This window comes from Dermacentor silvarum, chromosome 11 (assembly GCF_013339745.2).
Source record: "Dermacentor silvarum isolate Dsil-2018 chromosome 11, BIME_Dsil_1.4, whole genome shotgun sequence".
NCBI classification, from domain to species: domain Eukaryota; kingdom Metazoa; phylum Arthropoda; class Arachnida; order Ixodida; family Ixodidae; genus Dermacentor; species Dermacentor silvarum.
The window spans coordinates 50,116,306-50,260,484 of NC_051164.1; the positions used below are offsets into that span (position 1 = coordinate 50,116,306).

Genomic DNA, 144,179 nt, shown 5'->3' on the forward strand with positions numbered 1-144,179 from the left:
AACGAATTTTACTTTGACAAATTCAATTTTGTTCACTAACGCCTTGCGCCACACGGAGGCCCTTGGGTTGGGGTCCTGGGTGCGATTGGGGTCGTTCGGAATGATTATTTCCGCTAACGACGCCGGCGCGCCCACACCGACACTGAAGCCGGATTTTCTGCGACACGGGGCCCTTAACGCAGTCGCGTTAATAACGTGACAAGAAGTTCTGAAACTACTAGCACGAAAACTAAAGAAATCCGCGAATCACATCATTTCCGTGTGGGCTCTATGATCGCATCACCACCGTGCCCTCTAGTAATTTTAGTAGGAATCTCTGTGGTCTCAACCGCAATAATTTCAGCTCCCATATAGATAATTTATAGCGCCTGAGTTTCTCTCTTAGCAATAGCTGTAGGATTTAGTATGCTCTTGCTGATGATCTCCTCAGTGCGGGCGCGAGACGCAAGCTGTCCATAGGACTGGCCATCATAGGTGCGCCCCGGGTCGTGATCCTCGACGACGCCACCAGGGGCGTCGACATCACCGCGCGCGAAATGATCTACGAGGCGCTGCGAGACGTCACCCGGGTTGGCGCGTCAGCGGTCATCCTGACCTCGCGCAGGTGAGGAGCAATAGAGCGTTTAAAGGGGCCCTGAAACACTTTTATAACTAATTATTGAATAACGTTACTATTTAATTACGTCGCACCTCAAATCTCCGGCCGCACAAAAAAAACTTAGTGCCCTCCCACTCTGTCAAGAAGGACGACCAGCGAAGCTGTTATGTGTTCTTCTTAAATGACGAAATTATATATATGTATGACTATGTATATGCAATTAAAGCATCAAGACAAAGACACTGTAATCCACTTTAACCCACCTTAATCAATCCTAATCTTCCTTAGTACACCCTAATCCACCTAATCTACCTCAATCCTCCTTCATCCGCCTTAATCGACATTAATACATTCTAGTCATCCTTAATCCACTCTATTCAACCTTAATCCACCTTAATCCTTCTTCATCCAGCTTAATCCGCCTTATTACACCTTAATCCACCTTAATCAACCTTAATCAAACTTAATCCATCCTTATCAAACCTTAATCTACCTTAATCCACCTTAATCCTCCTTCATCCACCTTAATTGGTGGATTGGTCGGTAGACTGTGACGTCATCCATCACTGGTTTTGACACTTGTGTTAAGGAACCTACCTACATAGGCTCCTGTGGATTCAATTTTGTCGACGCACGCACTTTCAGTCAGACCCTAGCCATATACAGCTTCGCTGTAAAGTAAAATTAGCGTAGCTTGCACTGGAGGCGCAATGCTAAAGAGACAGCGGCGCTGATGGGCACCTAGCTAGTCCTGGCTTTTTGGGCTAGGCTAAGCACTACCAAGTCATCCCCAGCATTTTCCGGAATTTATCGATTATTGATCGATTATTGATTAGCTATTGATTGGCTATCGATTTCCTATTGATGACTGACTAAGGTTAAGTAGTCCAAACCATGCTTAGCTAGACTTAGCCAGACTGAGCTTCGCTAGTTCACAGGGATATGCGACATTGCGCTTGGACCCTTTCTGCACAGCCGCCTGGATCGGCTCACATTTGTGGATTCTGCAGACACATTACGCCCGGCTTAAACAGCTCCGCTGTTAAAAGTAGATTGACCCGCCGTGGTTGCTCAGTGGCTATGGTGTTGGGCTGCTGAGCACGAGGTCGCGGGATCGAATCCCGGCCACGGCGGCCGCATTTCGATGGGGGCGAAATGCGAAAACACCCGTGTACTTAGATTTAGGTGCACGTTAAAGAACCCCAGGTGGTCAAAAATTTCCGGAGTCCCCCACTCATAATCAGAACTGGTTTTGGCACGTAAAACCCCATAATTTAATTTTAAAAAGTACATTGACTCCTTCAAGTAAAAGCGAAATCAGACGCCGTTATCTGACCGATGAGATGCTCTCTCCCTGCTTTCATTTCCTCTAACGCGCTGGAAGATACACCGGGGAGACAACAAGTGGTCGCAAGCAAGCAATGCCCCGTTGGCCCCACCCAAAGATTGAATGCTACGGCGGCGAGACGGCTCGTGGCTGTAACCAGTGGCGCTGCAGATGCAGAAACGCGCAAGTGTCTTTTGTAAACCGGCAGTGGAAAGATGAAATGTTGTTTTTCTGTATCTTTGAGCTCGCAGATATATATATATATATATATATATATATATATATATATATATATATATATATATACCATTTATTAACTCACAAGAGCAATAATTGTATTGCCGTGAATATTCTCGGCGGTCACGAAATAGCCAATAGTTGTTGTGAGCTCCGCTGTTTGCGATGGCGCTGCATGACGACATTGAAAAGGAGAGAGCAAGTGATTGTTCACTGCTTTTGACACGATATCCCCATTGAAAAATTGTTGTGGCTGGTGACGTCACGCTTGTTATTTTGTTGCCTTTATCCAGCGCTCAATTATTTACGCCCCTCCAACCCCTGATTCGCGCTGACAATTCATCGAACCGAATACAAACGTATTGCCTATAAAAGCACGTATTTTTATTATGTGTGATACCTGTCCTCAGGCCACCTATACCCCAGCCCTATTTTACTATTCTAAACATTTATTACCATTTCTTTTATTATCTTTCAATGCCAAGGCTTCAATGCATAAAACTGCGTTTTGCTCAAACAGTTAACTGGAACGGCCATGCATTTCATCGGACACTTTGAAAATTATCTCGAAACTGGCTCAGTCCTGAGAATGCGTTCCAAGTGGATACGCCTTGCGAACTCATTGGCTATAAATCGGAGATTGAAATATGTGTCGTAAAATAATTATTTGAAAGGATCATTAGCGTAATTATGTTAATTATTCAATTAGGCGTTTTGATTTCTCGTGGAAGTAATGGCCGCCTCATCGAGTAGTTTAGATCAAGGATTATAATTGTGCGATCTGCCACAGGCAATTTCTAAAAATTTGGTGCATCTAAAATGAAACACCCTGTATAGTAGCACCAATGTCGCCATTTAACGGAAGCTCCGCTAATAAGTTGTGGAAGAGTGCAAGGCTCTTACTTGACGAATTGAAACATAAAATCTCTCCGTGCGCTGCCGTGGAGGATTTCATAGCTTCCGCAAATACACTGGATATTTAGGAGTCAGGTGTTTCGCCTATCTCCGAAGTTTTTTAAGGACACTACCCCATTCAAGCAGTGGTGAAGTTTAGCACGTAATGCTAAACTTTACCAATCGGGAAATGCAGTTGAGAGCCCCATGGGATGCGGAGTGAACAGTATAGGCTGCGATGAACTGCGTGTTCATATACATGTTTATCCCCGCACGGTAAAAGGAGACACTCTGGTGGAATGATTGCCACAATGCCTTTGCAAGGATAGATCCGGCCATCCTCCTCCGCTAATACGGTGACACTAAATCTAACTCAGTGATTCACAGCAACCCGCTGGGAAGTCAAACTTGTTGGTGCTAAAACAGTCGTATGACGTGATCATGCAGCACGGAAGAATGCGAGATGGTGTGCACCCGTGTGGGCCTAATGGCCGGCGGTGAGCTGAAGGCACTCGGCAGCATGAAGGCGCTGAGGGAGTCGTTCTCCGTGGGCTTCGCGGTGACCTTTACCCTGGCCGATAAGTTCACTTCGTACATGATCGGCAGGATGGACAAGGCAGTCACGCAGCTCTTCCCTGGAGCCAGGCGTGCCGACTGCCGAGAGGTGAGAGAAAGATGTGCACTCTGTTTCGGTGTACTACGTATGTATACTCTGTTTCTGAGTGTCGCATAAAACGGAGCATCAGGTGTGCACGACTCCTAAACCTATACCGCTGGAGGATAAATTTCCACTCAAATTTCGCACAGACACTGCATTTCGCAGTGGCTTAAGTTTAGCACCGCATTTGTGGCAATTACTTGCCCTTCTAGTTTACAGTAAAACCGAAGTGCGTGTCGTGTGTGGCGGCTCCACTCAAAATATGTCGATTTTGCCGCAATGAAAAGGTGGCGCCATCTGTCAAAGCTGCGGTGGAACGCGCGTTGTCTCATTTTTGCTTGTCATGTTCCTGGGCTTTCCTAACGAGGAAGTTTTTACCTTGTAACCAACTGCGATTTATCTGCTCAAATACATGAAACGCTCTCACTAGAGAACCGCTGAAAGGATTTGAGTGAAATTTGTCGCAATTATGAGAGAAAACTGAATCCTGCAAAAAGAAAGGTAACAAATCTTTTACTCTGCGCTGAAGATATATAGGACAGTTCTGTTAACCACATGTGTTAGAGCATAAAGTGTGGACAAAAGTAACAAATCATTGTGCAGTTCACGTTAAACTGTTACAATATTTGCGAGCAATTCGCAAACGTTCTACTCACAAATGAATGGTGTATTTGACAGTTCTGTATATTACTTCACTTTTGTCCACATTAGGCGTCTTAATAAGCCTAGTTCACAGCAAGTGATCTTTTTTTACTGCTGAGCTAGAGTTATAACCTCATAAAGGTGTAATACCTTGGTTCTCGACAAGAAAAGTATAAGTTACCTATCACGAGAGGGGTCAGGCAAGGAAACACAATCTCTCCAATGCTATTCACTGCATGCTTAGAAGTAGTATTCAAGCTCTTAGACTGGGAAGGCTTAGGAGTGAGGATCAACGGCGAATATCTCAGCAACCTTCGGTTTGCAGATGACATTACCCTATTGAGCAATAACGGGGATGAATTTAAAGGAAATGATTGAGTACCTTAACCGAGAAAGTGTAGAAGTGCGGTTGAAGATAATGTTCAATAACCTAGCTAGGAAACAAGAATTCAGGATCGCCAGTCAGCCTCTATAGAGTCCGTAAATGAGTGCGTTTATCTAGGTCAATTACTCACAGGGAACCCTGATCATTAAAAACATTTTTTGAATTAGTTTGCGTTGGAGTGCACACGTCAGGCATTACCAAATCCTGACTGGGAGTTTACCACTGGCGTTGAAAAGAAAGAAAAGTATACAATCATTGCATTCTACCTATGCTGTCTGTCTAACGTTAAGAGACGGGAAGAGAGCGGTGTGGAGCAAACGGGGATAGCCGATATTCTAGGTGACATTAAGCGGAAGAAATGGAGCTGGGCAGGCCATGTAATGCGTAGGATGAATAACCGGTGGACCATTAGAGTTACAGAATGGATACCAAGAGAAGGAATGCGCAGTCGAGGACGGCAGAAAACTAGGTGAGGTGATGAAGTTTGGAAATTTGCAGGCGCAAGTTGGAATCAGCTAGAGCAAGATAGGGGCAATTGAAGATCGTAGGGAGAGGCCTTCGTCCTGCAGTGGACATAAATATAGGCTGCTGCTGCTGATGATGATGAAAGGCGTTGTACAGGGTATTTCAGCGAACAATTTCAAAAATGCTTTGGCGTTCCAGTTGCTTTCTTAACAAAACGTCTTTTTATGCATTGATGCATAAGAGTAACTGGAACGCCAATGCATTTCTCGGCAAAATTCGGGGATTAATATCTCGAAACTGGTGTCATCCTGAGAATTCGTTCAAAGTGGAGCCGCCTTGCGAACTGAACGGCTAATACATTAAATTGCAACATGGACCATAAGGCTAATTAGTTAAAAACTTAATCAACGGATGTTTGTAATTAGTCTATTTTGCATTTCAATTTAATGTGCAGGTAATGTCCGCCTCTTCGAGTAGACCAGCTCAAGAACTAGAGTTCTGCTATCTGCCACAGGCAACCTTTGAACATGTTTTAAAGTTCGCTGAAACGCGCCGTATATATCGGTCGCATTTGGCGCGGCCTAATCCGCGCCTTTTCTGTTCTCGCGCCAAAAATGTTCTCGTCGCACGCCGCCGATATCCCCAGGGCACCTTCGTGTACCACGTGGCTAACCGGCTGCCCTGGAGCGAGGTGTTCTCGCGCCTGGACGCCATGCGCCAGTGGTTCACCCTCGAGTCCGTGCTGGTGGCCGAGAGCTCGCTCGACGAGGTGTTGCTCGGCATGGGGCGAGCCGAGATGGCCGAGGACGCGGCCGTGTCCAAGCGCGCTGCCGTCGAGGCGTTCGAGCCGGGTCGCGCGGGCGACCCCTGGGGTCGCGATCGCCAGGAGAAGCACGAGCGGCGGCAGAAAGTGCGCGAGCACCGTCGCCAGGACGTCGCGGGCGTCAAGTCGCCCAACGAGGATGCCGCGTAGGACCGGACGTGGCCCTCCCGTATTAGGACCCGCGGCGCGTCGTTCTTTTTTCTAGTTTTGTTCTTTTTTTATACAATGCCGAGTTAGATATCCTTGTCTTTCGAATGGGACCGACGAATAAAACTAGCTTAATCTATACCGTAAGTAACCGCAACCCAACAGATGTGTAAGACGTTGTTTTATATGCCAGCCTGTTTGAGCTATACTCCGCTTCAGCCATCAGGTGCAAAGCTTTGGAAGCTACGCAAGAAGTTCGGTCACGAAAATTTATCACTCCGCGCGTTTCGTCAATGCCTGTGTTCCAATACGTAGACGGCTGAGTAAACGGCTAAGTGGACAGCGGCCATCTTAAGTCTCGTTCCAGTTCTCACGAAGGCGTCAAAGCAGACAGCTCCGTGAAGACAGCATCGAAGTCGGAAACGATGCAGGCTACTTTCCTGTCCAAGCAAAATGGCGGCTGAGCAGGACGCTTGGAAAACCGACAGGAAAGTCGTTTGCGCACAAGAAAACGTAGACACGCTTTCCTATGGCCTTAATGTAAGTCACATCGTGTTTTTCATAGGTTCGCAGGCGTAAAGGCTTAAAATACAGAAATAATGTGTGCTTTTCTCAACTTTTTTTTTCTTTTCGCCGCGAGGTGGCGTCTCACCGCAGACGCGTCTTCCATATGTCTTCCAGACGGTTCGAAACGCGTTGCATTACATGGCCTCGAAGCTGTCTTGGCTGTCTTCTTAGCTGTCTACGTAGACTGTATCCGATGCTGGCCTGAAATGGAACACACCCAATGCTTCGCTGCGCGCCAACGGCGTTCGCTCGAGCGAGCATGCACGTGAGGCTCTCCGCGACGGGCTGCAAAAAAAAAAGAAGAAACCCGAAAAGAACAACAAAAATCAGAATGATGTAAACCGACGCATTAGCAGCCGTATACCATAGCGTGTTTGTTTCTAGGGTTAAAACTTGTTTCGTTAAATAGTGAGCCCATATAAAGAACTGTTGCGCACAATTGCGGTCAAAAAACATCGAACAATATATATATATATATATATATATATATATATATATATATATATATATATATATATAACCAAGTACGAACGCAGCCTCTGAAAAAAAGTATCTCTAGCCTCCACAGCGTTGCAGCTGATCTCTGAAACGTACTATAGTGGATGCAGTAGCAGTGTTCGTTTTCCTCTTCTGTTTCTGTTCTGTACGTGTTCAAAATTTCTCCGACCACCGTCGTTATCGTCGTCACGTGGTGCATCACGCGTCGCGTGTCACCAAGTTTCGTGACGGCGACGATGGCAATGATGAGTGTTGATACTGATGCTGTTGTAAGGATCCCGCCACAATAATACCGTCGCTGACTTTGATGATTTCTTGACGAACGCTCCCGATGATGATGCCGATGATTATGATTCATTGGCATCTCTTTGAAACGGGGCCATGACAAATAGTCACCAAGCTGCTTGAGTTACTCCCGCTTTCCCATATGCAGCGCTCGCCTACGGGAATTCCTTAAAGAAAGTGTTTGCGATTTGGCTGGTGGTGATGAACGTTGTGTCGACACTGTGGCATCTTCGGGGGCATCATGGACGCACTGCAGGATTGGATGCCTGGCCGGGGATATTCTGGCAGAATTTTCGTATCACGTGGATCACTTTATGAATTTGCATGCTTGCTGCTCAAGCTGCGTATTCCTCACGGTGCATGTGCTCGCGTTCTGTAGGCCTATGTTACGAACGTGGTATAGACATTTTGTAGATAAATGGGTGTAATCAAGCATACAACGCCTTTTGTGTTTGCGTTGCGCGTGTCATATTTAATTTGTCTTATTTTGCCTTCGAGCAAGTTTTGCGAATGGACGTCGAAGTTTGCTTGAATTTGAATCGGAGAGATTATTTCTTCGATTTCCTTTCTAGTGAAATTCTTAGTTAACATCCTGGCATCTGTTTCGATCGTTTCAGTACACTATAAACTTTGCCAAAGTGAGTGCGAACGCAAATGTAACGGAGGTTCGTGAGCTCCCACTGCTGCGTTCGTGGAATGCGTCAATAGCATCAAGTCCGACACACGCTATATACCTCGCGTATATAACTTTCGATGTAGCTCACAAGGAAGGTTCGTATGCGCCATTGGCTGCCAGAGGCATTTGTAATAACAATCCTGATATTGTTCCCTTTTTGTTGACGTATGGTATAAGTGCCGGTAATTCAGACCGGATGGGGGTGAGCGTATTGTCACGTGTACAGGGACACTGCAACCGAACTCTCATCCTTCTTAAACAGGGGATGCCAGACAAGACATTCAGCTAGTAATTATTGTGTCTGTGAAACTTGATGCGTCATTTTGATGAGTTTCTCGGCGCGTTGTGTCATGGCCCAGTGGCTGCGACATTCTGATGTCGAGCACAGGATCGCGCGCAAGATTCGCGTTAGCGCTCCCGACGGCAGCCATATAAAGTGTCTCTGAATTAGCGACCACCTCTGACGGCGGCGGAATAATAATACGTCTGTGCGATGAGATGTTGGCGCTGTTGAAAACAAGTATAGCGAAGATCAGTTCCCAGCCCCCGCTTACCTGTACGTACCTTCCAACCTTAAAACTTGAGGAGAAAAGCTACAATATAAGCGAGAGAACACTAAAGTTTGATGAAAAAGTACTAAAGGCTGCTTCAGTACACAATATGCGTTCTACTTCCTAAAGAATGCAGACTGTTTTGTATACTCGTAGGTGTGCTGTGAAACGGCAGTCGGTGTTGATGGAAGTGCTTAAATTTATGAAACATGCATTCATGTAGCGGCTGGCAAAATTTCGCTTGCCGTTAAACATCGGTTCGGCGGTGCTGTTTGTGACTATGGGTACACCTGTCACTAATCGAGACAGTCCGAAAAATCAGGCTCTCAAAAATCGGTTGGCAAATGTATTTCATATTTTCGAAAGTTAGCTCTGCCCTCAACTACAGACGCAAATAAATAGTCGTAATATAATTGCTGTAATTTCGACGAAATAGTAGACAAGCTCTAGAGATAGAGAATTTTGCGATAAAATTGTAAAAGTTGTCAGGTACGTACACCTATCCACTTTCGTCTAGAATAATAAATCACTGTAAATAAATGCGTAACAATTTTATCCGAGGTGCCGCCGACTCTCTCGAAAGCGACGATGGCCGGAAGATCCTTGCCGTATTTTCTAGTTCTCGAAATTAGTGATTCATTAAATTTCGACTTGGTGTACCGTCAGTAGTGTGCCATTTTGAAGACAAGGTCTTCTTTGCTTAGTTCAGATCGATTTGGGGTTCGCGAGCCTTTGGTGTTGGTCCACCTTTGTTTCTTAAATTAGCCGATTTGAGCCCTTATAGTGCAAGTAGGACGATGTAAAAAGGCGTCAAAATGAAGGTTCGTGCGGAAAAGAAGCACCAACTTAGCGTACAGCTACATACAGAGCAGTAATAATGCCTAATTAACGAAAAAAAACTGACATTCATCCCAGATGCGCTGGTTCAAAGTGCCCGAGATTAAAACCGGAACCGGAAATGTGGGTTTACTCAACGAAAAATGTGGGCCGAACCCTGATACAGCGCAGTCTAAAAAATATGGGCCGGTGCCGAAGGTCGAGCTGTCTAGAAAATAAAAATAAAAAGTACAGAAAAGGTGAAGTAAAGGGCTCTGCGTATAAGAGTAAGATAGTAGTAAACAAAGCCATGTTCCGGTGCCGAAGAAAAAAAAAAAGACTAAAAATTGACGGATAAAAATTGACTTGACCTTCAATAACTGCAAAGCACGTCTGTGCACCTTTGCCCTGAACCCAGCGCTGTACGTTTTCTGTCGTCGTCTTATCGCTGCATCTCTTTCAGTCTTGCTTACGCACTGGTACATGTCTTTGTGTAAATTCCAACTAGCCCAACTCTCTAGCTTAGATGGTACTAAAGCAGGGTAAGGTGGCGTAGGTGTAATGAAGGGGACTCAGCAGGTAGTTGACATTGAAGAAAGAAAAAACAAGGTCTTCTGCGAGAGCATATCTTCCCTTCCGAATAACAAACGCGGAAAAACATCGAAGAACAAACCATATTGTACACTGATGCAACCCGCGAGACCTTGTCTTTCTTCGATGTCACGCACTGTTGCCTCCGCCTCCCTCTTTTTTAAAAAAACTAAAAACATTTGAATCACCGGCCGGAACCACGTGCAAAACCTAATTATTAGCTGCAGGAAAAACGAGGAGACAAAAAGAAACTACTATTTCACCATAGCTAACGTAACGCAGCAAGTCGAACATGTCGTCAAACTTGGTATTGCCTTTAGTCATAGCTCCCGGTATACTGTAGTGAATCGGCCGTATTCTGTTAAATCACTTATTTCTTCCTTCTCATCTTGAGAGACTGGAATGTTCCTCCGGTTGCAAATATTGACATAGACTCCAGTGATAATGTTCAACACTTGATACTATGTGTCCAGTGATAAACATTGCCACTGTGATACTGCGCTTTGCATGCTTCATTGAAGACTCATTACGCAGGATGTATAACCCGTGCTGTATTTGCACTAAAGATGAAGCGGGTTTTATATTAAATAAATAAATAAATAAATAAATAAATAAATAAATAAATAAGTAAATAAATAAATAAATAAATAAATAAATAAATAAATAAAAGAACGTCTCAAGTGACAATAGTTGGAATTAAAGAGACGTACACTAAAGAAATCCGTTGTCGAGCTAAATCAATAGTTTATTCGTATAGAAGTCTATCATCCTGTTTCCTGTGTGCCAATATATCACTTTTTTGCGGAGAACGTTGCCGCCGAAGGTTCCACTGCTCCTCAATTTGAACAGTCCATGCCAGAGTGGACGAGTTGACAGAATCTCCACGTGACCTCCCTCTATTCCGCTATTAAACCAGCATCATCGCCAGTGTGACGTCACATTAGAGGCACCATAGTCCAAAATATAGGTGACGTTACTTCAATTTTACATTTTCCTAATTTTCTCGCGCACAAAAGCACCTGATCTCGCGATTAATAACGCATTTTTTCTTACAGAAGGCTAATCTTTCATTGCGTGAAAATTAGGTGATGTCAGTTCTACGAGGTCATCGAAGAACCACTGTGTAGGCTTTTGGTGCAGCGGCAACTACGATATTTCTCTTGGCTGGGCAAGCAGGCGAAGCGCGTCATCAGCCGCGGTGTGTGTATGGGTTTCGAGCTATTTTGCCTGTATCGGTTTTTATTCAGCGAAGAGCAGCGGCGTCTCTGATCGAATTGCCAGCGTAAATGGGAAAATCTTCTCACTGTTTGAGCGCGTAGCGTAACAACTAAAGCATGAGAGTGCTCGTGTACGGCGAACCTAATGAAACTCCGAAACATCTAAGAGTCAATCGTTAAAAAATATTTGCGTCAGCCACCGGCATCGTTCTCACGCATTTCAAGTATATAGTATACCTGAAATTGCTATGCTATGTCTACGTTAGTCTCGTGTATGATTTCGATGGCGTTGCTCAACACAGCCATCACCGCGGATAGCAAACTATATATATATATATATATATATATATATATATATATATATATATATATATATATATATATATACCCCTCGAGAGGTTTCATCAATTAATGATGTCGGAATTTCGATGATGGACGGCTTAAACAGTATACGACTATGTGCAACACAATCAAAAGCTTTCTAGAAATCTAAAAGTACTCGTCAACCTAATGTCCGTTATTGATAGATGATGCGATGTCATGGAATAATTAGATTGGCTGTAGGCCACGCGATATTGAAATTTAAGTTAGTATAAAGTTGTAATACCTCAAGTGACACGCTATAGTTCGTGAAATAGGTCTCTAGTTCTTTGTCTTCGTCCGTTCGCCGAGCTTTTTAAAAAATACAGGGATTTCCAATCGTTTGGCAAGGTCCCCTCTTCGATCGAGGTTTGAAAAAAAAAAGGATTACTAGGGATGTTGCCGACGGACGATGCACAGTTCGTTAGGATATAGTAGTTTGGAGTTAGATCATGGACCAGATGCAGAACTTTACCATTTTGGAGTAGTGCAACAACACCCTGTTATATTTCTATGACATTCATTTTTTTTTGCGAAATCTGTAGAAATCTGTAAGTCCAGCGCAACGTCAGCACTCCCGAAAAAAAAAAAAGAACTGGCAAATTCAGATTAAAGTGGTCGGTTTTACTGTTCGTATTTTCCACTTAATTTACGCCGTCTATGTATAGACACCACGGTGTGATGACTGCTTCCTTGTTGTTCTATTAATTCGATTATCATTTTTTGCGAACTTCGCGCACTTTCGGAAGACTATATTTGCATATTTGCCGATCTAACCGTTTTCCCGCCAATTCAGGTCACTGTGTAGTCTATGGTCTATCTGGTACAGGGTAAATGCCACTGGGTATTTGCCTGCTGGGGTATGTGTCACTCGTCAATAAAAAAAAATTACCATTTATCTGATGATTGGTGGAATCGAACCCACGTCACATATACTCGCCCAATACTGCCTGAATATACTGGGTGTTTAAGCGAACATTTCCGAATTTCTTAAAGGTTGCCTGTGGCAGGTGGCACAATTCTAAAGAGGCGGAGATTACTTGCACAGAAAAATTTGAAATGCATGATCGACTAATGAACGAAATTTCACCAGTTCAGATTTTAATTTATTACCTAATGGCCCATATTGCAATTCACAAATTCTAGCCGTAGAGTTCGCGAGGCGGACCCACCTGGAACGAATTCTCGGGATGACACCAGTTTCGAGATTTACAATTCCCGAACTGTGCGGAGAAATGCATTGCCATTGCAGTTACTTTCTTAACAAAGCGTAGTTTTATGCATTAACGCACGAAAGTAACTGGAACGCGAATGCATTTCTCGCGCAAAGTTCGGGAAACTGATATCTCGAAACTCGTGCCATCCTGAGAATTCGTTTCAAGTGGGAGATCCGCCTTGCGAACTCCCCCGGCTAGAATATGTAAATTGGAATATGGGCCAGAAGGTACTTAGTTAAAAACTTAATTGGCTAATTTTTGTAAATTAATCGATTATGCGTTTCAATTTTTTTGCGCAAGTAATGTCCGTCTCTTCGAGTAGACCAGCTCACGAACTAGGATTGTGCCATCTGCCACAGATAACCTTTAAACATTTTTTAAAGTGTTGAATGAATGAATGAATGAATGAATGAATGAATGAATGAATGAAGGAATGAATTCATTTTAAAGTGTTCGTTGAAACACAGTGAAGAGCCCGGCTACATACGCGCGCCATACCTAACGCGTCTCAGCAGCGTTTCACAGGAGCTGCTTTCTGTGTTAATTGAAGAAGAACGAAATCTTTATCCAGGCATAATGTAATACAAAATGATCGACAGTATCATCTGGATCCTTAGCCTATGTGGCTAGTTTTGGATCCATACCATAAAAATTAGCATAAATCGCAATCCAAAGCAAAAAGCAAAAGTAGGTAATCCTATATACAGGATTTAAAGCGACGTTTCAATGATGGAACAGCATACGGAAGTTCTCTAATGAAGCTGGGTATTTCGTTACAGATTTTTTTCACCTACAAATTATAGGGAACGTTGACCGTATACATATGAGTTTTCGGCAAGTTGAAGTTGTCGAAAGCTCAAGTGAACATGCTCAGCTTGTCCAGGGTCCCTTGTAGGCGTGAAATATTGATGAGAGATCTGGCGTGTTCGTGGTTATTATTATGTGGATTAGTATAGCTGTGTTATAATCCCGAGCTTGGATAAGCGGCATTATATTTAACTGTGAAAAAAGCTGCCCTTAGTGGCACGCCCTCTGCAGGTACTACTCACACTATTGTGGATCTAAACAAGAATGCCACCACCGTGACCATTGCGATTCCTTCCTGCCCACAGTGAATTCCGATGGAAATACTTCACCGTTATAATCTGAGCTATCTAGCCACGATTCTCTGCCGATTACTGCATCAGTTTCTGTCAATTACAAAAGTGATTGTAACTCGTGTTCTTTACTATTTTTTTTCAGGCTACGAGAATTAACAGCAATGAAATCGAGGTTGTGTATCGTTTTCGTCGATGTAGTGCCCTGTGATGGCTATGTGTCTATCTCTTTTATAGCATCAGTGTCAGTATGTAGATATGATTTTTTATTTTAAGCTTGTTGAAAATGAGCTTGAAATCATCGTCGCGTAAATTAAGGAACCTTACCAGGCTCTTGCGCTCAGGGGGAACATTACTTGGATAATAGTCACCTACAGCAAATTTTGTTCTATTTGGCCTCAACGTGGCTGCAAGAACGCGTTGTCTGTCTTTGAAGGATGCAAATTTTACTGTTAGCAGCCTTTTCTTGTGCTCGGAGTACTACCTTGCTGTATCCGCTTTTCCCACAGACGTTTAACTCAAGTGACACATTTACTTTCAATCTTTTGTTCTGAACCCGCCCACGTTTCCTCCGCAGCATCCAAAAGGCAAAAAAAAAAAGACAGAAAGAAAGAAAAAAAAAGGGAAAGAAAACAGGTTGCTCCGGCGAGATAGTTCGAATATTGCGTTCACACTAACTACTACGGCATTCTTCGCAGTCCGCTACTCACTCGTTGCCACTTTAGTAAAGTAGTCATTCGCGTTTTTTAGCATTTAACCGCGCATTCATTGTCTGACGTTTTCTCCAGCTTGCACCTGCCAAATAGCTCCCAGCGTAACGACTACACAGCGGCAGCCTTCGACGCCGAGGTCGAGATGGCGCCACAGCCGCTCAAGTCGCGTATTCTGCAACGTGACCTCGGAGATCGACGACAGACTCGGCGCGCCGGCCGTCTCGGGCGCACCTAAGCGATTCCCGTGCCTCGAATGCGCCGGGGCCACGCTGCCGCAAAACGCGCGCCGCTTGAACGCCCTCGCACGAGCGCGTGGCGGTGACGAAAACGAGCGGGAGAGAGTGGAACAGCAATAAACAAAAGGAACAGGAAGTAGCACGACGACGACGCCGGCGTGTAGCCGAGAAGAGGAGGGGGGCGAACGGAGCAACCGAACAAGAGCGCGAGAGTATGGGAAGAAACCGGCTTCCCACTGTCCCACACCCCGAATCCGGCCGTTTCTTTCTTGGTTCCTGCCGGCCACATGGCTGGTTTTGCGCTCGCGGCGTAGCTGTCGTAGCCTTGCCGTATGCGATTCGCACGCTTCCTGTGCCGGTGAGGGTAGGAGAAGCATCAAAGACAGAGAGAGAGGAGTGGTTTTGAGAGAGGGTGGCACGGAGAAGCAACAAATACAGAGAGGGTGAGTGGGAGAGGGGGACAAAACCCTCCTCTTTTCTTCGCTCCCTGACGCGCGCGAACGCGGGCGCGCCGGCGCGGCTTCAAAGCTGCCTGCCTGCCTACCTGCTCGGCGGCATTCCTACGGGCCGAACGAAGCGGCGGCGTTTCGCTGCTCAAGCTCGCTGGGAGCCAAGCAGGGCCTTTACCGTCAGAAGTGGTGGTGCTGGCACGGCGTACGAAACGGCGCCTTAGCTGCGTTCCGGCCCCGTTTTCTTGCTTCCCATTTTCAAGATTGTTGCCAACGCAGGCCGAGTCGAGCCTACGGGGAAATCTGTTTCGAAGTGCGGATGTCCGGCGCGAGTGTTTGAGTGACGGAACGCTCCGGCGGAATGGATTTGCTCTTCGCTTGGGACAGACGGGATGCACCGCAGCATCGGGCGACGACGTCGTGATCGTGTTAGTAGCCATCGGCCGCCGTCGAGTATCGACGTTCCGTCATTGATACGTTCACAAGGCGCTGCAAGACAGACAACGACGGTGTGAGGATCAACGGCGACGTCGTCGTTCCGTTGCGAAGGCCAAAGTGTGAGCAATCGCTTCCTTCGGGAAGCAGTGTGAACGGTGAAACCAATATCGAGGGAGTCCAGCAGACGCAGGCTCGAACCGGGAAGTTTCTTTTTTGACCGCTTCTTCTTCTGGCGTCCGCCGCGCCCGCACCTTGTATCCAGTTCGAGCAACAGGTGAGTCCCCGCTACTCCTCGCCCCCCACCCCTCCCCCCCCTTTTACGACCGGTCGTGTTTTCTTCCGCGCGAGCTTCGTGGAAGGAAGACGCTCTGTTCCGCCGCCCCTGTAAGGCAGCCCCCGATATTAATGTCGGACCCGTCTGGTCCTGTTGTACCCAACGGAACTGGTTGCCTCGGGAAATGTCCGTCCTGGGCGGCGAACGACGTGCACATTACTGCAGACTGCGACAAGGCGTGACCAGACGTAGAGGCCCTCGACGTTCGCGCAGTTGTGGCCACGCGTTTTTGAAGCGCGTAAGGCATGCCGCGGAAACGGCTTCGTCTCGGCGCTAACTGAACGAGGCCGAGGCTGTTCGAGTGACTCGCGGAGCACGAGCTGTGTGGGCGGCGATCGAGAGACGCACCATTTTAGCCCAACTCATTCTCGAGTGTGCATGTTACGCTGCAAATTTAGCATGGCTGGTTTGTCTTTGTCTAACAGGAATCTGTCCGCTTTCCCTTTGACGCAAGTTTGGTTCATAGCCGTCATTGTAGTGGCCGCTTTGGGGCAGTGAAAAAGTCATCGAAAACGAAAGTGGTATAGGCCTTGAATTGCAGTCGTCGAAGAAGGGTGCATAAGAGCATGCTTTCTATACACACAGCTTGATTCTAATCGCTGGCAAACTACCAAGAAGGCAAAAAAAAAAAAAAAAGAAACCTGAATTTCCAACGCACATGGGGTCTGGAATCTTGAAGCGGTTAATCAAATTCTCAAACTAAATTCGATGCGTGCAGTTGTAGTTGTTATTCCAGGAAACGTGTAATTTTGTCCAATGTTTACGTTTATACACCGCACAGGTCACAATGCCATTCAGTGTTTATGTTCATGCACTACGCCGTTCACCAGTTGTGCGGAAATGCCCGGATGCACACTGCGAGACACGTCGGCGAAGTGATGTCACGTGGGGCGAAGGCGACGTTCGATGTTTATCGATGGAAGAATGGCGAGGAGATGTGTAGTTAGAGAGATACACGACGTGAAAGGCAACTTAAAGGTTGAACCTCATTCGCCCGTTTCAATCCCGCCTCTTTAGACTAATGGTAACGAGTGCGCACGTGCTCTATTCGGCAAGACAGCAGCAACACGATCAGCTAGCTCTGGGCAATGTTCGCATTGAAAACTTCGCCTTAAAAAGAAACTTTGCGAAGCCTTTATTATTATTTTTTTAATGATGCGAAACGAAATAACCACGCCATTAGCTGTGGCCGAGCTTTGTGTAGCGCGATTTGCACGTCCCGTTGCAAACGACGCACTCTCTTCTGATCTACTAGACGAACATCGTACCCTGCAGCGCATCGATCAACAGTGATAACCACTTCGCGCTGAGCCATTACTTGGCGGAAGCACGATTGGGAGGGTTTCATTTACGACGAACCATTGAGCGCAAATCGCCGCCCCGAGTTCGGTTGCGAAAGAAGAGCTTTGTAAAAGCACAGTGCTATAGCGGGAGGCTATCTCCAAGTGGTGACGAAGCTGATATGCGCTCTAGTATTTGCGATCTCGACTTCACCACAGCGCCGCCGCTGACTTCGTTCTGAATCTGCCTCCGTATTGAATGCCATCGAATTGGAGCTATTTCTCGCCGAGAAACTGTCGAACGATGCCTTCTCCTGTTCGCATCTCGAACTGTTGTGTCTGAACTCAGGGTTCCACTCCTCGTCGTCGTATATACAACCGCGTGCTCTAGTGCCGTGCTGACGTCATCGCAGCCCTGACGTCATCGTAGCCGCCACGATGCGGTGCACCGGCACGGTGAGAAGCTGAGTCTGTGACGTCACGTGAAAACTATCAATACGCAAAGTAGGACTCGCAGATGACGATAACCGGATGGCCGGATGCATGCTGCCAATTGCCTTTAGCGGGGGACTTTGCGTGGTCCGTCTCATATCAGCAATTCCTAGTCGTGATAATGTAGACACTACACTGCATAATATTAAGCTATATGCTACGCGCGGCAACCATTTTTTTTTTTTACAGCACGGTGTAAGTTACAAAGACAATCGCAGGACGGGCTTGCACAAGAGTGCACCGCGGTTTAACAAATCTTCTCGTAAGAGCATGTAGTATACGTGTTCATCGAAATAAATTATGTAATACAGTGACCATAAGTCGACAGAAGTACCGGTTGCCCTAAGAAAGCGTGCAAACTTTAAAACATTCTCGCATTTTGCTCATGCGAAGAAATTTCATCGCAGTAATATCTTTAGCCGCGAAAGTGTGTTTCTCGCATTTTCTTCTATTACCGTGCTTTAGTTGCGCGTCATATTGCTCCAGGATGGTCCAAATCAATCCGGAGTCGCCCACTACGACGTGCCTGATAATCAGGTCGTGGTTTCGCCTCGTAAAACCTCCGCGATTTATCTTACTATCAACTGGCGTCAGGTACATGAGGCCGCTTAGAAGTGTCGACTCCATATTGTAGTTTTCGTTGCAGACGCGCCGCATGAAGGTATTTCACCACAGAAAAAAAAACAAAAGAAAACAAATTGAGGCCAGTGCGCAGCATTGTACGTTCCCGGTATACGTATATGCTACACAATATATGTAATTTCCGTACTCAATTTTTCTGCGGGATCCCATCGCTTTCGTCTCCATTGTTCGCTGGTCGTTCTTCGCCGCCAAATGAATGGCCGGCGGCCTTTTTAATTGCGTTTCCTGCTCCCGCATTCAGCCTTAACCTTGGCGACAGGCCGTCTAGCTGTATACGTGTGTATACATCTACCGCGTCGAGCAGCAGCCGAGCTTTTGCCGACAGCCTCGCGTTCGCGGCTTACATTGATAAGCGACGGACTCGCTTTCATTCCCCTATCGGAACCTTGAAACATTCAACGCGAGCGACGCCAAAAATCGGGGCACCTCGACTATGCGGCTAATAGTGTCTGTCTGCGTGGGTAAAGGTGCGTGAGTCATGCAAAATTACCCGTGTTTAGAAAGAGAGAGAGTGAGAGAGTAAGAGATGAAATTCAGGGTTGCTAACCGGGGGGGACGTATTGTGCGAAGATCGCTTTCGGCGATACCAAGGCCTTCGCGTGACGTAGGGTTCAACAAGCCAATCAGCGCGCGCCTGATGGCCGAGGCGATAAAGCGATCGCCGCGGGGTACGTCCGTAGACTGTCGGATTGACTCTGCACCGGGGTATGAGGAAGGGGTTTGAAAAGAATAGGGGAAAAGAAGAGAACACATGAAGAAAATAAATGTGTAGCAAGCACAAAGAAGGCAGCAGTTCGGACAACGGCTGTGTTTATTTTCTCTTTCTTCTTCTTTTATTGAATTTCGGGGAAACTCAAAAGTCCTCCATGTACCGTTCACTGAGTGCATGTTAGAAAACTCGAGGAGGTTAAAATTAATCCGGAGTCTCCCCACTCCGGCGTGCCTCATAATCATGTCCTGGGATTGGCACATAAAACCCCATGATTAAAAAAAAAATCTCTTCCGATGCTTAGAAAAAAGGAAAGAACGGGTTTTAACAGCAACTTTGGATGATATTTTGAAGAGAAAGCGGACAACAGATATAGAATTGCGTTGATTACGTGAATTGAGCATAGAAATTGAATTCGATGTAAGGGTAAGGGGCATGTGAAGGAGGAGAGAATACGAGATAGTGAAATTAGAGGCATAAGAGGCTCTTTGTCGCCTCCTTCGTGCGCTTCGATATTTTGTCGCGAATTTCAATAGAAAAACACAAAAGGAGAGAAGGAAACGCGCTAAAGAGGAGCATTAAGTTATTGGGCGTATCGTTTAATCATGCTTCTGCAATAGTAACAACGCCACTCTTGTCGCGATAGATGGCTTGGTAAGCCGGAATTGAAGCTGATATGATGGCTGGCGACGTAGAACAACACTCTGTGACGTCCTAGATTGTGAAAAAAGTCTCATCGGATCCAGTTGATTGTTGAACGTTTCTAACCAACCATTTCCCATCATAATAACTACAATAGTTTCGAAAATATACTTTAATAAGAATAAGGAAAGTCTTGCGCACACATAGGTCAATAATCTAAGTTCCCCAAGAAATAATAACATGCCGGACGTAAATAGCAGGTAGCGATTACTTTTATTGCGACTGCAACTATATGGACACTCCAAGCGCATTTCTGTCGTCGCCGTCGCCGTGAGGTTTCGTATGAAGTCCAACGGCGATAAAATCGTCGCCGCGCGCCATACGCTGTGTGTGCGAGTGAAAGCGTACGAGGGTGAGCCGGCAATCGCGGCTCAATGTAGCGCGCGCGAGGGAGGAAGGCAGGCCGGAAGCGCGGTCTTTTGGGCGCGAGGCCAACACTGCTTAGATAGCACAAGGCCTGCTCACTCCGATCCATGATGCCATGCTACCTGGCCCGACTGCCGTAGAATCTAATGGGGATGCTCCCGAGTAAGCAGCGGTGATGTCGACGTCGTCGCTTTCGTCACGCCAGGCTTGGCAATGGAAATTTCGGGCCAGGTAGCGTGACGTCATTGGTCGAAGTGAACAGACCTTGTGCTAACTAGGTGGCTGTGGTGAAGCACGGGGGCGAGGCGATGGAGAGGGAGGGGAAGGGGCGCATTATGCTCCGTCGGCTGCTGCTCACAGCGCGTCCGCGCGGGCGCCCTATCTTGAAAGGGATCGGTGACGTGGGCGAAGTGAGAGACAGCGGGAAGGTCAATTTGCCCGCGGCTGCTGGCGCGCTTTCTCACTCCAGCATTTTCACAGCGAGTTTCCTGCGGTCATCGAGCGAGATGTGTTCATGTTTAGCTGTGCACGCGTGACACCGTGCTTGTCTATTTAGTTAGTAAGCGAATGTTTAAAGCTTTATACGGCCCATTAAACTGCTATCCCTACTTCGTATAGCTCTCTACTAATTTGCAATCGATGCTTCGCCTTTCGGGCGAAACTGCGACTTTTTTATTCTTTCCATTCGAGAAAAGTATTTGATCATATATAGGTTGTGCGGCACGCAATGTAGAGCTGGATAGGTTAAGAGCTGGTTTGTTAGAGCTGGTTGAGGTTAAGATGTCTGTACAGTATACATGTCCTTCATTGCACACGCCGACGCTAAGGGTATTATGCCAATATGCTGCTGGTCCATGGTGAAGCAGAAAAGATGCCTTAGGAGGACTCTAGTACGAGTTAGCTGGTTCATGATCTTGAAGCAAACTTTGACCAGTGCGAAGAAAACGAGACGAGGAACGAGGACGTCTCGTTCCTCGTTTGCTTTAGGAAAGATGCGACTTCCTGCGCAAGAAAGATCCGGCAAGATTTTGCCATTGACTGCTCCGGTTAATAGCTTACGATTTGTCGTATACCGCTGAGTCATAAGCTAGCTTCAGAATGTGGGTTTTTATGGGTGCTATGATCTCGAGGAGTTCGGCGAAGAAGACGTGGTTTGAAGGCGCTCGCGAAAGGATATTTTGCGCACGTTCTCTGCAGGTTTCCGCTGCGCGTGACGCTTGGAATTATAATGGACGGAACAGCTTGGCACGAGGCAGTGTCCTCAGGAAAATTCGCGTCTGCCGCAAAAGCCTAGATCTGCCGTATAAATTTGAACTCCCCATTGCGATTCCGAAATGTAGCGCAATCGTGAAACGTTTTGGTCGGCAATTAGCTGGAATAATGCTGGCTGCAGTGTGCCACGGTTGTGTGGAGTATGGCAGGCCTATGACGTAAGTAATGAATCCTTGGAAACGCTAAAAAAGAAATGTGTAAATATATGCGAATCATAGAAAATTAATTCGGAAGACTGGTCTTCCGCATAATTCCGCCCGGCTTGCGCTTGGCGACACGTGAAACCTACCAAAGAAGCTGCGGCATTCGTACGAAAATCCGCGAGACTTCACCGTCCAGGTCAGAGATACTAAACGGAATTTGCATGCACGCCGTCTTGTAAACCTAATGTGTCGAATTGTAGTCACGTCTGCTCGCTCAACGTTTTCTCGACGGCCAGGGACCTTGCTTGGAAAATGCGGTTTTACGGGTGCTGTGATCTTTGGGAAATGTTTTCGGCAGGTGTGGGTTGCCAACGTTATTTAAAACAAAGGAGAGCGAATGAGCTTTTGTCTTTTGGGGAGTCAGGGCATTTGATCGTCTGCACCTTTTGTCTGCACCCCTGCTTCGATGTACGTGCGCTGTTCTGTTTTTTTTTTTTTTTTTTTCACAGAAGATAGCAGCGCCACCTTTGTTACAAGCGTCCAGGTTATCTGTGTTGTGCATCGAGCACTGACCACAGTAATACTCCTCCCTGCCTCCATATTTTTTTTCATGCGTGATGTTCAATTGACTCGTTCGCAGATCAATATGACAGGAGACACAGCAGTGGTAAAACACAGGCACAAAGAATTAGGCTGAAATGAGGCGGAATTGATAAACGGGGACTTATATTAGTGTTCTACAAGTGTCGAGCTTGCCTTTGTGACAAGGTGTGTAATTACTGTGCGGATTTGTTATGTGCATGCAAGTAGTAAGGTGCCGTCATCGGCCTGGCGTTATCAACGTCGGCAGTCGTTGTGTACTGTTGAATCGTACCGTCACATTTCACCGCAACAGCCACGCCTTGAATGCGTTAATTGTGCGTTGAAGTGAAACGTGCTGCTGAGCCTCTAGGAACGACAGAAGGGAAGCACACCGACACGATATGGACTTCGTGATTAAAAAAAAATAAAAAGATTACGGGGGTTTACGTTCCAAAACCACAATCTGGTTATGAGGCACGCCGTAGTGGGAGACTCCGGAATAATTTGGACCGCCTGGGCTTCTTTAGCGTGCACCTAAATCTAAGCACACGGGTATTCTCGCATCCCCCCCCCCCTCCCCCCCCCTGAGGGGGGGGGGGGGATTTCGCCGAAAGGTAGACAGATGGAATCCTTTGATTGGAATGCCGAACAGCATGTCAACGGTCATATGCATGTTGGCAATTTCCAATCAAGGGATTCCACCTGTGCCCCGTCCGGTGAAAATCTCCCCCTCCCCCCTCCCAGGGGGGGGGGGGGGGATTTTCACTGGAAGGTCGACAGATGGAATCCCTTGATTCGAAATTGCCAACATGCTTATGACCGTTCACATGCTGTTCAGCACAGGGTGGTCGGAGGAGATATTGAAGTATTCTGAAGGGCAGGAGAAAGAAGAAAAAAAATGTATTCAAACGAGAGTAAGCTCATTATTATACTTACAGCTGACACGATGGCAAAAAATGCAGGGTTTTCTATATCACGAAGCGAACTTTGGCTAAAGCATTCCCAAAGGGTCAAATTTATGTGAACAAATTGAAGAATGAATCTGAAGCACTACATACGCTGTATTGAAGGGCATGGTGAATTGATTCCAAGAGAGTTACAGCACCTGGTTGCCAGGCATAGCGAATGTACGACGTACGTGATACGTTGTTTGCGATGCGGCTTGATAAGAGAATATCTCATCACGCAGCATTGTCAGTACGCTAGCCTGCAGGATGTTAAACTATCCTATGTGCTGTTGCCAGCTCATGTACGCGTCTGAAGGTAACCGACACCGCTGGTATAAATGCCGCTCACACCGGAATCAGATGCCTTTGTTCGCAGCGGTCAACGATAGCTTTCGTTGTTCGAGCGCAACGGCTAAGCCGTCTGTTGCGACGCCTTCGATGGAAGCAAAAAATCGGGGCTGACGTCACAGATTAGAACTTTTTCATTGTTTCGCTCTCTGCTTAACGGATGTGAAATACCGTCACGTACGTCCGGTCGAACTTCACAGGCGAAATTTGATGTGTAGTAGGCAGGTTGCAACTTCTGCATTGTTTTGCTCGCTGAAAAACTTTGCCCCGACTCTAATCCACGGATGAGCGACTGTCACGCGCGTCCGTTCAAACCTGTTGTGGTCAGGGAGAAACGTTTTGTTGATCCTGAGTCACTGGAGGCCAACTGTGGACGAGAAGCCTATAGGGATTTGTGTATTCTTAACCTCTAAGCGGTAATATATTTATGCCGAGTTGCAGATATTGCATAGCGTTTCAAGCGCGCGGAGTGAAGTACAATTGCGTTTACTTTGCACGGCGCTTTCAGCTTACCGCAGCGCCGGACGTGACTCTCGGCGCCCGTTCGGCCGGTGCTTTTTTTTTTTTTTTTTTGCCGTGAGTGGTTTTATAACTTGGTGCACCAACCCTGCGACGTCTCTTGTTGAATTGAACGAATTGCACCGATGTACCGTGCAAAGTGGACACTCAAGAGTGAGCACTAAGGTGGTTTAGCTCGATAACTGCCGTTTTTCTTTCTTTTTTGTCATGGAATCTATTCGCATCTTTCTTTATTTCTTTCTTTTTTTTCTACTTTATTTATTTTATTTTGTTGGGAAAGGGTTGGCTATCAAGGGAGGAAGCGGAGGACAACGTTCCTCATCTTGAATTTCGCTGCTGAACCGCAGCGCCTGTACGTCGTCGTGACGTCATGTCATGCGATTCAGGTTGATAACGACAGGCTGTTATCAGGGCTTCCTATCGTATTTCTAGTTCTTTATGCACCGCAAGTGGGCATGATTAATCCGGGACCCGCACTATACGACCTGCCTCGTAATCAGATCGTGGTTGTGGCACGTGAAACCCCAGAATTTAATTTTTTTTTTTTTTTTTTGTACCGCGCTGACTGTTCGTTTCTTCTTGTTGAACCGTGTACCAAACACGCGCATTTGCACCTTGTTATTTCGAAAGTATTTTCGCTTGTTTAGCCGTTTCTGTGGTGGAAAAATGCTTTCCAATCTCGCCAGCTTGAATGCTTGGTTGCTTTATGACGCAGTGTAATCTTCGATCTTCGATAAACGATGAACTAGCCGCGAGAATGCGCTGTTCAAATCTTGCGACGTCACGAGGGGATAACGCGGTGACGTCGAGTCCGTGTTTCGTTACTGCGTATTTATTGGCTTACCAAGACGTTCACAGACAAGCCAAGGTTATTCGGCCTCCAGAAGTGTAACTTACCTACCCATGTTAATCTAACATTCATCTTTAATCACTTTTAAGCAGGAAGCTTTATGTCTAGCCAACTTCGATTTTCCTATTCAAGCACTGCGTTTCAAACCCGGAAATCATTTTATTATACAACTATATCGGTTCGACAACTGTACATAGACAACTGATTCCATAACTCCATCTGCTAAAACATCTGAAGAGGGGAAACATGATACGCGAGTTGACAGCTGACACATGAAATTGTCACAATGTTTACTGGGACTTGGCAGATTTATCGATTTCTACAATTGCGCTATAAACGGAACAACTCGCAGTTGTTCTTAAACTGCCTTAAACTACGAGTTCTTGAAAATTTAAAAGCATGAAGCGTAATAAATGACGTCACAAGTGCGAAGATTAGGCAAATCCGTGTACCAACCATATTTATTGGTGGCGGCGCCGAAGTGCACTCTAGCAATTCTTTTTGTGGAAAACTCTATGATTTTAGCCACACTGTAGCGTCCATTGTTTCTCAACTGACGGATGCTGACGTTTCGAATGTAATTGCGTTCTTTCTTCTTCCATTTTTTTTTCGTTTTTTTTGTGTGTGTGTGCAGTGATGGAGCGCTGCAGTGTCAATGTTTGAACCTCACACACATACACAAAAAAAAAAAGAAATCCTCCCGCTACGACATTATCCAGCTGTCCGATAACGGGATCGTTGTCCTAACTGACGCGACGCTGTTGGCCAGTGTTGTGGAAATGCTGCTCGCTGTATCTGCGGTATTGCGTTTTCTCGGGCATAGGTCGAAAGCGTGCGCATAAAGGCTCTATAAGTCTCCCTGTCAATATACAGGGCTCTTTCGCGCTTGGGTGTGTTCTGCGGAACAATAACAAGGCAGGTAAGAACGTTGAGATTCGTAGAAAGAAAAGTTTAGTCACTGTATCACTTCGTTATTATGGCTTAATTCAGCTGTTCGCGGATTGTTTTATTCCCGATTATGCGATTATACTTGAAAGCTGAGTGGTGTAAACGCTTGTTGTGTGCACCTTTGGAATACGTGTAGATATAATCTGGCGACCCTGGATTGCCATTAGTAAGCAAGCGTTCTTGCTGGAAATGGGGCCGTTCCTGCTGTTCTAGTCTGTTCTGGTAAAATCGCCGCCTTACGTGCTGGCGGTGTCAAAAGCGGACCAACCACGGTGTCTGTAAAAAAAAAAAGGGGGGGGGGAGGGGGGGGGGGGGGAGATATATTTCCGCAGCTTCGGAACGCAGCTTTGTATAAGGATTTCCAGCATGCGATGACGTTGTGTCGTGCGGTTTTGCTGAATGCGGTCGCAGACGTGTCGCAAATTCGACGTTTCCTCAGGCCCAACGTTTCGTAAGATTTCGATGCCAACTCTACAAAGCGAAGCGGAAAGATGAGTATGCAACAGTACTCGTCGTTTATTAGATTAATGTCGCCTGCACAAAGGCTTCGTGCAAGATTGTAGCCCCTTCAGCCATGGTGTATGGATTTGTATGCGCGACTTGGTTTTACCAGCTCTGTCCATATACGGCAAGAAAAAAAAAAAAAAAGAAAGCCAGCACGGACGTTGCGTTGCGGTCAAGTTGAACCCTCTGCTTAGCCAACGTGACTCAATTTAACTTTCCTGGTAGATTATTACTTCACCTGACCGCTTCGCTTAAAAGGCACTGCCACGTTTGACAGAATGCTCGACTAACCACGTTCCATTAGCATTGGTTAGAAATAGCTTTTCCTTACTCATAATGTCCGCAGTCAAAGTACTCGTGCGCGTACTTTGAGTATGAGATTAAATTGTCTTCATGAGAAACAAACAAACGAAAACAACGAGATGTGACTGACTTAACACTGAATCAAGATTTAGTTACTCCGTGATCACGAGGCCCGACTAGAATATGAGCAAAGGATCGTCCTACTATACATTGACATCTTTTCAATGTAGTCTGCAACCTCTTTGGAATAAAATAGTGTAACCTTGACACATTTATGTAAAGTCTATCATAAGTGCAGGTTCAGAAGGACAAGTTAAACGTAGCCCGATATCCGGAACGTTCAAATCGGTCACATGTGCAGGATGTAGTGTGCATATGCAAAGAAAAAAAAAGTAATTTACTGCCTGGCGTCATCGTATATAGAAGCGCCAGCTGTCTCCGCGCGGCAAACTGTTTGTCCCCACTGTATATATATATACATATATATATATATATATATATATATAATGTACATACACATTTCAGAATGCTGCGGGACCGCGACGATGCGCCGTCTCTCATTTAAAAACAAAATCTTTAAACATAAATGCTGCAGATGCCACGCTCTGTGGGAATCGATGTGGGCGAAGCAAGCTTCCTGCTCTGTTTCCGTTCATCGACGACATTTGGCGGTGATTTCGACGGCACAACACAGTCGTGATGCGGTGGTAAATGTCACCTCGCGTGCACCACTTGCGTTTGTCGACGTAAAACGCAGAGCGCGCAGCGATAAGTGTTTACTCGAGGCGTTGCCATTGTCCGTGTCCTACGAGAACGTTAGCGCTCTCATTCTCTCACACGGCGCATCGCATCGTGGCTCATCGCAGCGCCACAACGCGATGCTACCAATGCTAGATAGCTGATACCACGTCCCGTGCCCGAGGGACCGGCGCCCGCTGGCCCCCCGGGCTTCCGTCTCGCAGTATGGCCTCCCAGTGTTGCAGGGTTTGGACATCGTGGATAAAGTGTTGATGATGCCGGACGGGGGGGGTCTCACACGTAATTATAGCCTTGCAGTGGGCATTGTGTCGGCGGCCAGAAACATTCAAGAGGGCATTGTGGCAAAGGCCAGGGAGGTCCAGAGGGAATTGTAGCGATGGCCCCAGGACAGCAGTAGCAGCAGTACTGTAACAGTCGAAGGAAGAGGTGAAGAAAGCTTCGCTAACAAAATCAAATCTAGCGCAGTGTTGGAATCTGAATGACCCGAAGCTTCGAGGTGTAGCAGCGGCTGAGGATCACACGGACTCCACCTCGCCTCCTGTAACTCTTGGGCCCATTCACACTTGCGACTAGGCGAGGTCGCGCGACCGATTGCGACTGGCAACCAGAAAGCTACTCAAGACGAACGATGGTCACGACTGACAAATGCGACCGACGAGTCGCTAAACCGAAATGTCTCGCGATATGCCGTTCACGTCTGCTTGAAATTTCATCGCCGCGTAAAATAAACGTCAGCGTATGCGGACGTCGTGTTCCTTCGCATCTGATTGGTTCAGCTGTTCTGCGACTGCGGTCGCGCGACTGAAAAATCGAGCAGTGAGCGACTGGCCCGAAACGGTCGCATTTCGAGAAAAGCGACCATTTGCGACTACTTGCGACTGGTCGCTTTGCGACTAACTTGGTCGCGCGACCTCGCCTAGTCGCAAGTGTGAATGGGCCCTTAGCCGTCTGCTTCACGAGGCCGAAGACGATGTGTGATGCTTGTCGAGGCATTAATGTACGTCGAGGTTACGACACTTGTCTAAATACAATTTAAGGCTTTTCTGTAATCCTTTGTGCCGCAGTGACGCCTACCCATTCACGGGGTTTGGTCAAGAAATGGGCAAGTGTACCCAGTGACCCAAGTTGTCTATTGTCCGGCTGAGTACCCAGTGGTAGAACCCCAATTTGTTGCCTGCTCGGCAAGACAGCAGGGGAGGTACTATTCTGTAAGAGTCCACCTAGTGGGCATGTCCATTTCTTCTGCTACTGAAGTGCCGATTGGCTGCGGCGCGAGGCTCCAGCTGAAGCGCACCCCAGCTCACCCAATCAGAACTTTAACAGCAGACGAAATGAACATGTCCACTAGGTGGACTCTTACAGAATACCTCCCTAGAAGACAGCAGTCGCAAAGAGTGGGGAAGAGGCAAACATGACGTCACCTTAAAAAAAAAAAAAAAAGTTTCAGATCACTCAATGACACTGGTATAGTGCCGACTTAGTAACGGATTATCGGATTAGGGGATTCACGACCCGCTTGTTTACAGTTCACTGGGCGTGCGCCGTCAACCACCCGCTATTTCCTACGATCGCGTGCCGCCGTGTCGCATTCGCGGATGTGCGCTCCGAATCCGCTCGCCTAGTTAGCCGTCGATGTGTGTCGGATCAATCGGGCTTTCCCATATGGGTCTGCACGCGGCAGTCTATAATTGACGTCCTTTACGGGCGTCGTAACCGCTCGTTGTGTTCTGGGTGGCGGGCGCTGGGGTTTTAAAAGCTGGCCACGTGTACTCTGTTGGAGGCTCTGTCTCCCTCGTTCCTTTAAAGGCCACCGTCGTGTTGCCTGGATGTCGCGTGCCTGCGTTTGGATTCTTAAGCGTGTATATGCGGCTTTTTTGTCGTCTTGCACAAAAGCAGATGTCAGCGCTTGGCACGTTTCGTTCAACATAAACAATGCCGTAAAATATTTGTTTCGTGGAAGCGCGAGCGCAGAAGAAATGACGTTGTTCATTTTATTTGTTTAATTCTGTAGTATTGTAGAACAGTATTCTGGTGGATACCAAGAGAAGGGAAGCGCAGTCGAGGACGGCAGAAAACCAGGTGGGATGATGAAGTTAGGAAATTCGCAGGCGCAAGTTGGAATACGCTAGCGCAACACAGGGGTAATTGGAGATCGCAGGGAGAGGCCTTCGTCCTGCAGTGGACATAAAATATAGGCTGATGATGATGATGATGATGATGATTATTATTCTTTAGGGAAGCAGTACAAGACACTCTCGCTAGCTCTCTCTCTCTCTCTCTCTCTGTGTTTTTAATTTTTCTTCTAGGATGGTTTATTATTTCATAACCGAACACCATTTGGAATTCATGGTGGCGTACGTGATATGGGGGCCGCGTAGCATCAGACGAATCTGTCCGCAGAGTGCATGCGCATTTCTAGCGCGTCTGTGACTTTTGTTGGACTGAATGTCACTTGTGATACAACTCCCTTTATCGGTATGTGAGCAATATATAGACCTCAACTCAAATGGGCTACTTTATGGGAATATTGCCGCTGTAGATCGCGCATGAAGGAAGCACACGCTCTAAGCTCGGCGGATATAGCATATAGGCTCTGTGTCAGATGAAATTGTAACTTCTTGAACAATACGGTTATCACGTTGAACGGCAAGAAGCATCGGTGCTTCCGCATTGCACAACAATCAGGTCAGTGTAAAAATTATTTCAAAATGACTAGATATGCAAATAATGGAAGAACTGTAAAGCACCCAACACTATTTTTACAATTCATAGTGTAAACATGCATGTTCCAATGTTACATGAAACGAACAAATTTTTGGCTTGTTGACCCCTCATTAATCAGGCGTATTTGTCCTTTGCCCCCTCTGTGAGCTACACAGCTCATGCTTTTCTTCAATCATAATTACATACACCAACATTTACGTAAGCCACCGCGACTCTTATTTTTAAGTGCACAACCGAAGTTTCCCGTCGCACGTTATAACTATTCGGTCATTTCTTTACGGAAAATGATACGGAATGATTGCATACAAAGGTACAGGATTGATGAAGTCTAGGACCTACCGGTGTCATTTTTTTTATGCAGGTTATTTTATTGGGCCTCCATAATAGCTCAACTTTACTCTCTTGTATTCTTTAAATTCTTGTCGTAAGCTTATGAGTAATCTCATTCGGTAGAGGACTGAGATGAAGCACTTTATTATGTACAAATGATCTTAAATATAAACTATTTCATTTAGCTAACCATAAGGTTATAAAGCACATTGTCTGTCCACGAACTGATTAATTTTCCAGCTCTACTGGAGGTGGCGGTAAAGGTTGCAAGAAGTTGATATTCGTTATTTGTGCTCAGGCGCGAGTACATGCGGGCGCGGGAGAGAAAATCTGGAGGGCTTTGACCATGAAGGGGGGGGCTTTTGCTGCGTTCGTTCCTTGAATATCTGTTTGCCTATGTATTACGTAGGAGTACTGTACATGTAACGTTCCTTGCTCCGTTTTTCCAAACTAGGGTTTCTCAGCATGCATGTTCTATTGCGGCCACAGACTGACCGAGGTGAGTTTGTAGCTTTTTTTTTTTTTTTGTTGTTGCAACGGTAACATGGGAAATCGTGATAGTCGCGAGGGTATCACTGAACGTGTGAGATTGGCAACGAATTTGACAACTTTAATGCCCAAGCATTGCGCCGTGACAATGCATCATCGTTCGGGTGATTCGCACCAACGAAAGCACTTCACTGTGTTGAAACAAACGTAGCGCCCTGTAGGCAAACCTAAGAAAAGTGAATGTCGTTATGCAATTTATCGCCCTATAGGCCGCTGTAAAAGCTGAAGAGCAACGTGTTGATTGCGGCTGCGTGGGCAAGATACAGTGTAGTAGTCAAGACGGCTGCTGAGTTTTCGATAATGTGTGTCTGTAGTCATAAAACAGACACGTTTAAGATACCCAGCTAGGTTTTCGTCTACTTTTACCGGTGCCTATTCAATGGGAATTACAAGGCATGGCTGTGTCCGTTGTTAGGTCTTGAAAGATTGATGCTAAAATTGGCTGGTGCCGTGAAGTGCGCGTGTCCATGCTCCTGTGAAATTGGTGACCCTGTGGAGCTGGATCAGGTCCTATGGCAACGGAGCATGCCTATATCACTGACCAGCAGAGAAAAAAAAAAAAAAAAACATTAGCAGAATGTTTTGACATGAGGCAAGACTGCATTCATGCGTGTAGTGGAATCATGTTTATTAATGCAATGTTGGTGTGCTCTGTTTACCTGTTTCTGCAACTTTGTCAGCCTTGTCTTCGTAGGTTGTGGTCGTTGCATGTGCTTCTGTCAAATAATACTTGCTGTTCTGCAGTTGCGAAAGTCTTCGTCGGGTCTTCCGTGTTCTGGAATCTGGAAGAGCTGGCTGAATGCGCTGTGCATCAGATTTTGCCCTCCATCAGCGCCATATCAAGTCTACCAAAAAAGGTAGACTTGATATGACACCGTACTATCGTCTATTGTTATTTTGGAAACACACTCGTCTATACTGAACTGTCTGCTATACAGGGTGTTTCATTTTAGCTGCACCAAATCTTTAAAAATAGCCTGTGGCAGATAGCACAATTATAATCGTTGATCTAAACTACGCGATGAGGCGGCCATTACTTCCACGAGAAATCAAAACGCCTAATTGAGTATTTAGCATAATTACGCTAATTAACTTTTTAATTTATGATTTTACGGCACATCTTTCAATCTACGAATTATAGCCGCTGAGTTCGCAAGGCGTATCCACTTGGAACGAATTCTCAGGACCTAACCAGTTTCGAGATATTAATTTTCAAAGTGTCCGACGATATGCATGGGCGTTCCAGTTAACTTTGTGCTTCAATGCATAAAACAGCGTTTTCCTCAGAAAGTTAACTGGAACGCCCATACATTTCGTCGGACACGTTAAAAATTAATATCTCGAAACTGGTTCAGTCCTGAGAATTTGTTCCAAGCGGATACGCCTTGCGAACTCAGCGGCTATAATTCGTAGATTGAAAGATGTGCCGTAAAATCATTAATTAAAAAATTAACTAGCGTACTTATGCTAATTACTCAATTAGGCGTTTTGATTTCTCGTGGAAGTAATGGCCGCCTCATCGAGTAGTTTAGATCAAGGATTATAATTGTTTTATCTGCCACAGGAAATTTTTGAAAATTTGGTGCAGCTAAAATGAAACACCCTGTATACTTACTTGAAAGGGGGGGCGAGGTAATCTCTAGCGGAGAAGAGAGCCCCCCCCCCCCCCCCCCTTTGTAATGGACCGTTATGGTCATAGATATATTGAACATTTATGCAGTCGAATTAGGTGTACTGTTCATGCGGGCAGCCTTGAGGGCTGGTTCGTTGCGAATATTTGTATACAGAAGAACCACCTGTTATACTTGAAGCGTGCGCCTAAATAGAAAACGCGAAACGACAAAGCTTACTATACGTACAGTTTCTGATATTTTCTGTATTTCCAGCTCCTGTTTTTTTTGTTTTTATTGCGTTCTCATACGATGGTAATCGCAAAATAAGCCCGAACCTCACTTCTCATGTTTAACTTTAGGCTTGGCGTCTGCGCGGTGCAGCTGTTTCGGAAAAAGTGTGAGAAACTGGGTGAACGTGTAGGCACTTGCCACCCGACGTTGATTGCTCAGTGGCTACGGTGTTGGGCTGCTAAGCACGAGGTCGCGGGATTGGATCCCGGCCATGGCGGCCGCATTTCGATGGCGGCGAAATGCGAAAACACCCGTGTGCTTGCCTACCTAACCTGAACCTAAATAGGTGCAGGTTAAAGAACCCAGGTGGTCCAAATTATTCCGGAGTCCCCCACTACGGCGTGTCTCATAATCAGATCGTTGTTTTGGCACTTAATACCCTATAATTTAATTGTTTTAGCACTTGCCCTTAAAGAGAAGAAGCGACGAGTTTTGCATTCTCGCTGGAATTGGAAGTTTTCATGATTTTGTATAATGCTCTGCTACTGATAACAACCACTGTCGCGTTGCCATTGACTGTTTGTAAAGGTACAGGGATTCCGTCAAGCTTGTCGATTGACAAAGCTTTCCTGTCCCTGTTCACTGCCTTTCTGATGTATCAAGTGCAGAAATAAATTGAAATTGTACAGAATAAACAAAGGTAAAACACGTCGCTGTACCTGCTATAAGGTCTAATTTACGGTTCTGGGGCCGCCTACCGCGGTTATTAAAGTTGCTGTGGCGTCCTGGTACTTAAAGGGCTCCCCTAAAGGAGCTCTGATAATAAAATGAAATATCAAGCGCTCCTCTCCGGGATATTCCGGTCCCCTCTTCCCATGTAGTGACGCCAACAGGGTCACGCACGTGACGTCACTAGGGTAAAAGCTGTCGATTGGTGCACAGACGAGTGACACGAGTTTCGATTCGTCTGTCAGCAGGTATACTTGCCATGCAGCCGCACGCTCGCTTTTGTCGCCTTGCTCGCTACCGTGGAGCGTCAACTAATTTCAGCTCAAAACGGGTTTTGCACAGTGGCTGTCGCCTGACGGTACCAACCTTTGTCGGGTTCGTGTGTATTGAAAAACGGGAACACAAATACGTTTTACATAGAGCATAGATATGTTTGACATAGAACACAAATACGTCAGGCATAGAAGTCAGGCTATACAATTGGGAACAGGAAAGGACTCGGCACAAGCGCCTTCACCAACCAAATGCTTCGAACCTCTGGTCCGCGAAACAGTCGAGGTACAGTCAACCACAAACATTTGCGGACCACGGTCTCTCGGAAAACGTTCAATCCCCGAGCAGCCTGTAGCAGTAGCCAGTAAAACTGTATACGACAATTATTGTTAGCATATTCGAGTCGAAGCCGGAAATGCTAATACCAGGCTGCGTTGTTAGGCTGCGGAGGTATTGAGCTTTCTCTCAGATTTCATGGTCCGTAATATTTTGTGTTTGACTGTGCTTCCATTTACAAGCTGGTGAAAGAGCGCCAGCTGGTCGAAATTAATCTGGCCGCAGTTACTTGCAAGCTCACCGGCTACAATTCGTAAATTGCACTATGTGCTGGCGTAAAGTAGTGAATTAAAAGTTAATTAGCGGAATTTCGTTAATCAGTTGATTAAGCACCTCTGCTTCGCGTGTAACGTCCTCCGCGTCGACTAACCTATCTCAATGACTACACTTACGCTGTCTGCTACAGGTGATTTTTTAAAATTCTGATACCCCGGGTTTGTCCTCTTTATCCTGACTTCTAACGAATATTTCTCACGTTTTGCTCTTTCGACTATTTCCCTTAGCGCGTGGGCCTTGTATTGACTCGCTGGCGTTATTCGCGTACGGTTCATCGACACCTGCGACTGTATTAGATGTGGAAAATCGTTTGCTGCCATGATACCGGCTGTGCCCGTATATCGGGTAGTGTGCTTACTGCGCCGCTGTAGAGTCGTGGATAGCTTTCGCGCTTGGCTGCTGTTGACGAACGCTGGATCGCTACTGTGTTGCCTTTGTTTAAAACGTCCATTTACTTTGTACGACATTTTTTCTTCTTTGGTATCCTGTGCACGTCATGCTCATCTCTGGAGGGCAATCCTCTCGCAATAAGTAAATGAATGAAGTGAATAGGTACATATGAAAGCCAATAGGTAAATAAGTAAAGTGAATAAGTATACAAATAAATCGATGACGAAAGTCTTGGCGCGTCTTCCTTTTCTAATTGTTGAATATCGCTTTCAACCTCTGTAATTAGTAATTATACAAAGTTAACCTCGTTTAACGCTCCCTTAATACCGAAGTTCGCACCACTAACGGGTCAATTTTTGGTTCAAGTTATTTTTTTTTCTTACCTACGTAATAAAGTTTTAGCATACCATACCATACCTACTGAATAAGTATGTTTCCTACTGGGTTTGTACATTAAACTAAAGCGTTAGGCGAGTTGTCAGTGCTGTACTGATTCTTAAAAAAAGAAACAACCAGGAATCTATCAGATCGCAGCGTGTGGACGACGACAACTCGAATCACAGGGACACTGAATACGGCGCCATCAGTTCTGAGGAAGCTGGCTAGGTGGAGAAAAGTTAATGAAAGGGAGAATCATCGTTCACTCGACTGCCACATGAAGCTACAAAAAAGAAAAAAAGAAATACGGGTATCGCAGAAAGTTTCGCAGCTGCAAAAAAATTCGTCCATGTCCAGGTGTCGAATCCGGCACCACTGCCTTTCACGGGCGTTGGTTCTCAATATTGTTAAGGTGAACAAATTCAGCGCGAACACAAAGGACAAACGAAAAAGAAGATACGAGGCAAGCACTCTTCATTGTGGTGTGTTCTGGGTATCAGCGCTTAATTTTTTTCACCTTAAAATACTACGTACCAACTAGCCCCAACCGAAGTTTTGTTGAGGTTCTCGATCGACCGCTGTTGATGAACAGGGCCGAGAGTCATTTCAAAGTGCTTTGCTTAATTACCTTCGCGTTGGCAATCAGGTGTACCGAGACATGAATGTCGTGGACGGACGTATGTTCCCAGCACTGGTGCGTCCTTGCTATCAACGCAGCGCTCTTTTATCTCTCGTTGCCAGTATGCGTAACGCCCTATATCGCATGAAAGTAAAGGCCAGCTGTCCATCGTCGACGACTCCCGCTGGCCTCCACTTTTTTCTTGTTTTTTTTTTCTTGCTTTTTTTGTGATGGGCTGTACGTCCCAAATTTACGTTCCCCGTGCCACTGCTCCGGAAAATGATCGTTCCCTGTAGGCTGACGGCTCCGAAAGATGGGTGCCTTCATATTTAGTCACCACCCTTAAGACACTCATCAATTGACCCGTGGACTGTGAATTCTCTATACTTTGTGCCGGTGTGACGGCGAAGCAGCGCTCGCATTTTCTCAGGCCGCAGTGTAACTTTTTTTTTTCGAGATGCCGAGGGCCGCAAGGAATCGCACCGTCCCATCGTCCAGTCGTCCGTGGAGTGGACTGCTTCCGGGTTATGCGATACGCCTAAGCATCTATCCGTACTCCTCCTGTAAGTGGAGAACCTGCAATTTCGACGATGAAGGACTCGTCTCGATTGTGAGGCGGCATCCACAGCGTCGATGTCTGGAGTTCTTTCTCGGCCGGGAGACTTTGAGCGGATGCGCAGGTCCTACCCGCGTTCTTTTTTATAATTTTTTTTTTACTTTGTCCCCCCGCTCCAGCGGAAGGGCACGACTATCCTCGTGTACGGTGAGGGCGCGGCGGCCGAGCCAAACATCGTCGCGCGTATCCTTTCTTGTCCGGATGCCTCGCTGAGGGTCAAACGCCATTGCGCTGTCTGCCTACGCCCATGTCCTGCAAGGGCGGTAGACGGGCACGGTTATTCTGGGAAGCAGGAAGTAACGGGTAGAGAAAAGGGTTTCTGAAACGGAAGCGCTAGATTATTCGAAAAACATCGGGTTTCCTTTAACACTCTTGGTTACGAAAGAGGCCGAAACATTGCTGGCATTTCAGATACGAGAGATTGTGCTAGCTGGTTTGGTCGCAATACATCGTAGTAAGAACGTTTTCTTGCTTCTTTTGGCATGGCTTTGGCACTGCTCTGTCTGTCACTCATCAGGCTTGATTCTTGTAGTTCCTCCTGCCTGGACCTTCACAACTTCTTTTTCGGCAATAATAATAATAATAATAATAATAATAATAATAATAATAATAATAATAATAATAATAATAATAATAATAATAATAATAATAATAATAATAATAATGGAGAACTGTTAGAGGGTACTAAAATTACGGATATACCGTCGCGTAATTTTCTTGGCGTAACCAAGCGATATTTGCTTTTAGTACCGAGACATCAAATTGAGAGTAACGCCTGAATAAGAGAGGGTTAGATTGCCGGAGCCTCTGAAGAGAGAGAGGGGGGGGGGGGAATGCCTCGAAGCATTTCGGCTCCGTTTCACTTGGCGCGGGTGTCTTAACTGGCCGGATATTGGTGACGTAATTACGCTTGGCACACTGCGAGTGCCAGGAGCGACAAATTACCGGCGTTACCCCACCCTATAGTCCTGGCACGGTAGTGCGTATACTGGAAAAAAAAAAAAACAAAAAAAAAAAAAAAGCCTGCGGTAGCAGACCCGCTGAATGCACCGGTGTAGTCATGGCCGAGCGATCGCCACAGCTGTCGCGAGTTTTGCTCAAGGGCTCGTTACGGTTAAGCGTTATTGGTGTGTACAGTCGTATCTCGATATCGGCGTTCGTTCGTCGAATAAGATTACCAAAAAGTGAAGGATTCTTTGAACCCTCTGTGTGCGAGGTGCGGAGACAAAACGGGGCGTTACAGTTAAACTAGGACATCCGAGAGTGAACCTGCACACCCGAAAATGCACGCTAACTGTTTAGCGCTACGAGGTAGAAAAAGCTCCAAAGAAAACACGCCCTCAGCTTACACCTCTAGGCTTACGTCAGGCCTCCCCCTACCTAAGTAAAAAAAAGAAAAGAAGGTGGCCGTCTGGCTTGCTAACTGCGCATTGTCACGGGAGCTTAAGTTCGAATCCCTGTGGCCGGCTGGTTTCCTTTTCCCTCTCGGTGAGGTTGAAAGCGAGAAATTGGCTTAACGATTAAATCTTTGCGACGATGACAGGACAGGTCTCGGCGTAACGAAAAAGACAGGCGGTTCCAGCCAATCCAGTTTGAAACTTTCAACTGCTGGGATACAACTGGAAACCGAGTAAACAGAATGGCCAGGAAAAAGAAACAAAAACAAAAAAAAAAAAAAAAAAGAAAGAGAAACGTCACTGTGCAATACTGGGGCGCCGTCAGGCTAGAGGTACAGACTTGCTCTGGGCAAAAACACGAGACTAACGGGCAAATGCTTTCTGTTCCGTTTTTTCTTTTTGTGTGTGCTGTTGTTTAATCGCGACAGCAGAGCCTTAAATTTAGTATAAGGGCACCAAGAAGGATGTTTGTTCGCTTTCAGTTCCTTTTTCATGCTGGGATGTACAGCTGTGTTTACGCGTACGAGCACTTTTTCATTGTCTCTATTTTTATTCTTATTGTTTTTGTTTTTTTACTGCGATAGCACTTGAAATCTCAAATCTGGTTTCGCTTTCCGCCACGCCGTCGCCATCACGACGTCGTGGTTGTATCGTGCCGTATTCAGGCCGCCTCCTCGATCTACGCTACACCCTCAGCACTGGGCAAAGAAACGCGAAACTTCAAATGGCAGAGTTTGTTCTGAAAAAAGTGGCTGATTCAGAAAATTATGAAAAAAAAAATCTGAAGAAAAAAAGAAAGAAAAGAAGCATATACACGCATACACATTCAAAGACCACGAGGCAGGTTGTTTCCGCTATCAACTGCGACAAAAAACAACGAAAGGTGGTACGCTGTTACATAATTTACCAGTAAATGCGTAAAAGAAGTATCAAGAGCACACGAATTCCTCGCGCGAATAATTCTCTAGACGGGCGATGGTATATCATATGTGGTAATGTTGTTTCAACGATGACCAGGCAATTTTCGACGTGTTTTTTTTTTCCGCATCTACTAGTAAGTTGTTCAGCAAGAGTGACCCGATGCTGTTTGATGTTCTCTTTTCATATAAGTTACGGATTTTATGGAACAGAAAGGTTCCCTTTAGAACACTGCGTGTAATGTGTGCTAAAGATAAAAAGCGCAACTCGCACCTCGGCCGCTCAGCGACAAACTCGGGCCGCTGCGGCAGCGTTCAGTACAGAACCGAACGCGCTAGGTCACTGAGCTGTGGCCTAACCGAACGCACCAGGCCAGACTGAGCTGTCGCGCAACAATCGCGCTTGTTTCAAGTAGGTTGATGGCTTCTTCGGATGGTCGCTGTGATCCTCCGAATCCGAGCGGATCGATTCTGGAGGCACTGCGAGAGTCCCATGTAGGAGATGTCTTGCCCCAACCGAACAACCGGCTGCTTTCTGGAGCATTGAGAGGGAAAGAAACGAAAGCTGAATTCCGATAACGCGGCCAGCGCTGCCGCCAGCTGCGTTTAGGCGCGAAACGGGGCAGCGATTGGCGGCGACAGTGGGTGATAATCGTCACCGTGAATGGGTGGAGTGCGACCCCTTGAACGGGGAGGGGGTAGTCGAGTCACGTGACCGGAAATTGAGTAGACTTCTCGGATGCATCGAAGGTGATACTGGGAGCAGCCTGTCGGCACTCTGGTCTGTATAGTCGGCCGATCGGAGAGAGAAACAACTTTTATTGAGTCCGTGATGGGGTCAAAGGCGGCCAGAGGGGCGGGGGACAGCCCTTCTCGCCCCCTCCCTTAGACGGCGGCCAGTCGGAGAGGACCACCCGAATGTAGCCGGAGAGCGCCCCCTTCTGATCACCCTAACAGAGCGCCCGTTCGGGAGCACTTTAGAAGCGCTCGAAAACTACCACTCAGATATGTGATTAGCACCATTCAGGCCACTTTGGTGTCCGTTTCTTCTAACCTTTATCGACCGCGCATGATTGTCATATAGTCTTTCATCGGACTACATAGTATATTTATAGCGCCCATTTGCTGTACCGCGCTTCCACGCTTGCTGCACCGTGTCCGCATCCTTAACCATCATAAGTATCGAATCAGCCCTGGTCGACTGTGGCGTTTGACTAAAGGTGATGCGCTACAAGCGTTATTTCTTAGTTTACTCACGTGATTTTTGACGCATGCGCACAGTAGGAAGCGACTTAAACACGCGAAAATTGTGAACGCAGGGTTCTTCGGCAGTAGCAGGAACAGCTGCGTCTCGCAAATAACTGGGAAAAAAGGTACTCTGAACTGCTAACCAATCAGAAAGAGCCCATTGGCCTCGTCAGTCGTATAAAAAAGGACTGTATATAGAAGGCACTTTCTTTCACTTCTGAATGGTGCTCCCTCGGATGTTCCAGACAGCTTCGGAACGAGAAGAAAGGATCCAAAACCATACGGACACTTTCGTAATCTGTGAATAAGGAGACCTGCACAGTGTACATACCATATGTGATGTGTGTCAATGCACCGTTCTTATCCGAAGCTAAGGGAAGCTTCCCTTACATTGACAGAAACCAGGGATATATTCTGCCTATCATTTTTTTAGAAGATAGTGCCATTTCTTCAGGAGGAAGCATGGCAGATTGCGGTGCAATTTGTGAGTCTGCTGATAACAGAATAACAAAAAACGTTAGGCAGCCGGCAGAAATGGCTGAAATTAAGCCAGGCTTGGGATAGCTGCTCTACCTGGCCTGTTCTGGTTCTCCTGTGTCCCTCCCGAATGCACCACAGGTCGTTACCGTGTCACTTTGGCTCTTCCACTTCGACCGCAGCGCGTCGTAACCGTGTCGCCTTTCTGTATATATACTTACACTGCAAATTTAATTTTTGGGTTTTACGCGCCGAAACCACGATGCGATTGAGGCATGCCGTAGTGGGGGACTCCGGATTAATTTTTACCACCCGGGCTTCCTTAACGTCCTCATGAATCGAAGTACGCCAGCGCTTTTGCATTTAGCCTTCATCGAGACGCGGCCGCCGCTGCGGGGATCGAACCAGCGACGTCTAGCTCAGGATGGCAACGCCAAAGCCGCTGGGCTGCCGTGGCTCGGTTACTTGAACTGTCATGCGGCCTCCGAGGAGATGATAGTAAGGTAAAGAATGGTTGACCAATGGTCAGGAATTTAGCAAATGAAAGCGGTGGAGCAGCAACAACGCCAACCCCTGTAGCATGACATTGAGAACGCAAGTGCATTGAAAACATATTAGACAACTTAGAATACTCAAGAATGTGCACAGAGAAACAGACGCGCAGTATACTGCACAATTGCAAAGAAAACACCCTTGGGCAGAAGAAGACAGTGAGAATGATAAGTGGAAGGCGGGGAGGGAGGCAGGAAATTGGAGCATGTCGGAGAATAGCAGGGCTATTTCTGTAGAACGACAAGTGTCACCCGGACAACGGCGTGGCAAGTGCCTGGACGCCCAGCAAAGAAAGAAGCGACGCGCTGACTTCGTAAAGTTTCGCTGGAGAAACTTTTATGCGTCGAAACGACCACTGTACGAGCGTTTGCCGATGACGTGCTTCGAGTGCATGCAACTCCACTTCACAGGTGTAGGTTCTCGAGTGCAGTAACCCAAGCAAAGTCACTCGTTGCATGCGGTGGGTTGCAGCGGCGCATGGGACTGTGGTATCAATTACACCTGTCTTGCGCTAGCGTATTCCAACTTGCTCCTGCGAATTTGCTAACTTCATCATCCCACCTGGTTTTCTGCCGTCCTCGACTGCGCTTCCCTTCTCTTGGTATCCATTCTGTGACCCTAATGGTCCACCGGTTATCCATCCTACGCATTACATGGCCTGCCCAGCTCCATTTCTTCTGCTTAATGTCAGCTAGAATATCGTCTATACCGGTTTGTTCTCTGATCCACACCGCTCTCTTCCTGTCTCTTAACGTTAGTCCTAAGATTTTTCGTTCCATCGCTCTTTGTGCGGTCCTTAACTTGTTCTCGACCTTCTTTGTTAGCCTCCAAGTTTCTGCTCCATATGTTAGCACCGGTAGAATGCAATGATTGTACACATTTCTTTTCAACGACAGTGGTAAGCTCCCAGTCAGGATTTGGCAATGCCTGCCGTATGCACTCCGACCCAATTTTATTCTTCTGTAAATTTCTTTCTCATGATCAGGGTCCCCTGTGGTATAGAGGCTAAAACTGCGCACACAACGCTATACGACGTCAGTTTTACGGCGTACCCTGCGTTTTCTAATCAGCCTAATAACGAAAAAAAATCCTTCTTGGCTACTGGGTTTCAGTTTTCCTGTCTCGTTGCGCTGGTGATCTGTCAGTCGTACATACGGGCGCACGTGTTAAATCCGTGGTGGGTAATGGTCGTCGCTGAGCGCCGTGTCTTCGCACTCTGCTACGCAGGATAACGTACACCGCTGACGTAACCGGGCTGGATTTTGCGAAAGCGAATCCATCGCATTGCGTTCCAGCTCTTGCCGGCCGCGGCAGTCAGCGCCGACCAGCGAAAGTAGCGACCGCGTTCGCCGCGAGCACCCATCTATGACGCAAGCATCATCGACAGGGCAGGGGGAGAGGGTGTGAAGAGTTGAGAGAAGGCAAAGCAGAGAGAGAGGGTGTCGGAGACGTGATCCGCTTGGTGAAGCCGGGAGCGGACGTGCAGGGTGGATAGGTATGGGGTCGCCGTGCATGCCGCCGTGTGACCTAGAAAGAAAGGCAGAAAGAAGCGAACATTGTTGCTCCCCCGCCGTGCATTGAACCCCGACGGCTTGCTCAAGGCGAGTGAGCTGCCTCGGCAGAGGGTGACGCTGCGGGGGCTGCCTTGACATCCTTCCGAACGCCGCGCCGGATGGCTTCAAAGGGTAGCGCTAATATGCAAACTCACTTTCTTATTTTTATAATCCGACCTCCCCCTCTCGCTTTCCCTCGCTATTTTCTTCAAGTTTGACATTCTTAATCGAGTGCGTGATGGCGCTTGTCACTTCGTAGAGCCGTTTTATTTTCTCTCTCTCTCTCTCTCTTTATCTGCTTGCGAACCGTAATGGGCCACTTAAGAGGCATGCTTAAATCAATTTATACTGATAAAGTATTCTTTCAAAACACTAATGCCGTTGATTTCACGGTATTAAGTTAATTATTAGAAGAAAAAATAAAGACCAAAGTTCATGTTTTTTTTTTTTTTAAATTTAGGGACCGTACCCCACATCCACTACCTCAGTTGGACGTCACAGATTTTACAGCATTGTTTTGTTTGTGTGTGTGTGTTTAAGCTCATTTTGGCAGAGTAAATATTCTGGAAACACGCTAAGTTCAGTCTTTTGCTCTTTTAGAATATAATGCAATCCGACTATAATCGTACTTATACAAAAGTTAACTAAGGCCGAGAAGACGCCATTCAATACTACGGCGTCACGGTGAGCTGTTGCGGGATCTTGAAGGTGGCATCGCCACCAGTCCTTAAATTATGCGTCTTTTCTGGCTTATGGCCCCTAACGGTGGTGGGAGTGACTGTTTTCGCGTTGTAGCACGTTAATGCGCTAATATAGCTTAAGTTACTTTTGTTTTTTATCGGGTACTTTTGTATCGGGTACAAGGATTCCACAGCTACCTTGGTTCTCCACAAGAAAAGTAGAAAGTTACCTATCAAGAAAGGGGTCAGGCAAGGAGACACAATCTCTCCAATGCTATTCACTGCATGCTTAGAAGAAGTATTCAAGCTCTTAGACTGGGAAGGCTTAGGAGTGAGGATCAACGGCGAATATCTCAGCAACCTTCGGTTCGCAGATGACATTGTCCTATTCAGCAACAATGGAGACGAATTACAACAAATGATTGAGGACCTTAATCGAGAAAGTGTAAGAATTGGGTTGAAGATGAATATGCAGAAGACAAAGATAATGTTCAATAGCCTGGCAAGGGAAGAAGAATTCAGGATCGTCAGTCAGCCTCTAGAGTATGTAAAGGAGTACGTTTATCTAGGTCAATTACTCACAGGGGACCCTGATCACGAGAAAGAAATTTACAGAAGAATAAAATTGGGTTGGAGTGCATACGGCAGACATTACCAAATCCTGACTGGGAGCTTACCACTGTCGTTGAAAAGAAAAGTGTACAATCATTGCATTCTACCGGTGCTAACATATGGGGCAGAAACTTGGAGGCTAACAAAGAAGCTCGAGAACAAGTTAAGGACCTCACAAAGAGCGATGGAACGAAAAATCTTAGGACTAACGTTAAGAGATAGGAAGAGAGCGGTGTGGATCAGAGAACAAACGGGGATAGCCGATATTCTAGTTGACATTAAGTGGAAGAAATGGAGCTGGGCAGGCCATGTAATGCGTAGGATGGATAACCAGTGGACCATTAGGGTTACAGAATGGATACCAAGAGAAGGGAAGCACAGTCGAGGTCGGCAGAAAACCAGATGGGATGATGAAGTTAGGAAATTTGCAGGCGCAAGTTGGAATACGCTAGCGCAAGACAGGGGTAATTGGTGACCGCAGGGAGAGGCCTTCGTCCTGCAGTGGACATAAAATATAGGCTGATGATGATGATGATGATGATGATGACTTTTGTTTTTTTATCGGGGTTTTAGCCTTCTTTAACTTAAGGAGGCTAAAACCCCGTATTCTCAAAATATAGCCTTGACTTGACGAACTTAATGCTCTCGCTCGACTCCACAGAATACCTTAGTTTAGGGAACTGTCGAGTTGAGTCGACCCGACTCGACCGCGTTTTACAGACATCTTGCCTAGACGGTTGATCGAGTCAACGCGAACCCCCTTGCAGGCGGGGTCGACATAATTCGCCTCGAAGCTTCGCTCGACCCGACCCGCTAGCGTTTACACGACGAGTACGACTCGACTTCGCGCCATGCCCGCTCGACCCGACTTTATCGCGTTCACGTCAACGCAGCTACAGTCTCGTCCCTGTGTATCCTTCCTTGCGCCAGAGTTAAAGTTATTCTCTATAGGCACCAGTGTAAGCGTATACAGGAATATCCTTTTCCCTTCCCCCAGTGTGGGGTAGCCAATTGGGCTCAGTCCTGGATAACCTCCCTACCTTTCATTTATCATTTTCTCTCTATCTGCTACCACGAAGTGCACCAGAGTGGAGCATAGCGCCGTCTCTTGACTGAACATACTGCGCTCTAACTCTCCCGTTTTGGGTCTACTGCGAGAACTTTCTTGAGAAGGACAACTTCACACTCCATTGCATTTGAGTATAGAAGACGAGAACCACCTTGTTACAGAATTTGACGCCCCGAAGTGATGCCGCGGTCTCGTATTGCACTTTCACGAGTGTCGTAAATGCATATTTTATGAGAAGGAAGTACCCTTACGACTTTGCTATTTGAAACTTGATGACATTCTGCCAATTTTGTGATATATATATATATATATATATATATATATATATATAGTGATATTTGAAAATGTTGCCCACTGAGTTACTCTAGTGTACTGCGGTGAAGTTCGACAGATTTCCCAAGGAAGGAACAATGTCCGAAATTCCTGGACTTGGGTGAAATAGGGCTGCCTATAGCGCTATAAATTAGAAGTATCGGTTATTGAATTTGGCGCGTGAACCGCAGTACCCCGGCGTTACGGTATGACTTAACGAATTTCAATGCATATTTTAATATTGTCGCTTGTTTTCATTTTGGAAAAGAAATTCTGAAAGCTCACCGGGCCTTTGGTACCTTGAAATACAACGATGCCTCTATTTGTCAATTAAAACTACCAATTAATTCCCCCAAAAAAGCCGCTTTCCAATTCTCATGGCGTCACAAAGAAGTGATCGTCGGAGCTTCACGCCCGTTTCTAGTCTTTTCTAGTTTACCACGGTGTGATCGATGTTTTGGCATTTCACGTGTGTAGTTGCTGCATGTGATGTCTACGGATGTGAGGAGAACATTGACCACTTATTGTGCCGCTGTCCTCACTTTGAAGCAGAAAGACAATCTACGATTAACGCATTCAGGAAGCTAGATGATCGTCCTCTGAGTGAACAGATTATACTGGAACACCGTCCCCGCCGATAATCGGCTCAGAAGGCAGTGAAGGCGCTTTTGTGCTTTCTGAGAGCGTCTGGTTTGTACGAGCGCCTTTGACTCTGTATCACCGTCCGTGCACGTCTCCATACCCCCCCCCCCCCCCCCCCCTCTCTATCCCTTCTTTCTCTTTTCCTTCTCCCTTCCCCCAGTGCAGTGTAGTCAATCGGACTCTTGACTGGTTAACATCTCTGCCTTCCTTATATCCATATCTGTCTCCATATATCCATATCTTTCTGACACTAATTTTTTTTCTTTTGGTGTCCCTCTAAAAGGACACCATCGAAATAGGTACTCGAGCTGTTTGAGTAAATCACTCTACTGAAGTACCAAAAAGAGCCGCTGTTACCGTGCCTGAGGCTTCGTAAACCACAAAAGACGCAAACGCAGAAACGAAATACTGGTGGTACTAGTAACCTGGTACGTAGTTCTGGTACTAGGTACCTATAATACTATATATAGAAAAGCCATCCCGTTCGAAATCGTCGTAGCCACGCCTTTCGTCTAGCTCATGGTCGTCGCCAGTTGTGTTGGTCCGAATGATGGACGGCTCTGTTCGATTTTGCGTCGATTATCGAGTCCTTATTAAGATCACGCGCAAAGACGTATATCCGATGCCGCGAATTGACGATGCCCTTGACACCCTTCAGGGCGCTCAATATTTCTCAAGCCTCGACCTCCGGTCAGGGTATTGGCAACGACGTCAAAATCTCAACCCTGTTATAAGCAGTGCTTGCTGACAGTGAGTACCCTTCGCCGTCTACAACAAAACTTTGCTTCCTCCTAGAATAATAACAAAAAAAAAAATCCTTCCTCAGTTTTTCCACCTCTACTACGACGAGGCCCACTTAGTCAGGTTGAAATCATGCGCCTGCGAGTGATATATATATATATATGTATATATATGCTGCCAACGCCTTTGGCGCCTTACCAGACGCTGCAGCTCAAACTTTCGACGCAAAAAAAAAAAAAAAAATGCGCGCGCGCGCCTCCACATTCCTCAACTCTTTCGCTGCGTGGGGTATTATGCGACAGGCGCAACGGCGTGCATACTTAAACCTCGCGGGCACGTGCTCGACTCGGTCCCCACCCATCGTGTGCATGCTTGCTCAACTCACTGCACAGCCAGCGCTTTCCGCGATGCATGGCAAACGAGACCGACTCCTCGAGCGAACAGCTTGAGCAATTGGCGTTCCTATAGACTTCCCCAGTCCACGCGTGCGCGAATAAATAACGGCAGAAGACGAAAAACGCAGCGCGCGGCACCACACGCTTACCATAAGAGACTTGCCTCTGGGCGAGCTTCGCGCGTTACTCGGGCGTTTTGTTCTAATTTTCATTTCTCTTGCCGCGAATGTTGAGTAACGGCGACTGAGAGCCGTAGTTGTGTAACTAACTGTCTGCGAGAGTCCCACGTAGCCTTCCCGGTGTAGCGATATCATCTGCAGGCCGACGGGGCGGGGTGCCGAGCACTTCGCCTTATCGGCGGGTCGCCGCTATACTCGCAGAGGAGATGGCTTTCGTTACAGCACCGTTTCGTTTTGTCGACTGTGCTCGGTCGCTTCTAATTTATGCGGAAAGAAGAGAAAGAAGTCCGTAAGGGTGGGAGTCCTGCATGTGTATACACAGGAAGAAGTGGTCGCTGGGAGCAGGGCGTCGCGTTTACGGCGGGTGTTTGAGTGCGTACTTTATTCTCAATGGCTAGTGGAGTAAAAATAGTGTGTGTGTGTGTTGCTTCCTTATCTCTCTTCGGGGGCGTGACAATCTCAGCGGCGGCGGATATTGGAGGGCATGCGATAATATCCCCCCCCCCTAGTTTACGTTCTGTTCCATTGGAAATTGGTTGCTGAGAAGTTGCGGTGGAAAATACCTCAGCTATTCGGTTTGTCTTCGTTATAAATAAATTAACTAAAGAAATCGATGATGGTGATACTGATGCGACAGCGCTTCTTCGATTACTTCAGGTCGCAGTGCTCAAGGCGTGCCGATATTTCTAAGAGTCCGCGGGCAATACCACCATGCTTGGTGGTATTCGTCCCTAAGTTGTGCCGCGAGCTATAATAGTGCTCGCAGTGTTTTTTTTTTCCCTTGCTGTGTATAAGGGAAGCTTTGAGGTAAAGCATGTGGAACGCCATTACCTTTTTCCTCGTAAGATTGTGGACGGATATCTGGAAAACCTTTCTAGTTTCGGGATGCCTGCCGAATATGGACATGCCACGTAGAGAGAGACCGGCTTTAATATCGCAATCGCAAAATGTCCGCAAAGAATAAAATAATTAAGCAAATTGTATAATTGATGAAGCGAACGCCAACGAACATTTGTTCGTTGCAAACTAATTCGCTAACTAATATTTGCCAATCTTAATTGTGTGAAGCCATAGTAAATGGCAATCGCTGATTATCTTGTGTCCGCCGGCTTTAATAATGTAGCAGTAATAATTAAGCCGCCCCTACGAGTAAGGATGCACCGTTTTTTTGAGGAAAACCTGGTATTCGTGCACTTCTGTAGCTGCGGCTTGCGGATTCCACGAGCTGCGCAGAAACGACACGCGTTCGATTCCAACCTGCGACGGCCTTGTTCTGACGGGAGCGTAAATTAATTACACCCGCGTGTTGCTACATGTTGCTGAGCGTTTTCTACATGAAACATCGCCACTCAACTGCTCGCATCAACGCCGCGTATGACAGCTCCGCAAACGGAATGCAGTTCTGACACATTTCTGGCGAGACTTCGACAGGCGTATAGCTGCATAGTCTATTGACCATGCCGACCTATATAGACCTATAATATAATGTATTATAGGGGACGCAACGACCACCTAAGCTTGATAGATGTAACGCAGCGCCCCGCTTAGAAATTGTAACTGGAACGTAGTGCCCTCTTTGCTTATCGGGACTGCTACTCTCATTTGTTTAAAGATGAAGCCAGTCTATCCGGTGCGCCAAAATACGTTACTTTCGGTCACCGATTAGGAAAGTCCCGGGATGTAGTTTTGGCTTGCCAGTGGTAGAATTTTTTTTGCGTGTTTGTGCAAATAAAAAAAGGAGAACCTCAACATCAATTTACATCTATTTGATGCTTACATAAAAGTTCGAAAACGTTCGAAGTTCAAAACACAAAAGTACGCAACCATGAATCAGGTGAAATTCAACAGCGTTCGTATTCATAGTGGAAGAGCCCATAAATATCGGTTTGTTTTTGCCGATTTGTAGCTAAGCAGATAATCCGTTAACTCATTCAAATTTGCCAGTTGCAGCACGTCGGTGCAAGCCGACCACTCAATCCACCGGAGAGCCTTCGCAGCGATCCTCTCCCCAAATATCCGGGTTGATTCCTTCATCCAGGCGCGGCCTCGCCTGTGTCCATCCTACACTCATTCGTCTGATCATCTACCCCGACTCTCCAAGGTACGGGCTTGATATGCAGCTTGGGGGTTGGCGAAATGCTGAGTTACGGAACTCCTGCCCGAGAGATTCGTAGACGGCGCTCTTTCATACCAGCTTCTGCTCTCTGCCCAAAACACGTCCCCTAAAGTGTACACCCATAATACTGGCTGTTGAGAAGGAACAGGAGATGGGCTACAGTCGGCCTTCGCCGGCTGTATTATTCATCACTACCTTCGCCGACATCCGTTTTTTTTTTAAACTTTTTTTTTTCTTCTTTCGTTTCGCGAATCCGCGTCGCTCGGCACCAGTGTGCGAAGGTTCCGCGGTAGGTCCCGAAATCACCCACGCGGTAGGTCCCACACGGTAGATCCCGAAATCACCTCTGGTATGCGAGAGACGAACCCCGGAGCCTTCGGATCCTCGGGGCAGGCTGTGTATGCGGTTCCGCATATTCGCGCGCGATACATCCCATCTTTGACTCAGCAGCGGGAAATAAATTTGCCGGCATGAAAGCGACGAGGAGAGCGAGAGAGAGAGAGAAAATGAAAATCGTGAACACGCACCCATCCACCGTGGCAGCGATCTGTGCATGCATTGCTTACAAGCGGGCTGCGACACGGTTGGTCGCGCCTTCCGGGCCGCACTGGTTGCATGTTCAGTTACGCTCCCCTGGTTGCCTTGACCTTGCGGCGAGGCGCCGCGATGAAATGGTAATAACGCGCGTCTGGGGGTATTCCCCGGTGGTGTATAGCCCGCGCTTTCGATACGCCTGTGCATTAATGAAGCTGGGATAAACGTTACCGCATGCAAAGTTAAAGAAGTCAAAGGGGGGGGGGGATGTGGAGGGTGGCGTGGCTTGCTCGATGCTGTGGAGCGGACGCATGTATAGTAATGCTTCTTGCAGCGGTGCGCGAGCGCTTCGGGCCTGCGAACGTTCTGAGAGTGCGTGGAAATAGCTAGCAGATCTGAAACCGCGCTTGATAGGTTCGACAGTCGCCTGATATTACAACAATACATCGTGTATCCTCCACAATGGTCACAACGAACGTCGATACACTACTGGATGCCAGGCTTCTTGCTTTGGGCAGGACCTACGAGATAGTTATGAACTTACAATAGTTCATAACAGTCTCTTAAATGCTTTTCTTTTCATTAAACCTTCTTCTCTGTCTCTGATAATAGTGAACGTGTGGCGCCTCTCAATTTGTGGCCGCGGCTGGCGTTCCCCTATTTCTCTCCGCCTTCTCATAGCGGCAGGGTAGCAAATCGTGCTTTTGCGAACTTGACCTTCGCTCTCATTTTCTCTTGGTTCCAAGACTGGTTGCTTTTTAGTGTAAACTGTTATGTGGCCCAGTCGCTAAGTTACACTTCGAGTGCAACTTTGCTTAACGTTGTCGTCGCAATATTCTAGATAATAGATTTACGTGCATGGTAATGAGTAGTTTCTTGATTATGCGGGCTCCTTTCACTAGTTGGCAAGCCTGAGCGGACGCTGTAGAATTATTCCGGTTACTTGCCAGACGGGAAAAACAGACGCTTGTCACGGACTTTCAAGGGACTTGGCCTGTGTTAGCACACTAGCAAAGTTTCGAACTCTGTAGAAAGCGTCGAACATCAGAAATAATAAAAAAACAAGAACCAAAGAAGAAAAACAAAAATTCAGCTTGACCTAACATCGAGTTGCACTGAAATACGTGCAAGAGGAGGTAATCCCATCGGATATTGTCATCTTTACAGACTACCGCGCTGAACTTAGCAGATTACATCGCAATCATATTGATTGCCCTCTTGTGCGCAGCATTACTGACTCTGCCAACAAAATTTCATCACTTGGGGTATCTCTCGTTGCCCAATGAATACCTTCACACGTAGCGATCGCTGGAAACAAAGAGACTGGATTCAACTTGCACTCAAACGAATGTGCTTGCCCTGAAATTTTGTGCAAGCTTGATGACGCTCGTCTGCTGATTCGTCGCCACCTACTCAAGCAGCATGCATCTAGGCCAGTGCGTCGCAAATGGAGCTTTCCCGCCCCGTGTTCGCGGTCGAGGCTTGCCTCATCGCGCTAGAGCGCAACTCCTGAAGCTAAGCGTTGGCTGTGTGAACGTGTGCGAACGTTTATACAGACAAGGAGGTGTGACCAGTTCATCGTGCACGCCTTGCGGTTGCTGCGAGACACTTCAGCACCTGATATTGGAGTGCCCCGTTTTCAGTGCGCAGCGCATGTCTCTAGTGAGGGACTATGATCTCCTTCGCCTGCGGTGTACCACACTCGACGAACGTTTGCACCCCAGTGGAAGTGCTTCTCGACGCGATCAAGCTCATAGCGCTCTCCTTACTTTTCTGGAATTACCTATTACTTAAGTTCACGTTTGTAACTTAGAGACTGTTTCTTCTATTTAACGTTTTTAGTAGTGTGACTAAAACTTTAGTAGTGCTCACACTAATGTAGTGTGACCTGCTGTGACCGGCCCTACTGTGTGTGACCTGTACTGTGTGTTCTACTTTATTCTTTGAGATATGTTATTTGGCTCTTTCTTTTCTCTTTCCTCCCGTTGTTCCTATCTTTCATTTCTATGTTTCTGTCTCCTCCTTTCTGAAGAGTATAGGCAAGCGTTGGTACCCCTTCCGGTGGCAGTTGCCGGCCTTGCTCCTCGCCTTCCCTTTCCTGTGTTTTCAAATCAAATAATAATAATAATAATAATATCAACTCAGTACCAAAAGACCAAATGTTAAAATTAAAAAAAAAGAAACGCCGACGACTGTATCTCTGGTTCCTAAACACAAAACTAAGGAACGCTACATCTAATTTCCCTACGGCTGGACAAAACGTTGCGTTCCCGTGTGTTCACGCTTTGCTAGCGTGCACGGTTGAAGAATATTTGTTGGCAACAGGCCCGACAATCAAATTGTCTGGCTGCTCGTCGTCGCGTCGTGGAGTCACGCTTCGCCGTGGCAATAGCACTTAAACGCCCGGCTCTGTCCTTCAGTTGACTCGTGTCACGCTTAGCCCGTCGTCTGACGCTTGCCAATGGTAATGTTTACTCGCTTTAACGAACTTCGCTCCCTGCTCTCGTGTGCGTAAGCGAGCGCGCGCTGTCACTCATCTGAGCGGCGTGAAAGCTGCAAACAAAGGTCGCTCGTTATTCACAACGGTCCTGCCAGTTTGCGCGCTTTAATCGCATTTTCCGTGGTGGGGTCTCGGCTAGACGTGTTGCGATAGATTGTCAGAGACAGCCTTTTCTCTGTTATTCTTTGTCCCGAAAGTATACCTCGCATTGTCTGATGGTGTTATAGCGTTTCTTTTTTTTTGTCTGTGTTTTATTTTAGCACTGCTGCGCTTAACCCGGCCCGTGTCACTGCGATGCACATTCAATAAAAATGTGCGCCAACTATTTGTACGTCCGACTCTGCCAATGGCGAGTCCCGTGTCGCGCAGTTCTCGCTCTGTGCTCCCGCACCTGTAGATGGCTTCCTAAGGACCTTGTTTGCTCGCTTTAGACAGCGTTGCTGTTTGCCCTCGTGAAAATAGTTAAGCCGGTAAATGCTTCGCTCTTTGCCACTCAATAACCTTGATGAGTGAACTAGAAAAATGATTGAGCAAATGCCCGTCGCTTCGGCTTTGTGACCATGACGGTCTGTTGCTCAGCTCGAGACCTCGAGTTTGACTCTTGACCGGGACCGTCGTTTTTGGATGGGGAGGGGGGGGGGGGGGGTTGCACACACTCGTGCGCTTAGCTTCCGATGCATGTTGAATCACCAAGAGCCATTAGAGCTTTGGTATAGGGTACGCAAACCAGGAAGCTATGCAAATGTGCAATCCAAAGTGTGGGGGAACGTTATCAGTATCTTCAGTAGAAAACCGAACCAAAAGGAATTGCACAGCGAAATACATTTCATACATAAAACCCCACAAACAAGATCGTTCAGAATATTGGGATGAAACTACCAGATTGGGCAAAGCATCGACTAGGTCAACTTGTATTAATGGTCGACCGTAGTATTAGGTGTGAAGCATCTCGAAAAAATAAGAAACCCCAAACAATCTGTCGCACAAATAGATGCGCCAGACCAAGTCCACCAGCACATACGGCTCTAAATGTATTATCTCGTCTCATAGGCTCAAAGGTAGAAGACTAAACAAAAGTAGCGAATATTCTATGAAATCGTTGAATTTAAGTCCGGGCACAAAGTAGTATCTGCAGTGCATAAAATATTTTTGTAGCCATGAACAAGTTACAAGCCACCGCCCTGCCAAATATAGAGAGTGGTGTGGCGGAAAGGGATCAGCTTGGTGTTTAAGGGCCGGTACACGTTCTTGCCAGATATGTGCAATAAGCTTATATGCATCAAAATGAATATCAAGGTATTTAGGTGGCACGGTTGTCCATTCTATACCAGCATATTGAGTCGGTGTACATCCCCATAAACCGAACCAAAGACCTGAGCTCTTAGATCAATTTATCTGGGCACTAGAAGCCATACCAAATTTTTCAGTCAATGATAGAACTTTGTCAATGCTCGGTTTGTCTGAGCAGAAAAGGGCAAAATCGTCTGCGTAAGCCAATACCTTGAGTTCATTACCCAAAATGGTAAAGCCATCAACCTCATTGCACTTTAGAATGCATATGCACAATGGCTCTAAATAAAGGGCACATGCAAGTGGTGATAACGGACAACCCTGTTTTACAGAGGAAAGAATAGACACCGGCTCGGACAGATTACCATTGCGGATTAAAAGGGCGTTCCATACAAACTTACATCTAATCCGAACAGCTCTTTAGCATTGCTCGTCCCGCTGTGAGCACTTTGCATTGCTTCAGGTCGATTTAGCAGAAGCATTTGACCGAGTGAACCACGCTTTCATTTTTCAACCTTTTGGAATACGTTAATGTTGGCTCCGTTGTTTACAAAGGTGTTCGCATGTGCTACACTAACTGTTCTGCCAGTATCATTGTTAATGGCAAGCTGAATTCACGGCTGCTCCATGGTACTGGCTTACTAAAGGTGTGCCTAGTGCGTGTGTGATTGCACACGTCACGTCGCAGCCATCTGGTTCACTAAAGGTGTGGCCTATAGTGCGTGCACTAACATGCTGCACTTTAGGTAGTACGTTAAGTGTTCGTATATGGCGTTCAGGAGCTCGCCTTAGTGCCACAGGTGTACTTCCCATTGCCGCTCGTTATGTATTGCAAGAAGTCTAGCCCCGACTGTATAACTTAATGCATTACCAGTATGTCTTACAACAAACCCCGATGGTATAACTTCATGTATTACCAAATGCGCGGCAGGCTTTCGCCTTCTTGTGTTACAAGAGTGTAACACCTGCCGAACTTCTTTTGACTACCTGTGTGCTCGAAAAGCGCACTACGCAAGCGGTCTTGCATCTTAGCTCAATCCTAATCCGGCGGCAACATCCGGGTATCGAACTCCCGACCTCGGGGTCGGCAGTAGAACGCCGTAGCGCATTAAGCCACTTCGGCGGGTAGCTCTCTTCTATATGTGTCGTCAAGGAGGTGAAGCCCGATCAAGACAAGGTATTCGAAATTGTTCACATATAGTTGGTGTTTTTCATTGCCTTCTTCGATACTTCTCTTCCCAAACTCTTTCTAGTGACTTTCTTTAACGGAGGGCGCTAGTGTGTACAGCTTCGCTATTCGCTGACTCATTTCGCTTGCTTCTCCCTTCGACGTTGCAATATAGTTGACCTTCTAACAGCCCTGTTTACCCATTTTTTTTTCTCACCAACTTCGTCTCCGAGAACGAACGCTAAGCGCGGGGCCTGCTGTCGCTCAGCTGACATCGTAGACGGCCTTCGACCACTCACCGTGACAAACAGGGAGCGGACAGACCTCAATTTAGCCGTACCTTGCACACGGGGTTGTGTGGATACGCGTGCATGCGCTGTCGCTAACTGTTCGCTCGGCTTGCGCAGGTGGTGTTTCAAGGCAAACTAACTGCGGTGCTCTTAACTGGGGGAGATGCATCGTGTCGGCAATCGGGTTTTGTCGCAGGCACACAAAGGTGCGCGAGGTAGGACTGAAAATAAAAGCTTGCTTCTCTTTTTGTGCTGCTGGTTCTTAGTCCTCTGGGTTCCTCGTTGATCGCGCCGGAACTGGTCATTTTGGGTCGTTACGGTGTCCTTGCGATTCGTCGCTTAGCCTGTCTTATGTCCTTTGTCGCCTTGTCTACACGACTGAAGAGGGCTTGGCAAGCAAACGTTGTTGTCGGAGACTTTCACAACCCTCGGCGCTTTTTTTTTTCCCGTTTTTCTTATCGTTTTCGTTTTGTTCTGCTTTGCGGGCGTGTTCCGGCTCGCGTGCGACCTCTTACGGTTGTTTCCAGTAGTGTTCTTTGGCACGGCTTCTATCTCTTGTGAACCTCAACAGACACCACGTTGGTAATCACTTTTTCACACACGTCTGTAGCTTAGAACACCGCTTACGGTGTCGCTATATAAACAAACTACTCATGGACTTTCGCAAGAGCCTTTGATAGTGTGTAACGTATTTATTGAATTTGCCTGTTCTTATTTTATACATTTACTTTTCGTATTTTTACCGAGTTTTCATTATTCAATAAACAGCAACACGACAAATGTGTGCGATAAAAAAAACTTCTCGTACTTTGATAACCTGTTTGGTACAGCTTGGGTGCTTTGCATATACCTTCCGGTTTACTGAGTTATAAATCAATCTCGGCACTGTGGAATTTGAGGAAACTGCACTGGAATTGACAAACTAAAAAAAAGAATACCGCATTGTTGACGGTTCCCCAGCTTTCGTTCAGTGCACTTTCCTTCAATTTCCTTTCAAAGCTGATTGCCTACGAACGCCATTTTTTTTTTTTGTCCAGACGTGGCCACAAAATTGGCAGCAAGATGGGGGCGGCCCAAGGTTGTTGGACGCTATAGCATCAAGACAGCCGCCCAAAATGCACGCGCGTATCTCAATGTAGCCGGTCTTCTTCGCGCATGTGGCTATAAGCGCGACGCAATCGTTTGCGTTTCGTAATCTCGATGATCGTAGTTATAAACACATGGTTAGGCGAAATGTGATTAATACGATTTGCGTTCTTTGAGAAATTCTCACACTTTCAATGGACTATATGTGCCTGTGTCGAACCGTTTTCCCGCGAACTTTGTCGTTCGGTAGTCCATGGTCTAATGGGTGCAACATCGGGCCTGCCGTGCTGAGAGAACATGACTCGACACCACACCGTCGGACCCGCTTATGTTACTTGTATGTGTCGCTGGGTTTGCGCCGCTCTTCAGTGACAAAAATAAATAATAATTGAAAATTGAAACCCATGTAATTTATACTCAGTCAGTCTTGGCTGAATCTACATTCACTCACGCGCCACGCGCCGGCTTCGTGGCGTCGTCACTAGATGACGCAACGTGTTCAGTTGGAATAAAGCCCCTTGGACTTTAAGTTGGAAGCGCGAGAGAGGCACCCGGTTACACACAGGCCTCGTGCATTTCTGCGGCGGCAATACTGTGATCGCTTGAATGCTAATTGCATTAACATCGGCATATGTGAGGTGTGGTTCTTCTGAAATGTTTTTTCTTCTCGTCGTTGACGAACCTAGTGGCTCATAATCATACCGGGGTTTTGGCACGCAAAACCCCAGAATTAATTTTTTTGGACCGAGATCCCCGGGCTAAGGCATTGGTCGTCATTTTTCGGCTTCTCACCCGATATGTATGCGAGCCAAGCACGCTCCAGGACCGACAATGAAGTGCCAATGAGCGTGCGTATGTCCTGCATAATCAAACGCTAAAGATCACGGCGTAAAATCTATTCGTATGACAGCTCATATATCTATGAAGCAGATATGCCTCTTAATAGATTGGCGTGTGACATTCGTGTTGCTGCGTTCTGGACGAATCCTCCGGAATTCCTGCTTACGTGCCACTGTGAAGAGTAGGGATACATAGGACTATAGTATCTACTTAGATATGTGTCGTTCTTCTCTACGACGAGCAAAGCTCTCATAACCCTTCTTCCTTCGACAAGCATCATATATCGTCTTCGTCCTTGTGAAATCGCGGCTTCGAAGTCTTTTCCGGTGTTTGAATTTCACGGCATAGCCTCTGAACGGTGTATTGCATAAACTCGACCATTACATCAAATTGCACATTGTACAGGAGGAAAGTAAACGCAAATGGTGCGCATTGTATTTAGTTCTGTACGGTATTTAATTAGCCGCTTCTCTAATGCTTAGCTTCACATAGATTACAAGATATGCGTTAGACGAGCGTAATTTTTCTAAAGCAGCCATCGACACAGCCGCTACCGCAGTCTTCCGCAACAGGGCAGAGTTCGTGAAAGGGAGAGTAAAAAGAAATTAATTGCTAAGAACAGGAACTGCCATGAAATGAAGTTTGCTGCTGTCACTGAGGTGCAAAGAGCGTTTTAGTAATGAACTTAGCTGGCTATAGACTAAATTACTAAATTTATTACCGATGCTAATTAAGAAAGAATTGCAGCTCTTTGACATCAAGAGCCACTTGATGGGATGGCATTTGTGTGTGGTGTTGATGATGTAACTATAAGGCGCTTATGCGGGGTCTATACTGTTGGCATTTTAGTCAAATAGGTTTGTATGACTAATTTATTTCGCGCGACTTGAGCTGGCATGCGCGCTTATTGTATTCAGCGTAAAAGCTGGTGCTTTGTTTTTAAGGTGGTGAACGATCACGTCTTTCATCTACACAAAGTTATAGCTTCATCATAATGACGCTTTTTGATGTTGTAGCATAAAAACAGAGATGGAAACAAACGTGAGAGAACGTATTCGCATACAACACTTGTCTACGTTCACTTTCACCGCATCTGCAGTCTGCTCAGAAAGCCGTCACTTCGTGACGAATCTGTTTTTCTTTCCTCATGTCAGGACATGTCGGCAAACATATGTGACGAGCTGCAGTTTCGTGACGTACCACACTCGATGGCTCACGCGTAAGAGATAAAGTTTGTTTTTCATTTGACGTTTCAGTTCACGCTGGCACCGGATTAAGTACGACTCAATGTGCATGGCGTGTCCCGAGTATTTTCTGATGCGATCACGTCAACCCTTTAAACTGCAATCACGGGCTGTACTCGTCATGTGCCAATATCGCCAATGACGAGTCGCAGTCGTTGAGCCCGACGTGCTGCTCCCACCGCCAAAGACGGGTTGCGGTCGGCATTGATGGAAAGCTGCCTTCAAGAGCAGCTTTTTTTTTTTTTTTAATTGCTTGCAGAAGGCCAATCAAGTCATATATTTTAAGCATCAGAATGACATGGAAAATATTATGGGTACATATAACTTGGGAATTTTGTGCGTTTTTCTTGAATAAATTGCGGGGTTAAAGGGTTAACGGACATACAAGTGATTGAATTATAGTCTGAATGGAGGTTTTACGGGCCAAAACTATGACCTAATTATGAGGCACGCCGTAGTGAGTGGCTGGTACGCGATAATTTTTGCCTCCCACCCCCATCGGAATGCGGCTGTCACTGCCGGGGTCGAACTTGCGACCTCGGGCTCAGCAGCGCAACGCCATTTAGCCCCTGGGGTACCACGGCTGTTAAACAAGGCAAGCGGTCGACTAAACTTCACCGCGAAATATGACGTGTATAGTTACCGGCAAGCTCGTCTGATTACGCCAGCGTTCCTATGACGTCACGCGCCCGCTCACAGACCAGAACAACAGAACAAGCACACTCGCACAACACATATGGTACGCACGGCTCAAAGCATCCTTCTGTGGGCAGGCATTTCCGCATTCGTGCACGCTCTAACAAACCAACAAGTCAAGCGATAAACTCAACTACGTGGGGTAACCTGCAGCGAACAGTTCCAGGCGCGCTTATGCCATTACTCGAGTGCTCCCGAACGCCACGTCGCGATACGGTATACCGGAACAACCAGCTTTCAGCGCATGCTCACCGTCCCCGCCCACATCATGAAGCCAGTAAGGAATGGCGTGGAAAACACGTTGATATCACGGCGACCGGCTCATTTCGCCGCCATCTCCGCGTCTTCTGGTTTCCTTATTTCTTGCGCCTTCTCGGCAAATCTGACTCGGAACAGCCCGAAACTCTTCAACCTCTTCCACGGGCGCAGCAGACTTCCCGTGGTTGACCTTGCCTTGCGTCTTGGTGCGTGCGCATGCTTCGTTTGCGTGCGCGGCCCGTTGCATACGGCGTGTCTAGCAGGTCTGTAGCTTATACCTCCGTTGCCCGTTGCAGTGGGCTTTTGTTTCCGGCTTGGCTTAAACACGCAACGTCGACGCGTTGCCTGCTTCCCTTCGCCGTGGCTATTACGTGGGAGTCAGTGAACCGACGGTGCTTGGCCCTTCCTTCCCGCTCTCTCTCTCTCACCCTCTTTCTCGCGATCATCACGTCTGCTTTTGCGGATGTGTGTGTTTCGTGTTTTCTGTCTTTTTTTTTCTCTCTCTCCTGCAACCTTGGCGCGCTTTCTACGGGTTCTCCATCACCTTCGGTTTTCTTTTTATGCCTTCCACGGGCCCGAGCTTGCTGGTGTGTCTTTATTGTGTGCGCGTTTGTGAGAGGAGGAAGGGCGGAAACGTGTACGTCTCTCTTCGAAACATCCATTCTCGCGAAGGACAACTCCGCATCCTGAAGCAGGGAGCGTTGGGAACGGGATTTTCGGACTCGCGGTGCAGCATTCAATAACTGACGAAGAGAAATATTTGCATGAAAAAGTGGAAGCCTGTAAGCTATGGCAGCAGCGGGCTTCCATAAAGGCAAAACATGACAACAGAAAAGATAATTTTTACCCAGGTGGCACAGTCGGCGTGAAAAGTTTGCGGGACACTGGTGCTGCGAAAGAGACGGGTAAATTTGGCGCAATTTTTTGGCTTTCAGTTAGTAGAACAGCACGACGCCATGTTGGTCGGGTATCACGTGGCAAATCTGAACTCACGTGCAAACTCTTTCCTCCTTGGGCAGCACGGATGCCGGCAGTATTTGTAGATACATAAAAATATAAAATAAAAATAAATAAATAAATTCCTGTTAATGTCTTGAATTTCCCCCCCTTTAAATGTCGGCTATAGAATATCGGATATCCCCCTTTGCTCTCTAATTCTGTCTTCTTGTCACCGCTGTCTTCCTCTCCCTTAACGTTACGTCCATCACTTGTCGTTTCATCGTTCGTTGTGCGGTCCTTAACTTACTCTCAAGCTACGTTGTTCGCTTCTTAGTTTGTTCCATATGTGTGCACAGGTAAAATGCAGTGATTGTACACCCGCGAACGAAATTTCGGATACCAGTAGTGCCGTGAAATTTTTTTTTTCTTCGCAGCCTGGGCATGTCGGCTTAAATAACGTGCTACTCCCTACGTGAACGGGCTGGATCAGCACAATGTATAGCAGCAGTTTCATGTTGTGGAGGTGTGCTAGAAATAATAAAATTTTGCTAAAGCCATGGTCTCCAAACTTTTGCTCAGGACTGTAGACCTGTATTTTTGAGGATAGCGGTAAGCTGCTGGTCTTGAATTGAAAATGCCTGCCGTATGTGCTCCGATCCATTTTTTAAAAATTCCTTTGTGGATTTCCTTTTCGTCATCTAATTGGTCAGGTACCCTTGCAGACATTCTAGAGGCTGACTGCCTATCAAGAATTGTCGTTCTCTTGTTAGGCTATTGAACGCTACGCTAACCTGCTGCCAACTAATCTTAAAACCTACGTTTACACTTTGTTGGCTAAGGTCCTCACTCATTTGTTGCAAGTCATCTTCAGCGTTGCTGAAAGTCATCTACGAGCCTGAGGTTGCCGAGATTTTCTACGTTTATTACCACACCTAATCCTTCCCGATCTAACAGCTGTAATACTTCTTCTAAGTATACATCGAATAGCATTGGAGAGATTGTTTCTTCTTGCCTGACCCCCTTCGTAATCGGTATTTTTCTGCTTTTCCTAGAAAACGTTAGGGTAGCTGTGGAATCTTTATAAATATATGCTATGATGATGATGATGATGATGATGATGATGACATATATGGATTTTATTGGCGCAAGGGCCAGGGATGGCCAAAGAATATATGCTATGGTATTCACATATGCGTTCTGTACTGTTTGATTACGCACTACCTCCATGACTGCTGGTATATCCATGTATCGAACGCATTTTCGTAATCTACAACACTTCGTGCTGGGTACTCGTGCAACGATCGTTACCTAAGCACTTCGCAGGGATTCGACGACGCGGGAAAGAGTTAACTTCCGAGGGGCCGACAAAATAGGCCGATAGTTAACAGTAGACGCAGGCTCGAAGAGCGCACGAGAGTGTAATGCCCGTATCACGTGTTTTCAAATTTAGTCGTTTTATCGTAGGACAGCAATGGCGAATAATTGAAGAGGACATAGCAAAGTGTGCAGCGCAGCACGGAACCTGGTCGCGTGAGGAACGCGATTACGATGAGGCTCTTTTGCACGCGTGAGCGTTGACCTGGTGAGAGGTCCTGAGAACTCGACTCGAACCGCCGCCTTCTTTTTTTTTTTACCTTGAAGTGTCACGGAATGCGTGCGGCGTCCCGGATAACCGTCGGACACGGTCGCGCAAGGATTATCTGGGATGTTCCACTTCTGGCGTGCAGGAGCGCAGATGCATGCGCATGTCCTCCATAGATTTTGCGTTCTTCTTTTGTTAAAATTCCAAGTGTAGGCGGAGTATTTCACATTCCTGGCACAGTTACACCGCATATCGAAGCGTGGTGCGCACGCATCTCAATTTATTTATTAATATTTTTCCTGCAAAGAAATGTTTTCTGTTCAAATGTTTTCTCAGCGGGGTAAGGGGAGAAGGAGAAAGGGGCGTTTCTTTTTGCTTCTTCGTCTTCTTTTTTTTTTTTTAAAGTAACGCCTGACAAGTTTTGGTGGCTGCTCGTATTAGGCGGCGACAGAGGTGTCGTTACCGATCTTAATGCAAAGTTCCGCTTGGGCCCTTCCTATTAAAACACACGCGGAACACGACAGTGGTGTTTTGGCGTAATCCGTTGCGGTTTTATAGTTAAAGTTGTTCTGATTCAGCTATAGTTCAAGTTATGATTTAGGCCACCAAAAAATAAAATCAAAATAAAAGTAAATAACTCCCGGCAAACTAAAGAGGAGCCGTGATATTTATAGCTTTGGTAAGTTTTTGAACTTAGAACTTTGCAGTATTTCAACTTCGTAACTTCAACGTTAAACCCCTTCCGTTAGTCGATCCATCTCGATTGCCTAAGTTTCCCATCTAGGGACTCACCTGCATAAAGCGGCAATGTACCGCATATAGGAAATAGTGAAGATTAATTAACTGGGAGGGAGGGGGGGGGTGACTATCTTCTTCTTTCTGGGGTTTTACGTGCCAAAACCAGTTCTGATTATGAGGCACGCCGTAGTGGAGGGCTCCGGATTAATTTTGACCACCTGGGGTTCTTTAACGTGCACTACAACGCAAGCACACGGGCGTTTTCGCATTTCGCCTCCATCGAAATGCGGCCGCCGGGGCCGGGATCCGATCCCGCGACCTCGTGCTCAGCAGCGCAACGCCTTAGCTGACTGAGCCACCCCGGCGGGTGGGGGGGGGGGGGGGGGTGACTAAGCCACCAGCCTAATCGGCTTGACGTTTTTATTTCGTGTCCTCTTAGCGAGTCTGCCCTTTGTTGAAGTCTTCCAGGTACTGTTGTCTTAACGCAACTTTTTTTTTTTTTTACTCGTTCCTTTCTCTGCCAGATCACGGTCGAACCGCCACCATGGCTACGCGATTGCCCATCTTCGCGGCTGTGCTGCTCGTGCTGCTTGGCGGAGCACTTCCCTATCACACCGGCGCTCCGCAGGGCGCCTGCAACAACATGGTGCCGGGACACGGTAGCCCTTCGGACTCCGCAACCGACTCCTACAGCCTGACGGCCCAAAAGCAACCCGACCAGAGCGTCAAAGGTAAGCTCAAAGGAGTGTGCGAAGGGCGTTTTATTGGATGGTTCTGGGCCATCACCACAGACAGGTCATATTGAATGAATGAATGAATGAATGAATGAATGAATTCGATGTTTGAAATTCCAGCAACTGTTTTGCCGCCGAAGTCCCCAAAAGCGATTTCCGGTGATTTTTCGTATGTGGAACACTTAAAAAAGAAACTCATTGATAGGCCCCTTTTGTTTTTGCTTATAAGGCTACAGGTTGCTACTTGGTGGACTCGTGTCCGCCAAGTAGCAACAAGAATTACAGTGCAACAAAGTATCATCAACAACAAAAATTGCTACGATAATTTCGCTAATTACCCTAAAGGTGCTTATCAAGTTTTTAGGTTGCTAACTTTAAAGCACATATCTCCATTGAGAAATTGAAGTCGGGCAGGGACGAATTCATTTCCGCTTAGCAGAAATCCTAAATCTCTTATCAAAAAAGTCTATATGCCCGTATGTCCCGTATCCAGTAATCGCATATGAAAAATTGCGGGATCCTACATGAATACGTATATGTTTACATATGTCGTTACATATGGGAGTTATAGAACACGCCATTCATTTTTTATAGGATAGCCCCAGTCTCGACATAATCCGACCCCAAATCTGAAAACCATCGGCGTTTTTTTTTTTTTAAAGATTGCTCTAAACCGTTAAAGGCACACTTTTGGAAAGTGGTTAGCTGGTACGCCAGAATGTTTTGTGGCACACATTTAAGTCCAAATTTTGTTGATGCCCTGCTGTCTAAACATTTGCTTCATAGTATACATGCCCCGCCCGGAACATGCAACCTGCTTGCTCCTGACTAACAAATTCATTTTAATGCGAGAGCATTAGGTATAGGACACTTAACTATCTTCGTTCTTGATAGATAAAAAAAAAACTTTATTGAGGTCCCGTATAACACGAATTAAAACCGGGTTGATCACGGTTGCCTGCAGTGTGCTCAAGGCCGTGTGTGGGTCGATAGTGATTATTTCTATCACGTTAATTTCACTCATTCAATACGTGAGGCCCTTTAAGCAGTTCTTTTTTTTTTCTACATTATATTGGTTACCAGAACTCGGCGCGTTTCATTTGCTTCAACCCCGCAACCCCCTCTACACCCCCCCCCCCCCCCCCCCTTTTCGGTTCCTTTTTTTTTTTTTTCGCGCATACATTTGGCTAGTATGGCGATGAATGAAAAGAAACTAGCGTTATTACCCTTTGCTGGGCTGTTGTCGCGCTTTCGCGACATTCACGATTCTGAGCTCATAATTATGAACAACACATTTTACAAGTCACTATTGCAGTATCCCTATAAAATGGGCATACGTGCTTATATTTAGTTTCATACCGACGTTATGCCGCGTGACAACCCAAGCGAAAAAAAAAAAGAAAGAAAAATCCAAATGGCACGCTTAAGAGAGAACTAGTACACCGGACGAAACTGTTGAAATTAAGCACTTGTTCTGTTTACCTTGTAGCATCGATCAAGTTATATATATTCCTTGACATATAAGCCCGCCCAATAATTTCCTATGTCAGAACCCACAGATTTCTTGGCGTAATCATTGACTGAGACCTCTGTTGGAGCCCGCACGTGGCCTACATGAAACAGCGCCTGACAGTTCAAATACTTGGCAGGAAAGACGTGGGGGATGTCAGTAGGCGCAAGGCTGACACACTACAGAGCTCTCTTTCTCGGTTTTCTAAGATGTAGTCTACCTGTACCGAGCAACACTTGCAAGACAAATACTCATGTTCTGCGGGCAGCACAAGCTCAAGTACTCAGTTTGCCTTGGTTTGCCCAGATGCACGTCAACAGAGGCAACTATTGCGATTGCTCGGGACCATCCAATGCAAACGCACATTACGGTGGAATCCCTGAGAACGCACATCAGACATTTTGCACGTGCCCCCTATCACCACCTTGCAACACTACCATCAGACAGGCGCCAAGCATCGTTCTCTAAAACTATCGTCAAGTATGATGACAAAATTCCCTCGGGCTCCACCGCTGCATCTAAACCATCGATACCCCCCTGGTGTCTTATTAGTCCCACAGTACATCTAAGTGTACCAGGAATCAGGAAAAAATCTGAGCTGTCGTGTCCTGTGCTGAAACAACTATCTCTGATTCTTTTGCACTAGAGATATACGGACAGTGTAAATATTTATACTGATGGTTACACAAACCTCCAGTGTTCGTCCGGTGCTGTGGTTGTCCCAGCAAGAGCTATTACCTATCAGCTTTAGGACTGACCACCCTACGACATCGACAACTGCGGAACTAACTGCTCTGCGCGCTGCACTTTGTTTAGTCAATCGGGAACCACCTCGACAATGGTCAATCTTCAGTGACTCAAAGGCAGCCCTACAATCTGCGCTATCAGCTCTGCGTCGCGGGCCATACGAACAGCTCGTATTCGATATTAGATGCCTACTCCATCCATCACATGAGAAAGGACACCACGTGACGTTTCAGTGGCTGCCAAGTCACTGCGGCGTCATAGGGAACGAAGACGCCGATAATGCCGCTCGGGCAGCTCTTGAAGAAGCACAGAAAGAGGCCATACCACTCTCACGGTCCGACGCAGCCAGCAGACTTCGAGTGCTTGCACAGGAGATCACGCTCTCTCTATGGTGCGCACCAATCAGCCAGACCAACCGGAGCAATCGTCAATGCCACCTGCCCTCTTTGATGCATCTATTTATGTCAACTGGACTCCGCCGAAGAGAGGCCACTCTGCTTTATCGCATATGGTTAGAGGTGGCATTTACGAAATCTTAATCATTTCTCATTGGAATGGCCGACAACGCTCTTTGCAGTGCCTGTCTTTGCGAGGAGACGCTGTAACACATTCTATGCGACTGTCCTGAATATAATGCTCAGAGACAGTCCCTGGCGTCCGTTCTAGCGTGCCTTGACAATAGACCAATGTCAGTTGACACGGTTCTCACATGTCGTCGACAGAAGACATCGCAGCTGATGGCGACGAAGGTACTACTTAGGTTTCTGAAAGAAACAGGCTTGAACAAGCGGCTATGGCAGTGATGTCACTACCACGCAAGAGTGACAGACCGTGACTGACGATGTGTGTGCTGCGCTTTGTGCTCTCTCTCTCTTCTCCATCTTTCATTCTCCCCCATCCCGCTCCCATGTGTAGGGTAGCAAACCGGTTGTGCTAAACTGGGTAACCTCCCTCCTGTCCTCCTCCACTCTTTCCTTTCTGGACATTAAGCCATATGAATCACTTGAAGCCCATTGTCGTCGCTTTTGCGCCATCTGCAACTGCTTCCGACACCCTGTGCGCTTCTCGACTGAGTCGCTTCTGCGACGCTGAACGAAAACTTTATGAGCTCGTGCGCGCCCGTTCACGTGACTATGGTGCAACACGGCGTAACGCGGCGTAACGCGGCGGTATCCTCCACACACGCGCTTCGCCGTGTAACGGCACGGCGGAGGCCCGAGGCGTGTACGAAAATTGCAACGCCGGAGACGTGCGCTAAGCTGCGTGCTTCTCGAGTATAGCTTCTCGTATTTCTCTCGTTCTTGTTTTTTTTTGTTTTTTTTTTTACTACGTTGAAAAGTGTGACCTTTGGCGTGTGTCTCGGTGTGCTTCTTTCCTCACCGCTCCCTTTCTCTCCGTTGCGGCTTCGCAGTCACGCTCGCCGGCACCTTCAAGGGCTTCTTGATCCAGGCGAGGAAGGCCGACGATGTCGACAGCCTGGTGCCGGGAAAGTTCGTCCCCGAGGGCAACGCCAGCCGCACGGTTGACTGTGCGCAAGAGGACGGGGTAAGGCGGTCACGAAGTGTGGTCGACCCTGTTTTTTTTTAAAGTCCATTGGCTGCCGATTATTGCTATAGCACAGCGTGGCCCTCCGTACCGGTTATTAGAGGGGTTTAGAGTTTAGTTTCAGATTTTAGATACTGCGCATGCGCAGTACCGTGGCCCCTAGTTCTTGCTTACGCAAGCCGCTTGCGTCCCCTAATCTAAAGCTCTGTATTATTGCCCCGGGCTGCGCAAATTTCCGCTATTGCGTCCGTTATATAATGCTCCACAGTAAGGACCCCTTAAAAAATGTGCAGAAATGCTTGCTTTACAATATGAAGCCGTACTTTTTGGTAGCTGATTTAGTTCTGCGCGGAGAGAGGAGAAATAGAGTAAAAGCAGGGAGGTTAGCCAGACGTATGTCCGGTTTGCTACCCTGCACTAGGGAAAGGGATATAAGCATGAAATGAGAGAGAGAGAGGAGAGAGAGAGCGCAGTTTCGCGCACATTTGAAGGTGGTACGCATCGAGTCTACAAACGTTAGCCAAGACCTGTCGACTTGAGGTACTGCGATAACCGAAAAGTTTGAAACACTGTAAGCATCTGGAGAGCCCCCCCCCCCCCCCCTTCATCCCCCGCTTCCGGCTTCTTTATCCTTTACGTACTGCACACTTTGCCCTGACGTGATGCGTCTTGTTTGCCAGGACTCGACTGAATCGTGCTTCAGGAAATACGCCCATTGAGCTGCTTCAATTCGCAAGGTGATATTTGGAACGCACGCGAACGTTCTACAAATATCAGTGAAATATTAACAAAATATTGGAGCACCCTTCCTGTGGACATCCTATTTCCAGCTATTGACAACGTTTCTAAACTTGTCTAGCGTATGTTGGCTGTGGCACGATCTCCGAATTGCTTTTTAAACCTGTACTGCACAATGTGCCATGTATGCTACGCCGACATTGAGGCCTCAAAAAGCCGATTTAGCGCGTGAAACGTAACGCAAGGCCCATAGTTGCATTTTTGGTACGCTGGAGTCTAGTTTCAGCTGCTCGTAGTTCAGCAAAAACAATTACTAATTAACTATCATGCTAATTAAGTTTTAAGATCCCGTGCATTGGGGGCACGCCCGGAGCCCGCCACTACGGCGTGCCTCGTAATCATATCGTGGTTTTGGCACGTAACACCCCATAATTAATTCATTCATTGATAATTAAATTTCATGTCAAATAAATTTCTCTGTTTTTTTTGCGTGTGTGTTTGTGCAAATGTAGTCTCCGTGATCAGAAATAAAGCTTAGCAATTCGTTCCAATTTTCTTTTATGTGGACTTTGGGCATTGCATGTTTAAAAATATCCATCATTAAACAGACATTACCTTCCACACGGCGACTCACCGGTTTTGGCAATATGGCCACCATTCTAGCGTCCGCTGCTTCGATTCTCAGGGGTCTATCATCGGTTTCTGTGTGCCAGTATGTGGTTTTGATGGGCCGAAAACGGCCACCTAAGGTCACGCTTCTGCTCCTCAATTTGAATCCCCCGCGCCAAGACGGGCGAGCTGACGTAACATTCAGCGTGACCTCCCTCGCTGCCACACCGAGAATCACCCAGTGCTGACGTCGCGTGGAAGGTACCGTGGCTCCAAATAGGTGGCGCCACTCCGCTTTTCCATTTTCGTAATTTTCTCGCTTACAAAAGCTCTGTTCTCGCTACAAATGACGTATTTGTTATTATAGAAGTCTAATCTTTCTATCTAGCTTGATCTAATATTTTGTTTTAGTGTTCCTTTAAGCTGTGACTGTGAATGTGATGGCAAACTCGAGTCTATTACCGCAAGTAAGAAGAGCGAAAAGTATACCCCGGATTGAACAACAGAGAAACAGAATATGGCAAATCAGTTCTATAGAACTGATTTCTATAGAACTGAGCTCTATAGAAGTTCGCAAGGATAGAGGACGGTTAATAATAGCTCGAAACTACGTAGGTAAACCATACGGGTATTTCAGAAGGAAAGGTTCTCTGTTGAACAACGAAATTCGTCCTAGCCGGGGCCAAAACCTTTCCGAAGCAGTCTGTCTACCATACATGACTTAACCAGGAAGCTAGCAGATTCCCATAGCTGACCGCAAACCTGGATAACACTCTTCATTACTCATGTCTCGAAAATGGTGCTAGACACAGGACTTACAGCGAATGAACAATGCCTTGTGTGCTGGCTGGATTTGCAATTTCAACGTGTCCTCTAAACTTCTTGATTATTGGGAATTTATTTGTTCATTATATTCAGGGGTGACTATCACAGATCATTATGTCCGCTGCAGCGAATGATGTGTTGCTGGAAAGAATAATCTCTTGATATGCGCTGCACTCTGTCTTCATGGAAGGCACTTAATGCCTTCCCTGAAGCTCCTATAGATAAAACTAGATACATAGCATAGTGCTCCATGTACCTCAGATAACAAGAGAGTAAAAGGACCTCTTCACTCTGTCTAATCGTCCGATTGGATAGGTCTGTTCGCATAGTTGCTTTGAGGTGTTGACGCTTTGACAAGGTGTCAGTATTGCTGGCCCCTTTGATGGTGCGACGAAGCAAAAAACAAAAAAACAACAAAAAACAAGCCCTTTACTCGCAAATAAATAAATAAATAAATAAATAAATAAATAAATAAATAAATAAATAAATAAATAAATAAATAAATAAATAAATAAATAATAAATAAATAAATAAATAAATAAATAAATAAATAAATAAATAAATAAAAGACGTCAAGCGGAGTGCCAGCTGTCCTTTATGTTTGCCCTGTCCTCGGGCTGTTAATTTTTGAAAATGTACTGATAAGGCCTAGAGGTGCTTTCTTCTAACTTGTGTGCTAACCTAGTTGAAGTTAACCAAGACCCTTTCTTGATTGTATTTTCACGGGTTGTCTCAACCCACTTGACGATGGCTAAAGAACGGCCACGTTGCTTGGAGCAGCTTCAGCCGCGATAATTTGCAGTTCTCGGCTATGCTAAAATTCGTCCCCGGGATGGTATACTAAGCATTAAGGCCGCATATGGGGACGAAGTTCAAAAGGGTCATGTATAGCAAAGAAATTGCACCAGATCGTAGTGAAGTGTTTCCAATGTCTTGGGTAGATTTCGGACAGTGGCTCCCCAGTAACTCCCAAGTGTGTGAGGACTCCCTTATACAGCCTCGCTGTCTTTGATCAATTACTCACTCTGATTGCCATGCACATATCCGAAGGTATTTTTCTCTCTCTCATTCTCTTTCTTTTCTTGCCACCACTGAGAAGAACTGGTAAATGTAAGTGACATACTAAAATATGTAAACCAAACGTGATATTCTCTACTCTGACGGCGGCAAAACAGATCTAAACCAGAATATAGGTAAATCACTGCGCATTGTACCAGAAGGGTCGACTGCAGAACGAGGCTCGCAGAGCGCTTGTTCCGCAGTCGTAAATTTCTAGATTTATGCGAGGGCAACTACCCTGAATTTCTGTTTTAGGTAACTAAACCAGAAAATGGTACGCGTGAGTGCCCAAAGTGAGCAGTTATGCCGGCGCAAAGAGATGACGCGGATGGATGATGGTGCTCGTTGCCGTAGAGTAGCAAGGTGCGCCGTGATCGTATAAGATTCATCACTGTGTATTTGTGGTAGGAACTAGCAAATCGAGTGCTTGATTCTCCGTTTTAGTTGGGGTGCAGGAGGGAGGGCGAATTCCATCTGTTGACACTCGATTGATGAATAGAAGTTGGGCAAAGGGGAAAGGGGGATAGGAGAAGGATATATATTTGGGGGTCGGCCGCCCGCTCGCCGTCCTTCGCAGCCACCCCTGCCTTAGGAGAAATTTAGTTCGGAAATGACTCCACGGTGATAACTACGCAAAGTTAGTCAAGGAATAGCTGCCGCAGTAGGCGCTTGGAGATGTTGCTGCAAGCTCCAAGGAACACAAGGCGAGTGAAGAAGCAATATTGTAACAAATGCCTATTATTATTTATTCCATATATCGTAGATTGCTTTCTGTACAAGGAGAAAGCTTAACTTCTCGCCAGCGCAATTTCGTAAGTTGCGTTTATAAAAGCGCCGTAAGGTTCGCATGCTGACTATGTTTGAGGTAGCTGCCTGACTTCGAAATGTTTTTTTTATTAGTTTTGAGAGCATCGAACTGTGGGTTTTCGCGGCTTTCGGTGGCTCGGCTTCAGCGTTTTTTTCGATTTTGATTTATGAGCATTGTTTGAAACATCTGAACAGCGGCGGGCTCTTGGGCTTAAACTATAGAGCTTAACCAATCGGTTAAAGTGACCGGGCTGAAGCCGTCATCTTCCGAGAAAATAAAGAACGAGCGAAGCTCGAGGCATGGTGGCGCGAGACGAACGCAGTGTCCCTGATTTACCGCCCATCTCGGAGGCATTGCTTGAAACCTATCAGCATTGATCATTCTGTATTTTAGCCACAGATGGCGGTGTCAGTCCATCTGCTGGGGAATTTTCACTGGGCGGCCGATATAATTTTAGCAGACACTCTGTTGAGCTTTCTTTTGCCGAACAACAATACGTAAACCACTGTGTTACGTATCCCTTATTCCCGTACGCATCCCTTCCTCCTGTCCTCATCATCATCTTTCAGCACTCTTCGTTCTCTTTCTTTCTTCTCCTGTGCAGAGCAGCAGTCCGGAGCATATTAGCTCAGGCCAACCCTTCAATAAGTTTTTCTTCGTAACCTTGCCAAATCGCAAGCCTGATGACATCTATGCTTGTTTGTTGAAGCCGCGCGGCCATCATCACTACGTCTCAGAGTGTACTACGTATGTCATCATCATCATCCTATATTTATGTACGCTGCAGGACGAAGACCTCTCCCTGCGATTTCCAGTTACTCCTGCCTTGCGCTAGCTGGTTCCAATTTCTACCTGCAAATTTCCTAATTTGATCGCCCCACCTAGTTTTCAGCCGTCCTCGACTGCGCTTCCCATCTCTTGTGATGTGATCGTTCCTAACTCCTTAGTAGCCTCTCAGTATAACCTATATTGTAAAACTCTATTACTAGATGGCCTTGAGTGATAACAAAATACAGAGCAGAAGCAGTCCTCGAATTTGTCCGAGAAGCATACTTGGAAGCAGCGAATCTTACAGGACTATTACCACGGCGTGAACGTCGTCGTATTGTCTATCCTGTCTGCCTTACTCGCAAGGAAAGTCCCTAAATCAATAAGTTCCGTTGTAAGTCCAGCGGGGGCAAAAAAAAAAAAAAACGTCACTTTTACGAGTGCTCATTGAAATGAAATGATTTACCAACCAACCAACCAACCAACCAACCAACCAAGCGCAGACGGCGGCTCCGACGAGAAAACGCCCACCAAATTAGTGAACTTAGAACACAATGAATGAACACAAAAAATTAATAATAATACTAAATATATAACAATAAATAACTCTAAGCTACGCCTTAAGCTCCCGAACATTTTCTCGTCGAGCTTCATGACGTCGGATGACCACCTTTACAATTAAACAAAACAAAGGTTCTGAAGACAAGAACGATGGCATCAAAAATTAACATTTAAATTTCGTGGTTTTACGTGCAAAAAAAACAAAAACAAAAACGACGAACTCATGATGAGGCATGCCATATGGTGGCCAGCTCTGCGTTTTAGTTTTTACAACCTGGGGTTCCTTACCGTGCACCCAAGTCTATAAGTACATGAGCTTCTTCTTTCTTTGTTATTCTTTCTCGCATTTCGCCTGCATCAAAATGCACGCCACCGCGGCCGGGTTCGAACCCGGGACCTCGACCTCAGCAGCGCTACGCCATATACAATGCGCTACTGCGGCGGTTACGATGTCATCAGTCGTACAGTTGAACAAGGAATGTCTCGGGAGCCAACGCTTCGACAACGCTATTTGTCGACACTTTCCCCGAAGAAGACAAGTTCCCAAGTCGAAACGCTGGCTACCAGCGGCAATCCTCGTTTAACCGCATCTTAATTTTGATGTTTGCGGTCGCCATAGAAACGGGAGGACGTCTTTAGCAGTCGTGATATGATATCCGGAACTCTTGTCTATTGTGTGTTTTTTTTTTTTGTCATTGTTCAATACTGCGACCTTGCACTCAGATTCATTATCTGAGCTCTCTGCCTTTTCCAAGAATCTCTTGCCACGGGCAGCGCCGGTATTTGCGTCGTCGTGCTATATTTGGGTTCCATTTCAGACGGCGCTGACTCACAAGGACGGCGAGGTCAAGAGCCAGGTGACGGCCACGTGGATACCGCCGGCCAACTGGGAAGGCCAGGTGGTTTTCCGGTGAGCAACAGAGCGTTGGCTTCTGTTCTTAGTTTAACGCAGCAGTCAAAAGACGCTTGTTTTCTTTTCTTTTTGTTCTCCACGCTTTTTGTTGACTGAAAAGGCATGCGAAAGATTAATGTTTCGACCTCCAGCCGCAGGGCGTTGTGTAAGGTTACAGCACTTGGACTGTGCTCTCCGTCGTTTTCAGCACTTCCTACCTGTTCCTATGCCGTATTAAGGAAGCTAAAGACCAACCCCTTGTTTGTATTTCCATTCTTGGTGCATAGGTTGTCTATAGACTGCATGTCTAAGACAACCTATGCACCAAGAAGGTAAATGTCTGTAACGGAATGTGGACCGTATCTTCGCACTTTTTATCTGCGGTTATTATATTTTCTGCAAGCAGTACGTTTGGGAGCCCATTGACTGCAACAGGCAATAAAAAAGCAAAGAAAGAAAAAAACAATGCTTGTTAGTGGCTTATAGGCAGCATGGAGTTATATAACCGAAGAGAAAAAATGGTTAGCCGACATATTTGTGTACTAGATGTCTGTAAACGATATACAGACTGTTCAATTAAATTATTTTCTTTAAGGGTGCTGCTATGAACACTGAGCATGACAACGACACCACACCGGCATTTCGCGGCAGGTTGTATAATTCCATGGGCGCAGTACGTTTACAAACTGTGGTATAATCGAGGAAGTTCGCTGGAGTCCGTTTTTCAACAAGTGACTTGTCTTGATCAGGACAGCAACTCTCTAAATACAGGCTCCAGCGAACTTCCTTGTTAAACCGCTATTGGCGCTGAGCCGTGCTCCCTCAAGGGCTGCAGAAGATAGCGCCAACCTTTCCCTTTCCCTCAAGAACCACTTATCATCATCCGCTGTTTTATCGATGCCTTCAAGCCTCAATCTTCCCGTTAACTTCTCTCTTGTTTCAACAGCAAATTGAGGGGCATCTGCTGCGCTCTCTTTTGTAGGTGATGCGCGACTCTTGCGAGTAATTGATGCTTTCTTTGCGAAGATCCATGTTCATTCGTGCACATTTTCTTACTTTTTTTGATAAATATGAATTCGCTTTGGCATATCATTCTGAGGCCTTGTGTGGCATGTCCTTTACACGTTTACTGTCGTTTATGTGCCTTCTCAAGCCAGCCTTGTGTGATACGTAATTCCACGCATGGGATAAACTTTTTGAAGTAATATATATATCTTGTCATTGTCTTTTTTGTATGTCTTCCCCAGTGCTACGGTGGTGCAAGATTACGAGAATTACGTGGAACGTGTCCTTTCGGCGCCCGTCTCGATTCAAAAGTCGTCGCTCGAAGCAGACAAAAGAGGGGTACGTGACATTTCGTTCTCTCCGGTGACAATTGCGTGCAGAGTAAATTTGCTCTCAGCGCGACGAGGAAAATGTCTCGTGTCTATGTTCAACATCTTTTTTTAATCAAGTAAGAAAAAAAAAAACTGTTAGACAGCTGCCCCCCCCCCTTCTCAAAACAAAAATACATGCAGACACGCAAGCATACACGCATAAAATACATGACAAGAAACACACACATATACCAATCTAGTCCACGCGCGGACTTTGCATGGATGGCATCCGCACTCCAGAAACCTTGTCAATCTTCTATGCAGAGCGCGCGCAGTGATAATGTACAACCAGCGTTAAAAGCTTACTAGTTCGTGCGTTCCGCTTGACTTATCGCTTGACTTATTGCTCGACTTTGACAGTCATGTACCCCCCCCCCTCCTTACTCCCCTTACTTATGATTTCTGCTAATTTTGTAATATTGTTGTTATTTATTTATTTATTTATTTTTGCAATGTTCAGTCACCTTCGCTGAAACACACGATGTTTGTTTCTTTCCGCCTTCTCACGTACTACGACGTGCGCGCGTCCCCCGTCTCCTTGTGCTGCGTTGCATCGCAGGACGCGGTGAGCAGCACCACTCCGGCCACGAGCAGGGAGTACGCCGGCTGCGGCCAGACCATGGGCTGCTTCGGCACCCCCAAGGGCTGCGTGTCCCGCGGCTCCTGCTCTACTGCTGCTCACGCACGTGGCCCGCGGCGACGGCGTCGACTTCGAGCTCACCGCGCCGGCGCGCCACGAGAACATGTGGATCGCCGCCGGCATCTCCGAGACGCCCAGCATGGTGCGTTTTACACGGCACGGTCCCGCACACCGTGAGGAGGAAAAGTGTGCAGAAACTCCACTGGAGTTGTCTAGGTATACTACGTAAGCGTACCGCCGAGTTTCGGTTGGCCCAGCCCCCAATTTCAAGTTGGGCCACCCTCAAGTTTCAAGATTGCCCAACCTCTAATTTAAAGTTGGCCCTACCTCAAATTTCAAGTTGGCCCAACCTCAAATTTCAAGTTGGCCCAACCTCAAATTTCAAGTTGGCCCAACCTCAAATTTCAAGTTGGCGCACCCCCTAATTTCAAGTTGGTTCATCTTCAAATTTCAGTCGGCCCACCCCTACTATAATGCATTTTCGGTGGAGCCCTATGTATCCCTAGGGCATGCATAATAAACCCGATCATATGGGTATCCTCTCTGATCAGTTTTTGTTTGTTTCAGTTGTTCGTTATCGCTTATAAAGCTACCAGTCATCTAAATTTACGCTATCATAACGATTAAATGTCTTGACTTCGTAAATCACGCATTTTTGTGCAGATACAAGACATTACCCTTTTGGCGTGACGGACAGATTTTGCTGGGGTACTCGACAAATAATGCTTACGCATTAAAAAAAAGTGTGTGTGTGAGAGAGAGAGAGAGAACGAGATGTGCATCGTGTTTCTTCTTTTTATTTTTGGCTTACGAGAGGCGCTTATAAAGCTCGTATTATATATTGCCACGAAGGAACCGAGATCAAGCGATTCGCCTGCGAGTTTAATCTGAGCCCGCACTCACGTTAACCTGCTTCCATATATTGTTCAACGCTTATCCGCCAGTCTACAAACATTAGAGCCTCCGCTAGGGCCTCAGTTCGTGGTTCGCCATCGAGCGATGGTCGGCTGTTGCGTTCTTCGTCGTCCAGGCTTGTAGTATACGACCCTGTTGAAATCGTGTTACGCCGCTTCAAGAACAGCGTCGTGAAGTGAAGCATTTTCATCGTAACACCGCCACCAACTCGGCGTGAATCCGCTAGGCATTGGGTCCCTTGAAATACAGAAAACGCATCACTGCTCGTGCTTAAAGGCACACTAAAGGTAAATATTAAGTTAAGCTACAGTTATACATTAGTGCTCGAGAATCTTTCAAGGCGTCATTATTGTCGCGAACAGAGTCTTAGTAATCGCGAAATTGAGTTAAATGCAGGACACTATTAAAGACTGCCCGGTACATTTAAGCACTTGCCCGATGACGAAGGCACTCCTCATTCAAAATTTTGTCACTGGTACTCAACCACTCGTTATAAAAAAACATCGTTATAAAGCGAAAGAAAATGCGGCTTGTCCAGATTTATTTCATATTTAGAAAAATACCTCATTGACGTTACAAAATACCTCATTGACGTGACAACGACGTGGACACTGAAAGGTTTCGTTTTCCCTCGACTCTGCGCCGCCTGCGCTTTCGCGTTTCGGTAGTTTCGTTATCGAGTAGTGCTGCGCTGGTTTTGCTGGCTCGCGAACCTCGCACAAACTGCAAGTAGCCGGGAATTCCACGACATGTGATGTCGCGGGATTCCCGAACGGTCCACGCCTCTTGACCAAAAGCAGCTACAGCGGCGAATCCACCGCGCTGTCTTGGTTCGGTTGCTTTATATGGCCGCGTGTTTACATTTCGTGAAAAAACAAAAATACATTCTGCCGTCTGTCGAACGTCGTTTTAGTCACCAACGGCAGCAAAGGCTGGTGATGGCGTATGCTACGTCACCACTTCCCGGTTAGGCGGCGGGAGATTTGAATTGTGATACAGGTATACTGACCCTTGAGATTAAATTTTTTCGTTAACCAAGTCTAAGCTTGACTCGAAGCAAGCGTTGCGAGCTTTCTGGAATGGTATTTAAACAGTCAACGTCGACTTAGTATTTCCCTTTAGTGTCCCTTTAATGTGCACCTAAATCTTAGCCCAACGAGTGCTATTGTGTTCATGCGCCTCACGCGTATAATGCGGCCATGGACCCTGGCCCGAGAGTTCGACTCGCTCGCTGCTTCACTAACGCGAAACGACATAGGTGCGCTTATCCGCCGCGGCGAAAAAGAGACGCCGCCTCCAGTCTAGTGAATTTAGTACTGTGTTCCGAAGGCCGCGAAACCGCGTCGCCATCCGGAGCATGGGAAGCCGCGCACCTGTTGTCATAACTTCTCTGGCGCTGTTTAAGAATGCAAAAAGGGTTTCCTCCTGAAAGGAAAGTAGAGGCTCATTTTTCCAGCGCACATGCTGCCACGCGCGCGTAGCTGTGAAATGAGCGCAAACAGTGGGCTTTGTCTTTGCTAGTCCGCTATTACAGGTTTGCTCATCTCTTTGTCCAGACGAGATTTAGTGCCGCCTAACCAAGTTGTCCTTCCTACAGTTTCCGCCTTGATATAATTGAAACCAAGTAGGTTAAAAGGTGGCTCCGCGTGGTCGCAGCAGTTACTGGAATTCCTTGCAGTTGAACTAGTAGTAGTAGGAGTACTTATCGTCCCTTACGTAGCTGTAGTGGCGCGTGCCTTGAAAAGCAATGTCCGCCTGTAGTTCTCAAAAAAACTTCGTTCTCCACGTCCTTTACACTTGGAAAGGTATTGTCTCCTCGGGTTTCTTACGGCTACCAGGAGGTTGTCTCGGGAAGCGTGCAGTTCTAAATATCACCACCTCCCGGGTGCTTTCCTTTGTCTCAAAAGTGCTGCAATCGAAGTTTCGTGTTAAGCACGTTTTGCTCGAGGCCCTCTCCTTTGCTCAGGAAATCCTACATTCCGTTTCATACAACGGTAGGCAATGCTCCGAAGTAGAGAGACTTCTCTCTTGCTCGTATTTGCGACCAAAAATATATACTGCGTCACATATGAAAAAAAAAGTATGCTATACGGATCATCTAATAGAGCATAACATTAAGTCTCATATGTTTACGTCGCAAGAAGTTGCGTAAATGTCATTCGGAAGGCGCCGCAATGCCGAACCATCTTACCAGCAAACGAGCAAAGTGACATGTCTCAGCTGCCGCAGCGCACCGCATGCTTTCGCGACCGAAACTTAGTACGACGCAGTACTGGAAGCGCAAAGAAAACGAAACTACGCCGTGCGTATTGCTTCGCGAAAGACACATGAAGAAATACGGTCCTTTATTTTTTGTTATTGAAGTCCTGCGAATGTTGTTTGGAAAATGTGTGATGCAGGCCTACTTATGCCGAGGTTTTGTTACGTTTTCAATGTGCCAACGTGATTTTCTCTGTGTACCCTTTCAGGACATGGCCAGCGTCGTGGAGTGCCTCCGCAACAAAGGAGTGATGTCGATGCGCGAGTCTTGGAACAGTGACGGCAAGAAGAACATGCTGATTGTCAACGTGAGTGCTCTCACTCTAAAAGGACGACTGCGTTGGCTTTTGGGAATGTCTTGTACGCAGTGATGGCTTCTAGCAAACGGTACGGATGAGAGCCATGTGTAGTTTTTCTTTAAAGATGCCCTAACTACGTTTTATCGAAGTCGAGAAATGCATTTGAAGTCAAAATAGACTATTTCAGGAATACGTTGCTGCAAAAAGTACTACAGTGCATTCAGCAGAAGCGGCGTCATTAGCAATCAAAGATTGCCGATGATCCCGTTCGCGGGGCCCCCCCGCTACTTCTTCAATGCCTTGCACTGTGAATGCTACGGCGGTGAGGGGCGTGGCCAGTACGCTCCCCCTTACAGAACGTCACCGTGGCGCGCACTTCAAATTTGATTTCGGATGTTCACGGAGCCGCCACCACTCCCGATTTTGGCGCCTACGACGCGCCAACAAGTTACCGTGGAGCTCACCGTGTCTCATCGTTTTCCTAGATAGCTACGCGTGGTTTCTCGCACCGAGTGGCAAGGGATACATTTCATTTCGCACTTACCTCTACGGCAACCACACAATTTGCGAGGATCGTACGAAACGTTGCCTATACAGAGTGTTTCACTTAACTTGGGCCAAAAATTAAAAATATGCAAATGGCCACGTAACTGGACAGAACCAAGGTAATGTTGTTTGCCGTCGCTTGGAGATACTCAGATTATTTTTTTTTGCATTCAGCCCACTTAGGTAATTACTCTTAATTGATCGATCAACTTCTCAATTATTATAATTAGAGGAAAAGTGTAAATGAGAAAATGGTAGAGCAACATGAGCAACTCCCGATGCAGCTTGCTTTTGCTCAATACGGGCTACATATAAGCAGCCGACCTGTTCCAGTCGGATGTTGGCGCTCGAGCAGGCTCGCCACGCGCGTGGAGCGACGTCGCCCTTTATGTAGAGCAAGTAAAAAGTGCGGGCGCCAGATTTATGCGAATTCGTGACGAACTTTATGCTCGAATTTTCCGGGCCACTTTGTGCCACGTGGACGATCCTGCGTTCTGATTGGCCGTTTATGACTGGTGTGTTATCGAAACACCTACTATATCGCGTGAGAAGGCTGGCGCTTTTGCGACATTTGCGTCGTGCACACCGGTTTTCCGAGCCGCACCATCTGGTTGTCGCTCGGTGTCTCGTGCTGAAATGGAAATGTCCGGTTTAGTTCATATACGACACGAACTTTACCAGATCGGAGAGGATGAGTCCGGTAGAAAAAGAAAAGTGGACCACTTATATATATTCCTCCCCAAGAAATATTTCTAACGCAGGTATACACGAATAAATGAACACAGTGCGTATTAAAATAAAGGTTGTTCTATATATGGCCTAAGCGGCATATATAAAGGGCGCAATGTTTAGTTTCTCCATTTGCCCTCAACTTGACGTTTGCTTTCAGCTGAAGCGGTGCCGATAGCACTGGTATGCCTAGTCCTCTTTTCTTACTTTTATTCTTCCCGTGGTGCACTTGTGGTTGCTGACATTTGCGCGACATTGTCCGTGTCCGAAAAATTGGTCGGCAATTGTCAATGTGCTCATATAGTCGGCCTCCAGTGGTTGCATTATGTTGCACAACAGTCTGAGCGCAGTTCGAGGCTTCAGGTAGTAGCCATATAAGCCTGCCTCGTGTAATACCCGCATCCAGTAAACACTCCGAAAAGGAAGTGCGGGCCTCACACGAGTGAATACGGTATGTATTTTAGAGCGAAAGCTCTACTACGCCATGTCTCGCAAGGTCATTCATCGCCTCGCAATGACCTTGAGCCGCCGGAGCGCCAGTGTGGTGTGACGTCACGCCACGTTATCCGCTGCGGAGAGGCGTCGCAGCTGCGCTCGCTCGGAGCTTCGCCGCTGCGGTACCACGTGACTAGGCGAGGGTTTAACGGCTGCTTCGCCGGCGCGTGGTCGTTCAGACTCGCCATGGATGACGTGCCGGCTGGGCCGTCTGTGCGTGCGCTTCAGCGCAAGCGACAGGGTGAATCCAATCATCCAGTAGATATAGCTACACGGCAGGTTGCGAAATCTCAAGCAGAGGCAAAGTTGGCTGCTGAAACACCGGAGCAAAGGGAGGCCAGATTAGCACGTTATAGAGAAGCTTACCAAGCGCGGAAGCGTGCCTTAATAAATCACTGTGCGCATATTCGTTGCAAAAACAAGCCAGACAGACATTTCGCTCTTGATAACTATAGGTTTATAAGAGTTAAACCTCACCCGCCGCGGTGGCTCAGTCAGCTAAGGCGTTGCGCTGCTGAGCACGAGATCGCGGGATCAAATTCCGGCCGCGGCGGCCGCATTTCGATGGAGGCGAAAATGCAAAAAACGCCCGTGTGCTTGCGTCGTAGTGCACGTTAAAGAACCTCAGGTGGTCAAAATTAATCCGGAGCTCTCCACTATGGTGTGCCTCATAATCAGAACTGGCTTTGGCACGTAAAACTCCACAAAGAAGAAGAAGAGTTAAACCTAAGCCATCTTTTTTTAGTTTAGTTGCATTCAAAAGTGCGGGATTCTAATTCTAGCTTTAAATTTATTTTGGCGACAAGTGCAAGAATGAGTATTTTCAAGCTAACTATATACTCCGAACCAGTGCCTGCCTATTTCAAAAGCTTTCCAGGCATAAATCAATGATGCCAACACATAGAAAGCAGGCTTCTCTCTCCAAAATAGTTTGTAGCGTGGCTTGTTAGTATGGCGACATAATACTGTAAACATCGAGCGCAAGAACAGTACTAAGATAGGCACATGCCCGTGTGGCGTCGCCAACAACCATATTCACCTAAATGCGTACATTTCAAGAGCGTTTTCAGGCAAATTTCGTAAAGGTCAAGCGATTTTGACGCTCCGTGTACGTGTGAAAATTGTGGACGCATCGCTCGATGGAGGTAATGCGGTTGCACGCTCTGGCCAGCGTTGAATGCGACGCGTTCGCGAGCACGGCCTCCGAAATTGTGCGCGCTGGCAGCGTACGCAATCTTGGAGGCCATGTTATAAAGGTCGCGTCGTCGATATCGACCGGCGGGAGAACAAAAATACGAAAGAATTATGCGGAATGAAAACGCGCTGCGCGATAGGCCGCCTCAACTTGTCATGGGTACAGTGGAGTGACGACTGCTTATACAGATCAAGCTGGGAGGGCAAAACCACGAAAGGCCACTGAACACCCCACCCCCCATTAAGCGCGTGTTACAGAAAGCTGCTGCTGAGGCCTTGGCACTGTTTCCTCAGCGGTCCCGGCTGTCAAGTTGAACGTTTCAGAATCGGAGCTTCTAATTAATTGTTTTGTCTTTTTTTTCGCGGGGATGGTCAAGCGGCATAATGTGGCAATAAATTTAAAGTAAAGGGGCCCGTTTTGTGCCGATACTGCAAAAGTGACTCGCGAAATGAAATTGAAATTAACGGTAGTTCACGGTCGTCAGTTTCGTCAGTTCGTAATTCAAAGGGGCACTTAAGACGAAGGAAGTTTGGACTGAGAAAGTATTCCCTGAAAACCAAATTTTCGGTAATTTCGCGAGAATAGTTTTGTTATTAAAAAAAGAAAATTAAGGTGAAATTTGTATACTATTGAATTTCGCTCCAAGACCCCAGCGCTCGTAAATTTATATGACGTCAAAGATTCAAAGATTTTTTTTTTTCGTACTTCGGCATCCTAGGCACAGTAAAGGTTCGCGAAACTTGCCAAGTTCAATCTTTACATCCTTTAAAACACAATGCAGTCCATGTTTGACTATAAGACGATTAACTACGCCCTAACAGATGTCGTCAGAACCTATGACGTCACGCTGAGCGGGTGCAGGAACTTCAAGGCGGCGTCGCCTCTGCCTTTGTGTTCTTGCTGAATTTCTTGCTTACCTTGTACGACCGACTTTGAAAGTTGCAGTGCGTTGCATCGCGTCATTGTGCGCATTCTTCCTTTCTCGATTTATTGTTCCTCATATCGCCATTTTATGCCCTTTACCCCTTTCCTTCTCAGCACATGGTAGCCAGCCGGTATACACACAAGGGCTAACCTCCCCGTCTTTCCCTCTCTTTTTTTTTCTTCTCCGCCTTTCCGGCTTACCAAACCTCTTCTCGTGATAAGAGTGGCTCTTTTGGTTTTGTACAAGAGTCATTTACCAAAACAGGTGAAAAAAGTTGACAGTCGCTTTAGCATACGCTAAAGCGGATGAAAGCGAACGCCCTGCGTGCTCACGAGACATTCATAATCACTTGATATTCTCATTCGAATGAATTGTTACTTCCTATTACTTGTTTTCTCCCACCAAAGGTGGTTCGACTTCCGCCAAAGGTGGTTCGACTCCCACCAAAGGTTGTGGGTTCGAGTGCCTTAATTAACTCCATCTTAATTAAGGTAGAAGTTAATAAGGCACTCGAATCCAGGGCCTATGTTGGGCGGCACCATGATGACACCGTGTGGCGTGGTGGCACCATGAATTTTGGCGCCACAACGCCGGACAACGGATTTTTCGACCCATGAGCCATCTAAGGCTATCGCCACAATAATCTTCTCTTTAGTTTAACAGACCCCTATTGCGTACTCACGGATGGCCCTAGTATCATGCTTAAGACACACTGGTGGGCTAGTTGGTTAATCATGATGTAATACGGCAGCGAACTTCGATACAAGGACGTAACACAGTGACAGCGCTCGTGTGTGTTCACTGTGTGACGTCCTTGTATCGAAGTGCGCTGCCGTATTGCGTCATTACTATCATGCATGTCTGAAGCAAATGATGCGCATCCGCAGCAGACGCAGGAGCGGAGCGCTTCGAACACGTGACGTGGATTGTGGACCCCAGGTCCCAGTAACGGAAGGTGTAAGGGCCGTCGAGGCCGAGGGTATTCCGAGAGAGAGAGAGAGACTTCCCTCCATCCGAGAAATGGTTGGCGAGGAAGAGAGCAGACACGCAGGGAATCAGATGAGGGCACGCGATTCCCGCCGGAGAAGAGATTTTTTAATCAAATGAGCTTCTTTTTTTTTCTTCTCCGTTTCAGCAAACTCCTGGTCTGACGTTCTTAAAGCGAGACTACAGCGACGGAATGCTTCGGTGCTCTTGGCACCGCGCTCATGTCACCAGCGTGCAGAAGACCACGTTCAACACCGCGACCAACAGCTACTACTTGCTCTTGGCAGCCGGCCAGTTTGAAGGAAACACCGACGGTAAGATGTTTCGTCCGTTAGTCGTTCAGTGCAGTCAAATTGTTTTTCTGCACTGAAAAGGGGCTGCTCGGAAAGGACCTTTGGCGACGACGTCCTTCTTGTCTTTGAGAATCGTAGTTATCGTGATCACTATCGTGAATAAGTACGTACCTTTCTCTTCTTCACGATTTGTTCCACAATTATGTAAAAATATCCTCTATTATCTTAATTTAACAAGAGTGAGAAGAATCCCGGATATTCCTGGAGCTTCCACTGGTATTTAGCTTCCTGCGTCAATAATGAGAATGCTCTATTTCTCTCTAGCTTCCTCACTGTTCTCCCGCTTTACAAAATTTTTCCTGTCGCGTTTCACCGTCTCTTAATGATTCCTCGACGGAAATCGCAAGATAGTTGTCGTATTTGTCCACCTCTCATGGAAGCGTTCCTGGTGTTCATTTATGATTGAAGGGTCAGTTTATTTCCGCATGTATACAAAAACAATGCTGCAAAGCCACTTGTGCCCTTACCATTGCTGCTAGTTCTGGGCCCATACAGTTAATACGAAACATTGTAACACAGGTTGAAGAGGTAATGTGAATTCAAGGTGCAGATTCTAATAACATTAACAAAATTGTCATGTTATGCGCTTCGCGTGTGCGCTACTGAACTTTTTTTTTACCACATTTCATACCTCTGCTTAATCTAGCCTCTTTCTCTTGGTTTTCAGTTAAGAAAGAACACTACGAACGGGATTACACCAAGACTCCTGTTAACTTGAAGGCCATGCAGGTCGCTCTCGGCGGAGCTGGCTCCGACATTTTCATCAAGCTTCACGGTAAGCATGTGCAGGACGCCTTGCCCGTTTCTTCGCTTCCGTTGTTTCTAAAGTTAAATACTGGTTTTCATTGTGCCAAACAAACCGCACTTAACGCCGAATGAACGCATGACGCGCATTTTTTTAAAGAACAACGACGGATTTACTGTTTGTTCCTTTAGGCAACTTGCACACAAGATCGTGGGTTCGATGACCGACCGCGGCGGCCGCAACCCGGTTGGCGCAAAATGCAGAAACGCTCATGTGTCTATTTTTGGTAATTCAACCCGCCAGACAATTTTTGGATTCCGTCAGTCCCGTCAAGGTTAATGAAAGAAAGTCGACGGTACTGTACTGTAGTACTGGAAATGTGAGAGATTGAGATAGTTGGTAATCCATTCTACATATTTTTAGCGCGAAAACTTGAACGAGAGAGGACGAGGGAACGAGATACACAGGCCCCTTTATATGTCGTTCCCTCGTCGTCTCTCGAGAACCAGTTATCGCGCCAAAAACTTGGTGCACGCTGAAGAACCCCAGGTGGTCAAAGTTAACCCGAAGCGCTCCACTATGGTGTCTTTCATAGCCTCTGTGGTGCTTTGGGGACGTTAAAAAACATGAATCAATAATGCAATGAATAATTACGAAGGAAATGGCAATGACTATGACGATGAGCAGGATAGTCAGCTCATCGCCGGATAAAGATTGGTAATGACATCAAAACTCATGGCTTCACTTCTCGCTCGGAATGGCCGAGCAAGAATTAGAAACAATGCTGTAATCAAGAGAGAGAGGGACATAAGGAAGGCAGGGATGTTAACCAGTCAAGAGTCCGGTTGGCTACCCTACGCTGGGGGAAGGTAGAAGGGGAACAGAAAGAAGGGAGAGAGAGAGAAGAGCGAGAGGGTATAGAGACGTGTACGAACCGTACTACAGAGTCAAAGGCTCTCGTACAAGCCAGACGCTCTCAGAAAGTACAAAAGTGCCTTCACTGCCTTCTGAGCCAATGATCGGTGGGGACGGTGTTCTAGTATAGTCTCTTCACTCAGACGACGATCATCTAGTTTTCTAAAGCGCGATATATGCAAAGTTCTGGAATATGTTTTATTTTGTCTTTCAAGTTATCTTGTAATGTAATTGCGGACTTTGTCGAAAGGCGGGACATAAGGCATCACATCAAAATCGGCTGGTTCCACGTCGGGCGTGGACGAACTACGCAATGTTCAAGTGCGGAAGCATTTTGCTGCGAAACCCGCTGCAATGGCTAAGCGGCTATGGCGTTGCGAATGCCGAGATCGAGGTCGCGGGTTCGAACCGGGCCGGGGCAGCCGCATTTTGATGGGAGTGAAATGGACTGGCACTTGTGTACTTAAATTTATATTTGCGAAATTTCATCCTGAGTACCCAATAAGGCGTGCGGCATAATACGATCGTGGTTTTTCGCACGTAAAACACCAGAAAGTACAACAAAGCAAAAGAAAATATCATTGCGAATCTTTCACTGAATTCTATGCCATATTCAACATACTTTCCCATTCTGCATATTGCATCCGCAAAAAGCATTGCACTTGTTTTACGGCGCTTAAACACGGATAGCTGCCTCGCAACGCCATGCTCCTGACAACAACGCTAAGTTGAACAATATTCGCCCCCCCCCCCCCCCCCGCTTCCTTCCTGCCACACAAAAGAAGTCCTAGCAAAAAAAGAATACGTTCTCTTTACGAGCTCTTGGAAGCATTCACGGATTCTGCTCTATAATTCATTATGAGGTGTTGTACATGAAAAACGAATTGGGGGCTTTGTTGTCTATTCTCATTAGTAAAGCAGCTTTCTTGTCTCTCTTTCTCTCTCGCTCCCCCCTACCGCTCTCTTCCTCTTTTTATCCCCCTACTCCTTCCCCCCGTGCAGGGTAGCCAACCGGAACCACGTCTGGTTAACCTCCTTGCCTTTCTTTGCATACTTTCTCTCTATCTTCCACAAATGCACGGATCTCGCTAAGTTGTGCATACGTATGCGTTGAACATTGGTTCCTTACATCTGGCTTGCTGAAGGCACAACTGTAAGTATGGGGCAAATATCATTAATTATGTCTGTGCTGGGGCGCCAGTAGGGTAGAGTTGTTGGAAACCATTCTCTTTACCATTCAGAAACTGTCGTTTTATAAACCAAAAGGCACTTTCCAAAGGCACCCTCAGTCAGATGACAGGCATGCGCGCCTCGGAATTTAAGGAGGCATTCGACTGGTAGAAATTGAGTGCTCTGAACATATTTGCCTAGTTCATTCAGAGTGCCGTGTTCCAGCTCAGAGCGCTCGGATGCACTCTCATCTTCGATCTGGGCCGAGATCGTAAAGAAACTCGGTCACGTGGATATATATGAATGCTATAGGAGCAGCTAACACGTTCCCCTGGGACAGGCTTTACCTGGGTCCCATCTCGAGACGGCTCCGCATCGCTGCAAACCAAGTTGTGCCGCGCTCGGAACCAGTCGAATTTACCATTACTAGTTACCGACGGACCGCTTTCGCTAGGAACAACCACAAAGAGTAACTTTGCGGCTAAATCCCACGCACAGTTTTGCTTTTCTTACGTCGTGCCAGTTCATGGGAGTCACGTGTCGTTCTAATGCATTTATTTCCAGGCTCCTTGATGATTGTCGCCTGGGTGCTTTTCGTGAGTGTCGGCATCCTCCTCGCCAGGCACTACAAGAACGTCTGGGAGGCCACCACCATATGCGGAGTCAAGCCGTGGTTTGCTGTAAGGGCGCTTCTGGAGTCTGTCTTGAATAGAGCAGGGGAAAGTAAACATGTCCGCAATAGGGATTAGTAAGAGGCGATTGGAAGTTAGGTGACGCAAAAGTAGGGAGACCACAAACAGCGCAGACGTACAAAAACACAGTTCCCAGAAATGGTTCGAAAATTTTGATGCTGGGAATTCATTGTATCTGTGTGTTTTCTCAAAAATATATATAGGACATTAGGCAAAACTATAATGAGCTAGGTGGCGCGACCTACCACCCCATTTCAGAGGGGTCGCTCATAGCATCCATCCTTCTATCCATTGAACAAAGTGACAGAGAAAAGGAATGTTTGATTTGCTTTCTGAGAAGCTGTAGCATGCTGGCGGGAGAAGTGTGTCCACGATAATTAAGAGAATCGTTAGAACGGTGCACATTAGAATGAGTGCATATGAATTGTCTCAATATCTGCATCCTTGGTGCAAAGTGCTAAAACTTTGTGCAGACAGAGACCGGTTATCTCTATACATGCCGAGTGGCCTCTCCTTCTCCACATTTATTATTTCGTTCAATTTGTTCGTTCGAATGTGCGTGTATCTCCACCTTCCCATGATTCAAGTCGAATGAAATCTTTCCGACTAGTCGGCGCGGAATGATTGTCGGATGCATTTGTTATGCCTTCGCAACTTCTCTTTTAGCAACACTGGCGGTTGCCCTGCGACTGGTGACCGGGCATAATCAGTGCAATCCACTTTCGTTCCGGCCAACAATTTTGGGGGACTTTGCCGCATAATTTGCTGCCAAGAAAACATCTGATGAGTGTCTTGTTTCTTTACATTTCTAGTTCCACCGAGTGCTCATGATGCTAGCGGTGGCCATGATGATCGCAGCCCTCGTGTTAATCTTCTACAAGGTCGGCCAGTGGAGCGTTGTGAGTTGAGACATTTATCGACTACTAATTTTCAGCATCGACTAATGCAATGACCTTTAAGTCCGATTACTGATACTTAAAGCCGTTGTCCTTTACCGGCTGGTCGTGCAAAGCGTCGATCGTTTGCATAACAAATTGTTGCTGAAGCAAGAGGTCGCCTGTCATTTCTAAAAAAAAAAAAAAAATGCGCTTGAAATTTACCTATCGGTTTCGTACGACACGAGACTGTAAACTTGGGGGAATAAATGTATCGTGTACTCCAGTTTCGTGTTGAGCAAATGGCTCAGCGCCGTCAACTTTTCACTGGGGGTGGCTGTCAGGCTTGTGTTGTGCAATAATTCAGAAGTCAAATAAGAGTGCACCTCAAATTGAAAACCCTGTCTGATTTCGGCATTGTTGGATGTTATGTGGTCATATTAGACACATTTAATTAATTGCGCTATGCCTCTGTTCAGCGCATTGCTTGCATTCTGGCAGAATGCTGAGTACAGGCCAGTTTAAATATGCCCCTTCCATACTTGCATGAATGAAAGCAATAAAAATTATCTTCATTTTAAAATAAACTTCAGAACGAGCAAGCCACATGAAGTTTGATGCGTTTGTTGCTATGTTTTCTTGCAGACTGAAAATCCGCATCCAATCTTGGGCATTGTGTGCTCAGTTTTAGGAATCTTGCAGGTAACATTACTTTCATATACCTTCCTTCTTCTGCCCTCTCTATCTAAGCATTTTCAGTAATTATATAAAAATGTGAAGAAATATTTTTCGGGCTCATTGGCTCATGAAAATGAGCCAATGAGCTTAATGAGCCATAAAAATGGCTCATTAAGATATAAGCTAATTAGGTTATGCATCACGTTTCGCTCCGTACTGATGACGACTTGTAGGACAAATTCGTTTGTACTTGTTATCTTTGGATACCAGCCTCTTTAGCAGATACAATTTCCCTTACGTCGCAGTTAATTAATGAATTCGAGGCTCAGGAAAACCGTAGGTGAAAGGTTTACTTGCTATTTCGCTGGTAGCAAGAAAAAAAAAGAACAAGAAAAAAATTGGCTTGGCGGCTGTTATATATAGTTACCAACACAGTCATCGGGTTATGATTTTGCACCCAGGTGGCCGCTCTTTTCTGTTTGTCATACAATAAATTACTTATGCATAATCACAACGATAATAATAATAATAATGGTAATGATAGCACTTGCGCGTACCCTGGTCATGATGAGGCAACAGTATACTTTCCAAAAACGCGTCAAAGCCAAGGCAAACGGGAAGTCCGGTTTAAAGCAGTTCCTCCGAGGCCGTGGCGAATAGTTCTGTGTTCATTACAGCTCCACATATGACATCGCAAGAGAACTAGTGAAGGCACCAATGGCATCATATTTTTTAGGTGTGGCGTGCTCTCCTGCATAATGTTTTTATCCCTATAGGAAGTTCTGTACATATTAGCGAAATAACATTTTGAAGGTTTGAAAAAGACGCAGTTATGATTCGTAGAAAAAAGCATACCAACTACATAAACCTGTTTGCGGATATATTTCGTTACGTTGATAAACTTCGTTGGTGAAAGAGCTTTACGCACACGTTGGGTCTGTGTCTACATCAAAGGCTGGCTCACTGCTTCATGGCGTCATATCTCTGCAAATACACGGAGCCTACGGATCCTTGGCCCTTACATTTAATATTACAACTATCCCCTCATTCAATATTTCAGCCCATCATGGCGCTCTTCCGATGCCACCCCCACGAAGAAAACCGATATATCTTCAACTGGGCTCACTGGTTCAATGGCAACGCTGGCCAGATAGTTGCAGGTAAGCGTTCTTGCCGAAGCAATATTAGTATACCAAGTGTAACAGCGAGGAATTTAAGCTTTATTAATTTTTTTTTAGAAATAGAAGCATCGTTTCTTTTCAACTCTTCATGGTGTAAGTAGTGGCGGTGGATGGGTGAGACGTACGCGGTAATTAAAGCGCTATTTAACTAAATCACGTAATTAACTTTTTAACTATTAAACTTAGACGCCTCATTAAATGTTAAATTTAACCGAGCTGTCAGTACATGTCGCATCGGTTTTTATACGCCGAACATTGCGACTCCGCTTGCAGTTGGGACGCGTTGATTGTCTGAGCACTGTAGGCAGCACATCTCAAAACTGTCACGAGGTAGCAGAGAACGCAGGCGTGTCAAGATTGCGCAATAGTACTGCCACGTTTTAGTGAAGGTGAAGAATGACGCGGAACAAAAACTGCGAGTAACGAATTTAACCGTTAAATCGTGTGATCCCGTACCCAGAAAAAACGAGTGACACTCAAAGAACGACGACAGCGTCGAGCACAGTTGTCGAAATCTGATTTGCCGGGCAAGTGCGGTGGCTACCCGACTCGTTGTACATGACAGCGTAATCGATGGTGCTCTCGCAAGCTCCAGTTTGTACACCAGTATTCGTGTCACGCCCACAATCTGATTGGAGGAGATTATTTCGCTATGGAATCGGCGGCATTATCCAAGAAAATTCTACCCCGGTATTCCAGAGTGCTCCTCCACTCAGCACTCCACCTCGACTGAAGGAAGTTGATCACAGAGCTGCCCCTTGACAGAAGGGGGTCACTGACCTTCATTGACATTCCACGGCTGTTCTTGAGAAGCCTGCTGTGAAGGGGCGGCGCTGTGCTCAACTCGGTGGAATGGAAGAATAACTTCGAGTCGAGTATTGTTTGCGAATACGAGGGTAATAAACATAGGCGTGCGCGAAGCGGTAACTTTGTAACAGTGGTGATCCGGGGAAAAAAGCGGTTACCCATTAAAAGATAAACAATGTACGCTTGTCAATACAAAAAGACTAGCCGTCATGACGGTTCGCGAGCCCTTAAGAATGGTGCTCTGGTTGCCTCCTAAGCGTGACTCAGAAGGCAAACTACTTAGAGAGTCACTAAGGATGAATTTTGACTTGAGGTGTACATTACGAAATTACTCTTCAAGGATGATGAAAAGCTCACTTCTATTACGCGAGCGGAGGTCTTGTGCGATGACTTGTTGAAGTGCCCCGCCAGCTTTGGTTACGTGCCCAATTTCGCGAGCTCCTCATTCGGTTTTGATAAGTGTTCACCCACAAGTGAAGGCTACAGTTTGTACTCTAAATAAGCCAAATGAGGTGGTCAACCTAAGAACATTGGAGGACTTGTTCGGAGCTCAAGTGGGCCAAATGTGCTAAAATGTTTTGAATTCCGCTATGTCACACTGACGTATATGGACGTTGTGTTTTGTGCACAAAATTAAAGATAATGAAGTTTGGCCTTCATTTCTTGTTTGTAGTACTCAACGTGTCTGCGCCGAAAAAATAAAATAATAATAAAGCGTAAAGTTTTTGAACAATGCTTAAAAAGTCTGAACTGATGTACTGTTTCTGCTTATAGCGTTCCTTTAAGGAAGTGTATTAGCGAATAACGGACAGCGATGTCAGGTATAATCAGACTTCGAAAGCAAGCCTCATCTGAGGCCGTGCTCGAGCGCTCTTAAATTGTGTGACGATGAGTATAATGACGAGCGACGGCGATGATGCTGGTGATGACAGTTTTCCTCTGTCCGTTGTCCAGTGGCCACCATATTCTTTGCCGCGGGCCTGGAGAAGGCGCAGCTCAAGGGCGCCGACTGGTTCGTCTACATACTGGCAGCCTTCGTCGGCTTCCACGTCCTGGTGCACATTGTGATGCAGCTCCACTCTGCGCTCATGTCCAAGAAAGGTAAATCACGCTGTGATGGAATGTAATGAGCTTTGGGCCCTGGATCACACACACCAGGGAACGCAATCGACCACTCGAGTGCACACAGCAACACAGAATCTATATTAACAGCACAAATACATACTTGACATGGACAGGTACTTAAAAGGTGTGCTAACACATGCGGTCCTGAGGCTGCTAATAGAGTGTCTGTTGTAAAATATAAATTGTATCTCGCCGTGGCGTTCCCTTTGCGTGGAGTCCGTTGCGCGTAGAGGTCGATGTCGGTCCCGAAGGGTCGGCTGACGGCTGGACGACGTCACCATGGACCTACCAACGGCATCATGGGATCGGCAGCCGCAGCAGCAACGGTAGCAGACACAATCGTAGTAGCCTCGCAGTAGCTCCTGCTCCTGCTCTCGCCTCCGGTAGCAGGCTGGTCGTGGCAGTGGCCCGGGAAAGCCGCCACCTCGCCTGGCTCCTTGGACCGGTCGTCCAGCAGGAATACGGGCCTTTGAGGCTCCCTGAACGAATTGCCCGCTCTGCCTGGCATCCGAGAACGAGTTGCCCCGCTCGCCTGGCTCCCTGGACTGGTTGCTCAGCAGAAACACAGGTCACTGGCATCCGAGAACGAGTCGCCCCACTCGCCTGGATCCCTGGACCGGTTGCTCTGCAGGAACACAGGTCACTGGCATCCGAGAACGAGTTGCCCCGCTCGCCTGGCTCCCTGGACTGGTTGCTCAGCAGAAACACAGGTCACTGGCATCCGAGAACGAGTCGCCCCACTCGCCTGGATCCCTGGACCGGTTGCTCTGCAGGAACACAGGTCACTGGCATCCGAGAACGAGTTGCCCCGCTCGCCTGGCTCCCTGGACTGGTTGCTCAGCAGAAACACAGGTCACTGGCATCCGAGAACGAGTCGCCCCACTCGCCTGGATCCCTGGACCGGTTGCTCTGCAGGAACACAGGTCACTGGCATCCGAGAACGAGTTGCCCCGCTCGCCTGGCTCCCTGGACCGGTTGCCCAGCAGGAACACAGGCCCTTGGCGTCCGAGGACGGCGTAGTGGGCGATCTGGGTGCTCTGGACCGGGCGTCCAGCGAAACCGGCTGGCCTTCAACTCCGAGCAGCTCAGTACACCCGCACGCACCACGCGCCGCACGATCACACCACTTCGTTATCGCCCCCGCACGGCGAACACAGCAATATTTCTTTTCGCGTGCTTCTGTACATGTCATGACACACGCACATGTTTCTCGCTCTCTCTTTTTCTCTCTCGCGCTCGCTCAATCACTCACTCACTCGCGCATGCACTACAGTCGAACCCAGATATATCCAACCCACATATAACGAATTATTGTGTATAACGAACAGCAGTAAAATTCTGTTTAAAAAGTTTGTATACAATTTTTATTTTATCTATCGATCTTCTTTGTGATGCCCATCGGATTCGATATATCCGGGTTCGACTGTACACACACCACCACCACCACCAAACTTTAACTTATCATCCAACTCTGAACTGAATTACTGCAGGAGCGGCAGGTACTTAAGTAATTCAACTCAGAATGTATCAGCCGACACTGTGAGTCAAGAATTTAACGCTTTGTTGGGCGAAATTAAGAAAAAAAACGAAAAAAAGGAAAGAAATTCGGGCCACTCAGAGCACGATATTACGGCGAGCACAGGTCGGTCGTCGAAATTTGTTGTATACGGTTCAAGTCTGTCAGTTCATAACTCACACATGGCTCATCGTATATTCCAGTTGTGGGGTCTCACGCGTGCTCTTGGGACAGAGGAACGACAACGCAGTAGTGTAACAATCAAAAGGGCATTTATTGCATCCTTTCATACACTAATACACCCTAGCCGAATTACTACGCATAGAACATTCACGTGGGCGCGCGACAAATAAAGGAAGTCACCGCGACCGGATTGCGAGCGAATATGTTCGCCCGCATGCTAGACACCATCGCCTAATCGTTCACGTGTGCGGTCACGCGAACGGTGGCGCGTTCGAACGATCCGTGTTCGTCCATACCGGTGCCCTGCTCCTAACCTCGCAAGACGGTCTCGCGAAGCGTGGATCGTCGCGCGCGCGGCACGTCCGCATCGCTCACCGATCCCACTTCCAAGAGGAACAGCCTTCTCCCTTTTGCGCCCGCGTAACCCCCGCCGTCAGGTGGCGCTAGCAGCGCAACCCTCGCGCCATCTCTCGTAACATCCACGCCGACCGCCGCTTAGCTACGCGGAGAAGCCGAATTACAGGAGACTGGCAGCCATGCGGAGAAAACAGCATCAGGTGACGCGTGACAGTCGCGCATCCCCACACAGTATAAGCGCTGCATGCGGCCCACGTGCGTTCAAGGATGTACACTGGCAACAGATAAAGATTAGCTCAAGTGACCGGTGATCGATGCAGCGAAATTGCGACATGCCGCGCTACAACTGACAGGATGAGTGCACAGAGCCGTTCGCACTCCTCACAGTCAGTTACTGCCGTAAGGTTGCGGCTTAAGAAAAATTACTATTTTTTTTCACATGAACACGAGGTGTAAATATTGTGATATAGATCCAAGATCGCTCTTATGCTAATTAACTTCTGATTTCCTGCAGACGTGGAAGAGCTCGGTATACTCTCGCTGACCCGCCTTGGTGGCATAGTGGCTAACACTTATTTCTCTACTAAAAGTAAGGTTTCGTTTTGTTTCTCAAGTTGTCTCAAGTTGTAATAGCCTAAATTGCATACAGCGCAGGTTCATAATTACTTTTGATTTAGTGTCACTGATTAATTGCACTGTTTTTTTTTTCGCTCTGCTGGAATCCGCCGCGGTGGCGTAGTGGCTATGGTGTTGCGATGCTAAACCAGAAGGCGCGGGGTCGAATCCCGGCCGCGGCGGCTGCATTTCGATTGGGGTGACATGCATGAACGCCCGTGCACTTTGCATTGGGTGCATGTTAAAGTACCCCAGGTGGTCAAAATTGATCCGGAGTCCCTCACTACGGCGAGCCTCGTAATCAAATCCGGGTTTTGGCACATGCAACCCCAAAATTTAATTGTAATATTCAGAGCGCAGCGGCACACGTTCCAGCGGCGAGCGTCGGCGTTGTCTCTCGGCGTAACCGAGCCGACGAGCACAGCGAAAGATGAAAGCGAACGCGGAGCGCCGCGTGAGAAGAAAGGCGTTGTGCCGCGCAAGACGGGCAACGACCGCTACGAGATGGCGCCAGAGGAGTGTGCCGTCTGCGCATCCGCGGCAGCAACGGCGGGGGAAAGAGAGAGAGAAAAAAAAACAACAACCAGAAAGCTCGCCTTCTCGCATATCGTTCGCCGCAAGCATTTCCCGGTACAGATTAAGGTTGCATGAGCTGCAGTTGTCGGGAAGCGGCAACTGTGTGGCCGGTCTATATAGTTTTTTAGGGACTTTAGGTCTATATAAAGTCCCTAAATTATAGGGACTTTAGGTCTATATAGTATACAGCGCCGCGCGTCGCGGTTCTGCCAGTCGGTGCGGTGATCGGTGCGATGCCTCAATATATCGCGAAATGAGAACACGTATGCTGCTACGCTCAAATTTTGCATTAGTGTCGTAATCGTCGGTGAACGTTTTTTTTTTTTTTTTTTGTGCTCTCGCTATCTGTCTTTCTGCTTGCACTGTAGCGCCACGTATCGTGATTTCGCTTCTGCAGTCGCCCTTTATGTACTCGTGCTAAGCCTTTTTCCGTTGCCTCTGTACACCACTATTAGCGGCGAACGTGCAGCCTGGTAAGACGAAATTCTTTCGCTATAGAAACGGCGACGGCATTTCGAGAAAATTCAGACACGTGAAGGCGCGTCTTGCGCCGAGCGGTAATTTTGTAACAGTTGTTAGCGGAAACAGTTGTTAGTGGAAACGATAAACACTGTACGCGTGTGAATATGCAGCAACATCATGGGTGTGGCGCCCTCTTTACAACCCGTCAATAAGCCACCGTGGTGGCGTAGTGGCTTTGGTGTTGCGCTCGTGAGCACGAGGGCGCGGGATCAAATCCGGGCCGCGGCGGTCGCATTTCGATGGGGGTCGAAATGCTACAAAGCCCATGTACCGTGCATTGGGTGCACGGTAGAGAAGCCCAGGTGGTCAAAATAAGTACGGAGCCCCCCATTATGGCCTTCCTTATAATCATATGATGGTTTTGGCGCGTAAAACCCCAGAATTGAATTGAATTGCAGCTGTAGTTGCAGTTGCTGAAGTCGTCGACCTTGTGACGTCATCGTCACTGCAGCATCATCGTCCTTGTTTTTCCTGTCGTGTCGTGCCCACTTCGTCGTCGATTTTATCGTTAGGCCATCGACCCCATTTTTTTCGCTGGCATTTTACGGGCGCATGCGGGCACAATGCTACTAACTGTTGACCTTATATCAGTCCTTTATACAATGTGTCCAACATGTTCCGCTTTTTGTACGATAACAATTATATGGACACTTCAAGCGGATTTCTGCCGTCGCCGTGAGGTTCCGTATAATGTCTAAGGGCGATAAAATCGTCGCGGCGCGCCGTATGCGCGAGTGAAAGTGCGCGGGGGACGCGCGCTGTCACGTAGAGCGAACGCACGGCGGGAAGCAAACGCGACTTCCGTCGCGCGATAGGCCGGGGGAGTATGGGAGGGACGGAGACGGGGCGACACTGTGCTGCGGCACCAAATGCGTATCTTGCAACCGGGCGCAAGGGCAAGTGGCCACTCAATCTCCCACGCGAAATTAGGAAAGCGGGAAGGCAGCGCGGGAGGGAGGGAGGGGGGGGGGGGCAGCTTCTACTCTGCCAAAAACCGCGCTTGTACTTTGCCCGGCTGCGGCGCTCGCCCGCACCGTCTCTTAAAAGCGATCTCCACACTGCTCTGACCTCTGTATGCGTCGTGCATTCGCCGTTCAGTTTATTATTATTATTATTATTATTATTATTATTATTATTATTATTATTATTATTATTATTATTATTATTATTATTTGGTTTGTAAACATATAACACAAGGACACGAAGGAAATAGGGAGGGAGCAAGCTGACAACTGCCAGCGAGAGGGGCACAACGCCTGGCTTCTCTTTCAGGAGGAGGGAATAGAAGAAGTGAAAACATGAGGAAATAAAAGAGGAAATGAAGAAATGACGGAGACACAGACAGAACAAAACAAAATACAAATAATGTCTGTAAACGGGAGGCCAAGTCAGTGTCCTTCAGAAAAGTTAGCAGGGCTCGATGAGCCTGGTCACGTCGGGAAGCGCACCCCATTGGAAATAGGCAATCGTCAAGGGTCGCACATTGCAATCCAATAAGTCCATATTCCTTAATTAGCATTGCGCGCTGCGCAACGAATGCGGGACACTCTAAAACGACATGTTCAAGTGTCTCACAGGAGCCACAAAACGTACACGACGGGCTGTCCACACGTCCTTGTCTCTGTAGGCGTTCGCGCACCAACACAGACCCAACCCTTAACTTATATAGCAGTGCTCTAGCATAAGGTGGCAAGCCTCGACCACGAACACGGGAAGGGAACAATCCGTCTGCAACACGCCGGTCTGGGTGCTGCTTTAAGAGGTGTAGGCGTATCAAAAGCCGAGCGTTTTCAAACATGCTGGAAATGTCAGGGCAGTCACATTCGTGGTGGGCACAACTTGAAGCGAGGCGATCAGCCTCTTCATTTCCAGAGATGCCCACGTGCGAGGGTATCCACTGGGCAATGAGGGACACTCCACAGGAAGTAATTTTGCCAGAAGTTTCTTGAATACTGCATAAAATTGGGGTATTGGTATCTTGTCTCAGTCTGCTGAGGGCAGCACGGGAGTCTGTAAGAATGACGACCTCAGTTCCCGTTGAAGCGATTGACCGCACGAACCTTCACTCGCTGCGGCGACTGCGCTTGCTGCCAGCGTTTTGACAGTGGTTGTCTGCGGTCATTGAGTTTGATCTATTCAAGCTTGCTTGTGCGCGCTGACATCACGCTTGTTAATTCAGTTAGTAAGCGAATGTGTCCAAGTTTATGCCGCCGATAAAACTATACTATCCCTACTCCGAATAGCTCTCTACTAATTTGCTATCGCAACTGATGCTTCGCCTTTCGGGCGAAACTGGGACATTTTTTCTTCTAAGAAGTGAAGAACCACAGTTTGGTACTACTCAGAAAAATGCACATATCAAACGCACATCTTGTAATCTATATGAAGCGGTTAATCAAACGTCGTAAATTTGAAGCAGCAGGAGCTTGCTGTGGGCGAGCGTGAAAGTAGCCCGCGAATACACGCAAAGTACCTCGAGCGGCCAGTCGCGCGGCAATATTGCGCGTATTCGCGGGCTTCTTTCACGCTCGGAAAAACACTTTTCCGTAGCAGTATCAAGCAACAAATATCTGTATCGGGAGTTTTTTTTTTTACGTTGCTCTACAATTTTATCTTGACACTTTGATAATCAGGACAGTACTGCTCGAGTTAGATAATTAATTACACTTACCTAATGAAATATTACACCAGAAGAAATTATTGGCGGCTACTCCACCGTAATGGAAACAATATGCAGTATGTTTTCTTCGAGTAATCGAATTGCTCTTTTTTTTAAACTGGGTACATGGCAGTAGGGACACCCTGTACACGTTCTTCTAAGCTCTCCCACCCCCTTTGTGCAACGTGACCGGCTTCGCACACTTCGTACGCATACCCGTTTTTCTAATATAACACTAAGGCATTAAAAACAAAGTGTTGGTCCTAACCTAGTTTAGGTATGTGAGACACAGATTTCCTGTGGTGCTTAGCATATAGCACACGTCAAACGATCTAGCTGTCCCAGTTTTCTTACTTGCCGCTTTTTTTTTCTGCTGGCTTCTGCAGTGATCACGTTTTCTTTCCTTTTTCGTAATAGCAGTGTTTAAGCTCTTTAAGAGTTAATACATATTTATCGATTGTGTTGCTGTCCTATTTTTACTCCATTTCCGCACAGAGGTTTCCAATGACATAAAGATGCAAGACAGGACGCCCGGAAATGGCGTGCACGCTGTGGAGCCAGGGCTTGATATGCAACCGCCAGCGACGGATGCACCGGTATGTGATTATGTTACCTGCTTATTATGAAGAGTTTTGTTAGTGTATACCGGTAAGCGTTATCGAGACTGTCGAAGTAAAAGATGACCTTTCTTTCTTTCTTTTTTAACTTTCGCATAGCTGCATGAAGTGTTATAGTGTTATGATCTTTACCCTTTGTAGAACGTTTGCTTGGCACCTGTGCTTCTGACGTATGTAGGAGAAACCCACTTACCAGCTTCTTCTTAGCGCCTTTATCTGAAGGGTCACTTGAACTAGTGGCCACAGACAAGCTCTGGAACCCGGTGGTTGCTTCATGGATGACATTTCTGAATGTTTATCAACAGAATGTTGAACGTGCTTTCACCGTTGTGCATCCCTCTTTCTACGTCATCATCATCCCTCATCACACCTTTATGTCCCCGTTCCCCCTCCCCCTGTGCAATGTAGCAGGCTAGAGCGCGATAGCTCAGGCCGCCCTCTCTGCCTTCTTTGAAATAAATTATCTATCTCTCTATCTCTACAATGTTATGCTATTTCATTCTAGGGAGGCGGCTTCAGACGCTTCATGCTCGGTATCTACCTCGTCGTGGCCATACTCGTCGTGGCGGCTTTGGTCTCTACCATCTGGTTCGCCTCGGCGCCTTGACGATGACGTCGTGATAACGGCCTCGTGGAGTGATAAGAAACGTGGTTGCGCCACCGTGACGTCGTGTCTCAGTGCGGACGCCCCCCTACCGAGTGAATCCTCGGCGAAAAACGTCAAGGTGTCAAAGAAGATGGACTCACCCGACCGATCTGTGGTCTGTTCGTTTACGGACCAACTAGTTGGATAGTTATCTACTGAGTAGACGCTATCTCCTTATCGCCGTTCACTGGCTGTGCCTTCACCGGCCAAATGCGACGTCGGTCGGGCGGGCCTCGAAGACAGTGCGAAACAAAGCCGAAACGTTGTTCATTCATCTTGACGGGTCGACGAACCGGCGTAGCGTCGTGTCAAGAAGCACACGCAAGAGCCCCAACGCCTGCCTGTTTTTGGACATGAATAGTGCCAATGCTTCGTTCGAAGGAAGCTCTTCTCATGGGTGTGCATTTGTCGTTTCGACGACTTCTGAACAGTTTTGTTGTGCCGTCGGTCTACGTTGTCCGGTGTGTGTTATCGCGTTTTTCCTTTTAACCAAGTACGTGTTGTTCGAGTGAGCGAAGCCACCTATACATACGTTCGCTTATCGAACAAGCTGACGCTTTCGTGCTTTCTTAGCGTTTAGATTTATATACGCGATGAGTTTGCTGTGTCATAATTTTTTTTACTCGGATGACTTGATGTTTTCGACGCCTTGTTAAAGGCGTAAGAGCGGCATGTTTAATTTTTTTTTCGCTTCTACCTCATATGAAAAGTCTATAGGCATAGTATCTTAGCCAGCTTAACAATAATATAGGCCGTAATTTACATTAGTGAGCTTTGCTTCACAGCTATCAGATGGCGCCACGCATAGAGTACTGTACATAGGGAAGTAAACTTCTCCGAGACCTATGTCAATGCAGATCGTGATGTAAATAAGCGAGTAATATATTGTGTTAATAAATAGTTGTTTTCTTTTTTTAGTGATGTTTTGTTTTCTTGAGTGCCAGGGCACTATGGGGACTGCTGAAGCGTCGTGTGCCAAATGCCTTCGTGTTTCGACAGGCTGACCAAATCGTAGCCTAATCTCAACTAGGATAAACTGGACTGATGCGACGTGTCGTTGGCATCGATGGTTACTGATCGAAAGATAGCTGTCGACTTTTCTGTAATCTTCGTGGGACATAATGGCTTTTCCAGACAATTTATGTTACTGACTGCTGTGTTAGGAACGTGAAAATTACCATTATTTGCTTAAATATCGTAGTTAGGTACTAAAAGCAGTGTCTAGATCTGTGTATAGAAAGTGACCACCTCCTCATATTTGTTGTGAAGACCCTTTCTCCTGGACACGGTGAGAACGTTTTGTTTCCATATGTCATATCGTTGGACGCGCTCGTCGCATGCCATCCGTGAACAGACGACGGTGCGCTACTCGCGCTCTCTTTGCTCTCACCGTACTGCATCCGCCGCTGCGCTCCGCGTTCGCTCATTCATCCTTCGCTGTGCTCGTTTGCTCGGTTACGCCGAGGGACAACGCCGAGAGACGGCGATGCACGCCGACGCTCAACGCAGTCACGGGTGCCTAAGAGCTGCGCTCTGAAACACGGTGTAAGATACACTAATAATACCAACGGTGTTCTCGCATCAGACCGCTGACGACCGAGCACCGTCGGTCTTAAAATCGTTTCTCGCACCTTCTTTTCTCAACCATTGCTTTCTTTGTTTTTTTTTTTCATTGAACAGCTTGAACGGCCTTTTACTCGACTGACCGGTTATCGGCAATTCATCTTCGGCACTGTATTTGAGCTAGGACGAGATCGTCCACCGCTGTCGAGACGTAAAGTATGTCTCACACGGCGATGGCGAGGCAAGTGACGCGCTCCGGCCTGAGCCGTCGATGCTGAACAACCTTCTAGATAAGGACGAGTTCGGCGCACACCGAGCCGTCGAGTAAGCCACGTCATGCGTATCGGTTCGGCCGAACCACTCCGGTCAACGATGGTGGCGAGTGAAGCGCGGCGAATTGCAATATGCCATTAATGTCTTTTTTTTTTTTTCTGTAACCGCGCTCTTGCAATCTGACAGCACGTGTTGTGCGTTGTGTTAAACGGAAAAATGCCACCGGACGACGCAAGCGTGGTTTGGCGAATGTGGCCGAGAGAGTTTCGTCGCAAGATACGTAATCGGAGTAACGAAAATCAACGCTTTGTATCGGGAATTTACGCTGAAAAACCAACGCCGTCAAGTTATCCATTAAAGGCGCGGTGCATCGCGCGCTATCAGAGTGCATCGCGCGCTGTCATGGGTGGCCGGCAGCATGCTGGCCTATTCTTAAGATGCGCTAAAGATACTGCGCTTACTTTGCGCGTTCGCCTAACGAAAAAGTGCTGAGTCACCGCGCACTTGCGCGCATGCGCTGCGGCAATAGCTGATCGCCGCGGTGCTAGGGCCACGTTCAACGCGCCGAACATACACGGCGCAAATTGTCGGCGATGCTGACGCCGCCTGCCTAACGTATCCGACTTCGACTGCCGCTGCGTTACACGCTAGAAACGCCGTACTATATCCGCGTCTTTACGCTCGTGCCTGTGGCTTATTAGTGTGCCTTATTCGTCGTCGCGCTCACACCGCAATGCGAAGCCCATCATGTCACAAGGTTTGCGTCTACCTTTATGGGGACCGTGGTAATTACGCTGAAGAACCCAGCGTGTCAACGTTCTTGTTCCCGAAAGAAGGAAGTCAGCGATAGAAACGGCTTAATGCAATTATGAACCTGCATATTCTTAACATCCCGCTTCATTTTACGTTCTTATTATGCGGCGCGTCGAGTGGCGGAGCTGAGAGACAACTGCGTCGCGGTGGCGGGTGAGCCGTGCCCGAGCCAATGACAAAAATCGAAAGAATGGGAAATTGAATGGACCGTCCGAAAATGTAGCCCCAGGACACGGTGACCATCAATTCAATGGTGAGTAGCACTCACGGCACGCCAATGTCTTACTCTACTGCACATTCTTCTGTTTACCCCTCAGGCCCGACATATTGTTGGTGTTAGGTGTATTAAAAAATGCGCTCCGTTTGGACGTCGAACGGGATTTCAGGTTTTCCAGTGTGCCGACTTCTTGCTGTGTCATATTGTCATGTAATGCACGCATGCAGCACTTACCAGATGACGTTGCATGGTCAGCAATGCCGCCTTATCAGTGTTCGAGACAAGCTAGAGGCCTTTAGAGTATTTATCGAAAAAAGAAAAACAGGGAAAAGATGGATCCACTGCCGTTGCGGTCATATCTAGCTTTAGAATATACACATAGAGGGTTTAATGCAGAGAGGACATACAAAGTAAACACAGGGAAAATGTGCAGATTGCAATAGATGTAGTAAAACCTGATCAGCTCAAGTTACTATTGGTACATTCGACTGGTCCAAATCGAGTGCTCGGAGGCGCACGTTCACCTTCGAGCTGGGACCGCGACCGGGATCCGACAGAATCCCGAACACTTGGTTCTTCCAGCTGCGACGTTCACCTTTCTTTGGCTCAAATTCCGAGAGGGCTCCGCACCGTTGGCAAACCCGACTATGAGCGCTGTAGGAATTGGGAGAATGCACAACACGTCGCCGCCTCGTTTCAAAGGGGACACCATCAGAAATCATCCATCAATATAATGCCGTCCATGCAGCGTATATATCGGTTTCGGGTGGTAGAAAACCCGAGCTCTTGCTGCTCAATGCGTGGAGCCATACACCGAGTGTTCAAAATTAAGCTTTACGGAATTTCTGAAAATCGCCTGTGGCAGGTTATTATTCTTATCGTTGAGCTGTGTTTTTGGAAGAGGGCGGACATTAGTTGCACGAGAGATCGAAATGCATGTTCAACTTATTAACAAAAATTGACTAATTAACTCTTCGTTAATTACTTTTCGACACATATTGCAATTTAGGAATTGTAGCCGGTGAGGTTGCATGGCGCATCTGCCACTTGAAATGAATTTCCAAGATGACACCAGTTTCGATATATTACACTTCCAAAAGTGTGGGACAAAATACATGGGCGTTCCAGTTATTTTTGTGCTTCAATGTATAAAACAGCATTTTGGTGAAAAGTGGAACAGCGCATTATTAAGGCGAGATTCATGACGCATATCTCCAAACTGGTGTCATTCTGGAAATTCGTTCCAAGTGGATACGCCTGACAAGCTCACCGGCTACAATTCGTAAATTGCAATAAGTGTCTTAAAGTAATTAACTTAGAAGTTCATTACTGAATTTTAGGTAATTAGTTGAAAATGCGTTTCGATTTCTCGTGCTACTAATGTCCGCCTCATCGAATAACCCAGCTCAATGATAATAATTATGCTACCTGCCACAGGGGATTTCTAAAACTTCCGTAAAACGTGAAACTGAGCACTCTGTATAAAGTGTGTGTGTTTTATCTCCCCCCCCCCCCCCCCCCGCTTGCTCCCTTTCTTTCATCCCTCACCTGGAGGGATGCCTGTCCTTATATCAAGGGAACGGTTAGCTTAGCCTGTCGCTAAACTAACCAATCCAGATGCCACTAAGCAGGCTCTCTCTTGCAATTGTGGTGCCTTGAGATTTATGACTTCACGAGTCTTCGTTTCCAAGAGCCTTCGGTGTTTGCTCCCTACAGCCTACGCTTGTTAGAATTAAACCGCTAGCTATGCGCCTTGATTGCTCCGGTGAAGTCAAACGGCAGCTGTAGTACGTCTTGGTTCTGGCTGTCTGTTAACGAATAAGTGGTTGCGTGTAGGCTATAATTGGTTCTTGAACATGGATACAAAGTCGCGCTGCATAGGGTGGACCATTCTAATAGTTCTGCAGGTGTTGGGATCGCGTTTTTACGCTTGTGGTGTCTCGTCAGGACTATGTAGCCCCACTTCGCATCCATGTGACTAAACCGTGGGATAAAATCGTGTTTCTGGAGCGAATACAAAATTTCCTACTAGTGGCCATCGCTGAATCGCGCTGCTGAGTTTTCGTATCTCGCGTGTTTTTTTGCTTGTCCAATTTTTCTGTCACCTCGCGATTCCTTTTCTAACCGCAACGTATGCAGTGATATTTTGTCTACATTCCTTGCAGAGCATGCTGCCGCTGGTGGCGAATACGCCTTCACCCGATGTCATTTCGTTTGTCGTTCTTGTTTTGTAGAATTTCAGCGAAAAAAAAAGAGCATTGCAACTTGAAGTGTGAATTACACCTTCCTCTGTGACCTTGTTTGATTCCGCTTTTCACACCGTTCAGGCGGAGAATTCGGAGCCGTTTCGCTAAGCTTGGAAAACAGGAGAATCCCATAGTAGGCGGATCTGTTTTCCATTCAATTAACTACCAAAATGTTTTGTACGCCTCGCGTACAAAACACTCGAGGCGTGCTCTACCTCTCGATTACATCGCAACTCAACCATGCATTTATGATATTCGAGGATTGTCGGGCTAGTTAAAGCATGATAAGGTGTGAGACAGTGCTATACCAGACGGGATGGACCAAGGAGCACGCGGACGCGTTCGTGCTGCTTGTTTTGTTCCGTCTGGTACCGATAACGATCTCTGGCCTGCGCTATCAGAGACCGAAGCTGGCGAGCGATGGCAGATTATCAATGGTAGAGGGCCGAGAAAACTGCATAGCTGTGTCACTTCGCGTCTCGGTAGCCTGGTTTAGATAACGCATGAAATGCATGAAATGTGGTTCTGTCAGCAGCAAAACTAAGTGGAAGGAAGAAGGGACAGAAAGAGCGTCCTTCTTCCTTCGTCTTTCCACTTATAGTTTTGCTGCGCCAGAACGACATTTCAAGCATGAACCAAGTAGCCCAACATCGCCTTCTGCTGTAGAAGATAACGCCCCGAGCTCGTTCATTTTGCGGTCGCAGGGGTGGCCGTGCTACAGCAGCCTTTCATTCGATGTGCGGCTCGGAGATGCATTGACGCCGTATGAGGCGCTGTACGGGCGTGCCCCTCTCTCTCTTTCTTGTGTTTAGTAGCGCCGGCTCCGTGACAGTCGCTCTTAGCCACCGCGTACCCACGGTGTGGACGCCAATGCATGCGGCGTCTTTCGCGCAACATTTGCGGCTGCCGGCGCAGTTGCTGAAGTTTCTCTTACGTGGTGCTATGTTGCAAAAGCTGAAGAATGCGAATATGCAAGAATGGAGTTGCAGTAGGTCCAATGGCTTTCGTATCGTGCGATTTCAAGGATCTTGGAGGTGGGAGTTCGACCTGGGTGAGTTCGATTGCTGTGGCCGCGCTGCTGTCGGCACATTTATGCACAGAAGTCGTGTCGGTCGCGTCCTTTGTCTTGTCGCTTGAAAACACCTAACTTTTTATGGAACGCATATCGCGTAATCGTAAATTATGTGCAATCTGGGGGAACTTTGAGTGATGAACTAGCAAAGTACAGTGCACAGTAAGCGGACACATGCACAGCACTGCGTGTGTTTCTCTTTGCTGTGTACACTACGTTTGAGCGCTGTTTTAGCGCAGGTTGGGGTACCAGCGTAGTTAACGCGCACTCCGGGTAATGTAGACAATGCAAGTAATGTCCGCCGCATTCTTAAGACACGCATATGTATTTTGCACACTCGCTATAATATTATGTAATTTCATGCAATTAAATTATTTGCAAGCACACGAGTCATTTTAGGGATGAACTAACAGGTTTCCGTGTCTTTTTATTGTCTATTATGCCTGCTTCTTTATTCCTTTGCGTTGTAGATAAGACGAGGTCGTAATATAAATAGGCCCCGACTGCTACTTCACTCTGATACTCTACTTACTGTCGCGCTCAATAGATGAGATGCAACATGCGAGCCGCGGCCTCAGCTATATACGCTCTCGGGAAAAATGTGGAGAGAGTTTCGCCATTTGAGAAATGCGCATACCGTCTTGGTTTAGGCTTTCTGCTTTTTTCGCGGAGCGGTAATACAGTGGCCCGCAGAGCAGCCCGTAAGACCCTTAGCCCTTAGCGCTTCATCATGACGCACGCAGCCCTAGCTTCGTAACTATTGTTGTTATAGAACGCAGCTCTCAGGCGCCGGTTCCTGCGTTGAGCGTCGGCGGTGTCCCTCGGCGTAACCGAGCAAACGCGCTCAGCGAAGAATGAAAGAGCGAACGCGAAGCGCAGGGGGCGATGAAATGCGGCTCTAGCGAAGGGAGCGCGAGGAGGAATTCGGAGGAGGAGGGTATGGCGAAAGCGTGAGAAGAGCGTAGTGCCACGCAAGACGGGCGACGACCGCTAGGGGATGGTGCCAGAGTAGCGCGCCGTCGTCCGTTCACCGATGGCATGCGGCAAGCGCGTCAAAACATACCATTTATTTATTTATTTATTTATTTATTTATTTATTTATTTATTTATTTATTTATTTATTTATTTATTTTTACATGCTGCAGCCCTGTTAGGGCTATAGCAGGAGTGGGGAATTATGCAGTTGTAGAGCGTACACAAATTGCAAATATAAGCAGCACGAGAGCAAAAAACATAAACAACACAAAATATAAATCAATAACAGTCAAGCTTAAGCAAGAAATCGTCCAAAGGAAGGCAACGGTTGGCACCAGGCAGAGTTCCAATAATCAATGGTTAAAGGAAAAAAAACTATATTTAAACGCATCTGTTCGTGACCGATATGGTACATTATTAAGATGGTGATATCTCCTAGATGAGGAAGGTTCCGCAAATTTTATGTATTTGCTAAGGCAAGAATTGTTCGATGGAGTTAATTAGTGAATGCAATAGTTTAGGGATTCTATGTTGCGACGGATGCTGAGAGCTGTTAGACTATAACTCCGAAACTTTAGAAGACGGAGAAAAGTTGCTGTCATATCAACGGTAGATAAACCGGATAGCTTTTTTCTGGACCATTTCTAACTTCATGATGTCTGATTTCTCATGTGGATTCCATACCACACAGGCATACTCCATAAGTGGCCGGATAACTGATTTGTAAGCGAGTACTTTAGTATTTAAAGGAGCTGTGCGCAAAGTACGCCGCTAAGTAGCCCAGCTTTTTAAGTGCTTTGTTGCAAATATAATTTATATGATGAAACCATGGCACGTTATTAGTAAAATAAAGGCCCAGGTATTTATATTCGGACACTCCTTCCAGTGCGCAACCGTTAAATGCATAAGGAAACGTGGATGGAAACAAACGCCTACAAAATGACATGTACACGGGTTTCTTGAAATTTATAGTCATTTGCCAGGTTTTACACCATTGGCAGAAACAGTCAAAAGAATCATTAAGAAGAATATGATCTTTAGGTGAGTTTATAGTTTGATAAAGCACGCAGTCGTCCGCGTATAAACGTATGTTGACAGGTATGCAAGAAGGTAAATCATTAATATGCAGCAAAAAGAGTAATGGTCCCAGGACAGAACCCTGCGGCACACCGGAAGTTACGTAAACAGCGGAAGAGTTGGTGTTCCTGAAATGAACGCTTTGTGAACGGTCACCGAGAAAACTAGTGATCCAGTTAACAAGAGAGGAATTTTTCAATATCGAGTTAAGCTTGCATACAAGTTTGGAGAGAGTAACTGTATCAAAAGCTTTCGAGAGGTCTATAAAGATAGAATCAATTTGGTAACCTAAATCAAGTGTACTGACAATGTGACTAAATTCTATCAATTGAGTAATAGTACTGTAACTACGCCGAGAAACCGTGTTGAAAGTTAGATAAAATATTGTTATTAACATGGTAGTGCAGAAATATGCCTGTGTAGTATGTGCTCCAACATTTTGCAGGAGTACGATGTAAGAGAGATCGACCTGTAATTTGGCAGACACAGTTTGTCGCCAGATTTATATAACGGAATAACTATTGCTGCTTTCCACGACGAAGGAACTGTACTAGTTGATAGTGATTTCTTGAATATAAGCGTTAGGTAGCGACAACACCAAAGAGAATAACGACGCAGAAAAGTATTGGGTATCTAATCTGGGCCGCAGCTCTTTTTCATGTCAAGGTTCAGGATCATGTTAAGAACACCTTCCTCAGAGACAAAGGCATCTTCAATAGGAGGATACACATCACTGCTGTAAGGAGGAATTTCGAGGTTGTCTATATTGAAAACAGATTGAAAATGCGCGTTAAATGCCGTGGCGATCACCTTAGAATCACTAGAGGACACATTGTTAACCATAAGAGTATTGCTAGAAGTTACGTTAGGAAAAATATGCGGTCCAGAATTTTCTAGGGTTACTGCACAATAAGTTAGTTAAAGTAACATTATACTAAAAATCACTGGCTTTCTTTGCCTTGGCGCGATATTCATCCTTAATAATAAGAAACTGTGCTGTAGCATGGATGTCACCCGCACGCTTTAGGCGTCTCAGTCTGGAAATGCGACGGGACATGTGAAGTAATTCTCTAATCATCCAAGGGACCTTTGGGTTTTGTTTCTTAGTTTTCAGAGGAACAAAGCTTCGAATGCACCTGAGGACAATGTCTTGAAAAAACGAGACTAATGCATTAACATCGCAGGACGCGTTAAGCTGTTCGAACTGCTCGAAAGAATTACATACCACATCAGTAATTGAGTCATCATCAGCCCGATTGAAATCGTGAAAAGTAGTATAAATACAACTAGATGCAGGGAAACTTAAGGAAATTGACACTAGTACAGCTTTGTGATCCGACAGACCATCTACTACTTCACATTCATACTGGTCATCAGGAAAACACGCACTGACGAACACAAGGTCCAAAACGGCTGCCCCTCGAGTACTGTGATCAATGATCTGCTTTATACCAAATGAATGTGAAAGGTCGACCAGCTCTTTGCACAATAAGACATCGTGACCGGACACAGATAAACTTGGCCAGTTTATACCAGGAACATTGACGTCGCCCATTAATATAACATTAGCTGAAGAAGCATTAGGTGCGTTCATGAAATTGCTTAACGTATGAAGATCTGCAGCGGCTGATCCGGGAGGGAGATAGATGGAAACAAAGCGCTGCATGAACGGATGTCTGTCCGCGGCGGTTGCTGTAAATCGTGCCCACGCGTCACCCACGGACTGGCTCTCGCAATCTCCCGATTAACGAGGCAGTCGCGCCACACTTCAATCCGTTTGCGAAGTGCCGCGCGAGACTGATTCTCCGCGCCAGCTAATATATCGCGAAATGAAAACACGTATAGAGCTGCGCTCAAGTCTTGCAATAGGGAGTATCGTAACTGCAGGTGAAGTTTTTACAAATTTCTTTCTTGTGATTTCTTTTTATTCGCAAGGGAGCGATAGCCGCTCGGTGGACCAGTGTATTACCACTCCGCGAAGAAAGCAGACGGCTGAAAGCCACGGGTTTGCGCATCGCTCAAATGGCGGCATCCTCTCAACTTTTATTGCGATAGCAATCATATGGACACTCAAAAGCAGATTTCTGCCGTCGGCGTCGCCGTCGCCGTGAGGTTCCGTATGACGTCATTTGGAGATGAAATCGTCGCCGCGCGCCGCCGAACGCTGTATGTGCGAGTGAAAGGGCGCGAGAGGCGCGTCTTTCACGGGGAGCGAACGCACGGCGGAGAACAAACGCGCGTTCTGCGCCGTGCTCGCTTAAGGGCTGCAGAAGTGGGCGTCTCGTTTCTCCTTTACAATCACCATATATGTAGAGCAAACGCGCCTTCTTCAGACGCGCGAGAGGCCATGGGGGAGGGGGAAGGAAGGGAGGCGACGTTTAGCTGCGGCACCAAGTGCCTATTTATATCAGAGGCTCCAGCAACAGTCACCAACGCCGCACGCATTTTGAGCTAACGCGGGCAAAACGCCGATGGCGTCGACAACAGTTCTGCGTGTTGTTGCTACCAAAGCCACTCACCTTACTTCGTATGACATTGCTGTGTTGCTATCGCATTCATTGCTTCGCCCTTCGGGCGAAACTGTGACATTTTTTTCGTGAGAGCGTCGCTTCAGCCACGGCTCGCATGTTGCGGTTCATATTGAGCACGATACGTGCGCTTTGTCCCTTGCTTGCCCATAAAAAAAACTAAGGATAAAATATAGACACCATCTTGAGCCCACACGTACGAACGATGCACCCGTGGTGAGTGCGTTACATTTCGGATCGTTGCAAAGGCAGAGTCTAATGATGCTGTCAGCACTGATGTCTCATAGGACGTGCTGATGCCGATAGTCGAATTAGCACTTGCTTCCCACAAAAATGGGGAAATATCAAGGTGCCCACTTACTATTCATATTCGAACATTACCACCTTCGTGTTAACTTGCTTCAAAGCTAAATGCTAGATCTGCGGGGCACGTATTCTGCAGAAAGAAACACGTCTCGCATCTCTGGTTGGTCTTGCAACCTATAGGATGCTGCACCGAGATCCATTCACATATTAAACTACTAGTACACTACAAACTGCGCATCTAAAGCATGAATAAAACTAATATGGTCCACATGAGTTGTTTGAGGCCTACGCGCGCACTGCAACAAAAACGAAATCAGAGGGCGAGAGCCAATAGAAAGCGTAGGAGGTGTGGAGACTACGAGGAGCTCTAGGAGACGTCAGGCGACAAAAGAATGCGACTACTTTAAGTTTATTCGGGGGTCTTATCTCTGCCGGTATTGGCATTATCCGCATACCTATGCACGACTTAGTACCGCTAGACTATACTGGAACTTCTAGTACCATCTAGGGAACATCGATGGCCGTGGCCAGGTTGCCTAACGGTGTGTCCAAACCTACAGCGCTATACAGGGCTATCTCATGTCATATTGTGCGTCTGTCGTAATTTGTAAACTGCACCTAGTACTGTTTGAATGGGCAACCCGCCGTGCTTGCTCAGTGGCTATGGTGTTGGGCTGCTGAGCACGAGGTAGCGGGATCGAATCCCGGCCACGGCGGCCGCATGTCGATGGGGGCGAAATGCGAAAACACCCGTGTACTTAGATTTAGGTGCACGCTAAAGAACCGCCAAAGTCACTCCCTCACCAGAACAGGAATTGGCCTCGCTGGTGCAGTATTCGGCCACTACCTCCCTCATGACTCCGACAATTAACCCATGGCCCTCAGTTCCCAGTGGCTGCGGAGCATCTGACCAAGGCGGCGGTCAGACCTGCTACGCGGCAGAGGGTGCTAAGAATCTCTGGGTCAAGACAGGCTGCCAATGGAAACTGAACCTGGCAACGTTCAACACGCGCACCGTCTCGAGTGAGGCTAGCTTAGCAGGACTATTTGAAGAATTCTCAGGCATTTCCTGGGATATTATTGGCCTTAGCGAGGTTAGAAGAACTGGTGAGGCTTACACAGTGCTGACTAACGGCCACGTCCTCTGCTACAGAGGTTTTCCAGATAAGAAAGAATCCGGGGTAGGATTTCTAGTGCATAACAACATAGCGGGCAAAATTGATGAATTCTACAGCATTAATGAGAGGGTAGCAGTCGCCGTAACAAAGCTGAATAGGAGGTACAAAATGAAGGCAGTACAAGCCTATGCCCCAACCTCTAGTCACGATGATGAAGAAATAGAACAGTTTTATGAAGATGTTGAACTAGCAATGAGAAAGGTGCAAACTCAGTATACTTTAGTCATGGGCGACTTCAATGCAAAAGTGGGGAAAAAGCAGGTTGGTGAGCAAGCAGTTGGCAACTACGGCATCGATTCTAGGAATGCAAGAGGAGAGATGTTGGTAGAATTCGCGGAAAGGAATAGGCTCCGAATAATGAATACATTCTTCAGGAAGCGCAGCAACAGGAAGTGGACCTGGAAAAGCCCTAATGGAGAAACAAGGAATGAAATAGATTTCATACTCTCTGCCGATCCAAGCATAGTGCAGGATGTAGAAGTGTTAGGTAAGGTTAAGTGCAGTGACCATAGGTTAGTGAGGTCTAGGATTTCTCTCAATTTGAAGAGAGAGAGAGTGAAATTAGTCAAGAGGAAACAGGCCAACCTAGAGGCAGTAAGGGTAAAAGCAGACCAATTCAGGCTGGTGCTTGCAAACAAATATGCAGCTTTAGAAACGGAAAATAAAGACAACATAGAGGTAATGAATGAAACCGTAACTAGGTTGATCTCAGAAGCAGCAATTGAAGTGGGAGGTAGGGCACCAAGGCAACCAGTAGGTAAGCTCTCCCAAGAAACAAAGGACCTAATAAAGAAACGACAGAAGATGAAAATGTCCAACTGAAGAGATCAGATAGAATTCGCTGAACTGTCAAAATTAATCAACAAGAAAAAAGTAAGGGATATTCGAAATTATAACGTGAGAAAGATTGAGGAAGCCGTAAAATATGGACGCAGCATTAAATCAGTAAGAAGAAAGCTTGGCATAGGACAAGGCAAGATGTATGCACTGAAAGATAAGCATGGTAATATCATCAGCAATTTCGATGACATAGTAAAAGCAGCGGAAGAATTCTATACTGACCTGTACAGTGCCCAAAACAGCCAAGCTACTTTTATTCAAAATAGTGATGAACCGGATACAGAGGCTCCTTCTATAACTAGCGCTGAAGTTGGAAGGGCCTTGAAAGACATGACCAGGGGGAAAGCTGCTGGAGAAGATGGAATAACAGTAGATTTAATCAAAGATGGAGGAGATATCATGCTTGAAAAGCTTGCGGCCCTTTATACGCAATGCCTCACAACTTCATGTGTACCAGAGAGCTGGAAGAACGCCAACATTATACTAATCCATAAGAAGGGAGACGTTACAGAACTGAAGAATTATAGACCCATTAGCTTGCTTTCAGTATTGTATAAAATATTAACCAAGATAATTTTCAATAGAATCAGGGCAACACTTGACTTCAGCCAACCAAGAGAACAGGCTGGCTTCAGGAAGGGATATTCTACGATGGATCATATCCATGTCATAAATCAGGTAATCGAGAAATCTGCGGAGTACAATCAACCTCTCTACATGGCTTTCATAGATTATGAAAATGCATTTGATTCAGTAGAGATACCAGCAGTCATAGAGGCATTGCGTAATACAGGAGTACAGGAGGCATACGTGAATATCTTAGCAAACATCTACAAGGATTCCACAGCTACCTTGGTTCTCCACAAGAAAAGTAGAAAGTTACCTATCAAGAAAGGAGTCAGGCAAGGAGACACAATCTCTCCAATGCTATTCACTGCATGCTTAGAAGTATTCAAGCTCTTAGATTGGGAAGGCTTAGGAGTGAGGATCAACGGCGAATATCTCAGCAACCTTCGGTTTGCAGATGACATTGTCCTATTTAGCAACAATGGAGACGAATTACAACAAATTATTGAGGACCTTAATCGAGAAAGTGTAAGAATTGGGTTGAAGATGAATATGCAGAAGACAAAAATAATGTTCAATAGCCTGGCAAGGGAACAAGAATTCAGGATCGCCACTCAGCCTCTAGAGTCTGTAAAGGAGTACGTTTATCTAGGTCAATTACTCACAAGGGACCCTGATCACGAGAAAGAAATTTACAGAAGAATAAAATTGGGTTGGAGTGCATACGGCAGGCATTACCAAATGCTGACTGGGAGCTTACCACTGTCGTTGAAGAGAAATGTGTACAATCATTGCATTCTACCGGTGCTAACATATGGGGCAGAAACTTGGAGGTTAACAAAGAAGCTCGAGAACAAGTTAAGGACCGCACAAAGAGCGATGGAACGAAAAATCTTAGGACTAACTTTAAGAGACAGGAAGAGAGCGGTGTGGATCAGAGAACAAACTGGGATAGCCGATATTCTAGTTGACATTAAGCGGAAGAAATGGAGCTGGGCAGGCCATGTAATGCGTAGGATGGATAACCGGTGGACCATTAGGGTTACAGAATGGATACCAAGAGAAGGGAAGCGCAGTCGAGGTCGGCAGAAAACCAGATGGGATGATGAAGTTAGGAAATTTGCAGGCGCAAGTTGGAATACGCTAGCGCAAGACAGGGGTAATTGGAGATCGCAGGGAGAGGCCTTCGTTCTGCAGTGGACATAAAATATAGGCTGGTGATGATGATGATGATGATGATGATGATGATGATGATGATGATGATGATGATGAAAGAACCCCAGCTGGTCCAAATTTCCGGAGTCCCCCACTACGGCGTGCCTCATAATCAGATCGTGGTTTTGGCACGTAAAACCCCATAATTTAATTTTTACTGTTTGAATGGGATTTCGGAAATTATAGTTCTCCCTCGAGCAACATAAAAGAAAACACGCAAATTGCTTTCCAAAGGATCTTCTGCGCAGACACATTCACAGCGCACAAATATGTTCCACGAGACTAAATGTTCGACGGGAAAGGTACTGCTTGCATGTTGGCATGTCGGGTTCGAATCCACAGATCACGAGTAATTGTTGCTTAAAAATAAATTCGGTCTTCCTTCTCATATGCCCTTCAGTTGCAAATTATGATACCACTCCAATAAATGTGTCGAAATTACATAATTATATTCTAAGGTGTTGCTGTGTCCTCTGAAAGTACGTCAAGGTGATAGGATGACTACAAATTTTGTAGTGAGTCCTCGCGATTACGGCTTTAACGTAGATTCTATTATACCGCCTTTTTATTTTAAAAATATTCCAGTCACTTTGCGTAAACTTACATAGGCAATTTATTTATTCGCTGTAGGCATTACGAAAAAGGAAACACTGCTTCTTTTGCTAACCGTTATTTTGCTAGCGCAGACGAGACTGAACAAAGCTTTCATTGCCTTGAATCTGCTGACGCTTGCAAAGAGCTGTTCAGCTCTTCCGACTGATATGCGCATTACACTTAACGACACAGTACGTGGCGTAATAACTGTATATTCGTTGGCAAGTTTGCGTAATTGACTGCGCTTACAAACACAAACCACATAAGACGACAAGGTGGTACGTGGTCGTGGAGGGCGTTATGATGACGATGATGAAAGAACACGCGGGTTTAGCCTGACACTCGAGGCCGGCAGTTCCTATCGAGGTATAAAGCTTTTCACTACATGTTTGAAGGTACACTGTAGTGAAGAAACACAACCGGAAGGCGCAATATATCTCGTCGAATGGTCTGGTGGCCTTCTCGAATCCCTAAGCGCTGCACACAATCGGATAAAAGTCCTTTTCTCCGTGGACCATTTAGTGCCTCTCCGCAGTATAACACCGAGTGAACTACTCCTGTTTTTTTTTCTTGTACCCGCCGTGTTAGCTCACTGGCTAAGGCTTTGCGGGGTTTGAGCCGTAGGTCACGATTTCGATCCCGAGGTCACGATTCCGGTCGCGGCCACGGCGGCCGCATTTCAAGGGGGTGCGCAACGCAATAACCCTCGTGTGCTGATATTTTAGTTCTTCTCGTTGTTGTTCGTGGATTCAAGTGCGCAAGAAACCCCAGGTGGTCGAAATTAATACGGAGTCTCCCACTGTGACGTCTATCATAATGAGATCGCAGTTGTGATTCGTGAAACCTCAACATTTGGAATGTTTTCTCTTGTGTCTTGTATTTTTATGCGCAGTCGGTCATGCTAACAGAAACGAATCAACTAGTCCGCTAACATTCTAGTGCCATTAGCGGGGGCGTACTTCGTTCTCCCGCCTATCTTGTGAGTTTTGTCACGTAGAGGGAGTCCTGCCGAAGACGAAGCGAAGTAGAATTTCCTGCTGCAGTGCCATTCGGCGAGTTGTACCGTGGGCTCCGAAATGGGACAGCGCGCAGTTTTCGATATAAACCCCCCCCCCCCCCCCCCCCTCCCCGATTACGGAGGCCACGCTTGCACTGTGGCGCCAGTGCCGTCACACCGATACCAGTGACATGCATTCAGCTTAACTCCACTTTCAGCCACGTTCGGAAGGAAACGGACAAGTAATTTGCACTTGTCAAATGTGAATTCACTACTGGTTTCCTAAAATATACAAGGCTTTCAATTTGCTCCTTTTTATGATTATTGTGTTTTTGTTGCTGCCATGAATCTATGTATCTACGCACACACTTCTCATTTGTGAGAAACCAGGCAGACACAATTCTTTTCTTTTTTTTTGCTAACAATCTATGTTTAGCCACCCACATCTTACTTATGAGAAACCAGTTAAACGCGGCAAGCATAGTGTGCTTGATGTTCATAATGTTCGTGGTGGGTTACGTGCGACAAACATATTGCGCATCAGAGGTGGTCATAGCGCTAGAAGACACGGACAAGAACGAGAGAACAAGACGAGCGCTAACTTTCAACTGAGTGTTTATTTCGAGAATCAACCGTATTTGTAGCCCCGCATACAGAAAAGGCCCAATCATCGCACATGAAAACCGGCGGCATCCAGGAACGCAAATTCATTCGTAGTCAGAGCACCCGAAGGGGAGCCGATGCAGCTAATCACCGGCTCTCGCTATCAGAGTGGCTTCAACAATCTCTCGCGTAACTTTATCTACATTTCTATACAAAACAGAACACTCATTGAACAATGGTTTTTACCCACAATCACTGCAATGCACAGAAACATGACCATCTCGGTATCGGTTCAATTTTTGTTTGTGTTCTCTTAACCTATCATTCAGGCACCTCCCGGACTGCCCAATGTAAACTTTCCCGCACGATAACGGAAGGCGATACACAACATTCTTTACGCACGACACAAAAGGGGGGCTGATGCTACATGACCACCTCTGATGTATCTAACCAACTAGCCCCAAAAGACATACTTGTATATTGTGCATGTCTGGAAACATTAAGACGAAGGGCGTCACTGCCTATACACGGCGGTTATGATTCGATTTTTTCCAACGAGCCATTGACCACTTGTACAGAGGATTTCACAGCATTTCTAGAGACTCACGCGTTACAATCTCTTTCATAGGGCTAACAGTGGCTTACACATAGAATATTGAAAAAAAAAACATTAATAGGATCGGTTTTGTGAAGATATGGTAAGGGGAAGCGCTTGTGTGTTTTCTAAAAGCATCGGGACTATTTGAAAAAACTGCAGTCGCTGTCAGGTGCATTCACTGCGTTTGTGCAGACAGACATTCTTGTTGTTTGCGACCAAGTATGTAGCTCCTACCCACTATGGGGGATTGGCCCAGTCATTCTTCATATTTTCCTTTCTTATCTTCTTTTCTGCCGATTGTTGCGCTGTGTACAGGTTAAACGATAACTTCATAATGTGTGAACGGCGTGAACAGCAATAATCATAAATACCCAAAAATGACTGTCGATTAATTAAAAGTGACAGTATATCTGCCTAATGCAGGAAACGCATGTCGCAAATTGGCAATCCCCCGTAGATGATATGAGCCACTCTTTGAGGCAAACAAACAAAATTAGACACGTCCCTCATTCGAACGGTTCGAAAGGTGAATAATGAAGAAGTTGAAGTCGCTGACATCCGTTCGCATTACGTTGTCGGGTAGCCAATATTAAACTTCTATTGTCACAGGGCTGGTCTGGTGCCCTCCCCTCTGTGCCCATTCTGTGGACAAGATGAAACAATAGATCATTTTTTTTTCATATTCTGCCGCCGTTTTTCTTCTTTAAGGAAATATATTCTAGAATCAAAATGTACACAGCTTGGTTTAAGCTTTTCTGTTCTAAACATCCTTTCTTTAGGAGCCTCCTCTCTTGGAAAGTGCCACAGGGATATTTGCTCAGCCGTGGAGGAACTTATAAGTGCTTCAAATAGATTTTCTTGAATTCTTAAATATTTTATTTTGTTCATTTTCTCCAGTTAGCTTTACCGATTTTAGTATTAAAAAAGATTGCCTAATTCCATCCAAATCTTGGCCAATCCCCCGCAGTGGGTAATGCGCCATCAGATAAGGCATACCATACCATACCATACCATACCGTTCGCGGCCAGGTAAGCGGCTGAACGGGATAATAGCCGATAAATAACGCCCTTGCCTTCATCTACTGCATTATTCTGCATGTTAGGGGTTCAAACAGCTATTGCTTTTTTTTTTTTTTTTGCTGACAAGACTATAACTTAAGAAAAGATTTGTTATGAGGGTCAGTTAGAGCCGAGAACCTACGGCCAGTCTCCTCTTGCTGCTAAATCGACGCGGTGGATTTTGTAGGTATGTTTGTCTGCTGGTGAGCACAATGTGGTGTGTAAAATAGCACGGAGACAAGCTCATTCCTAATGGTGGCGGAATTTAAACATTTGCTGTAGCGGTATTTGCGTATTTTACTTATGCATGGAAACCCTGCTAGATCAGAATTATTCGCCGTTATCCCTAAGTCGTTGATCAATCACTAGATCAAGTAAACAACTAAGTCGATCGATCGATCCACAGACAGATCAATAATTATTGCATAAATCAATACTCGTGCTTCTGTTATAGGCATTATGATACACCAGGAAATTCCGCATATATAATATATATATATATAGATATATATATATATAGATAGATAGATAGATAGATAGATAGATAGATAGATAGATAGATAGATAGATAGATAGATAGATAGATAGATAGATAGATCAACCAATGCATGAATAAATCAGTACTATTGCTTCTGTTAGACATTCTGATACACCAGGCAAGTACCGCATTACATGACAGACGTATACGAGGAAATAGAAGAGAGGAAAGGCAGGGACGTTAACCAGACGCACGTCCGGTTTGCTACCCTGCAAGTTCCGAAGGACAAAATATCGCTGGTGTAATCTTTCAGGAAGTTCAGATTTGTTGGTATCAGAGGCTGGTATCACGAGTCGAGTGACAGACGGCGAGTTTGAAATTCCGTTTTAGGTGAAAGATCTGGTATAAGTAATAGATGGTTTTCCTAACGTGATAATTTATGCTGGGGAATGGGGTTGATCAAATGGAACGTGGTAGACTTGTTTCAAGCTTCTATGAGACAATACAAATGTCTGAACGATTTCCATGAACCGCCTATATTGAGATATATTATGCCGCAACAGCCTTAATTTTGAAGTGACCAGCGAATGATTATTACTCATTACGCTCTTCATCGTCTTCTGCCCTGCAAATGGACCGCATCTGAAAACAGCGCAGCATGGAGATGTCTCTTGGCAGCCACCTGGTTTTTGTTTTCTTGCTGACTCACTACGCCCGGGCTGCATGGTCCCCTGAAGACCCTTGTGCTGCGTTCGAAACGTCGTTCGCACCGCAGACGCGGTCTGAAATCGATGACAGCGCCATCAGGGAGGACAACGGGGATGGTGCCAAGCTCGTGGTGACGCGGCTCCCGGACAACCGCAGCGCCGAAGGTGAAAAATAGGAAGGAATTTCAAGAGCACCAGCACATTTATATTCGTGAAGCGTGGAGAGAGGGAACTATATGTATGTATACATATGATAGTCCCAACTATCATGCACCAAGATTAAAAGATATGCGAATGCCACGTCGCTGAACAGAACCACGGTAACGTTGTTTGCCGTCGCTTCGAGATACTCAGATTATTTTTTGCATTGCGCCTAATTACATAATTGGTCTTCATAATTAGTCAACATCTCAAATATTATAATTAGATGAAAAGTGTCAGTGAGAAAATTGTAGAGCACCATGAAAAACTCCCGGTGCAGGTTTCTGTTGCTCAGTACGTGCTGCATCAAAGTGTTTTTCCGAGCGCGAAAGAAGCTCGCGAATATACACGCAGAGTGCCTCGATCACCCAGTCGCGCAGCATTCTTGCGTGTATTCGCGGGCTTCTTTCACGCTCGGAAAAACACTTAGTGAGGAACAGAAAGTACCGGGCGTTTTTCATGTTGCTCTACCATTTTCTCAATTATAATTTTCACATAAATATAATAATTGAGAATTTGATAAATTAGGACTAATTATCTAATTAGGCGGAATTAAGAAAATAATATAAGTAGTTCCAAGCGACGGCAAACAACATTACCTTGGCCCTGTTCAGCTATACGTGGCATCTGTACTCGTGGATGCATACTCTAAATGGGTGGAAGCGGTCCGAGTGGCGTCACCGTCGGCGGAGGCGACAATTGCATGCCTCCGCAACATCTCTGCTTGCCATGGATTACCAGACGTCATAGTGAGCGACAATGGACCTGCCTTCACAAGTGCAACCTACAAGTCGTTTTCGATAGAAATGCAGAGGCCTCGTCCATATTTTTTAAGTTTGGCCCAAGTTGCGTGAAACACACTGTAGATGTGTAGCCATGATCATGGTACTAGTCTATGCAACTTGGCTTGCTTAACTTTGTGTACTGCTGCTAATTATGACATCACTATCGGCGACTTCTGGTCTCCTCGGAACTTCTACGCCTTTCATTATTCAGTAGCTTGCCTAATTTAACCCGAACGTTAGCGGGTTCACTTTTGTTAGGCTAAGGCAGCCCGATGACACAACGTGTGGTAAACTCGCACCCGGAGTGGTGCTGAGATATCAGCGGAAGGCTGCGCCGATATGAGACAACACAGGAGCGAAGATATCGCTTTGTTTATGTTGATGCCTCGAAACCAGCACCCCGAGCCACCCGCGTGTTGGCGTCCACCCCAAAGCAGATAAGCTTAGTTAATTTACGAGCATTTACCCCGACCTGACTCTGATTCCAACCCCCGTTAGCGTCGACGTACACCCCGTGTTAAACTTGGTCTGCTTGTAATTTGAAAACAAGATAGAACTTGCGGGAAGGCGATAAACGGCCGATTTTGACTTGAGCCACGACACGGTGCCTCTGCGTTTCTTCATCCCAAAAATACAACTTCCGAAATGCGAAAGTTTCGAATCGAATAAGAGCATTCGAAAAATACGGCTTGGAGCATCGAATAGAATATTAAACATTTTTTTTTCTGACAAGGAGAAAGAAAGCTGAAAGCACCATAAAGTTGGTAGGAAGAAAAAAGAAAACTGATTCATTTACTTCAACATGCACAATGCTGCTTGGAGCTCCGTTCACCAGAACAACTGGGATATGAAAAGAACGTGAAATGCCGCCGCACTTACTGATTAAATTTCAGCGGGCATTTGATGCGCTCTGTGTACCATACGTATGGATTCTTCTTACATACCTGTCACGCTCCAATAATCGTTATAACTTCGTACATTAGGCTGTATTTGAATACGCGATGTAGCCGCACGTCAATGTTTCAAATAAACGCTTGAATTCGAAACATACATATTCAATTCGTAATCGAAATCTAGAACATTTGTACACCACTAAAACGTATCACCAATAAAACATATCAAAGGTTAAAGACACTGCAAAGTGCGGTGGAAAGAAAGTGTTAGGCATAGCGTTAAGAGACAGGAAGAGCGCTGTGGATCACAGAGCAAATGTGAATAGGCGACAATCTAGTTAGCATTAACAAAAAAAAAAAAAAATTGTTGGGCAGGCCATGTAACGCGTAGGGCAGATAACCGGTGGGACATTAGATTTGAAGAATGGGTCTCAATTAAGGGAAGGCACGCGCAGTCGAGGACGGCAGAAAATTTGATGGCGTGATGAAATTGGAAACTTTGCAGGCGCAAGTTGGAATCAGCTGGCGCAAGGCAGGAATATTTGAAGATCGCTGGGATAGATCTGCGTCCTGCAGTGAGCCAAAAAATATCATGATGTGATGATGATGATGATGATGACGATGGCGAGACCGTATCATCGGCAATTATTGTTTTCTTCGCCTTCGTATTTGTCTTCGAAACAGTGATCCTGGAAGGCTCCCTCCGAGGTTTCGTAATTCAGGCCAGGAAAAGTAATGAGCGCGGCTCACTGGTGTTGGGGGAGTTCGCGCCCGGGTCGGACGACAGCACCAGGACCCACACTTGCAGCGGCCACGAAAACGTGAGCGACAAACGCATGCTATTAACATAATTGTCACGCGTGCGTTGTTAAACTTTTTATGGCGCTGAAACGTTTTGCGCCGGGTTATCACTGTTTTCGAGGTATCTCTCGGCGTAAGACGCGCTTACTTCATTTCAAATGTGTTCAATGTTGCCGCGAATATTATAGCGAATGAATAATGTCTAACAGAGCGCTCAAACTCAATAATGTTGTAGATTCTCAGGTGTACGCCGGCACCAACGATTACTCCTAACTGTACGGGGATGCACGTATAAGTGGCGGACGGATTCGACGCGTGAGTTTGTTATCGATGAGTGGGCTTACCTCTATCGTTTTTATTTGAATATTGCATTTGTTTCTGGGCGCCTGTTCGTATAATGAGTCCTAGTTGATATTCATAGAGAAATGATTACGCTGGTACATTTCGTAAAACCAGATGTGAAGCGATTGTGATGTCAGAAGTATACTATTGTACCAAAAGCGGCCGGCGATTAGCCAACGCTCGAATGGACTTTTTTTGTGTGTATTAGTACCGAGGGGCTGAATTCACAAAAAAACATTGCGTTCGTAAGTATTGTTCCTTTGTCGACAGGTATTACGTTATACCTTCGCTGGTATAATGTAAATCATCACGATTGGTTTGCATCTGCTCTCACGAAGAATTATATCTTTAGAGCGTTCTTTTAAATACGGGTCGAGCTTTTAACTCACACTTTTGGCAGTGCTTAGTTCTTCATTCTCTCGGCAAAGTGACAATTCGAATTGACGTGTCAAGAACACTGAAGGCCGCTCCCACCGGCGACAAAGTTGTCTCTTCCTTTTTCCTACACTGTGACAAAAACGTTCTTAGGCTAGAATTTCTTGTAAAAGCAAATTTCAGTCAATTCTGATGTCGTGCATAACATAGCGAACACGGAAAGCCAATGGAAAAGTGCACTTACGAATGAAGTGCTTCGTGAATTTGACCGATGAAGTTACATCGCAACTATAGCGCTCAATATTTCCAGTTACACACTTCAACAAAAAGCACAGACTCATTGAGAAAAAAAAAATTACACCACATTCCCGTATAGGGGAACCCTGAGTAGTATGCGAAGCAGCCATGGGGTCGACTCAAGTTCCAATTACGCGAGCCCTACTTTGCATCAGTAGCAGCTTCTCGGCGGCGCTGACGTTTCCTTTCGGCTTCGCGAGCCCGAAGTTCGGGATCGGCCTGTCGCCGCTGCCGTTTCGTGGCAGCGGCTCGAGCCCTCTTCTCAACACTGCATATCCATGAAGTGAATGATGATGAGTGGGCAAAGCACTGGGGGATCATTCGGGCAAAACGCCTGAAGCGTTCTCTGGAAGCCGGAAGTTGGGTTCCGGAACCGGAAGTGGAAACGAAAGCGGAACCGGAAGTGGAAGCGGAAGCCGGCTTCCGGAAGCCGGAGCTTGGCGTACATGCGCAGTAGGGGTGTGGATGCTGCACGGCGGAGGGAGGGACATAACCCCGACTAGGGAGCCTACATGCAACGCCGAACGGCGTTGCATGTAGGCTCCCTAGCCCCGACAATAAGATGCTTCGCATCTAAAAATCACAGCATCGGCGAAGCACCGGGGGATCATTCGGGTAAACCACAGCTACGGACGAGAGATAAAGAGAGCGCGCGTCGGGAACGAGAAAGAAAGAGAGCGCGCGTCGGGAACGAGAGAAAGAAAAAGCGCGTCGGGAACGAATGCCCTTTTTCTCACAACAAAAATATTTGCTTCAAATTTTAAGATGCTATAGCATGAAAATTAATATTAACGATTATAATTCATTGATTATCTCATTCTTAAGTAAGAAAATCCCATTTAGGTATCCTTCATTTTTCTTCCCACTAACGCCCGATTCAGGGCCAATCCCCCATAGTGGGTTGTGCTATATCTACAGGCACCAAACCAAACCAAACCTTGTGCACCGCAGCGCACCTAGCTACGGACGAGAGATAAAAACGCCGGAAGCGTTCTCCGGAAGCTGGCTTCCGGAACCGGAAGCGGAACCGGAAGTGGAAACGGAACCGGAAGTGGAAACGGAAGCGGAAGTCGGCTTCCGGTTATACTATACATATACATATATATGTATATATGCGTATACATACATACATAGCGGTCTCCATGCCAACCAGAGCTACGGACTTCTAGTGAACACTTCATAAAACTACATGCGGCGTCTCTTTCACGTATGGACACACAACGCCATCTATTGAGCAATTCATAAACTAGAGGTGGCTACATACTACTACTACTACTACTACTACAGAGGAGGGAACGACCCACACCCTAAGGAGCTTCGCCCCTAAAAAGTGCTACTAAGAGGGTTTTGGATAGCGATATCTGCAAGAGCTAGATGCCTCGGTCGCGCGCGCAAGGGAGTACAGCAGGGAGGAAGCGCTCTGTCTCGTCGCGCGCAAGGCACAGGGGGGGGGGGGGGGGGCAGGCGGGGGGGTGGCGTTCTACTCCAGCGGCTGCTGCGTATCAGGCGGAGTGCACCGAGTGCTGATAGCTTCGTGCGCACTCTGTTCTCGCCGCATAGTCCGCGTTGAAGCAAGAGCTGCACGAAGGTCAATTGGCTCGCTGATACAGCCGCGCTTCCTCACTCTAGCCGTTCTATTTCATTAACATTAGACAGTTTTAGTATTGCGGAAATGGCACCACGCTAAACGCAATAAAATAGCGTGGTCAGACTGCGCATGCTCAGAACGCTATTTCAGTTTTGCGGGTAGCGTGCGTTCGCTATTTTTCAAACATAGCGGAGACGCTAAGCGCTCGCTATGTTTTTAGCGTTGCAAACATGGTGTCACCCTCGGCCCGAGTGCTTGACATGCAGGCTCGTTTCAAGGCTTGGCGTGGATCCACACGGCTAGTTTGGTTGTCGAGCTGCTCAGTTTGCTGCTTTGACTACTCGCAGCTAGATGGTTTTGCGCTTAGCGGCGCATCGCTGCCTTACGCTATACTAAAACTCTATCGAACAGCGTTCCGCAAAGATTTTAGCGTGCTACTTTTCCGCAATACTAAAAGTCTCTATTATACAATAATGTCGCATTTGTAGGCGTTGCGCCACTGCTCACGGGTAGCTGGTGTTCACTGTGCTTTCGGAGCCAATGCTTTCGGTGCATTATCGTCTCTGCCTTCTCGCTTGGCCTCCTTAGTGGCTATCATTATGCACGCGGTGTCGAACAACTGTTCCTTCAATTACTGCGCGAACAGTAAAACACAAACAGCGGTAATTCATTACGTAGCTCACGACGCTTGTCTTTTAACCGGATATCTTGGATGCTAGTGGAGAAGCGCGATAAATGGATCTTTTGAAACAGCCAACGGCTGTCATTTACAGAAGGAACAGCCACCCTGCACAGCTGGCACATTCAAGCAAACTGCTCTTGCCGTGCCACGCAGACATGTGCGCACCACGCAACTCTCAGAGTTAGGCAGCCTTCATACGTACACCATCTGTGTATATCAAGGCTTCATTTCTGGATAATTCCTCCCGCGTACTATACAGTTTCTTAGAAAAATGACTAGACCAAATTTTGGCGCTACAGTTTCGTGGGAGCTGTAAGTAGTGGTGGTCCAGCCGTCACGGGAATGAGTGATTACAGCCGTATTTATCTAAATATTGTTTCTATAGCTACAAATGACTTTGTGACTTAGTAAATGGATCGTTTATAAATGCGAACAAATCGGCGGTGATTGTTTGCACTGACTCGCTGCTGTCATGCGTTTAGAAAAAATATATATAATTCTTTTTGTTAGTAATTTCTAATTTAGTTAGTAAGCCTATGTTTATAAGTATATACGGTCGATAAAATTACTATCCTTGCTTCCTATAGCTGTCCACTAGTTTGCTATTGCAATGGATGATACGCCTTTCGGACAAAACAGCAACTTTTTTGTGTGTGTAGGCGCTGCCATGCTGCCGTACGGGCTCTGTATGGCAGCATAACAGCGCATGCGGAAAAGAAAAAAAAAAAAAAACATGAGCAGCTTGCACTAGTGGTGCAAGGCAGGAGTACACAGCGCAGCAGGTGATCGACCTAGCTTTTCTTACAGGTTTCACTAAGCTTGGCTAAGTTTTGCTAGGAAATGATAAGTGCTCCTAGGCACGGTATTCCGAATCGTCTCGCTGCCGACGCGCGGATTCTCGCTTGGCCGCGCGACGCGCTTCAAGATGAGCGACTTCTTCGGGTGTCCGGGTGTTCTTTGGCTCGCCACAGAGTCAACGAGAGTTCTGCCGCCGTCGCGGTGGCTCCGAGCTTAATCTCCCCGGTGACGTCACGGCCAAGCTGTGCCTCCACACTTGCCGGGGCGTGGCTGGTCGAAACCTGCCGAGCCGACGCCAGAGGCGCCTGCAGTAGTCACGGACCACGCGCGCGTTCGGCGCGAACGCGGGGTCACGGGGAAACGCGGGCGGCGTCGGCAGCGGCTCTCCGCATTGCCTCGTTGGTGCTGCTACAATTTCTTTTCCTCTCGCTCTCATTTTCTCTTTCCCTCTCCCGAGCGTTGCGCGCCCCGCGCGCATGCTCTCCTTCCCTCTCCTTAACGTCCCATGTCAAGCCAACATGTGCACGGCAGGGAGAGGAGGGGCACACGCCGCCCCGCGAGGTGGTTGCTAGGCAACCCAGGTGACTCATCGTTCAGCGATGTTTTGCGGCTCGCGGCACAACTTACGGCCGGCTTAAACAGCTCCGCTGTTAAAACGGATTCTCGTGTTGTAACTCACATTGAGCGCTACAGTGCATGCTTTTGTTCATCGATCGCCACTTCAGGTGTGCGTCGAGAAACTTAGTCTCTCAAAACGCGCACACTACGCGTATAGTTTCTTTTTTTTTTTGTACAAAACTGACTATATGGATCACCGGTGCTAGTGTGCACGGAAGGTGCAAACATGGCAGTTTTTAACCAGCATGGAAACGATCGTTAGTCCACGGATTTGTATAAATTTCGTCCTTCTGGCTTCAGACGGCTTTGTGTTTTACGGATATTGCTAATTTCGAACAAATTATTGGGTTACTAGTGCCGGAATTTGCAGAGGATGTTCGCAAAAACCAAAGCTCGGAAAAACACGATCATGAATCGCTTCAGTGATGCTAACTCAGACTCAGACCGACCCGTGAGTCCGAGTTTGAGTGAGCCCGGCTGAGTAAAATTGTGGTCAGTCTGATGCCGAGTGAGCCTGTATGAGTAAACATTTGGTGAGCGAGTCGGACTGAGCCTCAAGCAAAAGATGTAATTTGTGAATGAATCTGAGTAAGTTCCATTCATTTCGGAGGCATATGGCTGTGTTTATAAAACTTTGAGTGCGTGGACATTTGTAAGAATAAGGCGTAATGAAAAACGTCACAACACCATGCAATGGCACAAGCACGAAGACAAGATAAACCCATGTATTAACCATCATTTCCGTGGCAACTGAATAATTGCAGCGCCATAGTTCCTTCTATACAATATTCGAATGGCAAACTGTATCCTACGGGCCTTGGTGAATTAAGCCTCTGTGTTCGCCGCTCTGCTGCTGCTAGCCTGCTACTAATGTGAGCATCTCCTTTGAAATGGAGTGGTGGCAGATGAAAGCAAGCTAATTCTTATCCCCTTTCTGGTGGTTCTCAGGTTTCATGTTGACGTGGCACTATACACAATCGTTATTATTCCACTGTAATGGACTGATAATCTGTTTACTATCGTCATCTTGCGCCGACCAATCCCTATTGTTTCGTTGCTCCTCGGCCGTAGCACTCTTTGTGGTGGTGTATGCACAATGTATGCACAGCCACATGTTGAAAGAAGCAATTCGGAAGAAGTAAACTTGAAAGAAGAGTCAAATGAAGACGAGCCAGTAACTGTAGGCGACTAGGATGAAGAATGCAGTCTCAGTAAACGTGTGACACTTTATTAAAGCACAAATTTATTGTGATCATGCACCATCCGCTAGCGCAGTCAGTCCAGGTGGGGACGTACTTCTACAGCATTTACAATGGGCGCTACGTGAGTGTATCTGTGAAACATTTTATTGACCTCTGAAGGACGACGTCTATAAGGGGTATTTAAACTCCACGTCCTAAAGCACCCTAAGGAGTTAAGCTTTGCTAAGGGCACCTTCCTACAAATTTCCACATTTTTTGTGTGTAGTCAGACCACAGTGCCACTGTTCAACTCCGCGAAAGGCACCCGGCGCCTTTTGCTTCCTTGACAAATAATTATTTGCCAATTAACCAATTAACCCCCCCCCCCCCCACCATCCTTCCACTGCCCAAATGCACCTCTCTGAGCGCTGCACCCTATAGGCGGGCCCACCCCAGTGCAACCTTAAATACTAATATCTTTATAGCGCAGCTCTCAGGCGTCTGTGCCGGCGGCGAGCGTCGGCGTCGGCGGCGTAACCGAGCGAACGAGCACAGCGAAAGATTAAAGCGAATGCGGAGCGCAGCGGGGGATGAAAGACCCGAGGAGGAAAGCGGAGAGGAGGGTGCAGCGAAACCATGAGGCGGAAAGCAGAGGAGGGTATGACGAACGCGCGAGAAGGAACAGCGTAGTGCGGCGATGATGACTACGAGATGGCGCCACAGTAGCGCGCGTCGTCTGGTAGGTGTTTCGGCGGCGGCTGCTGTGAATTGCGCCCACGCGTCACCCACACGCTGGCTCTCGCGATCTCCAGATTGGCGAGGGAGTTGCGCCGCACTTCGCTCTGTTTGTAACGTGCCGCACGGGACAGATTGCCTGCGCCAGGCAACATATCGCGAAGGGAAAACATGTATAGAGCTGCGCTCAAATTTCTCTTTAGGGAGTATCGTAATCGTCGGTGAGTTTTTGTTGTTTCAACTGCATTTTCAGGCTGTCATTTCCGGCGCTGACGGTTCCACGAAAACGACGGTGACTTGGCAGGCGCCATCGGACTGGACGGGTACCGTTGTTTTCCGGTACGTCACTCCAGTGCTTCGTTCTTTTCTGGTAACGGATGGTGTCTAAAACACGGCGTCTATGATGTGTCTCCGGCTGCTGCAAAAACTTCTGCCATATGCAGCCAGCATAAGCATAGCCTTCGAGATCCGTTTCTGTCACCCAGAGAGAGCTGTCATTGGGGAGAGAATTGTGACGCCACTTATACATTGATAGCGAATACTCCCGTAATGAAATTCACGAGATTAAGTGCGTAAGTCCTCGTGACGGAGGCAAAATATTGCTAGTTGGTGATTCTGTATGGAAATTGAAAACGCAGAATTAAGGCATGAACCGGAAGGTGAGAACGAGGACTAGCGTTGACGTCAAGTTTCCTTCCAACTCTAAACCAAAAAAATTTTGACAAGTCTCTCTTTCTGAGATTATCACACGGAATGGTAAATCAATCTTCTAAGGTATCGCCGAAAAAAAAACGTGGTGTAACACCAGCTATCCTTTACGGAGAGTGAGCCCAAATTTGATGAATTAGGTTCAGTGCGATGCTGAACGAACACACACACACACACACACACGCACACGCACACGCACACGCACACACGCACACGCACACGCACACACGCACACGCACACGCACACGCACACACCACACCACACACACACACACACACACACACACACACATATATATATATATATATATATATATATATATATATTAGCACAGTGGGCAATTTTGCCTACTCTGCTTGTCAACGTCCGTTCGTTTTTATATCCAAGAAAAACCGTGGACAACGCGCGTCCTCGTTTACATTCCTCCAATTCTTATCTTGTTACTGCGCTGTCAATTTGCATTATGGCTCCCGATAAAGGCGGAATAGGCATGACGCGCCCAGGCGAGATATCATGGGAAGAAACAGTCGACGAAGGAAAACAAACCAACGATAACTTCTGTATGTCATCGTTTCGCTCCTGGTTTTGTTGTAACCGTTCCCTGGGCGGTATCTTTCAATTTTTTTCTTCCATTTCTCATATAGTTGTCTCCTCAGCATTGTTGTGTGTCGCTTGCAGTGGGCAATGACTTAAGCCGGAGGCTGCTATCCTCTTCGAAGGACGTCTCTTAGCTCTTTTTATATACGTCGACTCCCGCACCACGTGTTTATTCATTTATTTTTGCTTCGTACGAAGGCAGTAGTCCTTCGTTATGTGCACTCACACACGTGAAGTATCCGCTCACCGTCTAAGGCTGAAGCCCGCCCACCGACGTCCAAGGCGAAATGCTATCAAAGTCTACATACCTGCACCAACATAAAGGGAATGCTTCTGGTACTTTGTCGCCATTATCTTAAAAACAATTATCCTTGTATCATCATCATCAGCCTATATTTATGTCCACTGCAGGACGAAGGCCTCTCCCTGTGATCTCCAATTACCCCTGTATTGCACTAGCTCATTCCAACTTGCGCCTTCAAATTTCCTAACTTGATCAGCCCAACTAGTTTTCTGCCGTCCTCGACTGCGCTCTTGGTATCCATTCTGTAACTCTAATGCGTAGGATGTATAAGCGGTGTACCATTTGAGTTACAGAATGGATATCCTTGCATAGGTCCTTTTAAAAAAATGTCACAGTTTCGCCCTAAGGGCGAAGCAATGAATGCGATAGCAACACAGCACTGTCATGCGAAGTAAGGTGAGCGGCTTTGGTAGCAATATGAATTGTAGTAAACATGAGCTGATTAAGTAAGCAGGTGTGCTGTGACGTAAGTAGACCGACATGAAGAGAGACTCGATGACCACGAGAAGGCGCGTGTGAAACGTTGGTGTTGATGAGAAGCGCTGCCCGTGGGCGGCGCGTGCGAAGGGACATACCTGTAGCGCTGCACTGCCGATCCGGGCAGCATTGCATGTGTAGCGTGCGTTGGAAAATGTGGCCCGACTATTACTAACTGTGGTGTGAGCGCGCACAAACAAACATGAATAGATCACACTGAATGACTGCAGACAACGACTGTCAAAACGCTGGCAGCAAGCGCATACGCCGCAGCGGGCGAAGGTACGTGCGGTCTATCGCTTCAACGGAAACTGAGCGGCGAATGCACAGCGCATAAAGGTCAGAGCCGTGTGGAGATAAGAGACGGTGCGGGCGAGCGACGAGCGCGGTTGTTGGCACAGTAGAAGTGCGCCCCCCCACCCCGCTCACTCCGGCGCTCGCTCTCGCTTCCCGCTTCCTCGCTTGCGCGTGGGAGATTGAGTGCGTTCGCTCTCCGTGATAGCGTGCGTCCCCGCACGCTTCCGCTCGGGCATACGGCGCGCGGCGAAGATTTTATCTATACGGAACCTCACGGCGACGGCGATGCCGACGGCAGAAATCTGGTTGAAGTGTCCATATGATTGCTATCGCAATAATATCCTTCCCGGCGCAGGAATACTTCTGGGATCGAATTCGCACGGCTCTTCATTCGTACCTCTTCCTTGCCACTGGACGGTTGCCTTCGTTAATATGTTCAGCATCGCGATAGGCTGGCAGTTGTTTTTACGAAAACACTTAGCATAAACATTTCGCGGAACCCATATCACGATAGCTGCCAGCGGTAATGCCTTTCGCATTGAATGCATTTAGCATTTAGAATGACTGGATGGATGGATGGATGCCATGAGCGTCCCCTTTGAAACGTGGCGGTGGGTTGCGCCACCAAGCTCTTGTTCTTCTTTCTAATCATGCTGCGCCATCTGGTGGCGCCGCCGAGAAGCTCGCGCGTGGCCTCCGAGACGACAAGCGTGGCGCGGCGGTGCGTGCGAACGCTAAGGATTGTGCCCTCGCTTGCCGCACACTCAGTGGCACATACTCAGTGACCCAAGTTGGCTCGAGGGTCGTTGAACGGCGGCACATGCACAGTGTTTTTGCGGTGCAACCTGCCAAAGTGTCGCGTTGCTGTCCTCGAGTAACCCGTGAAACGTTGATGGTTCGATTCCGACCGGCATCGCAGAAATTTAAAGAATCTTTTTGTCATTGTAGAGTGGCACACACCTACTGACACGCGCCCAGCGACCAAAGTTGGCATGAAATGTGTTCGCTAAAGACCAGCACAGACCCAGTGCTCCATGTCGCGCGTCAAAGAGTTTAATTGAAGATTGGTACATACCCAGTCCCGCATTACAGTGACCTATGTCGGCGGGGAAGAGGTTCGTTGAAGACCAGGTACATATGCACACTTTACCGCACACTCAGTAACTCAAGTTAGTCTGACTGTTGGTTTCGAATCCTGTTCCCTCAGCACAGCAGGCCGGTGCTCTAACCATTCGACCGCGGACTACACAGTGACCCAGACTGGCGGGAAAACAGTAAGATACAAACATTCATAGGTACATAGATAGCCCCCGGAAAGTTTGTGATGTACCTAAGGAATGCTAACGCATTGAAAGCGATTAGCATTGTTTTTGAACTTGACCCGGTTTGCGGTAATTTCGTCTACCTTTTTGTTTGTTTATTTCATTGTCTGTATCAACCTGTTTCATGCCAACTGGGGTCACTGGTATAGCACATGGGTCTAATGAGTAGAACGTCGACGCACTGTTGCGCTGAGAGAACCCGATTCGAAACGAATTGTCGGATCAACTTGAGCCGCCGAGTATGTGATATTGGATATGTGCCGTTCTTAAGGGGGCACCTTTAACGCCATCTTGAGTCGCTGTGTACGTGTCGCAGGTTGTGCGCCGCTCGTCATTGAACTTTTTCGACGCCAACTTGGGACACGCGCCATGCGCAGGCTTTCCTGCGGCACTGTGGTGCGGCACGCCTCATGCGTGACGTGTTTCAATTGCACGCCTCATGCGTGACGTGTTTCGGTGGTGGCAATACTGCGTGTCGCTCCATTGCTTCATTGCTAATCGCGTTCACTTCTCAAGTCATCCCGAGATCATGTCTGCCAGTATTTTTTGTAAAGAAAAAAGGCCCTGGTCCAGTTTTGCGAAAGCTTTCGTGAGTCTCGTCTTTACTTACCAGCAATCCTCATGAACAACACCCTTTTAAAAACGCCTGTCTGTCGAAAATCTACGAATGCGTTGGCCTTCCAGTTAAAAATGATTCCGAATTCCTAGAGGGGGGGCGTGAGAACAGCATAACTTGAACTAGCATTTTTTAAAAGAATAATACCGCGAAAGTTGCCCTAGTCTCAGGATTTCTGCTCAGGAAACATGTTTTAATGAATAGTAAGCTTCAGTTTCAGAAATCGCAATATGTGTTATAAATACGCGTATACCAATGAAAAGTTAATATTACCCTTGAGAACATTGAGGTTTCACATTCAGATATTTTTCCTCCTCTTCCAGATATGAACATAAGGGGAGAAAGAGAGAAAGAAATAAAAACCTGTTCTTCAAGGTGATTTTTAATCACCTGAATAATTGCTAAATAGATCTAATTAGCGCCTTGCTTATCTTCACCCGCAACTCTCTACCTTTCAGGGCGCTGGTTTTGAGTAACCACGAGGCGACCCCGCACTACGTTGTCTCCGATCCCATCGTTATGGGAAAAGAGCCGCGAATGTCGCCGGCGGCCGAGCGTCTTCGCGACGCGGAGCGCCAGGAAGCTGACGAGCAGCCCCGAACGACCGATTCTCCGATAATCTCGGTCGGCGAAAGCGACGATCAGGCCAAGGAGGGCAAGGCGCTGGAGAAAGACGGAGATAATGACGGAGATAATGACGGAGATAATGGCGGAGAGAACGACGAGCCACAGGTGAGCTATACAAGGGTATTACTATCTTCATTCCAACTGCGAAGCATTCCCTAGTTACACACCTTCTCGGGCTTTTTTTTTTGCGGCGTCGTCGTCGGAATAATCTCTCGGCCGCGGTCGGTTGCGTTGGGAAAATAGAACTTACGTGTCTGATGGTAAGCCTTGAACCAGATCCCCTGCTCCAGCGTTAAACGACTACCTATTTGGGCGCATGGGCTTGCACCAATTTAGTCACTTAAGCATTTTTAGGTGATCTGAATGCGAAAGCACGATGCCTCCTCTAATGAATTGGTTGCGTCCATGATAGGTGATGTCATACATTGCCACGTGTCCTTCACAACTCTACCTTGATACACCTTACTCTAATTTGTAGCAACCTTAATCCACCTTAATCTACCTTGCTCTAATTTGTGCCAACCTTAATCCACCTTAATTCGCGCTGATTATGATTTTTGGTAACACTCGTTGAGGACAATGCCGGCTTTTCTGCCTCATGGGAGAGAATGATTTCGCATTGGGAAGTGTTTCGCCCTAACGTTATACATTATCTCCGGATCGTATGTATACCAGATGACGCGTTTAGTTTAGTTTTGTGGGCTATACTTGAGATGTCATCTGGGTGTCTGCAGTTGCCGATGAGATCCAGAGGGCGCTCGCACACAAGTTCACGCTCAATAAAAGAAAGTAAGAAAAAAAATTGAGTATCAGTCCGGGACAGTGGCCTTGGTGATCTCGGCGGTAATGCAGTTCTACACAACGTGAAACCTGGGGAAGTGCGAAGCAGTTATGGCCCGTGTTTTCCTTGTGTTTATCTTGTTTTATGCTGTGTTTATCTTGTGTTTAGCAATCCATCATCCGTTTTGACACCTGTACTACGGCACAACTGGTGGGAAACCACCACACACATGGAGCCAAACCGCAACGCCATCGAGCCAATGCTTTTGCTGATAGTTACAAGCGGCTTTAACGAATTTATGTTAATTAATGCACTAATGCTTGATTGTTCCGGTCTTTTAAATTATCCTGAATCATGTTAGTGTATTTTGAACCGGTTTTGATCAATTGTGCACTTGTCTTGACTCTGTTTCTGCGCGTGACCACGACCTGACACGCCGGCAGCCCTGTTGTGCCTGGCGGTCCTTCGGGACAAAGGATGCCTCACCGACAGGCGTGCAGCTGTGGAGTGCTGCTTACGCTTCATCGTTTCTCGAGGCCGGGTTGCATCTCCGTCACCTGGGACTAATGGACGAGCAATTAGAGCCCAGGTTGCAATGAGAAATCGGCCTTGTGCGTCGCTAAAACGGCAACGTCGCTCTTGGTGTGTTTCCGTGAAGCACCAACACCCACCCGGAGTACGACGGGGCTCGGCGGTAGCTTGCGCGAAGGCCAGTCTCCTGATTGACAAGCCGACCGTCACGGAGAGGTCACTAATTCTTCCAAAGTGCCAACGTCAAGCATTTCCGTGGGAACAGCTTCGACGTTTGATTCTCAAGGTGCCACCCGTTGCCTGGTATGAGGGGGTGATCGAGCGACATTGAAGGTGGAGCCCGGTGGGACGGCGCCAATGATGGGCGAGATTTTGCGAATGGTCGACGACTGTGAATGGCCGAGAAGACCCACAGTGAAATCCCTCGACGAGTGAAAGGGGGAAATGGAACTGCTAAAAAGCCTTACAATTGAGTGTTGTCGGGACGCTCGGAGATGTAAACGCTCGGATATGCAAATACGTTAGCATGTAGACGGCTCCAATATCACGGAGCCTTTCGTGTAATATACGATGTACATTTGTATATAGAACCCTTTTCCGATCTCTCTGTACTTCTCCTGGCACCCGGCACGGCACCATCCATGGAACATTTGTGGCCGCTGGACCTCGGACTTCGCAGCAGCCCCTAAAGTGCTTCGCACTTAAAAAAGAAAACTTACGTGGCCGATTGAACCAGACGCCCGGGCTCAATAGTAAAAGACGCTACATATTTGGCAACGTGCGCTTGCACGACAGAACATATTAAAACCTTAACACACTCGTTCCCTTGTACGAGCTAACTCTTTGAGGCGGTCGGCACGTCTGTCATGTCGCGTAGCCACAATTTGGTTCCCGTGTGCTTGAGCACGGCAATCCCCCCCCCCCCCCCCTCCCGTCCTTCTCTCAGGGCAGCTATAGCTATTTGAGCTATAGCCACGTAACTTGTGTGAATATTAACAAAATATGCAAGTGCCAGGTAGCTCTAGAGAACCAAGGTCATGTTGTTTGCTGTCGCTGGGAGCAAGTCGGACTGCTGTTTTGCATTTTGCCTAATTACATAAATTGTTAGCAATAAATAATGAACTGCTCAAATATTATATTCAGAGCAACAGTGTCGATGCGTAAATAGTAGACCATCCTGAAAAATTATCGATACAGCTTTCTGTTGATGAGTAGGTGGTACATAAACGTTTCTTTTTCCGAGCCTGAAAGAAATCTAGCAAAATACGAGAACGTGTCGCACTAGGGCACCGCAAATTGCCGCGCGACTGGCCGCTAGAGGCACCTTGCGCGTATTTGCGGGCACCTTTCACGCTCGGAAAAACACTTTTATGTAGCATGTATTGAGCAACAGAAAGATATATCGGGAGTATCTCATGTTGCTCTACAGTTTCATTATTGACACTTTTCCTCGAATTATAATAATTGAGAAATTGGTTAATTAATTAGGACTAAGTATCTAATTAGGCGGAATGGATATAAATTATCTAACTATCTCCAACTGACCGCAAACAACATTACTTTGGTTCTGACTATCTATGTAGCATATGTATATCTTTAATGTTTGGCTCAAGTTAAGTGAAACACCCTGTATAAAGGAGTAACCCAGAAATTCGACCGTTTTTGCTGGTGCATTTTCTTTCTTCTCTTTCTTTATTTCAGGGTGGAATGGATGAAATGCAAAAGGCCTGCGGTGTGACCAAGGGTTGTTTCGGATTTCCGGACGGATGCATCACGAAGGGAAGCTGCGAAATATTGGTCTCCTACGTAGCCTGAAGAAGACAGCTACCACTTCGAGCTCACCGGCCCTGCCGACGCCGAGCGTATGTGGATAGCCGCGGGGATCTCCGAGACCGCTAAAATGGTGGCTACCCTCTTTTTTACAGCTTAATTTAAAGAGCTTGCTTTTGCACGCACACAAACAAGATCAATAATATTTTTAGTTTTATCCCAATCCGAGAAACGCATACACCAGAGGCGGCGAAGCTGTGTGAGAAAGCTTTCACACCCCCCCGTTTCGTCACGTACGATGTAGCTCTCCCAAATCCACCCAAGACATTGCAAACAATTTACTTTATGTTCGGTGCTATTCTTTCTATATACCCTGGCCTTTTCAAAAGCTTCACTGCATCTGAGTTCTATACGAAATTGCGATGCAGAAATTGCGATGCGTCCTGGTGTGTTTATTTTCATATTATAGAGCGCGTGAGTCAAAACTAAATTTGTGTTTAAGCGCTACACCTCTCACAATGCCAGCACCGCCACACATTACTCTGCAACAACGCTTTTTTAGCCCACCCTGCTGATAAAGGTTCTAGATATTTCGCAACCATTATAAACCCGTCAACTGGCTGTGTGTCGGTAAGCTTTGCTTTGTAAACAGCTGTGCTTCGTTGGGAGCTTGGTGGATTTTCTGGCATTGAAACTCGCTGTTACTCTCCTCGAGCTTAACTGTTTTTTATAATAAATGCGGAGAATCTTTATTTGTAAGTGAAAGTAAACGATATGCCAGACAAAGCCGGGACTTGGCAGTCAGCTACACAATGCCTGTCTTCACAGGTTGACCGTGCTTTCAAGCAAGTTCGGCTTTAATCGTGCCTCACCACATACCACGGTTTACCTAATGCCACGTTGCGGCGAAATGACGCATTTTTTTCTGCAATGCACTGTATTAGCGCGCCGCAGCTACCAGTGAATTTCTATGGAGTGGCATAAAAAGCCCTTCTATAGTGTACTCAAAGCACTACGCAGCAACAAAATTGAAATGCTTGTGACCAACGTAGAGTGCCACCCAACAACGCGGGGTGCGATGTACACAGGCAAACGTTGAATTTATTACAGCACCGCGACAGCACCACAGGCCCTGTCTTGCAAATCGTCGTAAAAAAAAAATGCGGACAAGCTATAATGAGTGCCATCGCAACCAAGGAACAAAATATCTTCCCAAGATATCTATAGCGCGCACGCAAATGTACGCAAGGGTGGATAGCAGAGGGCATGAGGGATGATCCACACTAGAGCACTGCACGGGTTCGGGCTTACTCGAAAGACCGGGCCCGGCCCGGCCCGTGGGCCAGGCCGGGCTGGGTAGAGCAGTTTTTTCACGGGCTCGGGCCGGGCTCGGGCACGGCGTGTGCTTTTTGACCCGGGCCCGGGCCGGGCTCGGGTTTTATGACACGGGCCCGGGCCGGGCTTTCTGGTGGTGTGCATGTAACGTGCAGCGAGTTATTCTCGCGCGTCTCAACTCTGAAAAAAATGTCACAGTTTCGCCCTAAGGGCGAAGCAATGAATGCGATAGCAACACAGCAATGTCATACGAAGTAAGGTGAGCGGCTTTGGTAGCAACAACACGCAGAACTGTTGTCGACGCCATCGGCGTTTTGCCCGCGTTAGCTAAAAATGCGTGCGGCGTTGGTGACTGTTGCTGGAGCCTCTGATATAAATAGGCACTTGGTGCCGCAGCTAAACGTCGCCTCCCTTCCCTCCCCCTCCCCCACGGCCTCTCGCGCGTCCGAAGAAGGCGCGTTTGCTCTACATATATGGTGATTGTAAAGGAGAAAAGAGACGCCTACTTCTGCAGCCCTTAAGCGAGCACGGCGCAGAACGCGCGTTTGTTCTCCGCCGTGCGTTCACTCCCCGTGAAAGACGCGCCCCTCGCAGTCGGCCGTTCGAACGGGCTCGGGCCGGGCGGGCAAGGTAAACGGGTCGCGGCCGGCGGGGCGCAAGGTAAGATTATTTCGGGCCCGGCCGGGCCCGGGTCTCGCCATAAAAGTTTGATCGGCCGGGCGGCAGGGTACAAAGGGCCGTACGTGAAAAAATCGGCCCGTGCAGTGCTCTAATCACACTAAGCATAATACCGACGGCTCATCAACGGTAACTTCGGTTGATCTCGATTTGAATAGCTTTCTAAAGCATTGCGCACACTTTAGTACTGAAATTGCAGTCTCACGAGAGTTCAAATACTCGAGTAGGCCAGGTCGACCGACCGCGTCAAGCAGCATGGATGGACGGATGGATGGATGGAGGCTATGAGCGTCCCCTTTGAAATGGGATGACGGCTTGCGTCACCACGCTCTATTTTTCTTATTTTGTCAAATTTCTTGCCTACGCGTGTCTTTTTCCTTTCCTTTCTTTGCTTTTGACTCCGTGGTTCGTGGTCTCTCTACATGTCTGTCACCAAACCTCCAACCTCCTTTCTAATATCCTCACATTCTAATAAAACATGTTCCATCGTTTCCCTAGCTTCACCGCAGCAAGTACATGCTTCTTCCTTGGCGTACCTCGCTTCAGATCTAAGCGTCCTAAGGCATCCTATACCGTTTCAAAAAGTAAAGAGCTTCCATTTGAGTTATCCTAAGCAGCGAGCGAGCGAACGCGGCGCGGCAGCGGAGTCCCCGTGCTTACGTCACACGCTAGAGGGCGTGTGATGTAACCCGAGAGCCACTCGTGATCAGCCATTGCAGTACATGGTCGGCGCTTCCCATCTCCCATTGAAAGTGCCGAGACCTGAGGACCATTAAGGTACGGAATTCGTTGCCGGTAGAAAGTGTGAGCCGCACCTCGGCTGATAAGTTTTATTATTTTTTATTCCCCGACCCCTGCAGTAATGGCGCCTGCAGGTCTGGATCTAATAATGAATAAAGTCTACAAATAAAAGACAGAAACAGCTGTGAACATATTCCTCCAGGAGTCGCAGGAATTGACGAAAAGTGTGCTTCCGACTGCTCGCGTGGCGTCGGCCGTGAAGCACGCGTGTTCGCTGGAAGTGATGGCGTCTAATGGAAGCAATGCCTTAATGGTCTTTATCACCGGTGTCTCGTTTCTCTTTGTGCCAGGAACTCACAAGCGTGGTGGAATGCGTCCGTTCGGGAGACACAACTTTAATTCGCGAGTCTTGGAACGTAGCAGGAACGGTGAATATGGTCTTGGAGACGGTACGTGCTTTTATTCTATATCATCAATCTAAACGCGGAAATTGTTATAATGGTGCGCACTTTCACATTTTAATTCATGTGCTGCTTTTATGGTAGCGGTAATGGTAAAACGTCCGAGATGAATGAATCAACGAATGACTCAATGAATGAATCAACTTATCAATCAATCAATGCTTTGTTATTTTTCTTTATGTATGTGAAATATGGTGTGCTTAGCAAGGAGTAGATAATAGTAATTTTCTCCACCTGATACTATTATGAGGCTAATCAACGTTAGACGCAACACCAATTGGAGTTAAAAGTTGTCTGCAGCTCACAATTGCTAACTGTGCCACCAGGTGCAATCTTAGGACAACTACGTATCATTACGCCAGGCACTGAAGCTAAGCGCATAGCTAAGCATGTATTTCAGGCGTATTTATATCACACGTGCTGTTTGAAGTACCTGGACATACCAGGTGCTTTCTTATTTCTTTTTTTGGGGGGGATTATGCATTTCTTAAAATCGCCATTTGCAGGTGGCACAATTCTACTACTCATGCTGGATTACTCATACAGGCGGTCATTTCACGAGAAATCAAAATTCACTGTTGATTAATTAACAAAAGTTTGCCAGTTATCGTTAGCCAGGTTCTCGTTCATAATTTTACGGCAAATATTGCAATTTCAAGCCGGTGAGTTCGCAAGGAAATAAGAGCCAATTTTCCGTATCGCACCAGTTTCGAGATATTCATTCCTCAGGTGCGCGACAAAATAGATGGACGTCTCATTTATTTTGTTCTTCAATGCATAAAACAACGTTTTGTTAGAAAAGTAAGTGGAACAACAGTGCTCTTTCAAAGCAAGTTTGATGGCACATATCTCGAAACCTGTGCCATCTTGAGAAATTATTTTAGATGGGTATGCATTGCAATGTTATCGGCTACAATTTGTTGATTGCATATATATGTATGTCCCAAACAGTTATTAGCTAAAATTTTAATTAGTGATGTTTGTTAATTTGCCGATTATACATAGTGAGTCTGCGTGGAAGTAATGTCCTTGTCTTTGGGTAATGCTGCTCGGAGAGTAGAATTACCTTATCTGCAACAGGCCAACTGCACAAGCAGAGAAAGGTAAAAAGAAAAGAAACAGAAAACAATCTCAAAAACTTGCCAATTTCCCTCCCCCCCCCCCAAAAAAAAAAAGACCGAAAAAAAACATATGTCTTATAACGCCATACTTTGAAACAAACTACCTAACGGGAAAGTTGTTAACGGGTGGGACACGAGGTTATTAAATACGTGACGGAACTTTTCTTTGTCTTCGTAAATGTATTGATGGTTACTGTTATTGTTCGATTTTGTCTCAATCAAGGAGGCGAAGATCCAGAAGTAACGAGAAATACTTTTTTTTTTCAAGTTCACTCATCTCCTCGAACATTTCCATAGCATAAACCATCGCGGAAAACATTTTCGGTAACTCTTGAAAACTGATGCACCCCAGTGCTTTCACCGCTTTCTTCTTTATCTGCTCTGAACCTTGGAAACGCTTTCCTTTAAAGTCTCCTTTCACTTTCAAAAATAAGGCACAAGATACTAAACACAAAGAGTAGAGGAGGGTAAGGTAGCGTTTTCATCTGATTTCTGTCACGAATGTGGGCACGTTCGGTGTTTTAATTGATTAAATTCTAGGGTTTTACGTACCGGAACCACGATATGTTATGAGGTAGGCTGTAGCAGAGGACACCGGATTAATTTCGACTACCTGTTGTTCTTTAATGTGAACCCCTTGCAGGGCACACGGGTGTTATTTTGCATTTCCGCTCGGCTGGTGGGTGGTGCTTAGTGCTTTGTGGGTGGAAGGTTTTGTTGTGCAAAAAACTGAGCCCCAAAGATATGGACGTTAGCTTAGGTAAATTTTTAATATTTGCTGTTGTGGGGCAAACGCATGTTTTTTTTTTTTTTGCGCACTTGAACCTAAAAAAATACTCGTTGACTGTTGACTTTGCAATGCGATTTTAAATTGAGCGACCTCATTTACGTAAAAAATTTCAAAAGTTGCACCTAAACTTCGCCCACACGCGTCGTTCCTTGAACGTCCGTCATCGTAAAACACCGTCACAATCAGCGCCAAATACTAAAATAAAAAAAGCAATATCGACGCCGCGCCAAGGGGCACGCTTCGATTTTAACTCCGTTTCCTTCTTAAAGGTACACTAAAGAAAAAGAAAGTAAGTTAAGTTCAGCTGTGTTTGTATATAGAGTTAGCCTTCCACAATGCCATAAAAGCGAAAAATAAACAAAGCTTTACAAGCCAGAACCGATAAAAGTGCAGAAGGCTAATGGCGACGCCGCCTTCAAGTTTCCGCACCTGCTCGCTCTGACGTCATGGTTTTGAAGGCATCTGCTCTGAACTCACCAAGTGATAACAAGTAATTGATAGCAATTACTTGTTATCACTAAAGATGGGCTAGGACGCATTCTAAAAGAGCCAAAGACGGAACTTATTAGGCTTCAATTACTTTTATTGTTACTGCAATGACCCAAATATGCAAAACACCTTTGAAATTTGTGACCTCACAGTGACGTGCAAGTGCAGGTGTTTCGGTGCGAAATAAATAAATTAATAGGACTGTTACCATCAATTTATTTATTAGCGGTTACCATGTTAGCGCGAAATATAACCAAAATGGAGTTGTGAAAGAATTATTTCGCATGTCTACACTGATGCACTGCTTCGTTTTAACCTCTCTTTTAAGAGTTGTACCGCTATACACAGCGCAGTCGTTATGAGTATAATATCTTTTTGAAGGAGGCTTGTGACTGTTCGGGACATTATTTGCTTGTTGCACGCTTTCGTTACGGGCTGCCCAAAATGTTCTCAATTTATATTTTCTTTGTTGTTGTTTGCAGCCAACTGCAGGCATAATTTTCGGCAGTCACGCGATGACCGACGGCGTGCTCAAGTGCAGCTGGCAAAGGAAGGCTAAGACCACTGTCCAAGAGAAGACCTTCGACCTGGCCAAGAACAAATACTTTGTTATCCTCGCAAAGGGAGACAGTCTTACACCTACGAATGGTATAGCGAAACCTTGATTCATTCTCTTTTCATTCGCGCGCTCTATTAATCCAGCCACAGTTCTCACTCGCCTAACCGGTCTCTGACCGTGTAGCATTGCGCGTAAAAAACATGAACAGAAGAAGCATGGTTACACACACAAGATTGCGCTCCGTGTGTGGAATCGTGTTCCTTCTGTCATCCATGTTTTTCACACGCAATGTTGCACGTTCATGATGAAAAACCAACAAGCCCAAGTGGAAACCTTACTAACGGTCTCTGACACTTTGGCATCACGGCTCCGTTTCTCATCGGGAAACAGGGAGCTATCTTGCGCAGGAGCCGCAAATCTTGGGCCGAATACAAAGCTTACTGCGACTAGCATTCTTTAGGAAGTTCACCCAGCTTGCGGTATATATGTAACTTCATTGTAGATAAATTTGCAGGCGCAAGTTGGAACCAGTTAATGCAAGACAGTGGTAATTGGAAATCGCTGGGAAAGGCCTTTGTCCTGCAAAGGACATAAAATAGGATGATGATGATGATGACCTAACTTCTTTCACATACTCAGTGACCAAAGTGTCTTCTAGATTCGGCCCCTAGG

The 144,179-nt window shown here is 46.7% G+C and overlaps 3 protein-coding genes across 6 annotated transcripts in view; all 3 read left to right on the forward strand.

Moving 5' to 3' along the window:
* Nucleotides 1–3,602: 3,602 nt before the first annotated feature.
* Nucleotides 3,603–101,015, forward strand: LOC119433900 (putative ferric-chelate reductase 1 homolog). Its single transcript, XM_049659377.1, is given in 18 exon segments — nt 3,603–3,720; nt 63,231–63,437; nt 67,109–67,242; nt 73,429–73,520; nt 74,750–74,846; nt 75,438–75,548; nt 75,550–75,660; nt 78,902–79,000; nt 84,017–84,182; nt 84,889–84,996; nt 87,616–87,731; nt 88,556–88,642; nt 89,264–89,320; nt 90,357–90,456; nt 92,239–92,385; nt 94,980–95,054; nt 99,333–99,433; nt 99,960–101,015. Coding segments are annotated over 17 exon segments (1,890 nt in total). The 5' UTR covers nt 3,603–3,720; nt 63,231–63,250; the 3' UTR covers nt 100,062–101,015.
* A 4,994-nt stretch (nt 101,016–106,009) lies between these two features.
* LOC119433002 (uncharacterized) lies at nt 106,010–134,222 on the forward strand. Its single transcript, XM_049659396.1, has 3 exons — nt 106,010–106,263; nt 122,570–122,706; nt 134,083–134,222. Exons 1-3 carry the CDS (start codon nt 106,083–106,085, stop codon nt 134,098–134,100), a joined length of 336 nt encoding a protein of 111 aa, XP_049515353.1. The 5' UTR covers nt 106,010–106,082; the 3' UTR covers nt 134,101–134,222.
* Nucleotides 134,223–137,296: 3,074 nt separating this feature from the next.
* Nucleotides 137,297–144,179, forward strand: part of LOC119432577 (putative ferric-chelate reductase 1) — a 365,279-nt gene continuing 358,396 nt past the window's right edge. For 3 of the 4 annotated variants that reach the window (XM_049659387.1, XM_049659389.1, XM_049659388.1), the window contains exons 1-3: nt 137,297–137,466; nt 140,438–140,536; nt 143,431–143,596. In XM_049659387.1, the coding sequence (XP_049515344.1) occupies nt 137,428–137,466; nt 140,438–140,536; nt 143,431–143,596 (304 nt within the window). In that variant the 5' untranslated portion in view covers nt 137,297–137,427. The remainder of the gene's footprint in view (nt 137,467–140,437; nt 140,537–143,430; nt 143,597–144,179) is intronic. The other variant, XM_049659390.1, reaches the window with a different exon arrangement.

Coding starts and splice junctions, on each gene's coding strand:
- LOC119433002 (XM_049659396.1), top strand. CDS start 106,083: ATGCATGCGGCGTCTTTCGCGCAACATTTGCGGCTGCCGGCGCAGTTG. Junction 106,264..122,569: donor GAGGTGGGAGTTCGACCTGG/GTGAGTTCGATT, acceptor TCTTCGAAACAG/TGATCCTGGAAGGCTCCCTC.